Here is a 137,015-nt window from a genome sequence, read left to right on the forward strand (position 1 = left end):
ACTCATTCTCTCTACAAACACCCGAGTACTGTGTAGCTGGTGCCCACCACCAGGTCTGGAGTGAGGGCAGTTTCTCCGTGGAGTCTGGCCCACTCCTGGAGTGTGAGGCAAGTGAGGGCCATGAGTCTAGCACTCCGTGTGCCTGGCTGGTGGGTGCGGTGTCCACCCCACCGTGGGGTAGCCCAGAAAATCACCAGACAGGGACTGGGCTGGGGAGGAAGGCAGCGGGGGCGGGTCCTGCCATAGATGTTTTCACAGCCCCACCCGGGCTTGCCCAGACCCCCAGCGGTGATGCTGCCTGGGCTGGCCAGCCCCCCACCTGCCCTGGGCTGGGGCCCTGCCCGCTGGCCCCTCTGTAGTGGCTGGGCCTGCCCTCCACAAACTTGGGTGCTGGGCCAGGCACACGGGTCTGAAGGACAGAGGGGAGGGGGGGAGGGGAGGACCGGCACCCCAAAAAGCTGGGCAGGGCAATAAGGAGGCGGCCCCTCGACTCCCCACGGTGAGGCTCCGGGAGACCCGGGCGCAGGGGGCCAGGCTGGACGGAGCTGACCACGTGGTCAGTGCTAGTCCGGAGTCTCAGGCCGGCCCTACAGCGCCCCCTGCAGGCCGCCTGTGCTCAACGGCTCCCAGGCGGCCACGACAGCCTGGGTCGGGGTTTGGGGGCGTCGTGGCACCTGGGGGTCAGTAGAGCCGGGCCAGGGGAGCACAGGGGGCCTGGGATCTGGGGCCGGGAGCCAGGGCCGGGAAGTGAATGCCTGTCCCCACACGCCCAGCCTCGCAGGTGTGCCATCCATCTCGCGGACACGGCAGAGCGCAGCCCCGGAGAGCCTCAGCTGGGTCAGGGCACCCCTGGTCTGGCCTCGTGCAGCCCCTGCGGCCTGGCTGCTCCCCAGCATGCTCTGCCTCCCGAGTGGCTCCAGCTCTGCTGGGCCATCCCCTCTGGGACCCCCCATAGGATGAGCCCGGCACACCCAGGGTGGCCCAAGGGGCCAGTGGGGGGGTGCTGGGTTTGCATGCCCAGGTCACACAGGCACACACGGGCACAGATGCCACCAGTGGGTCCTTCCCAGAGAGCGGGGTGGCTGGCCTGAGGAAGACCTTCTGCGCCCCTGCCTGGCTGTGCCGCAGCCCTATTCGCTAGGACTAGGAAGGGCTGAGGGGAGTTTGGGGGTTCAGCCTTGGCTGGGGGTCACTGAGTGGAGGCATCACCTGACTTTAGGGGAGCCCGTGGCTGGAGAGAGCCTGGGGGACTGGAAGGCGGGGACACGGAGGGTGGGGCTCGGGGGGCAGGCCGGTGGTCAGCCTGCTCTGGCCAGTCCCCCACGCTCCCATCCCCGCCGGGGACTCAGCCACGTGGCCGGCAGCCCCTGGCCACAGATGGCCCAGGCGAAGCCCACTGAAAGGGCCGAGACCAACCGGGGTGGCCCCAGGTGGACCCTCTCAGGGGGTAGGGGTGGGCAGTGATGCCCCGCAGACCTGGGCTTCTCCATGAGGTGGGGCGCCAGCTCGCGGTGGGAACGGTGGGCAGTGGGGGGCCAAGACCAACCAGGGTGGCCCCAGGTGGACCCTCTCAGGGGGTAGGGGTGGGCGGTGATGCCCCGCAGACCTGGGCTTCTCCATGAGGTGAGGCGCCAGCTCGTGGTAAGGACAGGCGGGCAGGGGGGGGCCTTGGGCTAGGTGGCCCCAGTGGTGGCGGGGATCTTAGTCTGCTCTGCCGCCACAACAAAATACCACACGCTGGGGGCCTGAAACAACAGACATTTATTTCCTCATAGTCCTGGAGGCTGAAGGTTCAAGATCAGGGTGGCAGCCAGTTTGCTTCAGGGCGAGGCCCTGCTTCCTGGCCTGCAGACGGCCGCCTTCTCGCTGTGCCCTCACAGTGAGGGCAGAGAGGTCTGGTCTCTTCCTTTTCATGTAAGGACACTGGCCCCATCACGGGGACCAGCCCTAATCTTCCTCCACCTCCTGATTCCATCGTCTTGGGGTTAGGGCTTCCACACGTGACTTTTGGGGGGATACAAACATCTGTTCCTTAACAGTGGGGTTCCAGGTCCCCACCACACCGCGGGGAGGACTTGCTGACCCTGTGTCTGATAATTCTTCCCTCCCGCTCAGCAAGGAGGCCTGGGCCGCGGCCCCAGGACAGCTCCGTTTCCGCCGTCCCCGCCCTGGCAGGAGGCCCCTTGGCCCGCGGCGACGATGTGCAGGGCGCAGGGGTGCGGAAGCCCAGGCCGCGGCTGCGTGCCCGGCTCGGGTCATGTTTACCCTCGGGAGCCCAGTGCCAGGGCCCCCACCCGGCCTCGCAGCCCTAAGTTGACTCGGGCTCCAGGATAAACACCCATTCAGCCACACAAGGCCCCTTTGTCCAGGACGAGGCTCCTGGCCCAGGACGCTGCCTGGCGGCCCGTGTCCTCAGCGTGGCCAGCCGCCCCTCGTGGCCTTCTCTGGGCAGACGCCTGGCCTGGCTCAGAGGCCCCAGCTGGGGACGGGGCCCTGGGCGGCCCTTGGAGTGGCCAGAGAGGCCAGGCAGGCTGAGCTGGGTGCAGAGATTGCCCCTCCAGGCCCTGTCAGAGCAGCCCTGACCCCCCAAACAGCAGTGCATCCCTGCAGCCGTGTGGCCACCCTGCCCTCTGGGCCAGGCACACCCGAGGGACGTAAGGACGCCGGGGAGCTGCGGCGGGGTGGCGGGTGGGCCCAGGAGCTGCAGGCCCCGTCCTGCCCCTTGCCCACCCGGTCCCTGTGGCTCCCCCCAGGCAGAAGAGGCACTGCCCACACCCGCATCCTGCCGCTGGCCACTGGTCCCTGTGACCTCAGCGTCCTTATCTGTGAAACGGCCTCCGCAGGCTGTGATGGCTTCTCAGCTTCTCAATTCCTCCCGGGTGGGAGTGCGCCCCACTTCTGTCTGGGGTGGAAGTGAGATGGGGGTGCCTATCTGGGAGCGGGGTGGGGGCCCCTGTGCTGAGGCAGGGTGTGAAATGGAGGTTCCCGTGCAGGGAGGCGTGGCATGGGGTGGGAGTGGGGAAGGGGCTCCAGGGTTTGGGGGCGGCACACGGAGAGCAGGAGCCCGAATCACTCTGGGGAGGGGGCTCAGCATGATGAGGAATCACAGACCCCTGAGCAGAGGAGCCGGTCATCACGGGCAGCGGGCCTGCCTGCAGGAGGCGGAGGGGTGGCCTCTACATAAGAGCACGTACGCTTAGGCCTCGAGGGCCTCCAGCCTCCTTTCCGGAGGGCCCCGTCCTGGGGCTGGCCTGGGCGGGGCTGGTGGAGGCCCCCTGAGCCAGTGCCCCAGCCACGCCTGGCTGGGTCGGGGGTGTCAGGGATGCTCCTCCAAGTAGTGGCTTTTAGGCAGAGAGGTGACGGCCCTGGGGCCAGGTCCTGCTGGCCCATCCGGGGCTTGGCCCTGCCGCTGGGAGCCGGGAGCCACGACAGGCTCTTGAGCACACGAGGACCGCGTGTGACTCTGGTTAGAAAATGACCCTCTGGCAGTTGTACTGAGAATGGGGGCAGTTGGGGGTCCCAGGGGGGTCCCAGAGGGTTCCCAGGAGGCTGGACAGGAGGTGCCACAGGGACAGGGGAGATGGTGGGGCTGGAGCACAGGGGTCCGTGGGGGGCCTGGAGCCTGGGCTCCTGCCTGGCCTTTTGTCACTCTGAAAGTGCTGAGGACAAATGCGCTGTGTGCCCGTGGGGGCCCACGGAGGGGGGGGCTCCTCAGTGGGACTGTCATCAGGTTCCCATCCCTGTGCTGCAGCCCATGGCCGGCAGCGACCCCTGGTGGTGGCCAGCATGTCGCTGCGGGCCACCGAGGGTTCATACTTCACTGGCACCGGGATGCGGGGGGCCGGATGCTGGCGTCTGGATGCGGGGTCCGCGATGCGGTGGCCCGGATGCCGGGACGCGGGGGGGGGGGGGGGGGGCGGGCGGGATGCGGGGGGGCGGATGCGGAGCGGGGCAGATGTGGGGGCCGGATGCTGGGGGGCAGTTGAGGGGGTGGCGGATGCGGGGGCCGGGATGCCGGGGGCAGGAGGCCGGGGGAAGGATGCGGGGGGGCGCATGCAGGGGGCAGATGCGGGGGCCGGGATGCGGGGGCCCGGATGCCGGGGTGGGGGCGGATGTGGGGGTTGGGCCTCTGGTATGGGGCTGGGGTGGAGGCCGTGGTTGGTGGGGGGGCTCCCTGAGGGGAAAGCGCCCTTGTGTCAGAGGCTCCCGTCGGGGCTGGTGTCCTCTGCCTGCTCCAGCAGCGCCCAGGAATAGGGTGGACACGCAGAATGAGGAATGGCTCCAGGGCTCAGAGTTTCAGAGACCAGTCTCTGGCCAGCTCTCTGCCCGCCTGTGTCCAGGGTCCCCTGATGCCCTGCAGGCTGGAACCTGCCCAGTTCAGAGGGGCTACCGGGGCCTGTCTGGCACCCACTGCGCCCTTGCCAGGGCCTCACCTCCACCCTCCAAGCGTTCCCCCCTGCCCTCAGTGAGCAAGGGACCAAGACAAGGACAGTGCTCTGGCCAGTGTCCAAGGGTCCAGTGAGCATGTACTGCAGGCCCCTCCTCTGGAGCAGGCCCTGAGGGTCTGAGAGGCAGCCCACTGGGGCTGGGGGTGTAGACTCAGACCCCCCCCTTTGAGACGTTCTTACCTCTGAGCCTTTGGAGGCAGAGCTTTTGTCAGGAGCTTCGAATCTCTGTCCAGGGAGGGTTCTCCAGAGACAGCCAGAGGAGACCCATCTGCCCTCGAATATTTCACCCCCTCTGTCTTCTCTGGTCTCTCTCAGGAGACTGTGGGGTCCTACTGGGGGGCAGCCCGGCAGGCTGGAAACCCAGGCGGGAGCTGCTGGTCCTGAGATGGACCCCTCCTCTCTCGTGGGCTGGAGGAGGCCTCCACACCGCTGAGGACAGCTTGGTGCTACCACGGCAGGCGTGAACTCGGCACGGCTACAAACACCCTGCAACACCTCGGTGAGTGTTAAGACTACCAGGGGCTGCGGCCTTGCCAGGTGACACAAAGCCAACTGCCGCCGTGGCTGCCTTGGTTTGCTTTCTTACTCGAAGACTTGAGTCTGTCTGGATTCTGATCTGTGGCCGAGGCAGAGACACAGCCTCCACCCCTAACCACAGAGCCGACCAGGCAGATGGGGTGGGGCCAGAGGCCACTCGGCTGACCCCCGGGAGGGGCTGCCCGCCCGCCCAGCCACCCACCTACCCCTCGGGCAGCTGTGAGGTGCGGGGCAGGGAAGGGCCAAAGGCACAGAGGGGACAGCAGCTGTGGTCGGTTCAGCCGGAAACTGTCCCTTTAACGAAGACCAGGAGAGCTCTATTGCTTGGACTTAAGGGAAACTTTATTTATTCTTCCTAAAGCAACCTAGTTTAAAAACGAGTTGAGGTTAACAGAGAAGAAAAACGCAGACAGACAGACATACAGACAGACACACAGACAGACGGGGGGAAGACGGCACAGGTCAGAGCTGCCACATCAGATTTTCTCCATCTTGGAAATGAGGTCGTCACAGATCCTGGTCAGTTCATCGTTTTCTTTAGTCTGAAGGAGGAAAATCAAATCCCTAGATTTCTCCCAGGGCTCGGAGCTGGGAGCAGGCCCAGAGCTTCTAGAACCAGGAGGGCTTCTCTTGCCCCACTCCGCCTGGACCCGTGGGTCCCCTGTGCCCACCTTCTGCTCGACGACCTTCTCCAGCGAGTGGACACGCATCTGCTCCTTCCTCAGGACTGCCTGCAGCGCCAGGGCCTCCGCTTGGGCCTTGCTCCGGACCTGGGTGATCTCCTCGTTCGCCCTGGAGCAGCAGAGGGGCTGGGCTGAGCCCACGGGGAACCAGACCCCTCCCGAGGGAGCCTCCTGCACCCTCCCACCTGCCGAGCCCCGACACTCACAGCTGGAGCTTCTCCTCCGCATGGGCCTTCAGCGCCTGGTACCTCTGGCCCTCCTTCTCGATCCTCCCTATGTAATCCTCAACACACTTCTTCAGCGACTCTTCATTCTGGAAGGAAGAGCAGACGCTGAGCCCTGAGCTAAGGGCCCAGGCTCTCTGGGTCATTCGTGAAGCAGCAGTGGGCCAGGCTACAGGGGAAGAGCTCTTCCCGTTTCCTTCCTGAGACGGCCAGCACTCACACAGCCCCAGGCCTCCTCATCCCGCAGTTGAGGAGGCCTCCGGATGCGGGGCCTGAGCCCCCGCCCCCGAGGCGACCCTGCCTGGCACACAGAGCCCTCCTGCTCAGTCCCCGTGCCTATGTCCAGGCACCTCAGGGGAAAGCAGGCCGGGCCCCAGGTCCACGGAACAGCCCCTGCCCTCCTGCCCCCCAGCCCTGTGCTTTGGGGGCCGGGTCTCCTGCTGCCCCAGGAGGGAGACAGCAGCGGCAGGGAACACCTGGACGCAGCAGTCTCTGTGCAGGCCACACAGGGACAGCCTCGCGGGCACTCCTGTCCGCAGTAGGCGACAAAGCCGAGAGCTGAGAGTGCAGGTAGGAGGAGGGCTGGAGCCTGGGGCCCACACCCCCGGGGGGGCCTCTCCTCTCTTCCCAGACTCAACACCAAGGCTCAGCTCACCCCCTCTTCCTGCAGGGCCCCCAGCCTCTCCCCGTCACTGCTTGCCACGCTGCCCCACTGGCAACAATGCCGACCCTGCCGTCCCCGGGGCCTCTCGCCGGCCGGGCACCCACCGTGCGGTAGCCTTCGATCACTTCCTTCTGTTTCTCAAACCGCTTGAAGAGGTCAGAGAACGACTTCTCTGTGGAGAGCAGGTCTGCAGTCAGCTGGTCCTTCTCCCTCAGAACCTTCTGGATCTCGGCTTTGGCAAGTTCCTTCTGTTTCTGAACCTCCTCTTCAAGGAAGACCAGCACTCGGGATCAGTGGGCGGCCAGCAGGTGGCGCCACAGATGACCAGCGTCAGGGGGTCCCCCTGGGGCGCTGACCAGCCCCCCTCCTCTCAGGACCTTCCAAGGCAGGGCCTGGGGGTCCCAAGTGCCCAGAAAACAGCTGTTTCCTCAACACCAGCTCCACCCGGAAGCCGAGGCAGCGGACAACGAACCCAGGGCCTGACTGAAGAGCCCAGGCCACACCTACCCCACGTTCAGGGCCTCCAGCCCCAGCCCCAGCCTGGACACACCCGGTGCCCAGCACCCACAGAGACTGCAGCTGGACGCGCGGCCCCCAGGGCAGGGGTCAGACTGCGGGCGCAGCGCCCAGTGAAGGGACCCAGTCTGTTCGCCGCCACGGCCCCGGATGCCAACTCGGGGCCCGGCCAACCTGAGGGCTGATAAGCACCCGGGGCCCGGTGCCCCGCAGCCTCCCTGACTGCCAGCTGCCCCAGCCCAGGGGCCCGTGGGCGCCTGGCACTCACCCATCGCCTGGTACACGGTCCCCTCAAACCCATCCATGATTTTCCTGTGGGAGGAGAGCAGATGCCATGAGCCCCGAGCGTGCGTTGAGAGGTCCTTGGCAGCCAGCATGCAGACTCACCCCATCTCCAGGATCTTCTCCTGCAGCGCCGTGCACCTGCCCCTAAGTGCCTCGTTCTCCTTCTGCGTCGCCCCAACCTGTGCAGACCACACACCCGAGTTGGCACCAGTGTCCTCCCGTGCTGGGGTCTCCTGCCCCACTCAGCAGACATCACAGTGCTGGGGGGTCGGCGTGCGGTGGGTGCGCAGGTGGGACACCTCCCGACACAGGCGGGGTGGGGGAGAGCCCCGCGACAGAGAGGACACCGCCCGAAGACGGCGGGCGGGTGCCGGGAGCCGCTGGGCCCAGCGCGGCCTGGCGCACAGGCCTCCCTGAGAGGGGGACAGCCGGACACCACCCAGGGCATCACCAAGGCAGCAAGGGGACTCGGGGGCTGCTACCCTCTGGGCAGCTCAGAGTGGACACCCAGACCCTCGCTTGCGAACAGGTTCTGCAAGAGACACTGGGTGGAGACGCAGGACACTCAGCTGCCTGGGCGCCGGGCTCGGGGGTCGGTGAGTGGATGCCTGCGATCCTGCCTGCACGGTGGGAGCAAGGCCAGCGCACAGAGCTGCCACCCCCAGCTCCCCGAGGTTCTTCAGAGCAGCCTTCAGGCGCCACCCCCAAGGCTGCAGCCAGCAAGTGGGGGTCGCTCGCTGGGCACCTCCCCTCCCCACCCCTCGCCCTCACCGCAGTGTCCAGGTCCTTCTGGCTGTACTGCAGCACGTCCACAATGGGCCCCACGGGCAGCAGCGGAGCCCTGGGTCCGAGGTCACAAGGAGCTGGGCCGAGTGTCTGCAGGGCGACAGAGACCGGCTGGGCTACAAGCTCCCCTGGCACTCCTCTCTGCCCCGTCGGCCCCCCAGATAGCATAGCGTGGCCCCCCTCGGCCCAACGGACCCCTTAAGCCTTCAGATCCACAGCACGTGAAAGCTGGGCCCTTCGAACAGGTGCCTCTTAAAACCACAGAGGGGACGAACCACTTACAGGAATGTCTGGGGCTCCTGCGAAGTCCAGGTCCAGCAGCTGGGCCTCCGGGGGGCTTCCCGAGGAATGCGCGTCTGTGCCCCGTGCACTGAGACCAGAAGAGAACATGCATGCTCTCTGCGTGTAGGGGTCGGCCCAGACTCTCCCCCGGGCCACGGGGTCAATGTTCGGGACACGTGGGCCATGCGGCCCATCAGGCTGCCCACCTCTGATGCTGGAGGGGCCGCAAGGGCACAGAAGAGCACAGACCCGCTTACAAACTTGTTTACGAGCTCGGCCAGGGCAGCTGGGGCCCGGCCACTGTCTCTGCCCCCCTCCCTGCGGCTGGGCGCTCCCATCGTCACATGACCCGCGTGGATTGGATTCCCGCCCACCCCAGCGCACCTGCTGGGCTCCGGGGCCACAGGTGCCGGCGCCCGGGGGCTGTCCTGCAGGAGTGGGTCAAACTTAAGGTACAAGGACTGCTTCCTCAGGGCCGACTCCTTAAACTGCATGGGAGGAAGCAGGGTCACCGGTGCCCCCGCCACGACAGCCTCCACGCCCTGCCCCACGTCCTGCCTGGGAGCCACCTTGACCCAAGTGGCCTGCGGGGAAGAGCCACAGAAGCAGCCAGGCCGCCCACCACGTCCTGTCAGACACGGACACGGCTCGCGGTTGAGGAATCGCGGCCCGGGGCTGTTCTAGAAAGAGCCCTTTTTGAGACTTGCACTTGAGGAGAGGCCGCCGCGAAGGCGCCCGGGGACTTACCGAGGATGCCCCGAACTGCTCCAGGTAATCCACCTCGGCGCCTGTGCCTAGAACTGAAAGGGAGGCGCCAGCTGCCAGCCGCATCCCACGGGCCGCCCCCTTGCCACAGGCCCGGGTGCTCAGGGGAAACCGAGGCCAGCTTGGCACCCCGCCACCAGCACTTGGGCTGTGCACGTGGAGCGGCACCCCTCCCCATCCACCCTTGACTGACGGCCCTTTGCTATAGAGTAGGGTCGCTGTCCTCAGGCTCAGGACGCTTGGGGCTGGATGGTTCCGTGGGGCCGTGCCGTGTCCCGCAGGGTGTTGACAGCACCCCGGGGGCGTGACAACCAAAAGCGTCCCCTGGGGTCCAAATCGCCCCGGTTGAGAACCACTGTGTAGAACCACCCTGAAAAAGTCCTTTAATTTCTGATAATATGACCTTTGCTTAAAAAACCTAAGGGTAACTCACACCATAGACAAAAATTAACTCAAAATGGATCAAGGGCCTAAATATACGAGCTAAAACCATAAAATTCTTAGAAGGAAACGTGAGGGCAAATCTCCATGACATTGGATTTGGCAATGATTTCTTAGAATTGACACCAAAAGCACAAGCAGCAATAGAATAGATTGGGCTGGAAAGTTAACATTTGTGCCTCCAAGGACACCACCGAGAAAGTGAAGAGAGGGACTTCCCTGGTGGTCCAGTGGTTAAGAATCTGCCTTCAAATGCAGCAGACATGGGTTCGATCCCTGGTTGGGGAACTAGGATCCCACATGCCACGGAGCAACTAAGCCTGCATGCCACAACTACAGAGCCCGGGTGCCCCAATGAAGATCCCGAGTACCGCAACTAAGACCCAATGAGCCAAAGAAAGAAAGAAAGAGGGAATTTTTGTGAATCATGTACCCAAAGAAGAATTCTTACCTAGATTATACAAGAAATCTTTACAACTCAATAAAAAAAAACTCAATTTAAAAAAAGGCAAAGTATCCGAGCAGATGCTTCTCCAAAGAAGAGACATGAAAGGTCAATGTCAGTCAGCAGGGAAACAGACCAAAACACGCCGAGACTGCACTGCACACCCACCGGGACAGTGGGGTGCAGACCTGGACCCTCAAACGATGCGGGGGCAGAGTAGAGGGTGCAGACCCCGTGGGGAACAGCTGGACGGCTCCTCAGTTACACAGTGTTACCACGTCCCCTTCAGGTTACGTCTGCCCCAAAGAGATGGGAAACGTACGCTCACACAAAACGTGAACGTGAGTGTTCCCAGCAGCCTCGTTCATATGAGCCAAAGAGTGGAAATCAACTGGTAAAAGAAGAAACAAGATGCGGTCTATCCACACGGGGGATGTTACTCAGCCATAAAAGGAAGTCCTCACATAATGTGACATGAGGGACTTGGAAACGTCACAGGACACAAACCCAGAGTCACGTGTCTCCAGGGTCCCTGGCCAGGGAGCTGGCTGCCCCAGTGGAGCTGATCCATGGTTCCTGGTCCCGCCCGCACGGGGAGGACCCCACAATGGCCCTGCCACACAGAAACCCTACACTCCTCTCCTGCCTTCTCTAGGCCTGGGGGTTTTAAGTAACCAAAACTGAGATCCTGGCGAGCTGCCTCCTGTCCTGTAAAGCGCCTCAGTTGGAAGTCCTCACTGAAGGCAGCTCAGACCCGCGACTCTTCCACCCCCTCATCCCGGGTGCGTGGACGGGCAGGGCTTCTCCTTTTATCTCTACAGGGTCTCGTTTCATACAGCACTTCGATTCAGCGAGTTCCCACTGCCTCCTGTGTCTGTATTTGTACCGCCTGGGTCAGTTAGGTCTGCTGCCTGTTTTTCTAAGTTGGCCTAAAATTTTTTTTTTTTAATATCACAGATATTAGTTCTGTTCTCCTGAAGATGTCCATCGTTTGATAAACCAGAAGTTTCCATGTGAGTCACTAAAGTCAGGGGACGGGGTTGCCCGCAGGATGACTGCCTGCGGGCGCCACGGAACACGGTTCTAACACCCTGGCCTCAAGGACGGGTGAACGACGTACCCTTGGCGGGGTCCCAGAAGTGCTCTCCGCTCAGGTCCAGGCCGGGCTCCGGCCCCCGGGGGGTCGGGGGTGTGGGGTCAGTGGGCACGGTCGGCGGCTTGCTGCCCGGGCTGCTGGTGGGAGCCGATGCCCCCGAAGCGTCTGTGGTCCCCTCCTGGAAGGGAGGTCAGGGTCACTGCAGGGGCTCGTCAAGACGAGGGGATGTGGGGGGAGCGGGGGAAGTAGCGTGTCCCACCCCCCAGCCCTGGGCACCACCGGCCTGCCTCTGCCCCGTGACGATCCGCAGATGTGGCAACAGCATGAGGCCGCCCGCCCACACCCGTACCTCGCCCGCCACTTCTGAGGTCCCTGCCGAGGTCTGCGCCCCCAGTGTGTCATCCGCCGAGGCCAAGATCACCTGCCTAAAGAGATGGGGTCAGCAGGGCCCGCGCCCCACGCCTCCCCCCGTCCCGCACCGAGCTGCCATCGGCCCTCCCCCAGGAGCCAGGCTCGAGGCCCAGCCAGGTGGCCCCGCAAAGCCATCCCGACCCCACCTGCAAAAGCATCGCTCCTCAGAAGCGGACAAGGCACTCTGAGGTCATTTCAACTCAAGAAAAAGAAAACCACAAGGATCCATTTATCCTTTTTACCAGGAAACTGCAACAGAAGCCGGGGCTGGACGGCTGGGCACACCCTCGGCCACTGAGCGGCGTCCCCAGGGAGTGGGGACAGGCCTGAGGCGGGGCTCACACCGGGAGACGGCTCCCCTGAGCTGCGCTGCAGGAATCCTGGGGCTCTAGGCTAGGTATCTTGCTAGACCTTCCGGATGCGTCACAGGGAACTCATCTCAGACAGCGTGGGCACCCCCTCCCCGCTATTCCCCAAGAGCTGTGGCAGCTGCCCGGGGGCCCCTGCTCAGGGCTGCAGGTGGCATCTCTGGTCTTGCGTCTACCACTGCCACCCCGTGCTCACCGGCTTGGAGACGAGGCCTCTGTGGCCGGCCCACACTTGGGGTGCTCTGGGGGCTGGGGCTCTCCATCACCTCTGGTGGGGTTACAGTCTGGGTCATCCAGCTTGTTCCGGTCCGGGCTGTTGGACCCGTGGGGAGGGGGATAGGGACCCTCGCCCGCCTTCATAAGGGCCTTTTCCTCCTTTTCCTGCCTCGCCTCTGGTCTCCTCGAGGGAGGCCTGAGAGCCAGGGTCTTCCCTCGTTTCCTCAGTGGGGGTGGCCTTTTGCTGGTGGCATCAGAGAAGTCAAATTCCAGCCTTATGGGCTCACTCCTCAAAGAGTCGGCCGTTTGGCCTTCGGCCTCCTCCCTCTGAGGACTGGGGAATGTGGCGCCTCCAGCCTCCACGGGGCCAGCTGGGGCGGTGTCCTCGTGGCTGGCAGTGACCTCGGAGCCCGCCGGGGCCTCGCTAGGCAGGTCCACGAGGGGCTCTGCTCCACAGGCTCCTCCGGGGTGGGTACAAGGAGCCGAAGCGGCCCCGGCAGAGGGAGCAGGGACCCCGCTCGAGTTTTCTCCTGTGGCTCTCAGCGGGTCCTCTCTTCTGTCCTGGGATGCCATCCCGGGAGGGTCTTCTAGAATTGTGGAGGTAGAGGTAGCACTTTCCTCTAAGGAATGAGGATGGACATGTTCTTCCTGGGTGGGTTCAGGGCTGCCCGACGTTTGTCCTGGAGATGCCTCTGGGTTTTCAACACTTTCGGGCATCTGGGAAGAGCTTGCAGGATCCAGGCAGGCCTGGGGAGCCAAGGAGGGCCCGCTGCGATGCCTGTCGTCAGAGGCTGGTCTCACGTCCTCAGAAGGGGGGTTGGCATCGGCCACTGCTGGTTTCTGGAGAATTCCATTGGTCGTTCTAGTGTCTGTTTCCTTGGTGAACTGTTGGCTTTTTAGAAAGACTTAGTTAACACTAAGGAACTAATTAGTTAGATTTTAGTCCACGTGAAAACATTAGCTAAATACAGGAAAAAGAAGAGCATTTGGTCAACCCTCTCCTCAAGATTAACCTTCACAAGTACATTCCCACAAGTCAATGCTGGCGGGCCACCTAGAGACACAGGTGACTGAGAGAGAGGAGAAACCTGACTGACAACAGCCAAGGTTGAGGTCCTCCATGCCGGCCTATTTTCCCCTTTTGGTTGGGGACCACCAGCTATGCGGCCAGGGACAGTCAGGGCACACCAGGGTCAGGCCTCCCGCTGGAGAGAGAAAGGCCAGGTCAAGGACGCTGCCTTCACAAGGAGCAGGGCCCAGCTCCCGGGTCCTCCTGGCCCCTCCACGCCCCTGCTCTGTGGCTGGAGCAGCTCAGACCCGGGTGCCAGGAGGCAGCGTCCGAACAGCTGGGTTTCCCTTCCCTCCTGGGGATTGTTACAAAAGAACAGTATTTGAGTCACTCTAATCTCATTCAGCTGAATCTCAAAATGAAAACTAAAAAATTGAAGTTGAAAAATAGCAAGGAAACCTGGGGAGAGGGGGAGATTCCGGTTTGAGGAGTTTCCAGCCATGGGGAGATACCCTGCCCAAGGACATTTCACTGGAGCGAGGTGAAGGGTATGTTAGTGACCTTTTGCTTTTATACCTTTCTCCGCACATCTGAAATCCGTTTAAAAGTAAAAGCAAGTTTTAAACAGTTTAAGTCAGCAAAAGTCAGAACAGAATGTGCCAGTGAGGCCCCTTCCCACTCTGGATGCAGAGGGTCCCTGGGGGCGCCAGACGGGTTAATTCAGCCTCATCTGGGGGTGAAGAGCCACCGCCAGGGTCCTCGTCTCCAGACAGAGGCAGGAAAAGCCTTGGCATTCACATTGTCGACCACCTCACGCAAGCCAACCACCTAATGCCAGGCGAGGCTGCAAAGAAGCTTCTGCTGGTTAAAGTCAAGTGTTTCAAATCTGATTCGTCAGGCCACACGTGTTCTGGTCAGATTACACAACAGACGGGTTCCTCTGCCTTTAGCAGTAAGAGCTATCTGTAAGCTTTCTCCAGGGCTTGCTGCTGAGGAGAGGAGACAGACCTGCAAGCAGGAGACCCCAGTGGAATGTTAAAAAAGAAGCAAAACCACAGAGCGTCCCTCCTTGGAGATTCAGCCAGGACATTTCACGAAGTTAGAGAAACAAAACCAAGGCCAATATGTTGGCAAGAGCACAACAGAGGAACAGAATGTGAAGTTTAAACTTCCTGTTTTATTATTCACTTTTCCAACAACAAACGACTTCGGCGGTGCTCTGGGCCGCACACTACACAGACCCAGAGCGGAGACCAGGAGGAGCCCAACAGGATGTGGCGGGTAAAACAGACTTTCTCTGCCAAGTCCATCGGAGAGGTTACAAATTGTAGTACATCAAACAGTGCCAACACTTACTTCTCTTTCTGGGTCCAGACTTGATGACAGTTTTCTAATCCAATGGTGTCGCCCAGAGCAAAACAAGCTTCAAGCTTGCTGCCCGTGCTGGGACTTAAAATTCTGTGTGTCTGTGGATCCCGCAGAGGTGTCTGAAAAGTAACCTGTTGGGGAGGGAGGAGAGCACCTGTTCAATAATTCAAGTGTTTAAGCACCAGGCTGGCAGCAACATGCCCTGCCCTGCCAGCTCAGTAAGTCACCGGGAAAGCAGGTGACCTCATGTGTGACGCACGGTAGATAGTACGCAGAGGCAAGACATGCTTACCTTCATAGCTTTGGCTGTGCTCTTAGGTGGTACATTTTCTTTCTGTGACAGACAGAGAACAGATGATCTTCTGGTAAGTTCCGGTGGTGAAAACAGGAAGTCGCAGTTTTCTGTACTTTTGTCACCAGTGACATTTTCGTCACTGAAGATGTGCAGACTCATTCTGAAAGGCAGATAGTTTTGTGTCAGGAGTAGGGCAGTGACACCACGTTGTCTGGATGCACATATGTGAAAGTGACAGCTGACTCCACAGTGCTGCAAGGAGGACGTCCGCCTTCCTGCACAGGTGGGTCACACCTCAGGCAGTGTGCCCTCTGCCAGGCAGTCCCCATCCTGTTCTGGGGGAGCTGCCACCTCCCAGGAGCAAGAGCTAGAGGGGCTTTCAGCCCACAGGGCAAGAAGGAAGACCCAAGTGCTAGAAATAACTCGAACTTTGTGGGTAAAAGTTGGGAGACAGATAAGGGCTGATCTGTGGCAAAGCTGCGAGGGGCAGAGGAAGCCTGGGCCTCCCCATAGGCCTCAGCATCAGAGGCGGAGCAGCTGCCAAGTTAGTGGACAACAAAAGCAGGAGGGGGACTTCCCTGGTGGTCCAGTGGTAAGACTCTGCGCTCTCAATGCAGGGGGCCTGGGTTCGATACCTGGTCAGGGAACTAGATCCCGCATGCAAGCTGCAACTAAGAGTTTGCATGCTGCAACTAAGGAGCCCGCATGCCGCAACTAAGACCCAGCACAGCCAAGGTAAATAAATGAAAAATGAATAAGTAATGCAATAAGATACTATTTCAAAAAAATAAAAAGAGAGGAGGAGGAAAAAGAAAGAGAATTTTAAAAAAAAGAAAGCAGAAGGGCACAGCAGCTTGCTCTCCACCCACGGGGCTGGGAAACAGGGACTGGACTAGGGCGTCAGGAGGGCCGAGGCTCAGAGGAGGAGCTAGAGGAAGTAACAAGCAGCAGGTGCAGAGTCACTTGGGGGGAGTCGAGGAGCTTCTGCAGCAGGGGCCTCCAGTGGGGCCCAGGAGGTTCTAGAACAATCCCATTCCTCGTTCCGAAGCCCTCATAATGGTCAACACCGTGGCGTTCCCAACTTCGGAGACACCAGAGCACTGGGCATTGACCTGCCCGGGGGCACTACAGGTCCTTGCTGGCAGTGGGGGCCTTGGGGACTGTGGCTGGAAGAGGCCAGGTGGCTGGGGCAGGGAGAGAGAGGGTGGCCTGAAAAGAGGTGAGCTCAGCGTGGGAGGTCAGGGTGACAAGCCACCTTGAAGGGCGCGGAGGTAGGGCGCTGCGTGTGGACAGGGAGGGCTCGGAGGGAAGGGGGCGGCCAGAGCTCTGGCACTGGGCCAGGGTGGAGTGGTCTGCCCTGGCTCGGCAGCAGCCCGCACCTGCCGTGTAGAGGCGGGAAAGATAAGCCTAAGCCAAGGGTCACTATTAGGTTTGGCCTGAGCAACGGGGTAAAACGGGGAAGGGGGCTGGATGGCTGGAGAACACAGAAGGGAGACATCTTGCCGGAAGACCCCCTTCGCCTGGGGAAGGTGGGAGAACAATGACAGCAGCCTTTAGGGGTTTGGCTTCTATAATGATGGGGCCGCGGAGGGGGCTCCTGAGCAGAGGGAGCCGGACCAGGCGGGGGGGAGGGCTGGTGGCCCGGGGCGAGCGGGTTCTCCGGAATCAGCGGGGCGGGGAGCGTGGAGCCCAGGTTTCCACAGCAGATGCGTCAAGAGTCAGGTCCTGCAGGAGTTGGTGAAGGCTCTCAGGTGGGGCTGCGCCCAGAGGAGGGGCCGGAATTAGGAGGCCAGCCTTAGGCGCAGAGCTGCAAGCCCGCGGGTATTCAGAGCCGGAGACGTGTCTCTGCAGGTCACAGCCACGGGTGGTTTGCGGCTGGACGAGGTTGCCGGGATAGGGAGAGGAGAGGCCGGCGCAGCGGGCCGGAGGGGCCTCCTGGAGGGCGACATAGGAGCCACCAGGCGTCTCGGGAGGCAGGGGCGGGAGCCCATCGGCTCCGCTTCCGTTTGCGCCCGGGCGGGCGGGACTAAGGCAGGCGAGAGGGGACCCCGAGGAGGGGCCCAGACGGCGGGCAGGGTGGAGCCGCGGGACTAGCCGGAGGGGTCGTAGGCCCACGTCCAGGGTGGCCGCCAGCACGGCAGGCAGAGACCCGAGGCCAGGCCAGAGGCGGGACCGGAGCCCCGAGCCCGGACCCCACCGCCGCCTTACCTGTCGGCCGCCGCGCGGAACCGAGGGAGCGGGAGGCGAGGAGTCCGGGAGCCCCTCTGCCCGCCGCCGATTCAAATACCGACGGTTGGCGCGCGTGGCCAATCAGCGCGTGGCTGGGGCGGGACGAACGGGCGCCGCCAGCCAATGGGAGATCGAGTCACAGGTCACGCCCACGAGGAGGTTCCGCTTCCGGGGTGACGGCACGCTGGGCGCGGAGGACGCCAGAATTCTCGGTAACCGCAGCTCGCCAGGCGGGCGTAGGGGAAAGGCCGTTCGCGGGCGGGCAGTGACTGCGGGGCCCGCCGTCGCCCGGGAATCTCGGGCTCTGCTGCAGACGCGCCTGGGCCGCGTGGAAAGGTCAGGGCCTGAGAGCCGCTCGCCCGAGTCTCAGTTTCCCCAGCTGTGCAGTGGGGCCAAGTGCAGCACCGCCACCAAGGCGGGTCCTGAGGAGCATCCAGACCGTCGCGAGGACTGTCGCGGCCGCTCACAACTTCTGGCCGAGCGAGGGGAGCGGGAACTTCATTTCCCAGAGCGCCCCGCGAGTGGCCTGAGGGTGGGGACTCCATTTCCCAGAGCGCCCCACGTCTTCCGGACCCGGACGCCGCGGCCTGTTCTCGCTGGGGCAGCGAGCCTCGCTGGGACGGCGTCCCGGAGGCGACGGCGGCGCGATGGACAGCCCCGAGGTCACCTTCACGCTGGCCTACGTGGTGTTCGCCGTGTGCTTCGTGTTCACTCCCACCGAGTTCCACTCGGCCGGGCTCACGGTGCAGAACCTGCTGTCGGGCTGGCTGGGCAGCGAGGACGCCGCCTTCGTGCCCTACCACCTGCGCCGCACGGCCGCCACGCTGCTGTGCCACTCGCTGTTGCCGCTAGGTGAGCTCGGCGGGCGTGGGCGGCGCTCGAGACCGAGCTCCGGGACCCCAGAGGGGGAAGGGACGGCGGAGGGCACCCGTGCGGGAGAGCCGCGGCTGCGGGCCAAGCACCCGTGTGTTCCTAGGAATGGTGAGAACGGTGCTGGCGGCAGCTGCCTCTTGCAGGTATCTGGCGGAAAGGCGGGTTCAACCCTGGGGGAAGGGGTGCTTTGCTCACTGGGGCGGGTGGTGAGCTGTCACATGGGGGGTAGCTCCCAGGAGAGGGGCATGAGTTAACTGATGCAAAAAGGGGTGACCCGCCCCAGTCCTTGGACTGTGGGTGCGGGAAAGGCAGGCAGACGGTGACGCCAGTTGGGAGTGTCACAGGTGCAGAGGCCAGGGAAGGCGTGTGGGGCGGGGGACGCTCAGACGTTGTCAGGGGCTGTACTGGGTTGTGATCCAAGTGCTAGCTGGCTTCTGGGAAGCTGGCTGGTTGGATGGGGTACTAGGTGGGGTTCGCTTGAGGACTTGGGGTCAGAAGTAGGTCTGGGAGGGCGGTGGCGGTGGCCAGCAGCATATGCAGCTCGGTGGACACAGGGAGGGGTTTCCAGCTGGCAGCAGGGCGTGGAAAGTGGCCAGGAGCGGGCTGGGCTGAGGCTGGCCTGTGCGTGGGGGCTGCCTGCTTTGTGTGGAAGGCGGCAGAGGAGAAGCCACGCCAGCATAGAGGCAGGGCCGATGTGGTGAGCTGGGAGCTCTGCTGAGCCCCCAGCGGGGCAGGGATGCCTGTCAGCCGGCTTCCCACACGAGGAGTTTGGGTTCTCCTGAGGGTCGTGTGTTGGGTTTCCGCCCTGGGAACTGAGGATTTCTGCAGCTTTATGGAGCCTCTAACTGCATCTTCCCACCAGGCTGTGGGGGGCTGGGCCACCACCATCCTGTGATGGACAGGGAAACTGGAAGGTGAGCTGAGTGACTTATGGGGGCCACTCGAGGAGGAAATGGGGTGGAGCCTGGCCTTGTGGTCAGACAAGGAGTCTGTTTTTTTTCATTTGTTTTGAAATACTTTTGGATCTTTAGAGATGTGTTATTTATTTCCACACGACGAGTTACTTAAAGCATATCAACTTGATCAACAACATTTATTATTATTTTTGCAGTTTCAAGTCTGTGCTGCAGGTCACTGTCTGCTTCATTAATTTCGACATGCAAATTGGCCCCCATCTGGCCAGCAGGAGCCCTGGAGCTGGCTCCTGTGTCCTTGTGACATGCTCCTGTCATTCTTTGCTTACTGTCTGGTGCAGGACATCCCAGTTCTGGGATGGCCCTTGCTCTGATCTGCCTCTTCAGAGTAGGTGGGGTCCAGAGGCCAAGATCCGGCCCCAGGAGGGCCAGTGGGAAGCTCTGCATTGGGTGACGCCAGATCCTTGTATTTATTTTTGCTTTTCTAGGTTTTTCTCGTTTTATTTCTGGTAGTTATATGTCATTTGTACAAAACTAAAGTAGTAAGATAAAAATGTTTTCTGCTGACAGGGCAAGGACTGAGGTGAGTCAGCTGTAGAGGCGGGCAAGGCCCACCTGCCTTGGGGTACCATGGTCTTGCTCTGGGAGCCGACTAGGGCAGAGGGCCACGCCCAGGGCTGGGGACTAAAGGAAGTGTGCCCCCCCGCCCCCGGAGGGTCAGGGACAGCACTGTGGACCTTGGTGGGTACCACCTGAGGAGGATGAGTGTGGCAATCCCAACCTCTGCTGAGGCTCGCCCCATCCCTTTTAGGCTACTACGTGGGCATGTGCTTCGCAGCCTCAGAAAAGCGGCTCTACTCCCCCAGCCAGGCCCCGGAGACCTGGCGGGTCTTCCTCCTGCTGGCATTGACACTGCCCACCATCGCCTGTACCCTGATCTACTACTGGTCCCGGGACCGGTGGGCCCACCACCCACTGGCCCGCACCCTGGCCCACTATGCCCTCCCGCAGTCAGGCTGGCGGGCCGTCGCTTCCTCCGTGGATACCGAGTTCCGGCGGATCGACAAGTTTGCCACGGGGGCGCTGGGTGCCCGTGTGATCGTGACAGACACGTGGGTGATGAAGGTGACCACGTACCGTGTGCGCGTGGCCCAGCAGCAGGACGTGCACCTGACCGTGACAGAGTCCCAGCAGCACGACCTCTCCCCAGACTCGAACCTGCCCGTGCAGCTCCTTACCATCCGCGTGGCCAGTGCCAACCCTGCTGTGCCGGCCTTCGACATCCGGTAGGCGGGCCTGCGGCTGGGTGGGGGTGAGGCTGGGGTTGCTGGGGTGGGTGTGGCCAGCCAGCGCCCAAGTTCTGGTCTTTGAGTTGCTCCAGGAGGTGATGATGGTGGGAGCTGGTCCTATCAGCCGCCCCTCCAGCGTGCACCTCCCTCAGCGCCCCCATCCCCCCGGCCCCCCTCAGGTACTCTCCACTTCCCCTTTCTGCACACCCTGCTCCAAGCCGCCTTCCACAGCATGTCGGGGGGGAGCACACGGGGGATGTTTGGGGTCGCTGTGTAGCACAGAGGCTCGGTGGCTCCCTCGGGTCTGAGGCCTGGGCCCGAGCCCGGGTGTTCCCGTCTAGTTCAGGCTGCGGCTGGCCTGCGCTGCCCCTCCTGGGACACACCCTGGGCCTGAACCTGACGAGGGCTAGGCTCTCTGTTTCTCAGCTACAGTCCTCCCACCCTCCTGCCCTCCCACGTCGCTGGGGGCCAGTGGGCAGCTTTGGGTCTGTGGGCTCCGGCCCCAGGGCCCTCTCTGCTGGCTGCTGGGCTGTGCCTGAGCCGCCACGTCTGTGTGGTCGTGGGCGCCCTGGGCACAGGGGTGCAGCCTTGGCCTCTCTGCCCGCCCCCGGGGTCCTTGCCGGCCCGCTGGGAACCACAGCCCTGCCCCGCAGATGCGCCCAGTGGTCCCCACCCAGCAGTAAACACCTCATGCAGGCTGAATTCCACGGAGTATGGTGAGCTGTGTGAGAAGCTCCGGGCGCCCATCCGCAGTGCGGCCAACGTGGTCATCCACCAGAGCTTGGGCGACCTGTTCCTGGAGACCTTCGCCTCCCTGGTGGAGGTCAACCCGGCCTACTCGGTCCCCAGCAGCCAGGTGTGGGGCTGGGCAGGGGTGGCGGGTTCCCCAGCTGGGCCCCCATGGACCATGTCTTCTGCGGTGGGGGCCCCCCAGGGCGGCCTGGCAGGGCTCCCTCTGACCGCCTGGGCCGCCTGCAGGACCTGGAGGCGTGCATCGGCTGCATGCAGACCCGGGCCAGCGTGAGGCTGGTGAAGACCTGCCAGGAGGCGGACGAGGGCGAGTGCCAGCAGTGCTATTGCCGCCCCATGTGGTGTCTCACCTGCATGGGCAAGTGGTTCGCCAGCCGCCAGGACCCGCAGCGCCCCGACACCTGGCTGGCCAGCCGTGTGCCCTGCCCCACCTGCCGTGCGCGCTTCTGCATCCTGGACGTGTGTGCTGTGCGCTGAGCCCGCCAGAGGGACCCCGCCACTGCCTTGGGGAGTAGTTGGACTTCTGGGCCCTGGTTTGGGCTGTCATGGGTGGCTCATCCCGGTGTGGCAACTCACCGGTGCAGAAGGGCTGAGGCTGCAGTAGGGCTGGGGTTTTGGTTTTAAAAAGAAGTTTTCTGTTGAAGTTCTGTCTGTGGCAGCGGGATGGGTCCTCAGCACCTCTGTCTCCCCCACTCTTCGTGCTTCTGATTAGGGTGTAGATGCTGGGCACGCAGAACGTGGTGTCGGGTCCATCTCCAGAGCATTCTGGGGCCCCCTGAGCTGTGTTCTGGGAGACCCCGTCATCTGCCCCCAATGGCCCTAACTTAAGCCACTTGCCTTAAACGTATGGGGCACATAAACCTTAACTGCTCGTCAGTTACACGACAGACTCGGATTTGCCCGAGATTGCAATCTATCCTGCTCCTGTCCCCAAGCCGGCTGCTGGCCCTGTGGCATCGGCACCCTCCACTCCCCCCACGGAGGCTGCTCTGAGGACCTGGCGCAGAGCTCATTGGTGGAGGGTGAAAGCGCTGCCCAGGGTCTCCTGGTGATTGTGGGCAGCCAAGGGCCCACTCCAGGGGGGTGGCCCCTGCCTGCTCCCTGCCCAGGGATACCCTGGGCTTCCCATCAGGGGCTGGCTGCTTTCAGCTGCCGTTCTCTTAGCTGCGTGCTTGTGGGGGCTGCCCACCCCTTGGAGGGGCCTCTAACCACGTGCCTTCTGCCGCTCCTGCGAGTCCAGGGAAAGGGCCAAGTTTCAGACTCCTGCTAGTGAGGGCACTGAGTTGAAGACCATGCTCCACAGCAGCGTCCTACATCCGGATGACAAGCTCGCTGGGACTCAGCACGGGGCTGGCCATAGCCCCGCAGGGTCCACCCACTTAGGAAGGGAAGTGCCCAGCAGTCAAGACAATGGCAGCCGTCTTCACAGTTCCTGCTGGTGCAGGAGGGGAGCAGGGAGGCAAGTGCCAGGTCCCTGGTTACAGCTCTGACAGATGGGACTGTTGGAGGGGCCCTAAGCCACCTAAACCTGGTCATTCTAAGCAGGGGAGATGGACTCAGCTGGCCCAACTCACCCAAGGCTGCACTAAAGCCAGGGATTTGGGAGCGAGAAGCCCAGCTTTGTGGTCCTTGGGGGTGCCCACAGATGAAGGTCAGAGGGGCAGGCGGGAGCCGTGCCCAGCCTCAGCCTGGAGCTTCAAACCTTGGCAAGGGAGAGCCAGGCCTGGGGTTATCTTTTCTACAAAAGAAACTTACTTAGTTTTATAAAGATAAATCTATTGTAGTGAAGTGATACACTATTTAATAAAATGTTACTATGAGTTTATATATTTTCTTGATTGGAATATTTTGTTTTTCCTGATATTCAAGCTCTGGTAACAATTGGGGAGATGCCATCTTAGAAGTGGCAGCTTTAATATGCATGTTTTGCTCAGAATAAGAGAAGGGAGGCAGACTATGTGGGAATCTTCCTCTGATTTCCTAGCTGGGGTCAGAAAGCCCATTTCCAGGGCACCCTCGTTGAAGGGTCCTGGGGGTTGTAGGGGGGTCAGCATGCAGGTGCTCCAGGTACAGGGGACACTGGTGGCCCAAGGTGGTGGGCCCTGCTGGTCGAGGCCTCCAACCTTGAGCTCTCCGCTGTGTCCCATGGGATGCCTGGGTGGCCCAGGAGAGCAGCTCAGGTCGGGGAGCTCCTCAACGGCACGTGCTTCCTGCTCTCTTATATTGCTGCTGGCCCCCAAAAGTTTTTAGAAAGTGGTACATGCAACCCATTTAAAAAACACAGGTAGTCTCGAATTTTCTACATCCCGGAGATCTTTGATGTTCTTTCGACTTCAGTCCTTCTCTTCTTTTGCACACAGCATCACCACTTATTGCGTGGAGGCTGGCCCAGGGCCCCGCCGGGTGAGGTACCCGGTGGGGGTCACGGAGGGCCCGTGGGCCGTATGCGGGGTGGGGGAGTGGTTAGCGCAGGAGGCGGTTCTGAAAGAGGCAGAAGTGAGCTCAGCGGCGGGAACTTCACATAGGCTCGCGGCGCCGGGTATCAGTCGCGGGCAGCGAGTTACCGCACGCTTCTCCGTGCCTGAAGACTGCAGCCCGATATTGTTCTGCTGCCTCCCCTTCCGGGTTCCGGGTTCCCGCCAGCGCGGACACAGTCCCCGCCGAGCCGGCCAATCGGAGAGCGCCCGAAACCGGGGCCGGGCCAATCGGAGACGCGTCCCTTGTTCCCTTGGCAAGCCCGCGTCGCCAGCGTCCGAATCTCCCGCCAATACCCCTATCCCCGCCCACGAAGGCGCGGCCAATCAGCGTCCGAGGGTCGCGGCGACCAGGCCGCTTCCAAGGCGGAGGGGGCAACCTTTTTTGAGGACCTCGCCTCAGTCAGCCCGGCGGCGCCCCTTCGCTTCCCGGATGGCAGCACGCGGGGCAGCTGTTTCGCGGCTCCCGTCCCGGCCTGGACGGCCTGCGGGGCGCGCGCCTCCGAGCGGCTCCCCCCCGGCGCGGGCCCGATGGTCTCGACCGGCCCGGCGCGCGCGGGAGCCCGGGGGGCGGGGCGGCGGCCCATAAAGGCTGTTGGGGGCGGGGCGCGCGCAGTCTGCGTCGCGAAGAGGGGAAGTGGCCATTGTCGCAGCCACCGCCACCGCCGGACCCCAGTCCCCCACGATACCAACCGCCGCGTCGCCATGGCCTGCCGGCTGCGAAGTCCCCACGGGTGCGGGAGCCGCCGCGACGGCGACGCCAGGTGAGGCCGGGCCGCGCGCGGGGAGCTCCCGGGCTGGAGAGCGGCGGGCGCGGAGTCCGGGCGGGGGTCCCGGGCCGCCCCGTCCTGACGTGGTGTCTTGTCGCCAGCCCGCCTCCCGCCTCAAGATGGAGCCTCGGACGCAAGCGCACGGCCGACGGGAGGCGCCGGAAGCCGGAGGACGCCGAGGGCCCCTCGAGGCCGCCGGGCGACCGCAGACCCGACAGGTGGGCCCGGCGCGGCCTTCGGGGTCCGGAGCGGCGGTGTCCCTGCACCTGACTCACTAGGGGGTACCCGTGGGTCACCAACAACTCTCGACTAGTCGGGGCGCCCTTGGGTCACAATTCTGGTTAGTCAGGGTGCCTTTGTCTCACTACCCGTGATTAGTGGAGATGCCTTTGGGTCACCACCCTTGACTAGTCGGGGTGCTTTTGCCTCACTACCCCTGACTAGTCGGGACGCTCTTGGGTCACCACCCTTGACTAGTCGGGGTGCCTTTGCCTCACCACCCGTGACTAGTTGGGGTGCCTTTGCCTTACTACCCCTGACTAGTCGGGACGCCCTTGGGTCGCCACCCCTGACTAGTTAGGGTGCTTTTGCCTCACTACCCCTGACTAGTCGGGACGCTCTTGGGTCAGCACCCTTGACTAGTTGGGGTGCCCTTGCCTCACTACCCCGATTAGACGGGGTGCCTTTGCCTCACCACCCCTGACTAGTCAGGACTCCCTTGGGTCACCACCCCTGACTAGTCCCGGTCCCTGTGCATCACAATACGACGGTGAGGTGTCTCAGTGATGGATGTCAACAGAAAGTGGGCTCAGTCTCAGTCAGCGAGCCCTACTGTGTTCCAGGGATGGCATTGGGGGTCACCGCGAACTTAGAACTTTCCAGAGCAGTTAGGTTGACCCTTAAAAGAGTCAGCTCAGAAAAGTTGGGTGTCAACATAAGAGTCACGGAAGGTGGGCGCCAGGATGCAAACCAAGACTTAAGCTCCACGTCCCTCTTTCCACCCTGACGCTCCCTAGGCACTTGCCTTCTGACGAGTCTCGGTCGCAGCATTTACGTGTTTGCACGCTTACTTGAGTGTTTTCTAGGCTGAGCAGCGTTTTGGGGAGGCCAAGATGCCGTGTCAACCTAGATTTCTTTTTTGTTCTGCTTGCACCCCGACACGGGTGGGTCAGCGAGTCAGATGAGGGACGTCAGAGACAGGGAGCAGCTGAAGAGCACGCGCAGGGGGCGGCTGGTGAAGGCCAGCGTGGTCAGGGAAGGCCTCTGTCGGGGATGAGATGGGAGGGGTCCCTAGGAGAGCCACCCCCCAGGGCCTGTATGAGCACCGACGAGAGGAGGGCAAAGGGGGCAAAGGGTGAGGGGGGCAGCCGCCAAGTTCAAGTGAAAGGGGTTGGTGAGGATGGAGCAGTGCAGGTGGTGAGGAGTGTGTGTGGCTCCGGATGGACTTTTAAGGCAGGAGGCCCAGTACTTACTGATGGGTTAGAGGTGGGTGCTGGGAGGAGTTCAGGGGTGACTCTAGCTTTTAGGCCTGGAGACCTTCCTCGTTTGTGGAATCTTTTGCCACCATGAAGAGGATGGAGGTGGAGCAGACGTGCTCTGGGGAAGGAGTTGGTGATGAGGCTTAAGAAGCTTTTCAGATGAGTAAAGAGAAGATGTTGAGGAAATAGTGGATGGGATCTCACAGTCTGGTCGGGGAGGTGCAGATGTTAAATTAGCATATACATGGCTTTTAAAGATTTGGGATTTGAGATTACCTGGGAAAAGATGTGAATGGAGAAGAGGCCCTGACAGCCCTAGGGCTAGATGTGAAAAACAGGTGATCGAATGGTATCTTTAAGATCCTGCTCTGAGTCCTGCAGTGGTCTCTGTTTTAGCTGAAGACAAGGTGTTAAATCCTTACATTGCTTTGCGTTCCTTTGTGTCCTGTGGGTACTCCTCTGGCTCACAGCAATCCCATAGGCCTCCTTATTCTGACAGGAATGCTCCTGTCCTAGGCACATTGCCCCTGCTATTCTTTCTGTGCATGTGCTTTTATTCCCACAGCCCCCTGTGGTGACAGCGGGGAGTACACAGGGGTGCATGGTGAGTAGAGCCACTTACATCTCCACGGGCGCAAGAACTGGTTCCTTTGGCGGGACGTTAGCTCATTGTGTAAAATAGGGGCGCAAGAACTGGTTCCTTTGGAGGGACATTAGCTCATTGTGTAAAATAGGCTTTGTTTTCTACTTGAGCACTTTTCCCAGAAGTACTCTTGTCCTAAGATAGGGTGAGTTGGTGAATATAATTTGCCTAATCTAAGAAATGTATTTTAGTTCCACACAAGGTAGTTTTTATCAAGCTACCAAAACATGAGATGGAGTGAAAGGTCGTTTGTAAGCACCTTTTAGAAATTCAGGAATCTGTCACGGCCGGGAAACCCAGACCTGGATCTCTTGGTACACTAATGAGGATGTTGACATCTAACCCTAGACAGGCCTCCATTTGGTTCTCTTCTGTATCTACCATACAGTCATTGAGTCATTTTAATTTGTTCATTAATTTGATTTCAGACCCTGCCAACCATATTTAGACTGTGGAAATTTTTACGGATCCAATTTGAGTTTCTCTGGGTGGAGTAATTATAAGGAGAGAAATGATAATTACATAAAGGGATTACTTTTTTGTGTGTGTGGTTTTTTTTTTTTTTTTTTTTTTTGCGGTACGCGGGCTTCTCACTGTTGTGGCCTCTCCCGTTGCGGAGCACAGGCTCCGGACACACAGGCTCAGCGGCCATGGCTCATGGGCCCAGCCGCTCCGCGGCATGTGGGATCTTCCCGGACCGGGGCATGAACCCGCGTCCCCTGCATCGGCAGGCGGATTCTCAACCACTGCGCCACCAGGGAAGCCCAAAGGGATTACTTTTTTGTTGCTGTTGCATTTTCAAAGCATGCCATTGGGTTTCCAGCTAGAATGTATAAAGTTGCTTATTGATGCAGTTGAAGTTAGTTTCCACTTTTGATAGACCAGTGATGGCCAGTAGAAAGTTGAGGAGGAAAAGTAAAAATGTAAGTTTACATCTAATCTCTAACTAACAGATGTAGCAACAATTCTAACTGCCAAAGTTCTTGGCATCAAGTTCAAATTGCCTGAACTTGACTAAAGATTTCCTTGAGCTCTAGATAGAACTAAGCTTCTAGATTAAATTTAACCCAACTCTAGGGGGCACTTTTACCTGTAGACTAAGTCCTAATGCAGTAAGAACTCTGAAGTACATTTTTATCCCCCCCCATTTTAATTATGATGTGATATATCCTGAACCATTAATTGTGTGCATCTAGAAGTAAATAGTAGCCACATTTATTAGGTGCTGGTCACTCTGCTTAGCTCTAAAAACGTATTAGCTGAAATCTTTTTTAAAATCCTAAAAAAAAAAAATCCTCTTTTTGGAAATAAAAGAAGTTGTACTAGGTAGGTACGCTTCTTGGTGCTGATGATAACTGTTGATTTTGTCTGCCTTTCCCCTGCACTGGCACACAGAAGTTGTTTAACAAACAGCCCAGGAGGCTTCAGATGAATTGCCTGAACTCGGTGAGCTAGTAAGTTATGGAGCAGAGATTACTCTGGAGCCTGTTTTCTTGGCACTCTCCAAACAACCTCAGAACATTTCCTGATGCACGATTTGAAAGGAAACTGAAAGTTGTGTCATGGTTCAAATGTGCGTTTTCATTTTATTGCAGCTTTACCACTCCTGAAGGCCCTAAGCCCCGTTCTAGATGTTCAGACTGGGCAAGTGCAGTCGAAGAAGATGAAATGAGGACTAGAGTTAACAAAGAAATTGCAAGGTATGCATTTCAGACCAGTTTGAAATGTTATCTCTGGTGTTTTTAATTATATGTTAAATTTGTGGCATATCTTAGAGTGGTGGTTTTTAAAAGTCTGGTGGCCCCCAGACCAGCCACATCAGCAGCTCCTGGGAACTTGTTAGAAATGCAGGTTTTCAGGCCCCACCCCAGGCCTGCTGGATGGGAAACTGGGTGGGGCCCAGCCCTGGCTTAAGCCCTTCAGATGAGTCTGCTCACTGAAATTTGAGAACCGGTGTCTTGGGGCTGTCCTTCCAGGGTGGCAGTAAGTGGGAGGTGGCGCTGCTAACAGCTCAGAAATGCCAGAGTGCGTGCGGGGATGGGTCCCTGACTTGGGGTCTGTGAACCCCTTGCAGTCGTACTCAGAACTGTGTATTCAAGTTCAACTCCAAGCCACTTCCTCTTCCTCAGCTCATTACAGTTCAAATGATGCATCCTTCACCACTGCTCACCCCCTTGGATTACGTTCTCCCTGGTATTTTGGGGCCTTTCTTCCCTTTGATAGATGCCATCCAACCCAGGGAATGAACGTTGAGTTAAAATGTTGTGGCTCGAAATTAATTGAAGTATATTGAACCAAGAGTCTGTTCTTAATTCTGATGAGAAAATATGTCCTCATTGTCAGCAGGGAAGCAGGGCCAGACTGCTTCCTCCCCCTTTGCAGTGGTCGATGGTATTTAGAGCTGCCTTCTTTGTTTTTTTTGTTTGTTTGTTTTTTTGCGGTACGCGGGCCTCTCACTGTTGTGGCCTCTCCCGTTATGGAGCACAGGCTCCGGACACGCAGGCCCAGCGGCCATGGCTCACGGGCCCAGCCGCTCCGCGGCCTGTGGGATCTTCCCAGACCGGGGCACGAACCCGTGTCCCCTGCATCGGCAGGTGGACTCTCAACCACTGTGCCACCAGGGAAGCCCAGAGCTGCCTTCTTTGGAAAGGCTCGGACACACATGGGGGTTGGTTGTGACCACTTAATTCCTTTCAGACATTAGAATGCATGTGTGTAGGTGAGTAGGATGCCTGGGTAGAAGGGTGAACTGGAGCTGACAGCCGTGGGCTTCAGTGTTTTGAATGAGTTCTCGTGTTTATATAGATCTTGATTTTTCCCAGCTGTAACGGTAGGCTGTTTGACTGGGTCTATGCAGTTTTTGTGTTCTGCTCACAAGGGTTATAACAATTCTCATCATGTCCTTGTGTATCTGGATCCCCAATGTCACCTCTTGCTGGGGACTGTCTGCAGCCCTTATGTGCTGCAGGGAGACCCCTGTTTGTCTTGACCTTCCTGTTGGTGGATCCCTCTTTGTTCCTTTCTGAAAATCATCCTACCTTGCAAAGCAGGCCTGATCTTGTCCAGAGCACTGTTTTGGGCTGCTCTGTGGATCACATCCTTTCTGATGGAAAGCTGCTGCTTTTGATGAGACCCAAGTGATGTGAGCTTTTTTTTTTTTTTTTTTTTTTTTTTCTTTTTGCGGTATGCGGGCCTCTCACTGTTGTGGCCTCTCCCGTTGCGGAGCACAGGCTCCGGATGCGCAGGCCCAGCGGCCATGGCTCACGGGCCCAGCCGCTCCGCGGCATATGGGATCCTCCCAGACCGGGGCACGAACCCGTATCCCCTGCATCGGCAGGCGGACTCTTAACCACTGCGCCACCAGGGAGGCCCGTGATGTGAGCTTTTGATGATGATGGTCTGTCTTACTTCCCACCAGGAAGGGGGGAGGTAAGAATTCAGCTCACTGTATGTCAAGGAGCACACGCTACATACCAGCGGTCTGAAAATTTGAAAATGGGTTTTAGTCATACCTGAAGCCAGTCTTTTCAACTGGGATTCCAGAAGGAATGAAATCTTACAGAAAATGATTTCAGGGACTAATTTCGCAGTTCTCACGGGGTGGTTCATTATCTCCTGGTATCCAGGCTTCACTGGGATGCCCCAGGAAACTTGGGGAAGGTTGAGAATTTTGGATTTGGAAGGAGGCACTGTGATACGTGACATCTTTTAGACACTTGCATGAGCTTCTAGCTAGAGGTGGTTCACGGTTTCCATGTTAGATTGCACTATGCTTTTTTGGTGACGTACTTTTGCAAAGTTGGGTGTTGGTCATTGCTGTGATAGAAGGCAAATGCCTGGTGAAATCCACAAGGGATGGGGGGAGGGGGGAAGGTGTGCAGTCTTTCCAAGAAGGTGAGCGGTCCCAACAGGCTCACATCTCATTAATAAGTAATTGTGGTATTAGAAATAAAAGCTTTGTATTTCAACTCATGTTTATTTTTTTCTAAAGGCTTCAGGGTTAGAGGGATGTAAATTTCTGTGTCGTTTGGGTCTCACTACTTAACTGGCGGCAGTAGTTTTTTTTTTTTTTAGAACCTGGTTGTTTTAAGCACCCTGTATGATCTTGGCACATAACCTTTATCTTCGCCTCAAAGGTGATTGAGGGAGGTTGAAAATAAAAGAAGCCACCTACTGTTACTTAATCCACTTACCAGACCACGCTCTCAGGGGGCTTTGTTCCCTGTGGCTCTCTCTTAGCTCTAAAAGCATTGTGTTCATTTCTATACCTTTTTAAAAACAGCAACATTTACTTTGCTCTCAGATATAAAAGGAAACTCCTCATAAATGACTTTGGAAGAGAGAGAAAATCATCATCAGGAAGGTAAATGCTGTGTAATTATTTCTTTTCTAATTTAGTAGACCTGTAGTTTATTAATGAAAAAAAAACAACATGAGATGCTAAGTGTCTCAATAGCATTTACTGTTATTCTGTTCTTCACTGATTAGAAATATGTGTCTATCATGTACTAAATTCCCATATATTCAAAGATTCTGGACTGTCATGGGGTTAATATGGTTTGGAATCCAGAGGGCAAATACTCCATTATTGTGTTTAAACGTTTTCTTATGTAGTGATCTTAATTGTGAGGCTTGTTCTGTTCATTTCATTTTCTTCAGTTCGGATTCGAAGGAGTCTATGTCAGCATTGCCAGCTGACTTAGAGACCGATGAAAGTGTCCTGATGAGGAGACAGAAGCAGATCAACTATGGGAAGAACACCATCGCCTACGATCGCTATATTAAAGAAGTCCCAAGGTAGTCTTGTTTCGCCAGCATGTCCTGGTCAAGTCATGTGGCATTGCCGTCTAAAGAGTTGCTTTGGTGGTAAATCTGACTCTGGGTCTAGTTCTGCTAGGAAGTGTATTATTAAGTGTATTATTAATTATTAATGACTTTCAGTCACTTACATAAATAAAGAAGAATGGGTTGGTGACTGAGAAACCAAGGACGTGAAGATAAATAACATTTTCATAATTTAGAACGTTAGATGACATTTCATGTCTCAGGACTCATAGCTGTCTTGTAAATGTAAGATTATTAAAGTACATGATGGGGAAAAGTAAAGTTCAAGTTGCAGATTGTAAAGATTTCATTAGAGAAAGATATGAGTATTGCCCCGTTTTGTGTAATAAGCAGCATCCCCCTTCCCCCCACGCACACAACGATACAAAGGGAGCTTTAGAGAGTATACCAGCTGCTTGGCAGGAGTGAAGTGCAGATGTCCTGTTCTGGGGCATGGATTGTGAAGGGAAGCAGAGGCAGACAGGTAGTGCTTTTAAGCTCACCTGCAAATGTGGATGGTGTGTGACAGGATAATCCCTCTCCCGGTAGGCACCTTCGACAGCCTGGCATTCATCCCAAAACCCCCAACAAATTCAAGAAGTATAGTCGACGCTCGTGGGACCAGCAGATCAAACTCTGGAAGGTGGCTCTGCATTTTTGGGATCCTCCAGCAGAAGAAGGATGTGATTTGCAAGAAATGTATGTCTTTATTGCATTCTCGTCCTCCGTGTCTGCAGTTCGGGCGGTGATCGCAGTGGCTCTGTCACTGTGGCAGGTTATCGTGCATAACGTCTGCCTGTGGTCACAGCTTCGTGTGTGTGTTTTCTCTGCACACGTGTGTAAAGCCGGCTAGGCGGGCTCTGGGAGAGGCTGGAGGGAGGGGTGTGCTTCCTGGGCTGGCTTTACTCTCTGTAGCTCGGACAAACTCATCTTAGGAAACCTAGAGATAGGTGGGGTTTGTTTTTAAGATAACATTTTAAAAAGCATGTGAGTAATTTATGTTGAGCTATAAACGTGAAAGGTCTTTTTTTAAATCTAAGGAAGGCTTTTATCTTTTTAAACTGTGTCTAGTTGGAAAGATCTCAGGCCTGAGTTTCTGCCACGTGGTCAGGATGCTGGTTGAGCGAGGAGGCGGAGAGACTGTCTGTGCGGCCTCTCTTCTCAGCTCCCTCGACCTGAGCCTCTCCCGCCCTCAGAGACACAGTTATTCATTCAAGTGTTGGAGTTTCTGCTTTGTGCTGGGGAAATTTATTAGAAAGAAGTTGGGCCTCACAGACACACACTGATTTTTTTCCCTGTGTCACTATTGTCCCATTCTCTCTATGGGTAGGAAATTGGACAGATGAGTGATGATGTGTAGTACGGCTTGTCACGGTGTCTGTCTCCCCCCAAAACTGGGCTCTATTATCGACGCTCCTACTTAGAAGGATGCTTGTGGGTGTGTACAGATAGTGGGCCGTAGGCAAGAGTGGGCAGGTGGTTGTGCGCTCCGGGCCGGGTGGACCTGTTTGCCTGCAGTGGCTGCTTTACCTCTGCGAGGTGATCAGGCAGAGGGTCCGTCTGGCACACGGGGAGTTGCTGAAAGCTGGTGGGTCCCTCAGGGAGCAGAGGAGGTGCGTGTTAGCACTCAGGGGCAACGTGGCTGTGGTGGCGTTTGCCTTCTGGCTCTGTTCCACGGTGACTGATGTGCTTGTTCTGACTGCACAGACGTCCTGTGGACCTCGGGGAGATGGAGACGGAATCTGTGGAGAGCAGCTCTGAGTCCCAGACGAGCTCTCAGGATAACTTCGTAAGTACCTTTCCTTGGTTTTGTCTCTCCGCGTGAGTGTTACAGGTTAATTATTGACAACGTATGCCCCTCTGAAAACTGAAGTTTACGCTGAAATTTGATTCTGATGCTTATGAAAAAGGGGCTCCTTACCGCTTTCTCTGACTTCATTGAAATGTCAGATTTGATGGAGTTTGTAGGTAGTGGCCTTATTTTAGATTTTGGGTTTAATCAACTAATCAGTACCACCATTTTCATTTAAAAGTAAAAGGCCTTTTCTTCTCTGGTTCACAGGCTTTGTCACTTTTTAATTTTAGGCTGTCTAGTTTGTTCTGGTGAATTGCTAGTATAGGGAATCATCTGCTAGTTGTTATAAGTGGAGGAATGCTTTGGGCCTAGGGGTTTCCCCACATTTGCCAATTTTAAAAAATTACATGTTTTCGGAAGAAAAAAACCTCCAAAGATGAAAAACGACGTACAGAATTGCCTCGTCTCTAATTCTCTAGTTACTGGTTGGGTGCACGTTCTTCCAGACTTCTCTGCACTTATACAAGCCAAATACACAGCAGCAGTTTACAGTAAAAGGATCCCTTTGTTATTTTAAAGGAGACGGCCCCAATATTTACATGTGGAAATATTTTGCACATAAATTAAAAAAATAGGTTAAAAACTAGAACTCATAAATATTTGTTTGAAAAACTCATGCTTTATAGAAGATAAACCTGTACTGTATTTGAACAGGTCAGGAGCATATAAAATAAAAGTGCATAGTTGCTTTTTCCTGCCTGCCTTCCATCTGTGTCACCCTGATAAGCCTGGGACGTGTCCTTCCAGCCTTGGGGACCACCTGCATCCCACGTACTCTTTGTGACTATTCGAGGCGTTAGAAGTAACACAGGGACTCCCCTGCTGGTCCAGTGGTCAGGACTCAGTGCTTCCACTGCAGGGGGCTCGGGTTCAATCCCTGATCGGGGAGCTAAGATCCTGCAAGCCGCGTGGGCAAAAAAAAAAAAAAAAAAAGTAACACTAATGTCCAAAAGAGAGGAATGACAAAATTACATTCATAAGGAATACAGCTACTGCAGATTGTTTTTGAAGACTAATAACGTGGAAAATCGTCAAGATAAATAAAAACAGGATACTTAACCATAGGATTATCCTAGTTCTGTGGACATTTATACACAGGCAGGACTAAAACCCATGACCATCTCAGTGGGTGGTGTCCTCGGTGTGGATTAAGAGTGACCGTTGTCCCAGCTCAAGAGCCGATTCTGAGTGTGCCGCTCGTGGTCACAGAAGTTAGGGGGCGGCGACTGCACGGGCGGGTCGGGGGCCAGGCCCTGAAGATCAGGGGCAGCGGTCCCGGCGGGAGGTCCTGCGGCACCGAGGAGAGGTGGGAGCCAGCGGGACGTTCGGGGGACAGGAGAGCAGGCTGGGTGGCGAAGCAGAGCCCCCCGGCTTGGGCCTGCACTGCTTGAGCCCGAGGCACTGGGGGGCAGTGCGCTTGCTGCTGAGCACTGGCCGCTACCCCAGCGTCACTGTCATGCTCACGGAACCTCGTAACCAGGCCGCGCTCAGGTTTCCTGCTGTCCCAGTAATGTCCTCGTCACAGGTCTTTTTTTCTCTTTTTTTGGCCCAGAATTTCATCAAGGATTACACGTTTAATTGCCGTGTCTCTTAAATTTCCTTTAGTTTAGAATAGTCTTCCTGCTTTTCTCCCACGACGTTGACCTCTTTGGAAGGGTTCAGGCCCGTTTTTACGAAGCAGGATGTTCCTCAGTTGGGAGTTGTCATACTGTCTCCTTGAGGATTAGATTCAGGTTGAACCCTCTGGCCCCCGTTTTGGGGGTTAGGTGGGGCGGTCCTCAGCCCAGCGCCAGTGCCGAGCGCTCGGCGGTGCGATGTGATTCTGCTTTACAAGCCACGGTGGCGCGTCCCGTCCACACAGTGGTGCATCCCGTCCACACAGTGGCTCCTATTAGGCGTGAGCGGCTGTGGCTCAGGGGCCTTAAAGGTCACTTGGTCACTAATGGGGCGGGGGCGGGGGGTGGGAGTTTGACAGATCCAGCTGAAGTGAAGCTTGGCGGTATCTGCTGGATGTTCTCCCGGGCGTGTCCTGCCTTCCTGGGAGGCGCTCAGCCGCCAGAGGGGGAGCGGCCCTGCTCAGCGCCTCCAGCAGCAAGTCCAGTGTGCCGGAGGGACCAGCTGTGACCGTGCTTCTATTTTCTAGGACATGTACTGTGGCACCCCTACGAAAGTTAGACACGTGGACTGCCAGGCGGGGGATGAGTTTGACTTGGAAGCCTGTTTAACTGAACCCTTGAAAGACTTCTCAGCCATGAGCTAACCGGCGCCACCTGGAGGCCCCTGGGAGCAGCGCTGCCTCCACGGGCGGGGTGGCCACCGAGCATGCGTCCTGCCTGCCTTTGTAACTGGGGGTTTCTGTTCAGTGTACAGTCTCTTGGTGAATTGATGTTCTTGCCTTATTTTCTTAAGAAACGTTAATTTTGTGTATAGGTAATGTATTTTGCATGTTTTAAATTGTAAATGGAACTAAATCCGAGGAAAATTGAACTCGAGGCAATCTTGCAACAATCTTAATTGCTTAATCTCCGCATCCTTGAAGTTAACCTGACAAGTGTACCGTAACTGGTTTTCCACAGGTTTTTTAGGCATTAATTGCTACTTGTCAGAGGGCTGGTTTGGGTTTAAGCATATGTTCACGGGGCTTTCTTTAGTGGTATCTGGCTGAGTTCTCATAATCAGATACCTTTAATATCTTTATGGAAAGGGTTAGGGTTTGGACCATTTGTCAGTATGTCAAGATGGGTTTTTTTCCTCGTACAGAGCACTGAATAGTCAGATATTAAATTGAGTTGGTAGGTTAATGGGGTTTATGTAAGTTATATGGTCTTAATTTGGTACTTGTAAATAGCGCTAAGTAGCCCGTCTACCTATACTACTCCAAGAGTTAAGACAGCAGAAGGATTTAGAAAGAACATCTTTTTTATAGTCAATTTTCCGTGTACAATTGCTGTAAATGATAATGTGTACAGATTTTCTGTTCAAATATTCAATTGTAAACTTCTTGTTAAGACTGTTATGTTTCTATGGCTTTTGTATGGAATGACATTGCAAAAATAAAAAGGACCTTCTTTAACTGACTTACTACGTTGCCAGATAGGCTGCCTGCTGTGGTGATTCCTGCCCTTGGCTTGTGCCCAGGGAGGGTGGCACGCAGTGGTGGGGGAGTCGTGCCCGGGCTTGTCGTCCTGCCCCGCCCCGCCTGGCGAGGAGCACCACACTTTGATAGGTTTGCAGCTCTGGCCTGGGGTCTTGGTCGGGCTGGAGCCGGGTCCAGACCTGGTGTCAGCGGTGGGCCCGGTGTGTGCTTTCCCTGGACCCAGGCTTTCCTGGTTGAAGGGAGTGTGTGCCCACAGACTTACTAGGAAGCCAGAGGCCTCGCTTTGCTGCTTGGTTGGCAGCTGGGGTGACAGGGCCTTTCCCTGTGTCCCGAGACAGACCAGGGCCGGGCAGTCCATGCCAGAGCCGAGGGCCCGCCTGAGGGGCTGCCCCACCCACAGCGGCGTGTGTAGCCCCTGGCAGCTTGTGTCCTGTGGACACCCCCTTGGAAGTGATGCTGAGCTCCCTTTAAGCAGGGGGTGGGCATCGGTCACTTTGTTCAAGGTGCTTTGAAAGGCCAGAAGCCCTTCCTGTTGACTTCACACATCTGTTGAGCTCGTAGTATGTCAGGCAGCCTCGTGGATGTTGGGACACACAGGAGACAGGGTGCCCCGAAGTCTGCACTCACAGGTAGGAGGGCAGCGAAGCAGGGCAGGGGGCGGTTGGGAGATGCCCTATTAGGTGGTGGGTGAGCAGAGATGTGCTGCCGGGACGGGGTGGGGGCATTCACCCCAGAGGGCAGCAAGTGCAAAGGCCCTGGGGTAGGAATATGGTGTACAGAACCCCAGCAGTGCTCAGACATGGGAGAGGCTTGGCAGCTGGCATGGGCTGGAGCCTGTTCGAGAAAGAGAAGAGCTGTGCGGGGTGAGGGGGGGGGCAGGGGACACCTCAGGGCCTGGAGGAGGCTGCCCAGGATGGGTGAGAACACTGGGAACTGAAGCAAAGTGCACCCCTGCTGCATAGTGACCGCTGGCAGCCCTGTTGTGCACAGGGTGGTGGAAAACACTGACCTATGGCTTGGATGGGCCGGTAGGGTTTCCAGGCAGACCCTCGGAGCTGCCTCTGACTTCCCACGGCTCGTTCGGAGAGGTGAGAACACAAGAGGGAAGGGCTGTTTAATTGCGGGGTGTGGGGGAGCCCTTTGTGGTCTCAGTTATGTCCACCTTCCTGGGTGGCAAACAAGGTGAATATGAAGAAACGGCTTCAGAGCAAAGATCAAACCCAGAGGATGCCGGGGGAGACGGGTCTGCAATAAAGCTGAGGCCGTGGCTGTCAAATGCTTGGTTAGGACCTCGGAAGGTCGAGAGCCTTTGCATCAGACAACAGGACGTTTAAGACGCTTATGTCCCCCAGGAGCCCAAGGCAGAGAAGGGCTTATTTTGAGGAGACCTGTGTGTGTGGCTCTTGTCTAATGAATTGAACCGCAGTAAGAGTCACAGGAGACTCAAAAAGCTTTTGAAAGAATCATATTGGCAGAAACACTGCCAGCTTGGACTGAAATGGACGGGCAGTATAGAATGAAAAGAGGCCTTTGGAGCCTCAAGATTCTAGTGTCAGGAAGCAGGTTGGAGAAACTACACAGCTGCAAACACAGGCTGCGTTTCTTGGAAAAGGGAGCGTAATTCAGAGGTGGATCCCAGAGGCGTGGAGAGTCACCGATGCAGCAGGACTGAGACCTGGGCGGGGAGCAGCCACGCCAGTGGTCCTGCCCAGCCCTCCCCCATGTACCCCCCGCCCCTACAGGAGCGGTTGAAGCAGTTACCCCAGGCTTGGCCCACCGTATGTCGGTGTGTGTGTGGTGGGTCCTGGGGACAGAGTGCACATACGTCGTCCCTCTTCAGACTGAGAGGACCTTCACCTCAGGAGCTGTGTTTAGGGGACTCCTCCATCAGAGCCTATTCCTGGGACGGGATCGGGACTTTGGCCTGGCGCTGATGCAGAATGAGACTTGGGGGCCTTGGGAAGACTATAGATCATTTGTGGCCAGAGCGTGCACTGCGGTGGCCCTAAGTAGTGGGCAAGGAGGCTAGGCTGGCTGGAGCAGGGAGTGACGGGTGTGGTCTGGGGTGGGGAGTGGGCAGCTAGGGGCTCTTGAGCAGGGGCTGTGATATCTGACTCAGGTTCTAGAAGAATCACCCCGGCTACTGGCTTTTACTTCACATCTACATTCTTAGAATGCTCTTAGGCACCAAGGAAATCAATCTTCAGACTTTAGTTCTTGCTCTTCAGTACTGTTAACATAAGCTGGTACTTCCGTGTGAGTGTGACGAGGAGCTGATCGGCTGGGACTGAGGGGTCTTTATTCTTGACTCTCATACATTGAACCCAGAGGTGTCAGAACTCAATTACATTTGTCCAGCATGATTAATTCTGCACAGTTCCAGGCTGATTGTGATCTCGTTCCCGGTGGAGGTTCATTTTCCTGTCTCCTGAGTACAGACGTGGTCAGCTCATCAGGGTTGTCATCCTCCATCCCCAACTCGCTTCCTTCCTGTGCTGTGAAGTCGTCCTCTCCTGCCGGCCCGCTGGGATCCTGACATCAGGTTGCTGGTCCCTCTGCCTCCGAGAGGAAGATGGTGGCAGATCCTCCCAGGTGAGTCAGCAGCCCACCTGAACCAAAAGGCTGCTCCTCCACCCGTGTGGGTGGCTCTTCTAGTTAACAGAGGGGTTACAGGAGCGTGGTTGACCGTGTAGGCAAACTCAAAAAGCCGCTCAGGTAGAGTCATGTGATGCTACTTGACAAACCGGAAGTACCTGGCAGTTAATGTGTCTTCTTGGAACCCGGGTCAGGGGGAGGGGGGACGTGTGCCTTTTCGATCGTCAGTCTGTATATTTTACGTTTAAGCATCTTGAAGGGGGACTTCCCTGGCGGTCCAGTGGTTAAGACTCAGTGCTTCCACTGCAGGGGGCTCGGGTTCGATCCCTGATTGGAGAACAAAGATCCTGCATGCCACGCAGCGCAACCAAAAAAATAAATAAATAAGAGTCTTGAGGGTTTTTGTTTTGGAGTTTTGTTGCTCTTTTGTCATTGTTTGCTTTGTAACGTGCAGGCTTTAATGGGATCAAAGCCACTTTGTAAAACTCACATTTCGAAGATGCACATGAAGTTTTCTGGAAAAATGCTCCCTCAGTGTAGGGTGGAAGAAACAAAGGCTCTGACGCTGGCACTGAGGCTCTGTGACTGACCTTCCAAAAGGCACCGACTGTGTACAGTGTAGCCAGAGCCTGTCGCCTGGCACATCGCGGGCACATTCAACGTGTGGCATGTGGGATGCGGCCCTGCCCTGCGGTGCCAGCTCTGCCTCTTCCAGCTGTGTGACGGGGCCTTCACGTCCCCGTGGATAAGACCTGGGTAGAGTAGCAGCTACCTCCTAGGCTGGCTCTGAGGATTAGAGGAGAGAATGAATGCCATGAGCTAATGATGCTGGGCGATGGCAGCAGTCGAGGTTGCCGAAGGCCCCATTTAAGGCGCTGACAAAACCCACACGTCCATTAACTCCTCCACTGACGGGAGGGCAGGGATGGGCCTCAGGCACTTAGGAAGTGGGCGCCCACTACACACGGGCATCGAAGCTGCTTCCCGGAGGCCTAGAGATGGTCAGTCTGCCCAGGGAGGGGCCCTGGAGCCAGTCCAGTGCTTGCCGCTCCCCTGTGTGAACGCCAAGCCATGAGAGGGGCATGTGGCGTGTGCGATCTTGAGGGGCTTTCCAGGTGCGGTGGCCATCGGTGCACTTGCTGTGCTCCTCAGGAAGAAGGCAGAGGAACCCCCTTTCCTTCCCTGGGTGGGAGTGCCAAGTGGGGCCTTGCCACTGATGCAGGCAGGTGGTGTGAGCCGTGTTAGTTACCTGCTGCTGTGGAACAAGTCACCCCAAACTTGTGGCTTACAAAACGGTACTTATTATCCTCCAGCTTCCGTGGCTCGGTCGGGTCCTTGCATTCGAGGGGCTGCAATCAAGGCGTCGGCTGGGGGGGACTTCCCTGGTGGTCCAGTGGTTAAGTCTCCATGCTCCCAGTGCAGGGGGCCCAGCTTCGATCCCTGGTCAGGGGACTAGATCCCACCTGCCACAACTAAAGATCCCACGTGCCACATAGAAGACCCGGCGCAGCCAAATAAGTAAATAAAATATTTTTAAAAAGAAGGGCATCGGCTGGGGCTGGGGTGTCATCTGAAGGCTCGACCAGGGAGGAACCACGTCCATTGCTGTGGTCAGTGTGTGCCCCATGGGCCAGAGGTCGCCCTCACTCCTTGCCAGGTGGGCTCACTTCACCAGAGCAAATGAGAGTGACAGCAGACACAGCATGGTGGGGGTCCCGTCTTGGGCTGTGGTGCCAGCCCACCCTCAAGGAGAGGGGCCATTGGAGCCATCTGGGGACATGCCGTGAGAGGCCCTGCTGGGCAGCTGGATGTCTGCCGGCACCTCAATCTCCTGTTACATGAAAGTTAACTTAAAACGGACTGTAGACTTAAGTGTAAAGTGCAAAAGTATAAAACTTGTAGAAAACTGGGATCTAGGGTGAGGCAGTGCTTAAGACTGGACACCAAAAGCTTGCTCCATAAAAGGGAAAATGGTTAAACGAGACCTCATCACAATTAAAGATTTGCTCTGGGCAAGGCCCTGCTGAGAGGGCGGAAGGACAGGCGGTGGACTCGGGGGATGTATCTGACAGGGGTTCACCTGGTATAAAGGAGAGCTCCCCAAAGTCACAGTGAAAAGCAGTCCAGCTAGAGGAGGAGCAGGGGGCGTGAGGAGGGAGGCAAGTCACCGGAGAGGACACACGGGCAGAGGACGTGTGAGAAGGTGTCCAGCGAGACTGGTCATTAGGGAAACGTGGCTGAGAACCAGTCACCAGTGCTGATGTCAGCGCGGGGACACGGCGAGGGCTGGTGAGCACTGGGGCAGGGGAGATGGTGCAGCCCCTCTGGAAGGTACTCGGACAGTTACCACCTGAGCTGGTAACTGTGCTCCTGGGCATTTATCCCAGAACTGAAAATGCATGTTCACTGGAAACCTGGGTGTGAATGTTCCTAATGGTCGAGTGTGTAACAGCCCCAGACAAGAACAATCCAGATGTCCTTCTACAGGCAGTGGCCAAACAAACCCCGGTCCACCCACAGTGTGGATGGGCGCTCACTGGTTATGACAGTGCACTGGAGTTTTGCAAGACTTTATCCTGGGGGAGATGATCATTCGTGACAATTTTCATGGAATACAAAAGAGGCAAAATTACATATTGAAAGGGCACACCATGTTCCTGGATATATTGGCTCATAATGACCAACACTGAGGCACATTCTAGAAAAGTTACTGGACTTTAAAGAGAAAAGAAAAAAAAAATCCTTTGGGCATCTTGAAAACACATTACTTATATAGGAAAGAATATTAGACTATCATACTTTTTTATTTTTATTTTTATACTTTTAAAAAAATTTTTTTCTATTTTTTGATTTTAGACTATCATACTTTTTTTTTTTTTTTCTTTGCGGTATGCGGGCCTCTCACCGCCGTGGCCTCTCCCGTAGCGGAGCACAGGCTCCGGACGCGCAGGCTCAGCGGCCATGGCTCACGGGCCTAGCCACTCCACGGCATGTGGGATCTTCCCGGACCGGGGCACGAACCCGCGTCCTCTGCATCGGCAGGCAGACTCTCAACCACCGTGCCACCAGGGAAGCCCCATGTCGTGGTCTTGAAATAGTATTTCTCACGATAAGGGCCTCTTGGAGAAGCGACCTGTCCGAGGCGTGGGGCAGGAGTGTCCACCGCGAGCTTGGGCTGGCATCAGGCCGGGGGCCCTGTGTTGAGGTCCAGTAAGGTTATGTCCAAAGGAGTTGGCAGTGGCCTGGAGAGACCCCCTCACTGGCCAAGACTGCGACAACCTGATCTTCAATGGGGATAAGAAATGCTGTGGATTAAAACCCAACAGAATGTTTAAGTTCACGAGTTCAGAATGATACCTTGGAAAAAGAGAAATGGGCCACTTTTGGAGGCTGGTGGGAGCTACCTCACTCGTGAGAGCCGGTGGCGGGAGGGGATGATCCCAGCGTCTCTCCGGCGGCCACCTGGACCAAGCTGCACCCTGTGGGGTCCACACTGGACGGTGTCTGCATGAGGACTCTGACGATCAGTGACAAAGAAGGCAGAGGAGTGTCACCCCTGGGACAGCCACTCAGACTTCCAAGTGACACAGCCAGGCATTTGAGCCGCCCCAGCCTTGCCCAGCACCACCTGTAGTTTGGCCAAAGTTACCGAAGCTGAGTCTGACTGAGGCCCTGGGTCTGGCTGCCGGTCGGCAGGAAACCCAGAGGAAGGAGCCGGCGCTGGGCTTTGCCCACAGGCCGCAGCAGCCACATGCAGACCGTGGACCACTCCAGGGATGGCACAGTGGTCCCGGCTCTTCAACTGGGTGGAAAGGAAGAGAAAGGGATGGAGGATCTGGGATCAGAGATGCCAAAGGGACTCCAAGTAGGGAAACAGGCAGGACTGAGCTCCCATGGGGTCTGGGCACTGCCCCCAGGGCCCGTCAGCTGCTTCTAAAGTCACGGAAAGGAGCGTTTCTGGTCTGGCTAGGGGAGGGTGTGCCTCTGGCCCTGACGAGCCCCCTGGGGAGGCTGCCTACATCCCGATTTCTCTCTTTTTTAAGCAGCATTGTTGAGAACGGTTCACATACTGTGCAATTCACAAAGTGCACAATTCAGTGGCTTTTAGGGCCACAGAGTTGTGCATTCCTCACCACAGTCAACGTTTCACATCCACAAAGAACCCTGCACCCCTCCGCTGTTCCTCAGCCCCCAGCCCTAGACAGCCAGTAACCCCCTTTCTTGTCTCTGTACGTCTGTCTCACCTCGTGATGTTCCTCGAAGCCCACCCCTGACTCGGGGCTGGGCTGTCCCACCGCCGCCCCCAGCGCCCAGCCCTGGCCCGTGGTCTCTGCCTGGACCTCCTCAGAGCCCCCGTGCTGGCCTCCTGCCACCCTGGCCCGATAACCGGCTCCACCCCTGCCCTCTGGCCCCTGCTCATGAGGCCCCGCTCTGACCATCAGCTGCTCCCCTGGGGTTTCCCGACGGCCCAACCAGGGGGCAGCTCCCCGCCCCACAGGGACACTCAGCCACCCCAGGCAGCCTCCTCGCAGTGGCCCTGCTGGCTTGCCCTTCTCCCGACCTGAAGCCCGGAGCACCTCGGGGCCTGGGCACCGGCAGGCCCCTCTGGAAGGCCTGCAGTGCGGCTCCCTAACACTGGGTGTCGGCACCGTGCCACAAGGAGAGCTCAGGCGTGGAGCGGGGCAGGCTGGGCTGACCCCAGGAAGCCTCAGGTCGGCTACGGATTTAGATGTAAAAAATAAAAAAGATATCAGAAGGTGATTTTTGAAAATTTTACATAAACTTCGGGATACAGGTAGGAGACCCTCCAAAACAAGGTAGGAGAAATAGAAGCCAAAAAAGAAGGAAGAAGGGAAGAACAATGAAAATGAAAAAAGTCACAGCTCTTGTTTACTATGTAAATATTAAAAATAAATGTGTCCAGCTATATGACATTCTGGAAAAGGAGAAACTATGGCGAATAAAAGGATGAGCGTTTGCTGGGGGTGGAGGGAGGGATGGGCAGGTGGAGCACAGAGGATTTTTAGGGCCATGACACAGCTGTGTGGGGTACGGAAATGATGGACATACGTCATCACACACTTGTCCAAACCCACAGAACCTACAGCACCAAGAGCGACCCTAATGTAAACTGGGGACCCTGGGTACTGATGCCATGTCAGTGGATGGTCAGCAGTTCCAACAAACTCGGCCTCCTGGGGGATGGTGGGGGGAGGGGTGGGGCAGGAGGCACACAGGAAATCTCCTTACCTTCCTCTCAATTCTGCCGTGAACGAAGACCGTTTTGAAAGGTAAAGTCTCAGGACTTCCCTGGTGGTGCAGTGGTTAAGAATCTGCCTGCCAATGCAGGGGACATGGGTTCGAGCCCTGGTCCGGGAAGATCCCACATGCCGCGGAGCAACTAAGCCCGTGTGCCACAACTACTGAGCCTGCACTCTAGAGCCCGCGAGCCACAACTACTGAGCTTGTGCTCTAGAGCCCGAGTGCCGCAACTACTGAGCCCGCATGCTGCAACTACTGAAACCCATGTGCCACAACTACTGAGCCCGTGCACCACAACTACTGAGCCTGTGCTCTGGAGCCCGAGTGCCACAACTACTGAGCCTGCGCTTTAGAGCCCAAGTGCCACAACACTGAGGCCACAAGCTGCAACTACTGAGCCCGTGTGCCTACAGCCTGTGCTCTGCAACAAGAGAAGCCACCGTAATGAGAAGCCCATGCACTGCAACGAAGAGTAGGCCCTGCTCACTGCAACTAGAGGAAGCCCTCGCACAGCAACGAAGACCTAACACAGCCAAAAATAAATTTAAAAAAAAAAGATAAAGTCTCTGTAAAGAATGAATGGTGTGAGGCACTGTAGAAAAGCTAAAGTTGAACAGAAAAAGTGGTGACCCAGGCGGGCGAGGGAGGGTCGGGGTCTCAGGAACCCACACTTGAACCCACATTTGCACACTTATGTTCACCTGCAAGTGGGCAAACGTCTTGAGACACCAAGCTGCCCCTCAGGGCATTGGGGAGGCCTGGACGGACTCACAAGTGTCTCCTGGGGCGTTCATTTACACAGGGCACGATCCTCACAATCAGAAAACTTAACACCACGGCCTCATGAAAAGTGTCCCAGTGATTTCCCAGATAGAAAGTTTCTTTCAGGGCCAGGTTCTGATCCAGGATGGCACGTCATCTCCTTCTACCTGGGCTGGAAGCCCTGACTTTGTCTTCCCAACGTTTGAAGGGTGTAGGTGAGCAGTTTGGCAGGAGTTCCTTAGTGTGTTCGTGGTTAGGTCCAGAAAGGGGCTCTTCTTGTAGGAACACTTGCTGGGGGAGTCCCTTCCTGCGCACTCGCCAGGAGGCACGTGACATCACACCTCCCGCTAGCCACAAAACTGTGACCACCTGCGCCCACTCCCAGGTAAAGTCACTGCAGGCCTCTCTGCAGGCACAGGTGTCTTTGGGGAGATGCTTGGAAATTGTGTAAACATCCTGTCTGCCCATTTTCGTTAGTATCTGTATTAGTTTTTTTTTTTTTTTTTTTTTTTTTTTTGCGGTATGCGGGCCTCTCACTGTTGTGGCCTCCCCCGTTGCGGAGCACAGGCTCCGGACGCGCAGGCTCCGGACGCGCAGGCTCAGCGGCCATGGCTCACGGGCCCAGCCGCTCCGCGGCATATGGGATCCTCCCAGACCGGGGCACGAACCCGTATCCCCTGCATCGGCAGGCGGACTCTCAACCACTTGCGCCACCAGGGAGGCCCTCTGTATTAGTTTTACCAGTATTTTTACCCTATTGGTTTTAGCATCTGTATTAGGTTTCTTCAGAGAAAGAGAATCAATAGGATATATATATATATAATGATATTTGTCCTTTCTCATAAAACATATATATATATATATATATATATATATATATATATAATATCATACAGTATTTGTCCTTTTCTGACTAGCTTATTTCACTTAGCATTACATCCTCAAGGTTCATCCGTATTTAGCAGGTGTCAGAATGTCCTTCCTTTTCAGGGTTGAATAATATTCAGTTATGTGGATGGACCACAGTTTATTATCTATTCATCCCTCCGTGGACACTTGGTTATTTTCATACCTGGCTATTGTGAATAGTGCTGCTATGAACATGGGTGTACAAATATCTCTTCAAGACCCAATTTGCAGTTCTTTTGGGTTTATATCCAGAAGTGGAATTGCTGGATCATATGGTAGTTCCATTTTTAATTTTTTTTTTTTGCAGTACGCGGGCCTCTCACTGTTGTGGCCTCTCCCGTTGCGGAGCACAGGCTCCGGACGTGCAGGCCCATCGGCCATGGCTCACGGGCCCAGCCGCTCCGCAGCATGTGGTATCTTCCCAGACTGGGGCACGAACCTGTGTCCCCTGCATCGGCAGGCGGACTCTCAACCACTGCGCCACCAGGGAAGTCCCTCCATTTTTAATTCTTTGAGGAGCTTCCCTACTGTTTTTCATAGCTGCCTTTTAATTTTTTAAACAGTGTGTTTGAAGAGCAAGCATTTAAAATTTTGATCAAGTTCAATTTATCAATTTTTTAAATGTATGGCTTGTGCTTTTTGTGTATTTTAAAATATATTTGTGTTACTGACTTCTAGTTTAATTCTGTGGTCAGAGGAGGAGCCCTGGTGTGGCACCAGCCCAGGCGCCGTCCCCAGAGAGGTGGGAAAGGGCTGAGCACCCGGGAGGTGGGGGGGTGCCAGGCCCACATGCACGTACATCAGGAGGGGCCCTCCCTGGTGCCCTCTGCCCCTGCAGGTGCCTGGCCTCGGCCCTTCTGTCTGGCATCTCTTTCACTCACTGGCTCGGCATCATTGCATCACGGCCGTCAGCCCTGTGGGGTCTGCGGTCAGAGGCTGAGTTTGAAATCCCACCTCTGCAGTTTCCCAGGTCAAGTAAGCTCCTGGGCCTCCCAGCCTCAGTTTTCTCATCTGTGAAATGGGATGAAGACACTAGCTCGCAGGGTAGTTTTGAGGACTCAGGGAGCCGGGAAAGCTAACGTGCTCAGAGCAGGGCCTGGCACCTGGGTGTTACTGGGCCTCACCTGTGGGCCCTGGCACCGAGCAGGAGGGCGAGAGTGGAGGGGCTGCGGCCAGCAGAGCCATCACGCCCGGGGTCAGAGGGACAAACACACAAGCCAGAGCATTTGGACCAGTGCCCCAGGCGTGATGCCTTCCTGGGGAGCAGGAGGCAGCTTGGTCCTCATTGCTCTGCACACAGCCAACAGGAGCTCACCCAGGGGCTGGCCTGGAGAGCTGGAGGCGGGGACACCCCACTGGTGATAGGACCGGGGCTTAGGAAGGGTGGCCAACCAGGCTTGGGGAGTGCAGGCCCGCTCCTCCTGGCCGGGGCTGCTCCCGACATTCAAATCGGGATGGGGGTGGCATCTACCTCCATCACATCTCCTGGGTTTCTGGATGTGCCCCATAACGGAGGATGAAGCGGTGTGCAGGCCAGGGGGCTCCCCCAAACCACAAGAACCCCTTTTAAGGCTTCAAGGAGTGGTGGCGAGGCTGTAGGTCTGCCGGGCCTGGACCAACTTCGCCCAGGCAGGAACCCCTCCAGGTGGCAGGCAGCTGGCAGCCCGGGCCCTGTGGTCATAGCCTCAGGACGCCCAGGGAGGGGCCTCCTTCCTGGTCCTGGACTCATGGTCTCAGACCGGCCTCAGTCTCGGGACTGTCACCACAGAGGCTGGGTGACCGTGGCTTCCTCTTGAGCCAGCTCTTGTGGGGCAGCCCCGTCCAAAACACACGTCTCATTGTCTCAGATGGCTACTCAGCCTCTCCCTTTCTGCCGAGGTGACAGAATTATTAGCTCAAGGCCACATTTCCTCAATAGCTGTGGCCATGTGATGAGGTCCTGCCCAGTGGCCTATGACCCACTTCTGGGTTCTGCCCTGAAGGGAAGGGTGTGCTCTCCACTTCCCTGTGGCTGGAATGCAGAGGAGATGAGCGCAGCTGGGCAGCCACCTTGCAGCAGGAGACAAAGCCTTGCGTTAAGCATGGCAGAGCAAGAGGTGGGAGGAGCCTAGTCCCGACAAACCAGCTACGCTCAGCCGGGCTTCCCAGAGAGACAGAGCCAATAGTGCGTGTGCGTGTGCGTGTGCGTGTGCGTGTGCGTGTGTGTGTGCTTTACTCACAGTCCACCCATCTGAATGTTAATCTCATCCAAAAACACCCTCACAGCAATCCCGCGATAACATCTGACCAAATGTCTGGGCACCTAGTGACCCAGCCAAGCTGACACAGAAATTAACCATCACAGCAGCCTCGGGCTATGACGTGGGGCCTCTAGGTCAGGGCAGCTGGGCCATGTCCTGTGGGCTCCAGGGTGTTGCCCCCGGTTGGTGCAGCCTGGCTAAAGCAGCAGGTGCGACCTCAGAAACACTGGTTTCTTGCTTCCCCCAAAATGCGGTGTCAGACACAGGTCAGCCGTGGAGCCACCTCTATGAGGGGCTTCGCTGGGGTGGTCCCTCTCCTCCCAGCTGGGAGCCTGCTCCTGCTCAGATGCCCCGACAGACACTGTCCCTGTGGTCTACACCCCTGGACGGCCCAGCTGGTTGCATAAGGCAGGCAGCCCCACCCGGGCACCTCAGGGGCGCTGGGGTCCCACTGGCCAGGTTCCTCTGTCCTGTGCCTCACCTGCCCGAGGGCTTCTGCCCAAGCCTTGCCCTGTGGGCTGCCCGGTGGCGTCCAGACCAAATCAAGGATTCCGCTGTTCCCTGGGTGGTCCTCCGCTGCCTGTCCAGCGTGATGGCCCTCACCTCACCCAGCCTGTGGACCCTCCTGCCCTGGAGGAAGGGTCTTGCCCCAGAGCATTGCCCCACAGTTTTGGCCCCTAAGTTCCCATGCCCACTCCCCCTGGAGCGCAGGACATGTTCTGCAAACCGAGGTGGCACCACAGGCCTGGAGCCCGAGCTCGAAGGGCGATGGGTTCGGGAGGGAGGCCCCAGGGCCGCCAGGTGGCTCAGGTGCACGAGTGGCACCCTGGAGTTGGGCTGCCTGACTTGCTGAGCCCCTCGGTCCAGACTACCCCGGTGGCTGTCAAGGCTGGTGCTGGGCCGGAGGAGGACCCGGACCCCAGCTCTGAGTGGCCAGTTTCCAGACCCATCTCTGGCACAAATGTCACAACCTCCTGGGTCTCGGTTTTCTTATCTGAGAAGTGGGAGCTGAGCCTGAAGGGAAGGACTGGACCCAGGACTCTCTGGAAACAGAATGGCCACACCCAGAGGTGGACACTGGTGGACGGCAGGCCAGGGCAGCCCAGGGTAGGCTCTCACTACTGGAGGTTAGCCCCTGGGTCAAAAGAGGGGTTCCACTCCTGCCCTCCCATCAGAAAGCCATCCAGGCCCCTGGGGACCCAGAGAGGCTTGTCTAAAAAGCTCTCTCCTCAGCCCAGTCTGAGTGCAGGGCGTCAGGGAAGGGCACCCTGGGCCTTGAAGGCCGGGGAGGGAGGGGGCGGGGCCCTGGGTGGAGGGTGGAAACGTCCCCTCAGGCTTTGTGGGCTTAGAGGGGCCTCCTGGAGACTCTCCTTCCAGGGCTCACCTCCTGAATTTTGCCTGCTCCTCCTCTCACTTCCACTGGGCTTTAAACCTCGAAGGGACGTCCCCTCCTCCAGGCACTTCCTAGCCCAGATTAGGAGCTCTCCCACCAGCCCACCCATCCTTGTATTCGCTAGCTCGCTCCACACATGTATCCCGGCTGGGCGCCAGCTACTACCTTGTGTGCGTGGGTGTCTCTGGCTGGTGGCAGGTCCCAGGCCTCAGGGCCCCTACGCAGGGCACAGCGTAGAGTGAGCATCCGCCCTCGTCCGCCCGTGTGCCCAGTGCCCAGCCCTGTCACTCCTGGTGAAAGCATGAAAGCACTGCTGGCTTTAAGGCAGCTCCAGCTCCGCCTCCTGGAAGGTGCCCCCGCACCTCCCTCCCCCAGCAGAGGTCAAGAGCCACTGTGTACGCGGCATGCCCCTTTTGCTGCTCCTGGCCACTCTGGTCGGGGTCACGGGCTGGGGGGGCTCGTCCTCACTCCTAACAAGGCTCCGGTAGAGGGAGGATGAGCACCGTGGTGGAACGGGTCACTTTGCTCTGCGCCTCAGCCTCCTGATCTGAAAAAGGTCGGTCCTAGCACCTTCCCTCTCTCGGGCTAATCCATGGCAGGGCCTGACAAAGGGCACTAGCATGGGCCAAGCCCTCCTGATGGGAGAGCCACAGTGGCAGGAGCCCAGAGCATGGGAGCCAGCCAGAGCTGGCAAGGACCTCTGGTCTGTAACTCCATCCCCACAACTTTGTCCCCGGTTGCAGGGGGGTTCTGAGATGCTTTTCAGTTTTATGTGAAATCATTAAATCCAATGAGAGACGTTAATGGGGCACAGACTACCTCTCTTGATCCACTGGAAACCTTCAGTAAATATCCAAATAAGGGCTGAGGGGCAGGGGGATACAACTTAATCAGTCCGAAGGCTTTTGACAAACACAAAGGTGACCTTGGTGACTTGAGGTGGTCATCACGGGTCCAGATGGGCTACAGCAGAAGACCCAGCTCCCCTCCCCCACACAGGTGCCCCCAGGTGTCTGTGTCCTGCTCTGTCCTGGATCACAGAGCCACTTGTCCTCGGGGAACCTGGCCAGCACCGCTTGACTCTTGGAGGGGATTAAAGGATGGCAGTGTGGATGCCCGTGGAAGCGGCCTGGGCGCCCACATCGCCGTGCCCCCCGCCCCCGTCTATCGCTGGCCCTGCTCCCTGCACCAGCTATGCCGGCACTCCAGTTCTTCCAGGTGGCTGCAGGGGGACTCTCCCCTGCCAGTCCTGGTGACAGCTGGCTTGGCTCGGCTCTAAAACCTGTATAGGACCGGCCTCACCAGGCCCAGAAACTGCATGGAGGCCCTGGCCTGGCGCTCAGGGGCCACATCCCTGATGTCTCCCCCAACACCCAATCCCAGGAGTGCCCAGGGGGCTTACCTTCTCACCTCCTTCGGGTTTCTTCCCAATGCCACTCCCTTTTCCACCTAAAAGAGCCACCACCCCATCCCTGTCATGCATTTGTCTGGCCTCAGGGCCCACTGCAGGGTCTGGTCAGCGTGGAGCCCCCTCTTCAATGCCCCTGCCCCCAGGCCAAGAGTGAGCACACAGGTGGCAGGTGGCTCTTTCCCATCTGACCCCTTCTCACCACCTGCACAAAGCTCAGAGCCTGGAGACTCAAGTGGGGGAACTGTGGACCACAGGGTCCCTAAGGCCTCTCCCAGCCCCAGTGACCCCTCCCACGGGTGAGGAGCGTTTGCCTGCCCTTATCCTTTTTTTAATTTTTATTTTTTTTATTATTATTTTTTTTGCGGTACGCGGGCCTCTCACTGTTGTGGTCTCTCCCGTTGCGGAGCACAGGCTCCGGACGCACAGGCTCAGCGGCCATGGCTCACGGGCCCAGCCACTCCACGGCATGTGGGATCCTCCCGGACCCGGGCACGAACCCGTGTCCCTTGCATCGGCAGTAGGACTCTCAACCACTGCGCCACCAGGGAAGCCCGCCTTTACCCTTTTAATGAACCATCTCGTCTGAAACAAGCCCACGCAGACGACCAGGGTGTAGGCGGTGCAGACGCCCGGCCTCAGAGCTGCCCCCTGAGCTGGGGCGGCAGGGCGGGTCTGATGCGGGGGCCAGTGGGCCTGTGGGCCTGGGTCAGGACCCCAGCCGGCCCCTAGGATGGAAGGCTGGAGAGCGAGGCAGGGCCTCTTCCAAGGGCCAGTCCGCTGACCGCCAGCCTCACCTCCTGGAGACACCCCAGAGGTCCGGTCTCAGCCGCCACTGTGCTCGGACGAAGGCCCACCCTTCTCTCCTGCCAGGAGCGCTAAACACGGCCTCTGAGCCCCTGCCGCCCTGACGGTCGCACAGGGCGGAGTCGCCGGGAGACCGGAGAAGGCAAGAGACCTGCTCGAGGTCACACAGCGGGTCACAGGCAGGGCGGGGTGGGCGGCTAGGCCGAACCAGGGCGCCGGGCCGTACGGTGTGGGGAGCGGGGACCCCGAACGGCCGGGCCGCCGGCGGGGCCGAGCCCTTCGCTCCGGGCAGGCCACTCGCCCCTGCGCCGAGCGTGCCCTCCCGCTGCCTCAGGTCGCTGTCGCCTCCCGCCTTCGCCTTCCCGGACACTGGCTCACACCCACCGCCCGCAGGCGCGCAGGTAGGTGGGTGGGTGTAGCCCCTACCCCGGGAGCGGGGCCAGCATGGCGCACGCGCACTTCGCCCGCCCTCCGCGGAAACGAGCCCGGCCTGCGCAGGCCCTGCCCCCTCGGCTGAAACCGCGCCCCACACGGCACGCCCCTTCCGCCGTAAGTCCCCCGCCCACCCGCCGACCGAGGTCCCGCCCCCACGACATAGGCCCCGCCTCTCATGCGCTCGGAGCGGCGCGGCTGTGGGAATGCAAGTGCCGGCCGGCTGATGGGCGGGGCGGTGGCGTGGGGCGGGGCCTGTCTCGTGGGGGCGGGGCGCCGGCCGCAGTCCGGTTGCCTCTGAGGCGCGACGTCCTTTGAGGGAGGAGCGCGGCCTGAGGGCCGGCACCTCCCTCGTTCAGCCCGCCCTGCAGAGCTCAGGTGCAGGGCCCGGCGTGGCCCGCGAGAAGCCGGGGCGTGCGTGCGCGCACCCGGGGCCGTGCGTGCGCCCGCCCGCGCGGGGCCGCGCGTGAACTTGGGCCACAGGGTGCCCGCTCCTGTCAGCGCGCTCATCCCGGCCCGCGCGGCCCGATGCTTTTCCACCCGCGTCAGTGCCGAGCGTTTTCGCCGCTGCACACGGAGAACGCGGCGGGCGGGTCGCTGAAGAGGCGGGGACCCGGGGGCTTGCGACCTGGGGTTGGGACTCCTGCCGCGCGCACCCCCCCCGGACCGGACCGGGTCCCGGGCCCCCCACTCCCCGGTCCCCCTGCACCCCAAGACCCTGCCCACCTCGGGGCCCCCTGCGCGCCCCAAGAGTCCCGGGCCCAGGGACCCCTGCGCCCCGAGAGATCCGCGCACCCCGGGATCCCCGCGCGCCCCGAAATCTCCGCGCACCCCGGGACCCCCGCTCACCCCGAGAATCCCTGGCCTTGGGACTCCTGCGCCCCGGGATCCCCGCGCGCCCCGAGAGCCTGCGCACCCGGGGCCCCGTACACTCTACGCGCCCTTTGGCTGTAAGGGGCCCTGCCTGGGGCGCGCTGCCACTTGCTGAACCGACTTTGGGTGTCGCCTTTGCGAGCTGTCGTCGTTCCGGTGCCCAGACGCGCGGCCTGAGCGGTTCCCGGGACTCATGTGCCTGTCATCTTTCAGCGAGAGAGAAGCAGGAAGTTGGAAGTGATAAACTGTGCGTCAAGGGAGCCCAAAGGTGGACCCGCACGACGGGGGAGACCAGACCCTCCCCGGCGAACTGTGGAAGGTGATTGGAAGTGGATTCCAAAGCTGCTTTCTCTGCATAGGCGAGGGTTGAGTCTCTCAGACTTTTCCTGGGAGTGGAGAGAGGTGCGTTAGGTAGATAGTGTTTTTCTTTATTTCTACTTTATTTTCCCTTTACTCCAAGTACAGTCGCAGATCTGAAGTGTATGTCTGTGTTAAATTGACTCCAGTTGTTTGCATTTGGTCATGGGCTACCTGTACTTGACTCTAAGCTTCCACAACTTTACAATATTTTTCTTTTTAACTCAATCACTCACTACTTAGTTGAGTTTATGATGATCTCTCTGTATTGAGAACTTTTCTAGATAGGTTAGTTTGACTTGAAGAATGGCTTCAGTTTCACAATATTTAAGAAATTTAACTTGAGATTATAGGTTCTGCTTCTTCATCTCACTGTCTTATCAAAGCAGGTCCGGACAGGGAAGTGCAGTCTTGCAGTCTGATGGTAGAAGGCAGGGAAACAGTTTGATTTTGAAGTTCTGGAATATTACCCCCCAGCTGAAATTGAGATAACAATTGTTTAGGAACAGTGGCTTTTCTTTAAACTGGTTTCCTCCCATGGTTCACTGTCCAGAGAACCATTAGACCTTGGTTAAGGATCATGGGTGGTTGGCACGTGTGGTGTAAAGGGTTTGCTCTTTGGGTGGATCCCTACATTTTCTTGACTTACGTTGGATTTGGGGAGAGGAGAGGTGTTCTTGTAGCTGCTGGGAATGTGTAATGGAGAGGCTGCCAACGTTATTGTCTTTTTTTTTCTTTTTAAGTGGGTGCATCAGGACCTTTCCTGGTTATGGAGACATTTGCTCATGCACACCCGGGTGCACAGGGAGCAGGCACGTAGGAGACCTGTTTGCTGGTAGATAAAAGAACCAGAGCAACAGTCCGGTGTTGTTGTTTTATTTATTATTTATTTATTATTATTTTTTTGTGTGTGGTACGCGGGCCTCTTACTGTTGTGGCCTCTCCCGTTGCGGAGCACAGGCTCCGGACACGCAGACTCAGCGGCCATGGCTCACGGGCCCAGCCGCTCTGCGGCATGTGGGATCCTCCTGGACCGGGGCATGAACCCGTGTCCCCTGCATCGGCAGGAGGACTCTCAACTGCTGCGCCACCAGGGAAGCCCCAGTCTGGTGTTTTTTACAGGTGCATTGCAGACATTCAAAAACAACTTTTTTTTTTTAAAGCAAATTAAAATTTTTATATAAACCCTTTTGGCTTTTTCTGCTGTAATATTTTTGAAAGGAAAGTGGACTTTTACAATCTTTTAAGCATTTGTTATAAGTGGTCGTAATTTAACACGTGTGCCGGGGACCCAGCATTTTCATGCACGTTCCTTAATTTGATTCCTTGCAGCCTCATGATGTGGCTGGTTCTTTCCCAGAGAGGTGAAGTCACGGACCTGGGAGAGCCCAGCTCGAAGCAGGCCAGCCGGGGTCTGACCCTGGGTCTTCTGTCCAGCCGATCAGAGCCCACCCTACATCCTTTCTCAGAACGAACTTTCTGGGTGTGGTCTTTCTTCCGCAGCGTGGTGCACTCTGCAAGCACCAGCAGAGGGGTAATGATCATAGTCTCCTTTTTATTGATAACATGTAAGTTTCTTTTCCTTGTTGGCTTGCAGAGGTCACAGTTCAAACATGGTTTCCGGGCAACTTTAAACTAAAACTCCTGTTGTCTAAACGCTCTAGTTGTGTATTTTAATATTAGCAAGATTTTGGTTAGTTAGGACACGTGATTTTTGTCTTCTTTTCTCGTTTTGTTTCTAAGTCTTTCCGAAAAGACTTAGGTGGCCTTGCGCACAGTTTTTCGGTGGCACTGACACAGGGCTTTCTTTGCCTCAGACTTTCCCAGGGGTCACGAGTGTGGCACCGAATGTGCCCTGTTAGGGAAGGCACCGAACCCCTGACGTGGAGTCGTACCCCAGACCCCGCCCACTGAAAATCATCGGGCGTTTGCGGCGGCTGCAGTAACTTTTCCCTTGTGGCTTGTATGGAGCGTGGGGACATGGCCACTCCCCTTTCCTTCCCAGCCTCCATGTGATGCAGGAGTGGGGACCGTGACTGGCTCCAGCAGCTCGAGGGGGACGCTTGGCTCCATTCGCTTTGCTAAGTGTCACTGCTTTGGTTACTATGGCAGCACAACAAATTCACTCCAAAACTGGTGGCTTCAAACAGCAACACTCATTTATTACTGCTCAGGGTCTCAGGGCCCGGAATTTGGAGCAGCTTGGCTGGCGTCCTCATGCAGCTTGGCTGGCTGGGGGCTGGGGCTGAGCGTCCCTTCGGGGGACATCCTGGCTCCGGGGCTGGGAAGATGTGGAGAGCCGGGTGGCTGGCCTCTCCGTCACTGTGATCGCCCCGTGTGTGGTGCCTCCAGGGTGTGTCCCTAAAGGCACCAGGCCTCTGCAGCGCCCGGACATCACCTCGCCTCTGTCCGGTCGAGGGGCACCTCAGCTCTACCTTCTCCTGGGGGGCGCTGAGACCAGCACACAAACGGTGCTAGTTAATAACTCATGTCCAGTCAGGTTCCAAGTTTTGTTCAAGTGCTCTTGGTGAGAAAACGAAAGAAAATCTCTGAGAAGCTGGAGGTGGTGCCGCTGTGCCGGCCTCGAGCTTGTGACTCTGCATGACGCGCCTGGAACTGGGGACACGCTGCTGGGTCTGCGGCGCCGGGGGCTCCATGCTGTCTTTTCTGTGAAAACCCCGGAACCAATGCTTTTGGGTCTAAAGTGGCCTGGCTCTGGCCTCCCTGCGCTCTGGCACCACTGACTGAGCAGCTCCTGGAGACTTTTCTCCCTGTTTCGTGCTTCAGGAGCTGGCGGGGAGCTGGAGCAGCCTGTCCAGAGCCCAGGCTTGGGCCCGGGGTCTGGGGTGCAGCCAGGGCTGGGTCCAGCTTGAGGGCCAGAGGGAGGCTGCATTTCCAGTGGCCCCGTCCCCCCGCCCCCAGCCCAGGCTGCTGCCGTCTGCAGCCTGCTGTCCACGCGGATCCACCTGTTCGGCATGTCCTCACTGACCTCCCCGAGTGCCGGGTGGCCCTCGGATGGAGATGCCATGCAGGCCCCTCCCAGCATGAAAGGGGAGCAGGGTGACGGGCACAGGGGACACCTCCGGCCTGAAGCTGAGTCCAACTGAGCAGAGTTGGCTGAGGGAACCGAGACACTACAGCAGGGACAGGACGAAGAAACAGGAGGAGAGAGCCCTGTGCTGGGTCCGAGCCTCAGAGATGAGCACACACGGAGGCTCACGGCGTTCAGAGGCGCGCTGGGGCCCTCGGGTTAAACAGGGGAGCAGAAATAAACATGTCACTGGAAGGCGTGGAAGATGAGGTGTTGGCCATTGTGGAAACAGATCGACAGAAACAAAAACGAGACAGAGACGGACGATCAGGGAGGGCCAGCCCAGGAGCGCAACCCAGGGCACCGGCCGTCCCTGAAACAGACCAGGGGAAGGGGGGATGGGAGGGGCTTGGCAGTGTTGCTGTTGAACCTCCGAGGCCCCAGTGGCTCGGGTTCCCGGTTAAGAAGACCCTGCTCAAGGCCCCGCGCATGTTTCCCGGCCCTGGGAGACAGAAGAGTCCGAAAGTCCGGCAGGCATCCAGGGAGGAGAGAAGGGGCGCGGACATCACACGCCGGCCAGGCACCCTGCTCAGGAAGCCACAGGGTGAGGGTGAGGCCCAGGGCCCAGCTGGCCAGTGCCACTCCGGCCTGAATAGAGGCCGGGGGTCCAGGAGCGCACGGGCTAACGGCCATCCTGACATCTTTGACCAAATGAAGCTTGCTTGCCGAGTTCATAATTCTTTGGGGGAGTTTGAGGGAAGAGTTTGTATCGGGCAGAAACTTTGCGTAGGAGAAAAAGGAGGCAATTATTAACCTGAGGAAACGGGCTCCCTGTGTGGCTCAGCTGGGGACGCTGTTTACAGTGACAGAGTGATGTCGGCGATGACTAACGGAAGTGTTGGTGGGCGGCACTGGGAGGCTGGGAGGCAGGGAGTTGGTGTGGGGATGTGCTGGCAAGAGCTAAGCCCTGATGCTCCCCAAGTCAGAGACAATCAAGGACAGCTGTGCGCATGCACCGTCCAGCATGGACTCGGGGTACGAGTGCAGAGCTGTGGGGAAGTGCCCTGGCAGAGGCACTGCTGGTGCCCATCCTCTGCGTTACAGAAACACAGCAGTGTTGGCTTTTAAACCTATGCGTTGCCGTGATACGATAGACGTGGCTTGTTGTAGGCTGAATTGTGTTGAAATCCTAAACCCCAGTGCCTTGGAAATAGGATTGTTGCACATGTAATTAGTTAAGGTGAACTCATGCTGGAGGAGGATGGCCCCTAATCCAAAACGATTGGTGTCCTTACAATAAGGGGGGTTTTGGCCACAGACACAGTGAGAGTGAGGCTGTCACAGGCCAAGGAGCTACCAGGAGCCGCGGCAGAGCCCGGAACAGACTCTTCCCCGGCGCCTTCAGGGGGAGCACAGCCTCCAGAGTTGGGAGACCATAAGTGTCTGTTGCTTAAGCCCCCAGCGTGTGGCACTTTTGTCATGGCCGCCCTCAGACACTCATATATGGCTTTACAAATGCTGTCTGACTCGATGTTAATAAACTGCAATGAAAAGAACAGAAAAACAGAGCCACTTTGGTGCCCTTGTGGAGGGTGGAGTCCAGACGATGAGGTGGGCCAGAGCGGCCGGCTGAGAGGTCCTCAGAGTCCAGGTCGGGCCCATGCGCGGGGCTGCCCGTGGAGCACTTACTGTGTGCGTGACACCCCTGGGCCTGGAGGGTGCCTGTGTGGGGACATGAGGGGCCAGAAGGGCCAGATGAGGATTTTGGCCTCTGTCCTGCAGCCACGCAGGGTGTTTCTGGTGGTTGGAGCCCGTGGCTACTTCTTGTTGAGGCCAGCTGAGGGCTGCTGAGTGGACGGGAAGGGACAGCTTTGCTGCTGCGGCCGCCCAGGCTCACCGGGGTGGGCAGGGAGAGGAGCCCCGGGAGGTGGGTAGCTGGGTCACTGGTTTGGTTGTGAAGAAGGACCAGCGCCTTTGGAGGGAGGACGACTTTGAATTTCTCACGGTAGGAAAAGTGGCGAGGTGTCCATGATCGGGCCTCCTCTGCGGCGGGTCCGCCTGACACGGGAGGAGGGTGTCCCCTGGTCAGGGGATGCTCTGGTGTGTGTGCATGGGGTCTTGGAGCTTCCTGAACTGGGGCTGTGGGTGGAGTCAAAGGTCACCTGTGCTTCCAGGGGTGCTGAGGGGCCCCGGCCACACGTCTGCCTCAGTCATCCTGGGGCTTGTGGGATGGAGCCTCCGTTCCCCGGCCCTCAACGCCCGGCCGGCAGGGCCGGTTAGTTCTCTCATGTCTGGCGTCTGCGTCCACCTGGGCCCCCAGGGTCCTGGGTTTGTCCCTCTGTCCTGGCACCTCCTGCTCAGATTTCAGTGTTGGCTCCATTGTCCTCCCAACAGGCCGCCCTGCCATGGATGGGGTCCTGCTCGCTTCCTGCTAGCACTCGCCACCAGCTGGCATTGTTCCCAAGGAGAGCTTGCTTCCCTCAGGGCCAGGATGCTGTCCTGAGCTGCTCCAGCCCCGGCTTGTCATGCTAACCGTTGAACAGGGACGTGCAGGGCATTATGCATTGTGCCCGTGAGGTTCCATCCTGATCGTTTGATTTCTTATAAGGGAAACTGGCTTGGCCTTGAGGGTTCACACAGTGTGTCCTTCCAAAAGGTCTGCTCAAGTCCTGACCCCAGGACCTTTACATTAAGATGTAAATTAAGATGTAGTCATACTGGGGACTTCCCTGGTGGCGCAGTGGTTAAGAATCTGCCTGCCAATGCAGGGGACCCAGGTTTGAGCCCTGGTCCGGGAGGATCCCATGTGCTGCGGAGCCACTAAGCCCATGTGCCTCAACTACTGAGCCTGCACTCTGGAGGCCATGAGCCACAACTACTGAAGCCCGCTTGCCACAGCTACTGAAGCCCGGGCACCTAGAGCCCATGCACCACAACGAAGAGTAGCCCCCGCTTGCCACAGCTAGAGAAACCCTGAGCGCAGCAAAGAAGACCCCAAAGAAGACCCAACACAGCCAAAAATAAATATTTTTAAAAAAGGAAAAAAAAAAGATGTAGTCATACTGGATTAGGGTGGACCTCAACCCAATCACTGGTGTCCTGATAAGAAGAAATACAGAGATACAGGACACACAGGAGAGGCTGCCTGAGGATGGAGGCGGAGATGGGTGTGATGCTGACACAACCAAGGATGCCAAGTACCGCAGGCCACCACCAGAGGCTGGGAGGGAGACAGGGAGCGGATACTGCTTGGAGGCCCCAGGAGGAGACAACCCTGCCGACACCTCGACTTCTGGCTTTGGGCCTCAGAACCCGGAGGAAGTAGGTTTCTGCTGTCCTACGCCTCCCGTTTTCGGTGCTTCGTGGGGGCAGTTCTGGCGAGCTGGGATTTGAATCTGTATATTAACAACTGTGAGTGGCATGCGTTCCTTCCCCAAGACAAAAATGAAAACGTTACCCAGGACGGTCGTTCTCTTCTACCCAGTGCTCAGCCCCCACCCCCAACCCTGGGCGGGCAGCAGGGTGTCCCCACTGGGCGTCTCTTGCTTTCCCCGCAGCTGCTGCGCCCTGCGCGCACCGGTCCAGCAGCTGCCGGGAGCCGTGTTTGCGCCAACACTGTTTTGTTGCCTTTCCTTGCATGTCTGCAGTGGTGGCGGAGGACCATCCCACGTGGGAGCTGGCCGTGCCCCCTTCGGGCCGTGTGGCTCCTGGCGTCCATGTCGGACATGGCGCAGTGCGAGGGTCGGGTCGGGACCCGAGGTGCTGGCTCTGACCGCTGTGCTGATGCAGATGTTGGGCGTTGTCCCCTGGAGCCCTTTTTCTGACCCAGGACCTCGTGTCCGCTCAGGGTCGTCAGTGGGGCAGGAACCCCTCGTGTGCGGCTTTCCCGGCCCTGACGCTGATGAGCGCTGCCCGTCACTTCGCACAGTTCACCTCATTTGGGTTTGTCTGACTTTTCCTCACAGCTAAATCCAGCTTCTGTGTTGCTGACAGGAATCCTGTCCCATGCTGTCACTGTGCCCTGGAAAGGCCGTGCTCAGCTTGGCCTCTGGCTTTTGTGGTGGCCTCCAGGCTTCTGTGCTGTGTGGTCCATGATGGAGTGTCTTGCAGGGAGACATTTTGGGGCCCCGTGAGGCCTCCAGGCTCCTGTGCTGTGTGGTCCACGACGGAGAGCCTTGCAGGGAGACCGTTTGGGGCACCATGAGGCCTCCAGGCTCCTGTGCTGTGCAGTCCATGACGGAGAGCCTTGCAGGGAAACCCTTTGGGGCCCTGTGAGGCCTCCAGGCTCCTGTGCTGTGCCGTCCACGAAGGGGTGCCTTGTAGGGAGACCTTTGAGGGCCCATGAGGCCTCCAGGCTCCTGTGCTGTGCGGTCCATGATGCAGAGCCTTGCAGGAAGACCCTTGGGGGCCCCGAGAGGCCTCCAGGCTCCTGTGCTGTGCGGTCCATGACGGAGAACCTTGCAGGGAGACCATTTGGGGCCCCGTGAGGCCTCCAGTCTCCAGTGCTGTGCGGTCCACGACGGAGTGTCTTGCAGGGAGACCCTTGGGGGCCCCGTGAGGCCTCCAGGTTCCTATGCTGTGCTGTCCACGACGGAGCGCCTTGCAGGGAGACCCTTGAGGCCCCGTGAGGCCTCCAGGCTTCTATGCTGTGCGGTTCACGATGGAGTGCCTTGCAGGGAGACCCTGGGGGCCCCGTGAGGCCTCCAGGCTCCTGTGCTGTGCAGTCCACGACGGAGTGTCTTGCAGGGAGACCCTTGGGGGCCCCGTGAGGCGTCAGGCTCCTGTGCTGTGCGGTCCACGACGGAGTGTCTTGCAAGGAGACCCTTGGGGACCCCGTGAGGCCTCCAGGCTCCTGTGCGGTGCCGTCCATGACGGAGCGCCTTGCAGGGAGACGCTTGAGGCCCCATGAGGCTTCCAGGCTTCTATGCTGTCCGGTTCACGACGGAGTGTCTTGCACGAAGACCCGTGGGGGCCCCGTGGGGCCTCCAGGCTCCTGTGCTGTGCCGTCCACAACGGAGTGCCTTGCAGGGAGACTTTTGGGGCCACGTGAGGCCTCCAGGCTCCTGTGCTGTGAGATCCACGAAGGAGTGACTTGCAGGGAGACATTTGGGGCCCCGTGAGGCCTCCAGGCTCCTATGCTGTGCCGTCCACGATGGAGCGCCTTGCAGGGAGACATTTGGGGCCCCGTGAGGCCTCCAGTCTCCTGTGCTGTGCCGTCCATAACGGAGTGCCTTGCAGGTAGACCCTATGTGGCCCCGTGAGGCCTCCAGGCTCCTGTGCTGTGCGGTCCACGACAGAGAGCCTTGCAGGCCCCCTGAGGCCTCCAGGCTCCTGTGCTGTGCCGTCTACAGTGGAGCGCCTTGCACAGAGACCCTTGAGGCCCCATGAGGCCTCCAGGCTCCTGTGCTGTGCGGTCCACGACGGAGTGTCTTACAGGGAGAACTTTGGGGGCCCCATGAGGGCTCTAGGCTCCTGTGCTGTGCGGTCCATGACAGAGAGCCTTCCAGGCCCCCTGAGGCCTCCAGGCTCCTGTGCTGTGCTATCCACGATGGAACGCCTTGCAGGGAGACCCTTGAGGACCCATGAAGCCTCCAGGCTGCTGTGCTGTGCGGTCAATGATGGAGTGCCTTGCAGGGAGACCCTTTGAGGCCCCTGAGGCCTCCAGGCTCCTGTGCTGTGCGGTTCACGACAGAGTGTCTTGCAGGGAGACCCTTGGGGGACCTATGAGGCCTCCAGGCTCCTGTGCTGTGCCGTCCACGACGGAGCGCCTTGAGGGAGACCCTTAAGGCCCCGTGAGGCCTCCAGGCTCCTATGCTGTGCAGTCCAAAACGGAGCGCCTTGCAGGGAGACCCTTGAGGACCCGCGAGGCCTCCAGGCTCCTGTGCTGTGCGGTCCACCACGGAGTGTCTTGCAGGGAGACCCTTGGGGGCCCCGTGAGGCCTTCAGGCTCCTGAGCTGTGCCGTCCACGACGGAGCGCCGTGCAGGGAGACCCTTGAGGCCCCGTGAAGCCTCCAGCCTCCTGGGCTGTGCAGTCCACGACGGAGAGCCTTGCAGGGAGATCCTTTGGGGCCCTGTGAGGCCTTCATGCTCCTGTGCTGTGCGGTCCACGACAGAGTCTTGCAGGGAGACCCTTTGGGGCCCCATGATGCCTGCACTCTCCTGTGCTGAGGTGTCCATGACGGAGCGCCTTGCAGGGATACCATTGAAGCCCCGTGAAGCCTCTAGTCTCCTGTGCTGTGCGGTCCACGACGGAGTGTCTTGCAGGGAGACCCTAGCGGGCACTGTGAGGCCTCCAGGCTCCTGTGCTGTGCGGTCCACGACGGAGTGTCTTGCAGGGAGACCCTTTGGGGCGCCGTGAGGCCTCCAGTCTTCTGTGCTGTGCGGTTCATGATGGAGTGCCTTGCATGGAGACCATTGGGGGCCCCGTGAGGCCTCCAGGCTCCTGTGCTGTGCAGTCCAAGATGGAGTGTCTTGGAGGGAGACCCGTGGAGGCTCCGTGAGGCCTCCAGGCTCCTGTGCCATGCGGTCCATGATGAAGTGTCTTTCAGGGAACCATTGGGGGCCCCTGAGTCCTCCAGACTCCTGTGCTGTGCCGTCCACGACGGAGCGCCTTGCACGGAGACTCTTGAGGCTCCGTGAGGCCTCCAGGCTCCTGTGCTGTGCGGTCCACGACAGAGTGTCTTGCACGAAGACCCGTGGGGGCCCTGTGAGGCCTCCAGGCTCCTGTGCTGTGCCGGCCACAACGGAGTGCATTGTAGGGAGACTCTTGAGGCCCCGCGAGGCCTCCAGGCTCCTGTACTGTGCGGTCCACGACGGACTGTCTTGAAGGGAGATCCTTGAGGCCCCGTGAGGCCTCTAGGCTCCTGTGCTGTGCGGTCCACGACGGAGCGCCTTGCAGGGAGACATTTGGGGCCCCGTGAGGCCTCCAGACTCCTGTGATCTGCCGTCACAACGGAGCGCCTCGCAGGGAGACGCTTGAGGCCCCGTGAGGCTTCCAGTGTCCTGTGCTGTGCGGTCCACGACGGAGTGTCTTGAAGGGAGATCCTTGAGGCCCCGTGAGGCCTCCAGGCTCCTGTGCTATGCGGTCCACGAAGGAGTGTCTTGCAGGGAGTCCCTTTAGGCCCCGTGAGGCCTCCAGTACCCTGTGCTGTGCGGTCCACAATGGAGCGCCTTGCAGGGAGACATTTGGGGCTCCGTGAGGCTTCCAGGCTTCTGTGCTGTGCGGTCCACGATGGAGTGTCTTGCAGTGAGACCCTTGGGGGCCCCGTGAGGCCTCCAGGCTCCTGTGCTGTGCGGTCCACGAAGGAGTGACTTGCAAGGAGACATTTGGGGCCCCGTGAGGCCTCCAGGCTCCTATGCTGTGCCGTCCACGACAGAGCGCCTTGCAGGGAGACATTTGGGGCCCCATGAGTCCTCCCGTCTCTGGGCTGTGCCGTCCACGATGGAGTGCCTTGCAGGTAGACCCTTTGTGGCCCCGTGAGGCCTCCAGGCTCCTGTGCTGTGCGGTCCATGACAGAGAGCCTTGCAGGCCCCCTGAGGCCTCCAGGCTCCTGTGCTGTGCAGTCCATGACGGAGCGCCTTGCAGGGAGACCCTTGAGGCCCCGTGAGGCCTCCAGGTTCCTCTGCTGTGCGGTCCATGATGGAGTGTCTTTCAAGGAGACCCTTGAGGCCCCATGAGGCCTCCACGCTCCTGTGCTGTGCGGTCCACGACAGTGTCTTGTAAGGAGACCCTTTGGGGGCCCCGTGAGGCCTCCAGGTTCCTCTGCTGTGCGGTCCGCGAGAGAGAGCCTTGCAGGCCCCCTGAGGCCTCCAGGCTCCTGTGCTGTGCCGTCCACGACGGAGCGCCTTGCAGGGAGACCCTTGAGGCCCCGTGAAGCCTCCAGCCTCCTGTGCTGTTCGGTCCACGATGGAGTGTCTTGCAGGGAGACCCTTTGGGGCCCCTGAGGCCTCCAGGCTTCTGTGCTGTGTGGTCTACGACGGAGTGTCTTGCAGGGAGACCCTTGGGGGACCCATGAGGCATCCAGGCTCCTGTGCTGTGCCGTTCCCAATGGAGCGCCTTGCAGGAAGACCCTTGAGGCCCTGTGAGGCCTCCAGGCACCTGTGCTGTTCGGTCCACGATGGAGTGTCTTGCAGAGAGACCCTTTGGGGCCCCTGAGGCCTCCAGGCTTCTGTGCTGTGTGGTCTACGACGGAGTGTCTTGCAGGGAGACCCTTGGGGGACCCCTGAGGCCTCCAGGCTCCTGTGCCGTGCCGTCCATGACGGAGCGCCTTGCAGGGAGACCCTTGAGGCCCCGTGAAGCCTCCAGCCTCCTATGCTGTTCGGTCCACGATGGAGTGTCTTGCAAGGAGACTCTTGAGGCCCCATGAGGCCTCCACGCTCCTGTGCTGTGCAGTCCACGACGGAGTGTCTTGTAAGGAGACCCTTGGGGGCCCCGGGAGGCCTCCAGGCTCCTGTACTGTGCCGTTCCCAACGGAGCGCCTTGCAGGAAGACCCTTGAGGCCCTGTGAGGCCTCCAGGCACCTGTGCTGTGCGGTACATGACAGAGAGCCTTGCAGGCCCCCTGAGGCTTCCAGGATCCTGTGCTGTGCCGTCCATGATGGAGTGTCTTGCGTGGAGACCCTTCAGGGCCCCTGAGGCCTCCAGGCTTCTGTGCTGTGTGGTCTACGACGGAGTGTCTTGCAGGGAGACCCTTGGGGGACCTATGAGGCATCCAGGCACCTGTGCTCTGCCGTCCCCGATGGAGCGCCTTGCAGGAAGACCCTTGAGGGCCTGTGAGGCCTCAAGGTTCCTCTCCTGTGCAGTCCACAACGGCATGCCTTGCATGGAGACCCTTGGGGGCCCCGTGAGGCTTCCAGGCTCCTGTGCAGTGCAGTCCACAAAGGAGCGCCTTGGAGGGAGACCCTTGAGGGCTCATGAGGCCTCCAGGCTCATGTGCTGTGCGGTGCACGATGGAGTGTGTTGCATGGAGACCCTGTGGGGCCCTGTGAGGCCTCTAGGTTCCTGTGCTGTGCGGTCCACGATGGAGCGCCTTGCAGGGAGACCCTTGAGGCCCCGTGAGGCCTCCACGCTCCTGTGCTGTGTGATCCACGACGCAGTGTCTTGTAAGGAGACCCTTGGGGGCCCCGTGAGGCCTCCAGGCTCCTGTGCTGTGCCATCTACGATGGGGCCTTGCACGAAGACCCTTGAGGCCCCATGAGGCCTCCAAGCTCCTGTAATGTGTGGTCCACGATGGAGTGTCTTGCAGGGAGAACCTTTGGGGCCCCATGAGACCGCCACTCTCCTGTGGTGTGCCGTCCACCACGGAGCGCCTTGCAGGGAGACGCTTTAGGCCCCGTGAGGCCTCCAGGCTCCTGTGCTGTGTGGTCCACGACGGAGTGTCTTGCAGGGAGACCCTTGGGAGCCCCGTTAGGCCTCCAGGCTCCTGTGCTGTGCCATCCATGACGGAGTGCCTTGCAGGGAGACCTTTTAGGCCCCGTGAGGCCTCCAGGCTCCTGTGCTGTGCGGTCCATGACAGAGTGTCTTGCAGGGAGACCCTTGGGGGCCCCATGAGACCTCCAGGCTCCTGTGCTGTGCCGTCCACGACGGAGTGTCTTGCAGGGAGACCCTTTGTGGCTCCTTGAGGCCTCCAGGCTCCTGTGCTGTGTGGTCTGTGACAGAGAGCCTTGCAGGCCCCCTGAGGCCTCCAGGCTCCTGTGCTGTGCCGTCCACGACGGAGCGCCTTGCAGGGAGACCCTTGAGGCCCTGTGAAGCCTCCAGGCTCCTGTGCTGTGCGGTCCACGACAGAGTGTCTTGCAGGGAGACCCTTTGGGGCCCCTGAGGCCTCCAGGCTTCTGTGCTGTGTGTTGTACGTTGGAGTGTCTTGCAGGGAGACCCTTGAGGCCCCATGAGGCCTCCAGGCTCCTGTGCTGTGCGGTGCACGACTCCGTGTGTTGCATGGAGACCCTGTGGGGCCCCGTGAGGCCTCCATACTACTGTGCTGTGCGGTCCATGACAGAGAGCCTTGCAGGCCCCCTGAGGCCTCCAGGCTCCTGTGCTGTGCCATTCCTGACGGAGCGCCTTTCAGGAAGTCCCTGGAGGCCCTGTGAGGCCTCCAGGCTCCTGTGCTGTGCCGTCCACGATGGAGCGCCTTGCAGGGAGACCTTAAGGCCCCGTGAAGCCTCCAGCCTGCTGTGCTGTGTGGTCCACGATGGAGTGTCTTGCAGGGAGACCTGTTGGGGCCCCTGAGGCCTCCAGGCTCCTGTGCTGTGCCGTCCACGAGGAGCGCCTTGCAGGGAGACCCTTGAGGCCCCGTGAAGCCTCCAGGCTCCTGTGCTGTGCAGTCCACGATGGAGTGTCTTGCAGGGAGACCCTTTGGGGCCCCTGAGGCCTCCAGGCTCTGTGCTGTGTGGTCTATGATGGAGTGTCTTGCAGGGAGACCCTTGGGGACCCATGAGGCCTCCAGGCTCCTGTGCTGTGCCATCCCCGACGGAGCGCCTTGCCGGAAGACCCTTGAGGCCCTGTGAGGCCTCCAGGTTCCTCTGCTGTGCGGTCCACGACCGAGTGTCTTGCAGGGAGACCCTTGGGGGCCCCATGAGGCCTCCAGGCTCCTGTGCTGAGTCGTCCACGACAGAGCGCCTTGCAGGGAGACATTCGAGGACCCCTGAAGCCTCCAGGCTGTTGTGCTGTGAGGTCCACGATGGAGCGACTTACAGGGAGACCCTTCAGGCCCTGTGAGGCCTCCAGGCTCCTGTGCTGTGCGGTCCGCGACAGAGAGCCTTGCAGGCCCCCTGAGGCCTCCAGGCTCCTGTGCTGTGCCGTCCACGATGGAGCGCCTTGCAGGGAGACCTTAAGGCCCCGTGAAGCCTCCAGCCTGCTGTGCTGTGTGGTCCACGACGGAGTGTCTTGTCAGGAGACCCTTGGGGGCCCCTGAGGCCTCCAGGCTTCTGTGCTGTGCGGTTCACGACAGAGGGTCTTGCAGGGAGACCCTTGTGGGCCCCGTGAGGCCTCTAGGCTCCTGTGCTGTGCCGTCCACGACGGAGTGTCTTACAGGGAGAGCCTTTGGGGCCCCGTGAGGCCTCCAGGCTGCTGTGCTGTGCTGTCCACGATGGAGTGCCTTGCAGGGAGACATTTGGGGCCCCATGAGGCCTCCAGGCTTCTGTGCTGTGCGGCTCATGATGGAGTGACTTGCACGGAGACACTTTGGGGCCCCATGAGGCCTCCAGGCTCCTGTGCTGTGCGTTTCAAGATGGAATGTCTTGCGGGGAGACCCTTCAGGCCCCGTGAAGCCTCCAGGCTCCTGTGCTGTACCGTCCACGACGGTGAGACTTACAGGGAGACCCTTGAGGCCCCTTAAGCCTCCAGGCTCCTGTGCTCTGTGGTCCACGACGGAGTGTCTTGCAGGGAGACCCTTGAGGCTCCGTGAGGCTTCCAGGCTGCTGTGCTGTGCGGTCCACGAAGGAGTGTCTTGCAGGGAGACCCAGGGGTGCCCCGTGAGGCCCCCAGGCTCCTGTGCTGTGCCGTCCACAACGGAGTGCCTTGCAGGGAGACCGTAGAGGCTCCGTGAGGCCTCCAGGCTCCTGTGCTGTGCCGTCCACAGCGGAGTGTCTTGCAGGGAGACCATTGAGGCCCCGTGAAGCCTCCAGTCTCCTGTGCTGAGTGGTCTCGATGGAGTGTCTTGCAGGGAAACCCTTGGGGGCCCATGAGGCCTCCTGGCTCCTGTGCTGTGCTGTCCACGATGGAGTGCCTTGCAGGGAGACCGTTTGGGGCCCTGTGAGGCCTCCGGGCTCCTATGCTGTGTGTTCCACTATGCAGCGTCTTGCAGGGCGACCCTTGGAGCCCCGTGAGGACTCCAGGCTCCTGTGCTGTGAGGTCCACCACGGAGAGCCTTGCAGGCCCCGTGAGGCCTCAAGGCTCCTGTGCTGTGCCTTATATGATGGAGCGCCTTGCAGGGAGACCCTTGAGGCCCCGTGAGCCCTCCAGGCTCATATGCTGTGTGTTCCACGATGCAGCGTCTTGCAGGGCGACCCTTGGGGGCCCCGTGAGGACTCAAGGCTCCTGTGCTGTGAGGTCCACCACGGAGTGTCTCGCAGGGATACCCTTTGGGGCCCCGTGAGGCCTTCAGGCTCCTGTGATGTGCCGTCCACGATGGAGCGTCTTGCAGGGAGACCCTTGGGGCCTCCTTGTGGCCTCTAGGCTCCTGTGCTGTGCGGTCCACGACGGAGTTTCTTGCAGGGAGTCCCTTGGGGCCCCATGACGCCCTGCCTCTCCTCTCCGCGGGCTTCCACCCACTGGCTTTAGCTTCAGTGATGATTCTTACCTGGAACTTTATGCGGTGCTTTTCAGGTGGTGATTTAAAAGACATTCCGTCCTTCTGTCTGCATGTCTTAGTTGGCATTCTACGAAAAGTAAGAGCTTCCCCCTCCCCAATTTCTTACCTTTTCAATTATTTATATCAGCCTGGTTTTGTGCATCTTATTTTTTCTGTGGAATATAGTCCACTTGCCTCATTCGCTTCGCAGCTGCCCTGGGGGCTCTGTCACCACTCTCTGCTCCTGTCCTGATGTTCTGGCACCTGGAGATGCCCCAGCCTCCTCTGGTCCTTTCCCTGCCCCAGCCCTGCACATCAGCCATCTCTCCAAGGACCGTGGGGCCTCTTTTTAAAGTACTAGTTGTTTTATTATTTTTTTCAAATTGTGCTGTGGCTGCTGTTACCTTTCTAGGGTTGTGCGTGCCGTGTGCCACCAAGAGGGTTTGACAGGAGGGTCTGAGAGACCCCCGAGTGGTCGGCTCGGGGTAGAGGGCAGAGGAGGATGCTGTCCCCTTGCCATCTGTCAGAGGGCAGTGCCGTGGGCATCGGGGGTTTGGGGGGTTGCAGCAAGGGAGGCTGATCTGTTACGTGTCAGGATGAAGGGGCCCTCGTAAGGCCCCTCTCCTGTGAGGGACTTCTGAGTGGGGCCCAGGTGGATTTGTGGGGAGTGGCAGGGAGAGCTGTTCTGTGGCTTGGCTGGTCCTGCCCAGGGACTGGGGGCTGGCGGTGGGCGTGTGGTGTGGCCAACTCTGATCCGGTTCCTGGGTTCGCAACGCGTTGAAGCAGAACCACTGCCGGTGCTGAGCTGCCCCCTGGGGAACTTCTGGCCCTGAACCTCCTGTCTGGGCCTTGGGGTCCCTGGCTGTGCTGGAAGAGATGGCCATCTCTACTTAGGACAGGGGCAGCCCAGGGGTGCTGTCAGTGCCAAGCATGCTGGGCGCTAAAGACCCCGTGGACGGGCTTCAGGCTGAGGGGCGCAGACGTGTATGCTGTGGATGGAGCACCTCTCCTGGCCTAGAACCAGTCCTGGGTGTGGATGGTACCTCTGGTCGGGGCAAGCTCACGACCTCTGGGTCCACATGCTGCTGCTGGCGGGAACGCCCCGCGCTGCCCCACGCCTGCCGACCTGTGCTTAGTGCAGGCTGACGGTGGGTGCCTCCCCACCCTGTGCCCCGGGTTTTCTGGGACGCCTCCTTTTTCCCACTTGCAAAGATGCTGGCCTTGGGCCTACTGTTTCAGAGTCATGTTGAGGAAGCCTGTTGATACCCGCCGAGGGCATGCACACACGTGTTTTTAGGAGTGGAGGGTGGGTACTGTTGTGTTGGCATCTTTTCAGTATCTGTGGAAATCTTCATGCAGTTTCTCCCTGGATCTGTCGGTGTGTTTTTCTAACAAGTTTTGTGAAGGTGAGTCCTCCTTGCGTTCCTGGCAGGGCCACTCGGGGTGCTTCCTGCTGGGAGGGGGGTATGTGGCTCATCCACACCGGGCTTAGGGGCGGTGATGCTGCCCAGAGGGTGACTGGTGGATTTGAGGTGGGTCCTGGGCGCCTGCCGTGCGGCCTCCGCCTTGGACGGCCTGCCGGGCCCGAGGAGACCTCTGGGAAGGCAGTTAGGAACCCGGATTCTGAAGATTCTGAAGGTTCCATCACTGCTCTCATGTTTAATTTCCAAGAGCTCTTTTATTTTTCTCTAAATGTTCCCTTTTAACGATCTTACTGTGTAGATACGACGCCTTCTCGCTCGGAAGCTCTCGTCCTCTGGCGTCATCTGTTTTCTCCAGTTGCTGGGGTCTTCCTGTCTGTCCGCCTCTGTCTATGGCTTCCTGGGCTGGGGGCCCTTGGCAGCTGCTCATGGGCGGCAGCGGGCCACTGAGAAGGGGGTGCGTGCGTGGCGGGCGGGCGGCCGGCCCTCTCCTGTTGGCATCTGTGGGGAGCCGGGTCCTCTGAGTGTCCCCCCTGGGCTGCCGCCAGCTGGGTCTGCTGCCAACTCTGCACCCCCGCCCCCCTCCCAGGAGGGAACCCCAGCTTCAGTTGGGGGTGGGGCTCTCACTGGCCAGGTGGAGTGGGGGAGGGGTGTCTAACTGCTGTGGTCAGTGGTCAGCAGTTACTGGTCAGCGGCCAGGTGGGTCCAGCCGTTCATGGCCAGCTCGTTTCCGGGGTCTCGCTGCTGCTGGCTGAGGACTTGGTTTCCAGCAGCTTCTCGAGTCCAAAGCGTGGCGGTCGTGCCTCCTCCCGTCTGGCGCCTGTGGAGCAGGGGTGGGGACGCCTCCCTCGCTGGTTCTCACGTGTGTCCGCCTGCCATCCTTCACCCAGACTGCTGCTTTTATTACATTTTCCAGGAGATAACTCTTGTGGTAGTTTTCACGCGGGAGGGTCTTTGTCAGGCAGCGAGATCAGAATATTCACACACGCAGCGCTGGCGGGTGACAGAGTCATTAGCGGAATGGCTTTGCCTGTAATCCTTACGATGGTTTGTTTCTCTTTGCCAGAAACAGGCATGAAGCTCTGAAGAACCCTTGGAAATGGATCGCTCGTCTTTAAAATGGAAACATGCCCTTGAGGGTTAGCTCAGAGCCAGCAGCGGCCTGGGCCTCCTGAAGCCTGATGTTCCAGAACCCCAGGGCCTGTCGGCGCGGACAGAGGGCACGGGCCCCAGACCATGGTCACCCTCATCACTGAGAAGCTGCAGAACCAGAGCCTGGATGACCTTGCCCGCAAGAGCTACGATGCCGGCCCGGTGAGCGGCCCGCCCCATGTTGGGGGACACTGCCTGGGCTGGGCCCCAGCTTGGGGAGAGGATAGGGGGAGGTGAGGAGGGAGGGGGCAGTGTCCCAGGGAGGCTCCGGCGCCTTCGCAGCCCGCAGAGCCCGTCAGCGTCGTGATAGTGGGTTCTCAGCATCATTAAAAACAAACTTTGAAAGCCTAAGCTACACATAGACACGTATGGTCCTGGGTGTTCAGTGGGCAAACGTCCACCCTGGTCAGCAGCCGTACCCACCGGACGCTGCCCGTGCCTCTGGGCACCACCCCTTCTGAGAGCCCCTCTTGAATTCTGTCTCTGTCGGTTAGCTTTGCCCGAGGTGGAGCCAATTTCTAGGGCCATGTTACCATGACCTTCAGGTCACACCCTGCCTGGTTAAACTGTAGGTCCAGAGGGAGGCGGCTGGGCATCCGCACCTGCCTGGTGCTGCGGGCCGTGCCTGAGCATCTCCCCGGGCGGGTGCTCAGTGCCGTCGTGTTGCCCGCACCCAGCCCTTGGCCTGCTTGTCGCCTGTGGTGTCCTGCAGGGAAGGGGGCACGCAAGCAGGTTTCACTGTAGAGAGAGCATGACAAGAAAAGTCCCACTTATAATTCTTCCCATTGTGACACAGATCATTTTACTTTGACTTCCCCACAAGTCTTTCTGTACAGGATACACGTGTGTGGGAAATAATTCTTTTCTGTGCCAGTGGGCGTTTCACTGAGTTCCTGGTGAGGCTTGCTGATGCGTCCGTGGGGTTCCTGTGCTGTGGGTGCAGAGACGTTAGAGCACCTGCTCTAACATTCACTTAAAAAAAAAAAGAGGAGGGAATTCCCTGGTGGCCTAGTGGTTGGGATTGGGCACTTTGACTGCCCCAGGGCCTTGGTTCAGGGAACTGAGATCCTGCTAGCTGCGCAGCCAAAAAAAAAAAAAAAGAAAAAAAGAGGTGTAATTTACACAGTGAAAGACACAAATTACTGTATCTTTCTGAGCAAGAAAGTCCCCGTCATCTCTATCACTGTTTGATTTTGGGCTCGGGGCCACCCCAGAGAGCAGGGCAGCTGTTCTGGATGCTGGGGTCGAGGCGAAGCAGATGATGTGCTGGGGACAAGTAGAGTGGGGAGAGGCGTTGGGACGTGACACAGGACTGGAATTCGGCGGAGCGGAGGCTGTGGGCGGTGAGCCAGCTGGAGCTTGGGCCGGACGCGGGAGTGAGAGGGTAGCAGGGCCCACAGGCCCCAGAGCTTGGTGGGGACGTGAGCCCTGTGGGGACACGAGCCAGTGGGGACACGAGCCTGGTGGGGACAGGTGCTTGGCGTCCGCTCTCAGTGAGGGCCAGGGCTGGAGCAGAGGCCATGACTCGGGTCAGGGGAGCAGGCCCCCTCTGCTGCAAGTCTGTGCTGGGGCCTGGGAAGGGTGCCAGGTGGAGGAGTGAGGGGGGGAGTGCAAGGTCAGGGAGGGTCAGCGTGCTCTGGCCCCCGTGGACGTAGCCTCAGTGTGCTGTGTGTGTCCTCCAGCACATCCGGCTGTGCAGGTATAGACTTGGGTTGGCGGAGAGCTCAGCTTTTAAAGCCTTGAGTTTAAAAAAATACTTTTTTATTGAGGTGTACGTTTCATCTAGTGAAATGAGCAGATGGGGTTTGGTGTGGATTGGGTGAGTTTTCCAGTCGGGTACGCGGTAACCTTGTCACCGTCACTGTGAACCTCTCCATTGCCCCAGGAAGTCCCCCGTGGCCCCACGTGGCTTTGCTGTCCCAGAATGTCACAGAAGTGCCAACATGCGGCGTGTACTCCTGGAGACTGGCTTCTCCACTCAAGGCCAGTGAATGCCCCTGGGTTCACTGTGTGGACGGTGCATCAGAAGCTGTTCCTTTACTCCGTCGAATGGTCCGTGTCTCCTGTTGCCGGACACTTGGGATGTGTCCACGACTGGCTGTTAAGAATAACACCGCTGACTGCGTTTGTGTGCAGGCCTCTTATGGAAGTCTGTTCCCACTGTGTTAAGCGAAGGCCTGCCCAGAGGCCTGCCAGCTCCCCAGCCGTGCCTTCTCCCTGGTCGGGAATGGTGGCGTCTGCTCATGGCTCTGACCTCATGTCCCTGATGACCAGTGAGATCAGGGCCATTTCCCGTACTTACTGGATGTTTGTATGTCCTTTTTGGTGTCCTTTTGCTCATTTTTCTTTTGGGTTGTGTGCATTTTTCTTACTGGTTTGTAGGAACTCTTTGTATATTCTGGATACAAGTCTTTTCTTGGATGTGTGGTTTGCAAATATTTTCTCCTATCCCATGGTTTGCCTTGTCACTTTCTTTTTTTAAAAAACTTTTATTTATTTTTGGCTGCGTTGAGTCTCATTGCTGCGCGTGGGCTTTCTCTAGTTGCGGCGAGCGGGGCCTACTCTTCGTTGCAGTGCATGGGCTTCTCATTGCGGTGGCTTCTCTTGTTGTGGTGCACAGGCTCTAGGCGCACAGGCTTCAGTAGTTGCAGCATGCAGGGTCAGTAGTTGTGGCATGTGGGCCCTAGAGCGCACGAGCTTCAGTAGTTGCAGCGCATGGGCTCTAGGGCATGCGGGCTTCAGTAGTTGTGGCTCACGGGCTTTAGAGCGCAGGCTCAGTAGTTGTGGCACACAGGCTTAGTTGCTCTGTGGCATGTGGGATCTTTCTGGACCAGGGATTGAACCCGTGTCCCCTGCATTGGCAGGCGAATTCTTAACCACTGCACCACCAGGGAAGTCCGCTTGTGGCTTTCTATGTCCTTTACTCAACTGAATAATTGTGAGGCTTTTAAGAATCTTGATTAAGAAAAGAAATGTATTCTGGGGTCCATGCTTTTCTTTTTAATCACCAAGAAAGACAGTGTTAGGGAAAAACAAGTTTATTGCAGGGATAAAAACACAGGCCCGTTTCTTGAGTTGGAACTGTTTCTGAATCCGCATGTGTAAACCCACAGTACTGAACCTTCTTTCTCTTCACTTCCAGTATTCTGCCCAGAAACTGAACACAAGTGGCCACTTGTTCCCTTCTGAGACCGATGGTAAGTATTTAAAAGCCCCGGCAGCTCTTTCTGGGCTGCTGTGGGCCGGGACCCCGGGAGCAGGGCCAGACGGGGAGGCTGATACAGAGCGCGAGGCCCCAGCTGCGCCCCCTCCCCTGCTGGCCTCTACCTCCTCTGGACAGTGCTGTGGGTTGGAGAGCTTCCTTTCTGGAAGCGGCCTGGTAGTGCAGAGCTGAGAGGCCCGCCCGGTGGGGTCTTGTGGCCACTAGGGAAAGGACAGGGGTCCAGCGGTACGCATGGCCTGTGCTGCAGCGCTGGTGTGGCGCACACCCAGCCAGTGGTGGGAGCCAGGGTTGTGCCTGGAGGGCCTGGGTCTACCGGACCCCTTTCCTGCACCGCATGCCCCTGCCACGTGTGCCCTGCAGTCTGAATGGGAGCAGGAGCTCGGCCGCCCGAGTGTAAGTCTGTCTGCGTGAGTGTGAGTGTGGGCGCCGTGGCCCCTGTGATGCATCGTGGCTGGTGTCCGTGGTCGCAGTGAGGTGCTAGTGGTGTGACTTCAGGCCGGACAGTCCGAGTGGCATCCAGGTCTTCCCCCTGCGGCCCTGCTCACCTCCATGGTGACGCTGTGCTCGGCACCCTCCAGGCTGCTCAAGTGCAGGCTGTCACCAAGGTCTCGGGTGGTATGGGCCTGCACGTGGCCCTGGGCACTGTCTCCGCCCCACACAGGGCCAGTCCTGGCTCGGAGCCCCTCGGGCTTCCCATAGGTCACAGAGCTGGCCCTGCCGTCCTTTCTGACTGACTGTGCGTCCTCGTGACCCAGGGTCACCTAGGGCCTTTGCTTGTGCCTCTCCCAGCGGCGGGTCCTGGCCTCCATGCCAAGGCCCCTCAGCTGGGGGTGACTGCAGAGCATCTGGGCTGGAGGGGCTGCTGGCCGCCCCCGGGCCAGGTCGTCGGGGCTCTGGACTCCCCCAGCCCTGGCCCCACTCCCCTGGCTGCCCCCTTGCCCAGGTGTGCTGCCTGCGTGAGCCCATCCGTGTCGAGCTGCTGACCCCTGGACGCTCGGCCTCTCGAGTGACCCTTATGCCCCTGTCTGATGGCGAGGAAGCCGGGTCTGCGGTGTCAGGTTCCCTGTGCCCCTAGGCGTCCCCACCGTGGTGTGAGCTGCGACTGTGCAGGGCAGGGGCGGGAGGAGGGGGATCCCACGAGAGGGGCTGGGCCCACCCTGAGGCCAGGTAGGGCCGAGGGCGCGGGGGGCGCGTGCCCCTCACCTGTCTCTCCTTCGTGTTTCCCCAGAAGACAAGCACCCCTGGAAGGTCGTCGGTGGAGGACAGCCCGTCGGAAGCCAGGGGGCCACGGGCCCTGCCATCCCCTTCCCTCCTGGCCCCTGCGGCCCAAGCGCCAGCCTGGGTGCGGTCAGTGCCAGGGACCTCAGGGACGGCGCAGGGCCGCCCTCAGCACCGCCCACCAAGCGACACTGCCGCTCCCTGTCAGAGCCCGACGAGCTGGCGCGCTGCCGGTCCCCGTGGCGGCCCGGCGGCTCCAGAGTCTGGGCTCCCGTCTCCAAGAGGCGGTGCCACAGTGGCGGGAGTGTCTGGTCGCCAGGCCGAGCCCTCCCTGCCGCCAGCTCCGCCTCACCCCCCGCGCCCCGGCCAGCCTCGGCTTTGGCCAGCAGCGGCCTCCCGGCCCTGGGCCCAGCTAGGCAACCTGCCGGACCTCGCTTGCCCTCGCCGCGCCGCCGCCTGTCCCTGTCACAGGAGCACCTGTTGCCAGTGGACGCGGCCCCACCCTCAGCGGGCAGCACGCCCGCATCCACGCCCGCGTCCACACCTGAGCTGGGCCGCCGCCGAGGCCTGCTCCGCTGCCGCTCTCAGCCATGCGTGCGCGCGGGCAGGAAGGGCCAGCGGAAGCGCAGGCGCGAGGAGGATGCTCGCTGGCCGCGCCCGGCCCTGGACTTCCTGAAAATGACGCGGGTGAGGCTCCCTCTTGCGTCCAGTGCAGTCGCCCCCTCCACGGACAGGGTTGCTTGTGGGGGGACCCGCCCCCCACGCGGGCCTGGGCTGCCCTTTGCGGGGTGGAGACAGGAGCCATTGGTCAGGGCGTCGAGGCTGAGTGGGCGCCGTCCGACACCAAGCCTTTCCTTGCCGCCCTTCGCGGAGCCCGCCACCCATGATGCTTTGGAGAAGGTGTTGTTCAGAGTTTGGATTGTGAACGAGCTTGAAGATTCTGGTGTCCAGGGTCACCGCCTGCCCCTCCCATGCTGTTTTCTGATCACGGGCAGTTCAGAGCAGAGTTAAAGGAAAGAGCCGGTTTCCAGAGGTCTGACCTGTACATCTTTGCAGGGGGATGGCAGGACCTTCTGGGGGTGCTGAGGAACAAGGACGGGGCTCTTGTGTGAGAAAAGGGAGAGGACGGCCTGCCGGGCCCCCTCATCACAGAGGCGGCTGTGCCTGGGGTCCTGGCAGGGGCGCAGGAGCCCGCAGGGTGGGACTGAGGTCTCCGTGGTCCACAGAACCCAGGTGGGATCCAGGCTGCACGATGCCATCTACACCCACTCTCGACGTCACTGTCAGCTTTACCTTTCCTGACTGGTGGGTTTTCTGGAAGTTTCTTCCCAGTGGTTGGAGGGAGCTCCCAACCCACACTTGCTGGCTGTGAAGTTTCCGCGGAGAGCTGGGGTTTAGGAAGGGGATGTTCCGAGCTTTCGCACGTGCCGCGGAGGAAAGCTGGCCGTGAGCCCGACATGCACCCCCCAGCTCCCAGTACTGCAGCGTCTGTGGGCCCTGAGGGGGCAGGACTGTGGGGACGTTCCCACCAGGGACTCCAGAGTAGGCAGGGGGAGCCCTCACTGCTGGGTGGGCGTCCCAACCCCTCAGACCAGGGAGGGGGCAGGGATAGCGTGAGGAGGAGGAGGGTGTCAGGACCACTGACCACAGATGTGTGTGGATCCAGCCTGGCAACTCTCGGGTTGCTGGGTTCTGGGCCAGCATGGTCGTGCTCACCTTGTGATGGAGAGGCTGCCGTGCAGGGCGGCTGGTGGGGGAGCAGAGAGGAGACGGCAGCTGGGCTAAGGCACCGCCCCCCAGAGGGACAAGCCCAGGGAAGGCAGAGGCTGCTTGTCTTCTAGGACGGCTCCTCCTGTTATGGGCGTGTGGCTGTGGTCCTAGAGCTAGCTCCCCTGTGTCCCTACCACGTAATTCCCTGGCCCGGCAGTCCCGTCCTGTGTCCCCTTCCTTCTCCAGCCGTCCTGCCCCAGGCTCCTGGCAACCTCTCTGCTACTCATCGGTGTCTGCCTCTGATTCAACCCTGATGTCCCCAGCACAGCCATCTCTGAAATGAAAGTATAAGATAGTGTATCAGTCATCTGTTGCCCCATAACAAACAACCCACATCTAGCAGCGTAAACAGCACACGTGTGTGCTATTTTCTTGTGGGTTGGGTACCCAGGAGCAGCTTAGCTGGGCGGTTCTACTCAGGGACTCCCCGAGGTCATGGCCATGCTGTCGGCCAGGGCTGTGGACACCTAAGGCTGGACTGGGGCTGGAGGAGCCACCTCCCAGCTCCCTCACGTGGCGGAGGTTTGGTGGGATTGCTGGAAAGCCATCTGGGCCTGGGGTGGATGTGGATTTAAACAGACCCGCACCCACTTTCTCCAGTCAGGATCTAGTAGGGTTTTCTGTTTCTTCAGTTTGTTTTAAGTATTTCTGGGGACTTGTCTGTTACAGTTAAGGTTTCAGTTTTGGGTACAAAGTTGCTCATTGTATTTCTCAGACCTTTAAAATTTGTAGTCTGTACTTTTTTTATCTAATGTGAATGATGAAATGTGTGTGGCTAGGAACATTGTAAACAAATCACAATGGCTGACTATTGAAAAGCATCTGGTGAAGAACCTTCCCCTCTTGCCAGTTCTGATCCTCATTTTGAGGGGTGGGGTCAGTTCTGGGCCAGGTGCAGAGGTCAGTGCCCAAGCTGGCCCCTCAGCCGGGTCGGCAGCCCCTCCATCCCTCCCCAGACGACGTGACTGTGACCTGTGTGGACTCACACCACCTGGGTGTGAAACTGAATGCCTGGGTTTTCCACCACACACCTGCCGTTCTCTGCAGACACCAAGCGAGTGTCCAACAACTCAGTTGACTTCTGACATGAACTACCTGGGGTTAGTGCAGACCCTGCAGGTCAAGGCTCGGCCCCACAAGATGGCCCCACTTCAGGCACCAGCCCCAAGTCCAGGGCCTCCTGTACTTCTGACCAAACAGCTTTAAATAGGGGGTTCCCATGACCCCTCCTCAGGGTCCATCATTTGCTATAACGGCTCACAGAACTGGGGAAAGCACCGTATTTACTGACACCCGTTTATTATAAAGCCCTCGACACAGGAACTGCCAGATGGAAGGGATGCGGAGGGCGCAGAACCTCCACACCCTCTCCAGGTGCACCACGCTCCCAGCACCTTGACGAGCTCACCTAGGAACCCCACTATTGAGGGGATTTTATGGAGTTTTCGTTACATCGGTGTGATTGATTAAGCCATTGGCCACTGGTGATTAACTGGGTCCCTAGAGGTGGAGGTGGGCTGGGCTGAAAGTCCGGCCCTGGAATCCTAGGCTTGGTTCCCCTGGTGACCAGCCCCCATCCTGAGGCTGCTGCAGGGTCGAGTTGTGTTGGCGTGAACTCGGGTGTGGTTGGAAGGGGCTCCCCCGCCCCCGTCACTCAGGGCACCCCGAGGAGTTTAGAGCTCTGAGCCAGGCACCCGCAAGAAGACCGAGTATGTTCCGTACCCCAGAAAACGCGATTATTTCAAACGTCAGGGGAGTGAGGTGGCAGTGGCCAAGCGGTCACGGGGTCTGAGTGGCGAGGTTCGGGCCTCCCTGCGCTTGGGATGGAGCCTGTAGGGCGGCAGGCCCGCTGAGGTGCGCTGCGCGGGGAGTGAGCGGAGAGCGTCGCGGGTGTTTGCTGCGGGGCTGCAAGCGGGAGGGCCGAGCACCCTCTGCAGGAGTGACTTGAGTCCCTGGTCCCGGTCCCTCCCTTGGGCTGGCTGCGGCGGTCACTGGGCTCTGCGGGCGGCTGGGGCATAGAGCACCCGCCGTCACTAGGCGTCCCCTCCGCGCAGGATGTCACCTCGGGGAAATGCCCGTCGCTCAGCCTGGGAACCTGGCGAATTCTGTCCGTTTGTACCTGGAGACTCCCAGGTTTCCTGTCCCTTAGTCTGTCTCCCTTCCACGAGGCTTCCTAGGCGCGGGAGGAGCCCCGAGAGGTCAGAGTGCACAGGCCCCTGGACACAGCGCTGGGGCTCCACGCCGTCCAAGGCCGGCTCCCACCCGGGCCTGCTGCCCGCAGCTGCCTGGAGCCGCCAGGCCTGGAAGCTTGTTGGTCAGCTGGGTTCCCACTGCTTTCTCACAGAAGCAGCCTCTTGGTTCTTGTCCTTATTTTTGTGTCATGCACACAGTGCCTTAGAGATTGTGGCCAGAATGTGGCTGTGAGCCTTCCCTGGGGAGGGTCCCCCACGAGGCCAGGGCGCTGATGTGCCTCCCCAGTGGCCACAGAGGTGGCCGGGCCCTGACTCCCAAGTCTTGTGTGGATGTCACTGGGCTGGTGAGAGGGCGGGGGTCCCGGGACTGAGAGGTCAGGCAGTCACGGCCTTTTCACGGCCTCCTGGACTGAGGGGGGCAGAGGGTGAGCAGGTGGGGCTGGGGGCCTCATCCTGCCCGTCCGTCCGTCCACCAGCCCAGGGTGGGGGGAGGGCACCATGAGTGGGTCCCTCAGAGGCAGGGAAGACCCCGGGGGGAGTGGTGGTTGATCTGCAGCTTCTGTCTTTGTGAGGCTTTTTCCCTGTCCACATGTTTAAAGTCCGTTTTCTGAGGAGCTCGTGTCTGCCTTTCATTTCGTCCTTTTTATTCATGCTTTAGTTTCCCCCACGTTAAATAAACAGACCGTCTCATGGTAGATGTACTCTGTCTAGTCTGCTTTAACCCATTCGCTTCTCCCGATCGACTGTTGCCTGAGCGTATTGCTTTAGACAGACGTGGAAGGTGATGAATGTAAAAACCGCACGTGGCGGGTACACCCATCTCTCTTGCGGAGGGGACGCTGTTACCGCTGTGGGTAGAGCTGTGGGTAGCTCTGTGGGTGGAGGTGTGCCCAGCAGCCTCGGGACCATGCTCTCTCCCCTCTTCTGAGAAGGTCAGTGCCGGGGTCAGGCGAGGTGCCAGACACGCAGGGCCCAGGGTGTGAGGCATGAGAAAGGCTGTGCTCGTAAGGCCCCCGTAGCCCTGTTGTTGAGGTCATCACAGGGCTCTTGCTGGTGAAATGAGGGTCCCCGGGCACTGCAGGCCATCCTGGTGGTGCCAGGTGGTGCCATCCTGGCTGTGTGCCCTGGTGACGGCCCCCCCTGGCCGGTGTCTGGGCCTCTGGAGAGATCCAGAGACAGGTGGCCGTCCACTGCAGAGTGGACTCGCCAACCCCGAGACCCAGGGGTCAGCCTTCCTTGTCACCATCTCTTTCAGCGCACGGCTTGTTGAGGAAGGAGTCGGGTGGCATGGATTCAGAGGGCTTGCACGTCCTCGCCCGTTGCCCGGGACCGGCCCCTTCACACTTCAGACGCTGCCCTCAGCTTCCGGGCCCCACACTGTCCCGTCTGGTCCTGGTTCCCCAATCTCCTCTCTGTCCTGCAAGCATTTCGTGAGGACAGACCTCGTGTGTCTGTGTTTGTCGGTTATGCCGGGTCCTTGGGGGTCAGTCCGGTCCAGGGGTCTCCCGCATCACTGGGGAGATGATTTCGGGGGCGTGATTTTCTTCAGTCTGCCTTCTGGGGCCCCCGAAGGCAGGGCCCTTCAGAGGATGGACCTCCTGACTGGTCCCCTCTTTCCCTTTGTCAGTTCGCAGATGGAGGATCTTATCCCTGGGTGTTGGTGGTCTGGTTTTGGCGACGTTTTCTTTGTCCTGCATCGCCTGTTTCCTCCAAACTGCTTCCTCTTTTGGTTTATCCTCACTGCTGCCTTACGTAGAAGATGCTGTCCCCAGGTGTTTGGTAACATTGGGACGCCTGCCTGCGTTTAAGACGGGGACCCAAAGGCCGATCAGCGGCCCCACGTGCCTGGGTGTGGTGCTTCGGCCATGAGCTTTTTGTGGGGTGCTGGGACCCCCAGTTCCACAGAGAGGCCTCTTCCAGTGCTGCCTGGGGAGTCTGGGAGCCCAGACGGCGTGCCGACCCTCAGGCGGCCCCCGTTTCCGCATGTGTCCTGCTCCTGGTGGACCCCCCTGTCCCCCCAGTCCTGGGGTGTCCACTGGGCCGGCCTCCACCCGTGGCGGGTAAGGAGGGCCTTGGCTTGGCCAGGTCAGCCGCGGTGCGTGTCTGGGTTCCTCTCCTCGGCTAGAGCCCAGGCTGGACCCGCACCCGGGTGCTGGGCTCCAGGGGCTCCGGGCAGCCGGAGGCTCCTGCCTGGGCTGTGGCCGTGGCCTGTGGGCAGGGCCAGCTCAGGTCTCGAGCATGGACGCTGGGCTGTGCTTCCAGGAAGAGACCTGACGAGCCTCCGGCTGGGCCGGGCCAGCCATTTGCTGGCAGGATGGTGTCTGTTCTGCTTTCAGAAGCTCGTGGCTCAGTCTCAGGGGGCCTCTTGGCTTCAGCCGCTGAGAGTTGAGCACGAGCTCTTGCCTGCATCAGTTGGGTGGTCTGTCGTGGGCGCGTCCCCCAGGCTGAGTGTTTTGCACACAAGGTGAAAGACCCTCTAAAATTGAGGGCCCCGATTCAGAACTCAAAGTTTTGACCTTTGATTATTTTTGTAAAATAAATTTATTTATTTATGTTTAGCTGCGTTGGGTCTTTGTTGCTGCGTGTGGGCTTTCTCTAGTTGCGGCGAGCAGGGGCTACTCTTTGTTGCAGTGCACAGGCTTTTTATTGTGGGGGCTTCTCTTGTTGTGGAGCACCAGCTCTAGGTGTGCGGGCTTCAGTAGTTGTAGCACATGAGCTCAGTAGTTGTGGCACACGGGCTTAGTTGCCCCACCGCCTGTGGGATCTTCCTGGACCAGGAATCGAACCTGTGTCCCCTGCTTGGCAGGCGGTTTCCTAACCACTGTGCCACCAGGGAAGTCCTGACCTTTGATTTTTGAAAAGATATTTTCTGTTCATCTGCTTAGATGCAGGTCACCGTCAAACCAGAGCAGGACTGTCCAGCAGCGAGGGTCACACCTGTCAGGTCAGGCCCCGTCCCAGATCTTTTGTGATGCCCCTTTTTGGGCTCTTCAGTGTGAAGAGTCAGTGGCTTCGAGCTGTGCGTGGCCTGAGCCGGGAGTGTCCAGAGCTGCTGCATTCACGCTTGAGCCACAGTTGTGGTCATAGGCGGGCCTCCACCCTGGCCACCGAGAGGACCTTTGGGCCGTGGTCCTCCCGCCAGCTGTCAGGTTACTACCATCTGGGTAGGGGTTCGACTTCCGTGCTGTGAATCAAAAGGAGAATTTTGTAGGTGGAGATGTGAGGAAGGACACGTTGGCTTCTGTTGCTGTGGGTGCAGGGCTGGGCCCGCCGTGCTGTGGGGTCTGTGTATGAAAGTGACCTTGACTGTGGCATCCACCTTGATTTGAATGAAGAAGAAATTATCTCACGCATCCTCATTTTGTGACCAGGACTTGTGGCCAGTTGTCAAATCTTCAGAGACTTGATTCTTCAGTTTTACTTCTTGGTGGCTCACTCATTACAGTAGAACAACAGCCGAAATAAGGCCATTGGTCCGGTGGAACTGAGTGGCACCCCCGAAAGCGCTGGTTCCAGAGGGAACTGTGTCTGTGGTTCTGGGGGGCCTGTTCCAGGGAGATGTGTGTCCAGGAGCCTGACCGCGGGAGACCTGGGGGCCCCCTTGCCCCGTGGCCGCCACCCCCACACACACGTTGCCACGTCGGATTCTGCCAATGCCCTGAGAAGCCCCGAAACACGCGGTGACGTGTCTGCGGGGCAGGGTGGGCAGCCCAGGGGTGACGCCTGGACACACCGTGGACAGCACGTGGCGCTGCACGAAACTGCGGGACCAGGAGTTCAGGGCGGGGGTGGGGGGCAGCGGCAGACCATCGGCAGAGTGGCTCTCAGCTGGGCTCTCTGGGCCAGCCGTCTGGGGGTGCGGTGTGGGGAGATGCCTGCCAGGCCAGAGGGGGTGGAGGCTCAGGGGAGGCCCCCTGTGTAGAGTGTGCGTCTCAGGCGTTCTAAGGTGAGGACAGTCGCGGCGTGTCGGTGTTGAAAGCGGAACCACTGGAAGAGGGAGGGCTGAGGGGAGAGGAAGGTGGGCACTGGCGGTGGCTGTGGGGCTCGCCTGGCAGGAGCTGGGGGCCCTGGCGGGGGTCCCCCGAGGCAGGCTGCGGAGGCGGGCGCCGGCTGGGCTGACGAGCGGGGCCGTTGTTGCGCGAGGACCCCGGACCTCCGGCCAGTCCTTCCCCAGGTATTTGATGGGATCGTGGACACACCTCTGGCCTCGAGTCCCCGGGCCCCCGTCCCCCGTGCGCCGGGTCTCAGTGGGGCCGTGGCCCTGAGCAAGGCAGGGGCGCGGGCAGGCAGGGCTCTTAGAAAGTGGCCCCGGGCCTCCCTGGTGGCGCAAGTGGTTGAGAGTCCGCCTGCCGATGCAGGGGATACGGGTTCGTGCCCCGGTCTGGGAGGATCCCATATGCCGCGGAGCGGCTGGGCCCGTGGGCCATGGCCGCTGAGCCTGCGCGTCCGGAGCCTGCGCGTCCGGAGCCTGTGCTCCGCAACGGGGGAGGCCACAGCAGTGAGAGGCCCGCATACCGCAAAAAAAAAAAAAAAAAAAAAAGAAAGTGGCCCCGAAGGTGGGAGGGCGTGTGGCGGGGCCCAGGGGACTGAGGATGCCTTATGTGACCTTGGGGACCCCTCTTGGTGGGATGCCACCTCCCCTGTGGCCTCCTGGAGATGCTTCAAGCCCTTGTCTTTTCTGTTGCAGACGTTAAAAAATTCAAAAAGCCTTTGCTCCCTCGATTATGAAGACGAGGATGAGGATGACGCCCGAGTGAAGACAGCCGTGTCCTCCCCATGTGACCCGCACGGCCCCATGGGCATCGCTGCGCCCAGCCCCGGCCCCACCAGCCCCAGCCCGGGGGTCTGGCGGGGGTGGGTGGCCGGTGAGGGCGAGGGCGGGAGTGGCGGGGACCCGAGTGACTGGGACAGCGCTGGGGAGGAGGGCGTCTTCTCCCTGGGCCGCGGCGAGCTGGACCTGGAGCAGATCGAGAACAACTGACCGGCCGGCGGGGGAGCCCCAGCTCTTCCCCGCGAATGTGCTGTTTTGAACTCGAGGTGTCACTTTGATCCAGTCTTTCCTAAAGAAGTGTTCTGCGTTTTTACGGCTTTTACGGTTCTGAGAAAGCGTCTCTATTTTGAAATGAATTTTCGTGAGGACATTCTGTTAACAGGGTCTGTGCACAGACCCTGGGGTGGGTTTGTGTTCCTTTGGTGAAATGCCTACTGTGAAGGGCACTGCGCGTGGTTCAGCTGCTCGGAAACACCGGGCACGTGCTGGCCCCTCTGTGGACACGGTCATCATGTGCTGGGCTGTTTGGAGCAGGGCCGCATCGCTGAGGACTCGGGACGGGCCGTGAGGACGTGGTCCTGGCAGCCCTGCTCTGTCACTTCAATAAAAGGCATTCATTTGCTTTGCAGTGTGGCTTCTGCTTCTTGCTTTTCTCCCCAGGTCACGTAGGCCTGGTTGGCCTCGGATCTCTTTTTGTTCATTCTAACTTAATAAAATCATAGCCTTTCTACCAAAGATGTTGATCTAAGGAACTTTGGGTAAGAGGAAGGAGTTCTCGATAGCGAAAGGAGACATTTATAATCTTTGGAGAAATATTCTTGGTTTTCTTTCCTGAGAAAATGGTCGTGGGGCCCTGTTGTTAACTGGTTTGGACTTGGCTGGGGGCCGGGCAAGGCTGGGAAGCGTGCTCTTCCCCATGGGCCCCCCATTGGCCCTGCCCTGCGAGGTGGGGAACAGGGTCTTGGAGCGCTGCGTGGCCGCCTGCTGGGCACCCACCCACCTCGTGCCTCTTGGGAAACTCAGCAGCACCTGTTCTGACACATTTACTTGCAGAACTGAAGTGGCGGTAAAGGCTTCTTTTCCCATCAATGTCAAAGAGGTCTTTCTTCTCTTAAGACCTCGGCGGCAGCCTGAGGGCCCCACTGTCCTCAGAGGCATAGTTCGGCTCCTGGATGCTCTCCTGGGGAAGTGAGGGGGGGTGGATGTCTGTGCCACAGACAGATTCAGAAGGGGCCTCTTGCCTTTTCTGAACAGTCCACGTGTCCAGTCAGAGGCCCCCGCCACTGGCTGGGCCTGTCTGGGGTGTCAACTGGACAGTGGGGATTTGGAAGCTGCCCGGGTTTTGGGATTTTTTTTTGGTGACGCCACGCAGCATGTGGGATCTTAGTTCCCTGACCAGGGATTGAACCCTTGTCCCCTGCAGTGGAAGCATGGAGTCTTAACCACTGGACCTCCAGGGAAGCCCCGGAAGCTACTCAGGTTTAGCTGAAAGAGAAAAGAACAAAAATAGGGGGCCGGGGTGGGGGGCGAGATGCGAAGGTGGCCTCAAGGGACGTGGTGGTGGTGGTGTCGGGAAGGCTGGAGAGCCCCCAGGATGGCTCTTCGGTGGGGCTGGAGGAGGGGACCCTGGCCTGGCCGAGGCTGCTGTAGGGCCCAGGCGGGGAAGCGCGGGAGAGAGTCGGCGACGGCAGGGGCAACGCTGTGTGCAGGAGTGAGCCCAGCTGGGCCCAGCCCTGGGGGGCCCTGGGCAGGTGGTGGGCGGGCAGGGGAGGGCTCCCCACATCCCTGTCCAGCTGGGCCGGCCGTGGCTCTCCAGACCGAGCACATCTGCGTCACCCTAAGCTGCTCAGGGTCAGCCTGCAGGTCTGGGCGGCCGCGGAGGGGCGTCTTGGGAGCCCAGGTGAGCACCGCTGCTCCGCAGCTCCCAGCCTCCTGACCTCTTCCAGGTGAGTGCCTTGTGACCCCCATGCTGGTTGCCCCCAGATAGTAAATACCTTGGATCTGGAGGGTCACATACAGTCTTCTCCCCCCAGAAGTGGAAAATCCATCTGAGCTCTCTTGGCCAGTCACTGTTCAGGGGTCACTTGCTGATGCCTGAATTCGGGGAATTAAAGGATAAAGTCAAAGGCAGAAGAAGGAAAGCGATAATAAAATAAGAGCAGAAATGATGGAAGCAGACAGAGCCAGAGCGAGGAGACTTGGAGTCTTGCCTCTGATGGACTCAGGTGACAGGCCGAGCAGGACGGAGCCCAGAGGGACAGTCAGGGGCGACAAGAGGACAAAGCCTGAGGGCAACAGGGACCCTGACGATGGTGAGAGGGCGAGGTGGGCGGCGGGGAGGAAAGGGCGAATTCCCAGGAAAATAGTGCAGAAACTGGTCCCAGAAGTCAGAACCCAGGGGTAGTCCTGCAACCACTGAACAAAACAGGCCATGGCTCAACATCTTCCTGCAAAGACCACACCCACCCCAGACGACTTTGGGCAAATCCTACAAAATACACAAGATGGAGGAGATTCCAGTTGGAGAAGACACGCCCCCGAGAATCGAGTGTGGCCAGGGAGACCCTGACATGACGGCGTGGAGGGGCGGTGGGGGTGGAGTGGAGCTCAGCGGTGGTCAGGGTCAAGGGTCAGAGTGGTCAGGGTCGAGGGCAAGCAGGGTCTGTCTCCTGGCCTCCACCCCAGGCCTCCGGACAGCAGGGAGAGGGCCCTGGTCCCCTCACAGTGGCCACCAGCCCGTAGGTGCCAAGCCCCTCCTCCCTTTCCCCGGGCCCCCTGACCTTGACCCCCTCCCCCACCCCAGTGCTCAGCCGGGCCCCCTTCCCAGGGTGCCCGCAGCCCATGGACTTCCCGACTGTGGGCCTCTGCCCTGGTGTCGAGTGGGAGGGGAAGTGACTGCCCATCATGCACATTTTTCTATTTTTCTGCAGCTGTGGATATAGCTTTTAAAAACCTATTTAAGTTGATTTTGGTAATTTATATTGTCTTAGAACGTTGTCAGTTTCATCAAGAATATCCCATGTACTAACCTGTCGCTTTTAATCCTGGCTCTCTGGTCCCCTCTTCTGGGCCCGCACGGTGTCTGGGTTCTCTCGCTCTGTTGATTAGCCTGGTCAGATGTTTGTTTATTTTATTTACTTATTTTGAGGAACCAGCGCTTGGATTTACTTTTGAGTTCCCCCATTTTCCTTGTTTCCAATTCATTAATTCGCCTTTATCTGTACTCCTCGCTCCTGCCTCCCGTGGATTTACTTTATTGTTCTGTTTTCCCTCCTCGTGTCGAATGTTTAGTTCATTTATTTTCTCTCTTGCTCAGTAATAAAAACATTTAAGGTTGCGAATTCTCTGACAACCCCTCCTGAAGCTGGCCCCGGGGATGTGCAGTCTCTCTCCCAACACCTGTAAAATCGTCTGTCACAGCAACTTTCATTTGCTCTCTGACCTAGGAGTTATTTAGGAGAGTAGCTTTGAATTTCCAAATCATCTGGCTTCTTTCTTAGATCCTTTTAGCAATTTTTAGTTTCACTGCATTGGTTTAAATAATGAGGCCTATAAATGTTTCACTGTTTGGAATGTGGTGAGGCATGCTTGCATGTGTGTGCATGTGTGTACCTACGTGCACACATAGGCAAGTGTGCACACCCATGTGCCCACACATGAACCTGCGTGCACCCGCATGTGTGCACCTGTGGGCCCACGTGTGTGTATGTGCATGCATGGGTTTGTGTGCCTGCCCACGTATGGCCGTATACAGGTGTAATGTGTGTGTGCATGCATGGGTGTGTATATGCACGTGTGGGGCTGTGCCCACGTGCACGTATGTGCATACACACGTGTAGGGAATGTTATGTGGTTTCTGGCCGGGCGAGGGCTGTCCACTCAAGGGCGTCCAGGAAGGGACTCAGGCCTTGTCCACCTTCCAGTTTTGTCCACCCAGTCCTGGGTCTCTGGCTGAGGTCTGGGCGCTGGACCTGGCTTCCCCAGATGCTCACAGCGACATCCCTGATCTCACGCCCGTTGCTGAGTCTCGATGGCCAGGACTGCTTGTTAACAGGCTGAAAAGACACCTTGGAGGCCCCCCCTGCGGGCGGCCTGGGAAGGGCTTGTTGGGGATCCTTGTGCTGGTGGCAGAGGGTGGGGCTCGTCCTGTGGCCCCAGGCCCTCCCTCCAACCCCGAAGACAAGGAGCGGAGTGCGGGGAAGACCCGGGAGATTCACAGAAAGTCCAATTTTATTCCTAGTTTGCTAATGATAAAAAATCATGAACGAACGTTGAATTTTCGTTTATTCGTCTGTTGAGATGATCATACGATGTTTCTCCTTTAATCTGTACATGAGTTTTCTAGGGCTGCTGCAACAAATACCACAGACTGGGGGGGCATGCGTTGGGGGCCTCAGACAACAGGCATTTGGTCCCCCCAGTCCTTGGGGCTGCAAGTCCCATTTCAGGATGTGCGTGGGGCTGGGTCCTCCTGAGGCGGCCTCTCCTGGGCGTGCAGACGGCCATCTCCTCCCTGTGTCCTCACATGGTCGTCCCTCTGTGTGTGTCTGTGTCCTAATCTCCTCCTCCTATAAGGACACCAGTCAGATTGGATCAGGGCCCACCCTTGGGACCTCATTTTACATTACTCACCTCTTTAAAGACCCTGTCTCCAATTTTTTTTATTGTGGTAAAATACGTATAACATAACGTTTACCACGTTAACCATTAAAAATTTTTTTTTTTATTGGGGTATAGTTGATTTACAATGCTGTGTTAGTTTCAGGTGTACAGCAAAGTGAATCAGTTATACCTATACATATATCCACTCTTTTTTAGATTCTTTCCCCATATAGGTCATTACAGAGTATTGAGTAGAGTTCCCTGTGCTCTACAGTAGGCCCTTATGAGTTACCTATTTTATATATAGTAGTGTGTCTATGCCCATCCCAGTCTCCCAATTTATCCCTCCCCCGCTTACCCCCTGGTAACCATAAGTTTGGTTTCTACATCCATGACTCTACTTCTGTTTTTAAGTGCACAGTTCAGTGGCATTAAGTACATTCACGCTGCTGTGCAGCCGTCGCCCTCATCTCCAGAACTTTTCCATCTTCCCAAACTGAGCTCTGCACCCATTAAACGCTAACCTTGCATCCCCCTCCCCCGGCCCCCACCATCTGCTTTCTGTCTCTATGGATCTGACTCCTCTAGGGACTCATATAAGTGGAATCACACAGTATTTTTTTTTTTAACTGACTTATGTCACTGAGTGTAATGTCCTCAAGTTTCATCCAAGTCATAGCAGGTGTCAGAATCTCCTTCCTTTTTAAGGCTGAATAACATTCTGTTGTGTGAATGGACACTTGGGTTGCGTCTACCTTTTGCCTGTTGTGAGTAACGCTGCTACTATGAACATGGGGGTACAAATACCCCACTGAGACCCTGCTTTCAGTTCTTTGGAGCGTGTGACCAGAAATGGAATTGCCGGGTTCAGTGGTGACTGTTTAGTTTTTTGAGGAACCTCCACACTGTTCTCCAGCAGCTGCACCATTTCACGTTCCACCAGCCGTGCACAGGGCTCCAGTTTCTCTACTTCCTGGCTGACACTTGTTTTCTGTTGTTTTGGATAGTGGCCATCCTCAGGGAGTGAGGTGGTGCCTGTGGAGTATGTTTGTTTGTTTTCTATTATGTGGCTGGTATTTAACTTACCTGCATCATAGTAGGAAATTTGCTGGAAGTTTATGGCCTGACATATGGCCAAGTTTTATAGATATTCCACCTGTGCTTGAAAAGAATATACATTCTGAAGGTGTAGCGTTCCATATATGTCTGTGAGATCTAGGTTTATTGTACAAATCTTTATCCTTATTGAATTTTTTTGTCTACCTGATATATCAAGTATTGATAGCTGTGTTAGATTCTACGATAGCCAAATTGTCTATTTCTCCTTGTAGTTTTGTAGGTGCATTCATGTTTAGAATTATATATTTCTGTTGAGTTGAATCTTTTTTTTTTTTTTTTGTGGCACGCGGGCCTCTCACTGTTGTGGCCTCTCCCGTTGTGGAGCACAGGCTCTGGACACGCAGGCTCAGCGGCCATGGCTCACGGGCCCAGCCGCTCCGTGGCATGTGGGATCCTCCCAGACCAGGGCACGAACCCGTGTTCCCTGCATCGGCAGGCGGACTCTCAACCACTGCGTCACCAGGGAAGCCCGAGTTGAATCTTTTATGGTTGCAAGTTAACCCTCTTTGTCTCTACTGATCATTTTGATTAAATTCTATTTTGTGTAATATTAAAATGGCTATAATGTCTTTCTTTTGGTCGCCATGTTTACCATTTTTGATGCCCTTCATTCCTTCCAGCAGATCTGAGTTTCCACTGGATATCATTTGTCTTCAGCCTGAAAACCCCCCTTTAGCATGTAATTGGGTATGATGGCTCAGCTTTCATTTATCTGCAAATATCTTCATCTCGCCTTTATTTTTGAAGGATAGTTTTGCCATACATGGAATTCTAGTTTGTCTCGTTCCTTCTTTAAAGAAACAATTCCATTGTCTTCGGGCTTGCATAGTTTTTGGTGAGAGGTCAGAAGTGATTTTATTGTTGAATCCCTGTAAGTGATGTTTCTTTTTTTTTTTTTTTTTTCTGGACGTGTTTGAGATTTTCTCTTTAGTTTTGGCTTTCAGCAGTTGACCACATCTAGGAATCGTTTTTCTTTGTATTTATCTTGCACGGTCGCTGCTGTTTCAGCCAGCTTCTGAACTCAGTGGGTTGTTAGATTTTTTGCTGTAGTCTTCTCTCTTCTGCCCTCTGGGCCTCCAGCTCCATGCCTGTTAGACACTTGATAGTTTGGACTGTTTGACCAAGCCCGCTGACCCCCCACCGCTGCAGGCAGACCCACCCTGCCAGACAGGCGCCCACCCCGGGTGCCCGTGAGAAAAGGCTCGTCTCTCTGTGCAACTCAATTCTTCAAGCTGCCCTGCAGGCGCTGCTTTTCCTGCATCCTTGGCTTTAATGGGATGAGTTTTCTTGTCGGGAGCCGAGGGTTTCAACATCCTCTGCATTCTGACCAGAAGCGGACGTCACTGGGTGTATATTTTTACATCCTTTTGTGTTAAATCTTTCAGTAGCCTTGTATGTTAGGTCTTTGGTGAACAGACCAGAGTGTTTTTTGTTTGTTTGTTTGTTTGTTTTGCGGTACGCGGGCCTCTCACTGTTGTGGCCTCTCCCGTTGACGCGCAGCCTCAGCGGCCATGGCTCACGGGCCCAGCCGCTCCGCGGTATGTGGGATCTTCCCAGACCGGGGCACAAACCTGTGTCCCCTGCATCGGCAGGCGGACTCTCAACCACTGTGCCCCCAGGGAAGCCCCAGAGTGGTTTTCTTAATCCCACCTCCAGCTTTACCTGGAGAATTAGGTGCTTTTTCACTTATTGTAAGTCTTTGGTCACTGGATTCTGTGGCTTCTCCCTCTCCTGGTTGTGATGTTATGAGTTCTGTTTCTGCTCTGTAAGTGGATGCCCCGCCGTCATAATGAGCATCCTTACCTCACAAAGTCTGAAGCTCACTCAGGTCTTTGCCTCCCCCCAACACCAGGACCTTGGTCACTTTAATTCCGGCCCTGCCCTCTTGGCTTTCTGTCCTCTTCTTGTGCACGGGCAGCCTCGTTTTACCCACAGGACGTTGACAGTCCTGTCATGTGCTGTCAGTGGCTGTGGGTGTCCCCACATATGTCCCACCCCAATGGCTCTTCCTTGCCCTTTGCACAGCACATGTTTCCTCGGGGTCACCCTCTGTCCTGCCGCCGGGGCTTCTCCAAGGAAACTTGCAAGCAGCCGGCTTCCCTCGGTGGACCAGCTAGCCACAGCATACCCACCATCTGTGGAGCCCAATGGAAGTGTGGGTGCGGCCCACGGTCGGCGTGAACCCAGGAGGCGGGGGTCATGGGGTGCCTCAGAGGCTGCCCTCTGCTCAGTTAATGCCCTTTCAGCTCAGGGGAACTTTCTCTGGGTCCTGCATGTGCCCTGTGCTGGGACTCCTCCCCAGGGAGCTCCCCTTCAGCTAGGAACTCGCTCCAGGAACAAGAAACCACAGTGACAGATGACAAATGAGACCCCACAGCATTGCACGGACTGCAGTGGAGAGAGCGTGCTGTGGCACCCGGGATGAACACCAGCCCTGCTGCTCCTGGGGCCAGACCAGGGACATGTGGGGTGACAGAGACGCTTGCTGTGGGTGCCGCCGTGTGGGAGGGTCATGCCGTCTGCACCTGCGCAGCCAGGAGCTCCCTGGGGCGAGGCTATGGGGAGCCCGGGCGGGCACAGGTGGGCGGGCACAGGTGAGGGGGCTGGAGGGGGGCTGGGGCCAGGCAGATGCAGCGGCCACAGGACCAAAGCCTTCCCTCTCCAGTATTATTATTTTAAAAGTCTTACACAATTAATTGCAAACATCTTTTTACTGTTAGTGTATGAGATTTACTGATTTCGGTATTAATTTCATATATTACTATACATCCAAGTTATCTCATTGTCTTTTTTCTTTTAAATATGGAACGATTCACGAACTTGCGTGTCATCCTTGCGCAGGGACCATGCTAATCGTCTCTGTATCCTTCCAATCTAATTGTCTTTTTGAAACTTGCTTTGAGGTGAAATTCACATGACATAAAATTAACCATTTTAAAGTGGCAGTTACTACATTGACAGGGCTGTGCAGCCACCATCTCCATCCAGTTCCGAAGCATTTCACCCCGTGGCCCCAAAGAAACCCCCTACCCTTGGCCATCACCCCACCAACCTGCTCTGTTTCTGTGGATTTACCTATTCTGGACATTTCACGGAAATGGAATCGTACATCAGGGCCCTTCGTGCAGGAGAGGAAGAGGCCTCGGGAGGCGGGGGATGGGTCCTGGGCTGAGTGTCCCCACGAGATCAAAGCTCAGCAACGGCAGCCCTCGGGCCAAACTCAGTGTCTGGCTGTTTCCGAAGCAAAGTGCATCAGGCGGCAGAGGTGAGCAGGGGCAGCAGAGGCTGCCTGGCCCACAACAGGGAAATGCTGCCTCTGGTGCTTTATGGAATCTGCGGACCCCATGGTCGGCACCCAGTTCTCCCAGTCACCCAGCCCCGCCACCGATGCCTGGCTGGATGCGTGGCCGCCGCCAGCCTGGTTGTGGTGCTTGCCGTCGACAGAAGGACACAGGGTGCTGGACCAGGGTGGGAGGTCCAGGGCCCGGCCTGGATCTGCAATGTGTCCCCCGGGAGCCCCAGTTCTTTGGGCCCCAGCGTAGCATCTGTCCAATGGGGATTGACGCCCATTCTCCTGGCTTCCTGGGAGTACGGCCAGACTGCCGTGCGCCCGCCTTGTGGGTGCAGCTCGGCTCAGGGTGGCTGGCAGGGGTGGCTGATGCCCTTGTGCGTGAGGTGTGGGTCCTCTGTTCTGCCATCCTGACACAGACCTCCACCAGCCCTGGCAGGCGGGCGGCAGAACACCCTGTCCGTTAACAGATACCAAGGGCTCCTCCTTCAGGGGTGCTGGGGACACAGGGGACAGGGGGTCCTCACTCAGGCCCAGGGCCTGGCTTCACCTCCCAGCATGGTACCTCCTCTGTCTGAATGGACCCGGGGCGTGAGGGCGAGGCAGACTGACTGGGGCAGGGGGTTGAGCGGCCGTGGTTTTTGCCCCTCTGTCATGGTTTTGGCCTTTGGTGGGGGAGCCCTGATCTCAGACCTGCCTTGGGTGGACCAGGTGGGTCTGTGTGGTGAGGACAGCCACGGCAGCCCTGGGACTACCAGGGACGCAGGGCTGGCTCCCCCTTCCTGGGGGGCTGGCTTGGGCCTGAGACACTTGCTCTGGGAGCCCCCAGTATGCCCTCCATGAAAGCCGGGTGTGGGCAGGGCTGCCCTGGGCGTCGGGCTCCCGTCTGCCAAGGGTCTGCTCTGTGCTGGGCCCGGGCGGTTCTCCACGCCGGGCCAAGGCCACGCTACAGGGACTGTGGGGGAGACTGAAGGTGGACCTGACAGATGACAGGCCAGTGCACAGAGGGGCCTCTGGGGGGGTGGAGCCTGTGGCCTGGGGGGCTTTGTCCCTTCACGGGTCAGGGAGGGAGAGGCTGAGCCTCACCTTGCCAGGCAGTGTCTGCCACCTAGGGCTCCCCGGCCCATCCCACCCACCCTCCGCAACCCTCCGGACCCGGCTCAGAGACCCCAGACCAGGGCAGGGAGGGGCAGGGCTGCCCCGGGGCTCTGCAGCCATACAAGGCCCCCTCCCAGCCAGGGTTCTGCTGCAAACGGCCCCCGAGATGCTCACTGTGCAGCCGATGATGCCCCAACTGCTCACACTTGGATGTGGGTGGGCCCAGAGCAGCTGGGATCGCAGGCCGGGGCCGGCAGGAGCACCTCCCTCCCCATCCTCCTGAGGGTGTGGACTGGGGCCGAGGGCCCGAGGGGAGCAGCTGTGCGTGGGCATCACAGTGTGGCTGCACAAGCTGGGCGGGGGTCTTGGATTGAGGCCTGTTTCTCAGCTTGAAGCCTGAGGGTCCAGACGCTGGATGCTCTCAGTGTGTGGGGCTAGGGGTCCTGGCCTCACGGGGCGACCGGGATGCTTGTGCAGGAATTGGAGGATGGATGCTCACCTTCTCCCCACAGCTGGCAGGGCCAGGTGGCCCTAGACCGAGGCAGTGGCAGCTCTGCCCAGAACTCAGCCCCACCCCCTTGATCCCCAGCTGCCCTCTGGCTGGGCCTCTGGGGTGCATGGTCCAGGCCCAGAAAGGGACTCTACTTCCACTGGCCGGCTCCTGGAGGTCCCTGGTCACTCACCCTGTGGCTGGGTGGTCCTGCGGTGGCCGGAGGCTCCACCTGCACTGCCCCTGGCGGTCGCTGGGTGGCAGCAAAGATTGCCCCTGGCAGTGGCTGAGACCTCAGCCTGCCCGGCTGTGGGCAAGCCTGCGGGGGCGGGTGGGGGGTGGAGGGTGGTCTGGAACCTGGGGTGGGAGTGGAGGTGGCGCAGACCCTGGGGCCCCAGGTGTGGTGGCGATGGTGTACCCCTGTCAGTCCCCCCACTTCAGTGTCCTCAGGGCTTCTGGTGGCTCCTTCTACTTCCCAGAGAGGGCTGAGTCCAGGAAGGGGATCAATGCTGTTCCCCAAAGAGCACTGGCCACCCTGGGGAGTGTGGACAAGATGAGATGCCCCCTCCCCAGGGAGGCCAGCCATCCAGGAGGCTTGTCAGGAGTGCAGGAGCCCAGGGTCGGATGGGGCAGGGTGAGCTATGGGTGTGGCCCCAGGGCTTACTGAATCCAGCGCTGGTCACTGGACACTGCAATTTACAGATGGGGCTCTGAGCCCAGAGAGGGTGCGGGACTCGCCTAAGGCCAAAGAGCTCACACAGCCGAATCCCCCGGGGGCCACTCCACGGTGGGTGGGTTGCCAGGGGGAGCCCGGGGAAATTGAGGTTCAAGCCCCAGGCTCCCACCAACCTGCTGTGTGACCTTGGGAGCAGCCACCCCAGAGTGGAGACCCTGGGAGGGACTGCTGCTGGGACCAGCGCCCAAAGGCTGAGGGCCTGAGACACCCTTTTCCTGGACTCCCCCCCTCACTCCCCCTCTCTCCACGTCCCAGCCTCGGCCTGGCTGCAGCTCTTGGCTGCTTGGCCCAGCCTAGACCCTGGCTCTGTCTGGCCAGTGAGTTTGGCGCAGGTGATGATGGGAGGACAAGTATGGGACCCAGGCCCGATGGGGGTGGATGGGAGGGGTGGAGGGCGGGGTGGGCCCCTCACGGTCCCTCGGTCTGGGGCCCCTGGCACCATCGATCCTGCAGTTATTGGAGAAGTGATGTCGGCACGTACCTCTCCTGGGAAACATGTGCGTCTGCAGACATTTCACCTGAACCAACTGTCACCGGTGCAGGGAATTAGTCAAGAACAGTGCCACCTGCTGAGCAGCTGCCATGGTCTCAGCAGTGCCCTGGGGTCAGAGGTGGAGCTTGTGTCCCCTCCACCTACTGGGCCAGGTGGGCCCTTCATCCCCGGTACTTGGCCCACGGGGACCTGGGTAGCTGGGCACACAGGGCAGGCTGGGGTGGGCTTCCCGGCCGGGCACTGAGCAGGAGGCCTGGTGGGGCGGGAGGTAACAGCTGGGTCGGGGGGACCCTCAGGGGCTTGGGGCCTAACAGTCCATGGGCAGAAGTGGCTGGGGGACATGAGGCCCCCCTCCTGCACCAGGCCCGGGAGAGGCAGCGGGCCCTCCCCTTGAAGGTGGGCTGGGTGGGGGTGACTGTCCGGGTCTCCCCAGAACCCTAGTGGTGCCCCAGTGCTGACCGCAAACACCACCAGAACCCGAAGCCCAGGGATAGGCCCCACGGGTCCCCAATCCCCAGCCCGAGAAGCCCACCCAGCCCTCCCCATTACGTCTCACCCTGACTTGCCCACTCCCCTCCTGTGAAATCACTTGAACTTGGCACTGACAGCCTCCTGGGTCCTGCCCCCTCCTCACCGCCCCCCCACCCGCCCCTGCCAGCCTCCCACCTCCTCTCCAATCCCTGCATCGCCTTGGGCTCCCCCAGCCCTGACCGCACGCGCTGAGACCCTGGATGGTGGGTTTCTCTCAGCCGTGGGCGATGTCCCTGAGCGGTTCCTGCAGGAAAGGTGCTGGGTGAGAGCCCATGGCAAGGAATGTTCCGCCTGGCATCTGGGACCCAACCCCGGGGCTGGCCTTCCCTTGGAGAGGTCTGCAGACGGCCGGTGCCCTGCAGCGGGGCCGGGGGACCAGGCCAGCCTGGCTCTGTCACCTCCCTCCTTTTTGGAGGGCTCTGTTATGGCTTCTGAGGATGTGAAAAGTCCCGTCTACGGGGGTCCACGGTGGGCGTCTCCCTGAGGGTCCTGCCCGGAATCCCGATTCCCACAGACCCCCTCTGGCAGCTGAATGGTTTGCTGGTGCCCCTGGGCCGTGGCGTCTGCCTGTCAAGCTCCATTCCCTCACTGAGTGGCGGGTCCCCGTGTGTCCCTCGAGCCCTGCTCCCCTGTCATCTGGGGCCTTGGAAGCTTTTCCCAGTGCCACACGGCTGAGCGGGACACTGTACAGCTTGCACTCCAGCTGCCTGGCCATAGCGGGGCTGCGCTCTGGGGACCTACCCTCTCTCTTTGCATGTGGAAGACAATTCACTGACCCTCCCGAGGGGCCTTGGGGCGCCCCAGCCTGCAGCACCCTGGGCGGGGGTTGCCGCCACCCCCTTTCATGGACAAGGAGATGAGGTCTGAGGGGGTGGGCGGACGTCCAGGCGGAGACCTGAGCGGATGGTGGCTCACCTACCCTCGCCCTGCCAGCCGCTCCCTGTCCCACTGGGCAAAGGGGTTTCTCTGCTCCTTGGTGACCAGGGGGGACCCGGCAGGAGGTGACTGGCTATCCCTGCAGACAGGGATCCGGACAGTTGGACAGGCTGCCCGCAACTGGCCGGGAGCTGCCAAGGCAGGGAGGCCGGGCCTCACACCCCTTCCCTGGGTCCTCGGGTGTCCTGGGGTCCCTGGGAGGGGATGCCCCGTCTGCCGGGCCGGGGGCTGTACCCAGTCGGGTACCAAGCTTCTCAGCGGCCACCGGAGACGGAGCCCGTCAGCACTGCCCCCTCGACTTTTTTCTCCTCCCCAATTAATTAATTTAAATTGACCATTAAGTCAGCTGAGTTTTTGATTGATATTTTCATTAGCAGCCCTGTCCGACGCCCCAGGAATGTATGGTAATGTCCAATCTGCAGCGGCCGCGCTCCTCCAGCCGCGCTGAGTTATGGCTGGCACAGCGCGCGTCTCCCAGGGTAATTTGAATTCAGATGAGCTGCTGCAGTGTTCCGGAGCCTGGCGGCTGGCCGCTGACGGATGGCACTCGGGTTATCACAAGGTCACTGGCGCAGCCACCACCCGCTGCGGGAGGGGCCAGGGAAGGTGGGCGGCCAAGTGGACTCCGGGAAGCTGGCGGACGGGAGCGCCTTCGGGAGAGCGCAGCCGCTGGCCTTCTGGCTGCTGTCCGCGGAGGGCGGTGGGGGGGCAGCTAGACGCCCGCCCTCTCTGGCACCAAGGCCGCCCCTCTGCGGGAGGGAAGGGTGGGGGCCTCATCCCTGGAGAGCTCTGACCAGCACGTCCCGGAGAGCTCGGCCAGCCCCCGGAGCTGGTGATAGAGGCTGGGATCCGCCTGCAGCCGTGCATCCCTGTCCTGTAGCTGGGGCTCCCAGGCCTGGTCACCGCCAGTCCTGAGAGCTGGACTTGCCTTACCCCATGCTTCTCAGGGCGGGGAAGGGATGCCGGGCTGGTGGCCATGGCAGGAGGCCGTCCAGCTACGTGGCTGGGGAAGCTCACCTCTGTGCTCTGTGCCTCAGTTTCCTCATCGGTACCGCGGGATGACGTGGGGCCTCCTCCTCGCTTGGGGTGAGGGGCTCAGGCCAAGTGTGACTCCTCTCCAGGCCTCTCCTCCCGCCTCCTGCTGACCTGCCGGGGAGGGGGTAGGACCTCCTGACCAGCCCCTCTCCTGGGCCCTCCAGGGCTAGGGTGTTTCCCGCTGACCCCAGGCCTAGGCAGGGGCTTCCAGGGGCCCTCGAGGCACTTGGAAACGTGGTGCCCGACACAGAGACCCCGAGGGCTGGCGTCTGGGCGCGGCCAGAGCGAGGCCGAGCATGCGTGGGTGGGGTCTGCGCGGCCGTCCTGTGGGACCACTGGGTCAGGGAGCGGGCCACGGGCAGGGGCTGAGAAGGAGCCCCACTGAAGGGCCACTCCACACAGATCTGCCTCTGGTCCAGGCGTCCAGGCCCAAGCTTGGACCATCACAAGGGCTGGACAATGCGACCCAAGGCTGAGCTGTGTCCTGAGTCAGTGGACTGCAGAGGGTTGGCTGGACCTCGCCCCAGGCACCATGACAGAGACGGTGCGAGATCAGAAGTTTGCCCCAATCTGTAGGTCCTGCTGGTCCCCGAAGACCCTGCTGGGGTCTCGGAGCTGCGGAGGCAGGGCCTTGGGACAACCAGGGAGGGGGCATGAGTCCTGCACAAGTCCCGCAGGGAGGAGTTGGCACTGGTCTGTGTCCTTGGCCAGAACTCTGTGGGGCTCATCCTGGCCCCTGTCCTCACTCTCTGCTGGGTTGGGGGGCAGACTTGCCCCACAGGGCTCCCCCATCCCAAGTTTCTGGGCCTTCACCATCCTGGCCGAGCCAGATATCCTCTCTGGATCCCATTTCCCGATATTCCTTGCAGCTGTGTGCGGCCAAATAATGAAGGTCTGGCAAAGGAGATGTGAGTAAAAGTGCTGAAGGAGCTTTGGGAGGGCTCCTTAAAAGTAGCTGACTCACCTGGGAAAAGCACCCCCTGTCCTTTGCGTTGCTTTTTTTCTGCTTCCTGAACAGAGGTGTGATGGCTGGGGCTCAGGCAACAGTTTGAACCATGAGGCGACCTTGAGACAGAAAGCCATGTGCAAGGAGCTGGAGAAGAAGGACAGAGACGCCTGGGTCTCCGATGACTGTGGAGACCCAGACCACTCTGGTTGGCCACCTCCAACTCTTGTCTCATGAGAGACACGTGAACGCCTAACTTACCGATGCCACTTTTGTTGTTGCTGGTGGTGTTTTGGTGGTGTATGCAGCCAGAGCAATTCCTGAGTGAGGCAGGAACCAAGAAGGATCCACCGTGTGTAGAAGCAGCTCCTAGAGAGGCCTCGCTTGTTCCAGGACAGAGCAGAGCTTGCAGGGGCAGTCCTGTGGGGCGTCCTACAGCGGGAGGGTCTGTTTCACCCAACAGCTGAGGTCAAGGTTACTTGGCTGTGGTCTATTACTGGAAAACACAGTGACTTTTATGAGGCATCGACTTGTTTTTTAGTACCATGTAAGGAAACGTGGGGACAGAGAAAAGGGGGCGGAGACAGGACGGTGGGTGGGAGAGGACAAGTGAGGTGGAGCTTCCCCAGAGCCAGCTGGGGAGGAAGGGCACCCCTCACTGGGTCCGCTCCGGCCTCCCCACCCAGCCCGCCCGTCTGGGCTCAGCCTGGCTGAGGGCCCTGTGCTCTGCAGTGTCCCCGTCCTACACATCGCCCCCCACCCCCGTCCCATCCCCGCTCCCGGGACCACGTGGGTCGCCCGCGAGTTTGGATGTGGGAGCGCCCGTCTCAAAATCACTTCCTCATGGGTCAGGGAGATGCCGGGGTCACCAGCCTGCGGGGGTGCACTTCCGGGAGGGGGTCCTCCTTTGCTCAGGTGCAGAGAGAAGGGTGCTGTCAGCCTCACGATGCAGGGGAAGCGAGGGCAGGTTGCGCCAGCCGCCTGCCCTAGAAGATGGGCCAAAGGAAATCCTCGCAACAGACCAGAGGAGCCCGGGACCTCAGCAGGAACAGTGACGGGGACAGACCAGCAGAGTTGAGCGAACATGAAGGTCCCCATCCCCCGCGTCCTCTGAATTCTGAGTGATGGTTGGAGCCAAACTGCAGGCGGCCCACGTGGTTCCCCGTGAGCGGGAAGGAAACAGTGAAGGTGATAGTGGTACAAAGGGGGCAGGAGAAGGACAGAAGGGGGCAAGGCTTGCACACGTCGTGGGAGTACCCTGTGTCTGAATGACACCCCAGAAGCTCTGGAAAGGGACCCCCTCAAAATCACCAAGGTGAATCCGTAAACGACCCCCAAAGTCAAGGAGCAGCTCTCCTGCGCTTTTCCTAAACCAGTAGCCTTGGCTTTCGGGTTAGACCCGTGACCTGTGTTGCATTAATTTGGGGTGTGTTATGAGGAAGGAGGGGAGTCCGTCTCTTTCCAAAGACTTTCCTTCCCCCATTAATAAGCATTGGTGTCTTGTCAAAAGTAAACACACCATGTTTCTACACGTCCACTTCTGGATTCTGTTCTGTCCTGCTGTCTGTTGGTCCGTCTGTCTCACTGCAGCTTTGCAGTAAGTCTTGACATCAGTCTTTCCCTTCCCTTCAAAAATTTTAGGCCAGGTTTCAAACATGTTTTACAAAAAAATGCCATTGGCATTTTGATTGGGATTGTGCTTAATCTATATACCAGTTCTGGGAGAATTTCCATCCTGATGGGACTGAGTTTTCCAACCCACAGACACAGTCGGTGTCTCCATTTATTTGCCTTTAATTTCTCTCCGTTATCCGTGTGGAGGTCTTGCACATGTTTTGTTAAATTTAATCTCATGTATTTTATTTTTGGTGCTAATTTAAATAGATTTAAAAATTTCATTTTCTAATTGTTTACTAGTAGCTTACAGAAATACAATTGCATTTTGTGTATTGACCTTGTATCTTGTGACCTTGCTAACTCTGTCTGTCAGTTCTAGGAGCTGTTTTCGGGATTCCTTTGTGTATTAGTTACCTGTTGCTGCATAACAAATTACCCCTAAAACTTGTTTGCTTTAAGCTTTTTATGATCTCATGGCTTCTGAGTGTCAGTAGTCTGTGTGTGGCTTAACTGGGGGCCTCTGGCTCGAGGGCTCACAAGGTTGTAGTCAAGCTGCTGGCTGGGGCTGTGGTCTCACCTGACTCCCCCCGCCACCAGGCATGGCAGCTGCTCCCGCGGCGTGAGTGGGCCAGTTCGGAGGGGAAGGGGGGCGCCCCACAATGGAGGTCAGTCTTTTACAGCCGAAACTTGGAAGTGGCGTTGTTCTGGTCCCCACATCCAGCCTACACCGAAGGTGTGAGCGTCAGGGGACACCTTGGAGGCTCCCTTCAGGGTAGGGTTGTGCGTAAGGAATTTCATCCTTGAATAAGCTGTCAGGTTTTGAAACAAGATTATGACATGATCATTCTAGGCAGAGCTGTTTCCCAAAACATAAAGATACTGAAACACATTCTGAAATATGAAAGGACCCTGAGAAAAATCCCTCCCCCTACGTCTTCTTCCTTTAAAAATTACTGAAGGATGTTCACCTGAGAAATGAATCAAGTTAAGAATAATCAAGAAATGGAGAAATGGAGGTTTCTTTTTCAGGTTCCATTGCTCTTTATTTTAACAGCACTGATGGGATGCGAGGGGCTCGAGGACAGTGCCCTCTCGCAGCGTTTCTTTGGCTGGCACCCGCTGCTTCCAGCTGGCCGGCACATCCCGGTGGGATAACAGCCCGGTCCTGACAGCAGTCCTGCTGGGGCCTCGACTTCGGTCTCAGCACAGGTCTGCCTGCTGCTCCCACTGTCCCTGGACCGACAGGCCTCAGCCTTTCCTGGGTGGTGTGGCCGGTGTCCTGGAGACTCTGTAGCCTCCTCTCCATTGTGTTTCTGCCTCAAACATGCACGAGACATCCCTTCCCTGCACTCAGTGATGTCCACACCGACGGGACTCCCAGGGTCCTACACCCCTCTCACAGGGGTCGCGGCCAGTCCACGGGGAGGTAAGAGGCCTCGGGCAGGTAGGTGATGGGGCTGGGCACGGGCTTGGGGCATACGTCCTCGTCCCCTCAGTCAGCCTGAGTCAGGCTCTCGGCCTCCATCCCTGGCCTCCAATCCAGTTCACGTTTTTAATGCAAATATAACCAACATATAAATTTAAAAACACAGTAAATCAACTATAATCCAATATAAATTTTTAAAAAGTTAAAAAAATAAAAATAAAACGAGAACAAACGAAAATGAAAACAAAGGATGCCTGTTTATGAATCACGAATGAGAAAAAAGCAAAGAAACCATAACTCCTAAGCCAAACGACAGAAGCAGAGAGACCAGGAAGCAAGCATAAAAACAGCACCTGAAAGAACACTGTAGATGTGAGAGCAAATATATGTCATGACAATGAGTGTAAATGAGCCATGCGCCCCGTGGAAATGTAACGGCCGTATCTGTGTCCGAAGCTGGGACCTTCTGCTAGTGCAGCTGTTTCAGGGGACAACCCGTGCTGGGCAGCCTGCCCCGACTTGCTGGCAGCTCCTGCCCTTGGCCGCCAGGCGCTGCGCTCACATCGGCCCGCGTCCTTCTTCCCGTTGTTCTGTTGGTGCTGGGGCCGCCATCTGCTTCCTGCTGGAATCCCGACGTTTACACCTGCAATGAACTTCAGGGAGAGGTTACAAATGAAGGAGAGTAAAACCATGCTGGGTAAACACTGAGCCATAATGGGAGGTCAGGTAAAATAACGTGATCAAGCTGGATTTGTTATCCTTTTCCGTGTAATAAATCACCCCAAACTGAGCAGCTTGTGAAGCAGTCATTACCTCCTGGCTTCTGAGGGGCAGGAGTCGGGGGGCAGCTTGGCTGGTGGTTCTGGGCTGGGCCAGAGCAAGGCAGAGCAAGCGTGGATGGGATCTGTGTCATCCAACGGCTCGAGCGGGGTGGGGCGTCCCAGGCCCCTCGCTCACCTGGCTGCTTCCGTCCACGTGGGCCTCGGCAGGGGCTGGAGGCCGCCCTCTCCTTCGCTCTCTGGTCACCACGTCCGGGCCACCCTCCGGCCTGGGGGGGGAGGGTAGGTACCATGTCCGGAGCAGGAGACTCTGCAGGCCTGTACAAATGTCCATAGGCCAAGTATGATTAAAGGTAGAAAGCATGAGAATGGAGAAAAAGTAAACTTATATTGACAAGAGGTAAACTCCACAATGAAGAGACTGGAGGGATAAACTTCTATGGGATGAACAATATAGCATCAAAGTATTTAAAGAACCCTTATAACAACAGCAAAGGAAACACGATAGGGACACAATTGCGATGAAAGTCTTTGACCAGATCGGGGTATAAAAACTCACATGTGTACATAGGATGCGAATAAAATTATCCAGAGATAATTTAACATATACATGTATATGTGTATCAAACTTCCTACTCTACATTCAGAAGACCCTCATTTTAAGCAGTTAGGGAACATTTACTAAAAGGAGGTATCTAGTGGCCCGCGAAGACAATCTCAGTAAATTCCTCAAACAGAAGAGACCCCGTCTGTAGTCTCTGGCCGCAGTATAACAACACTAGGAGTCACTAACAGAAGCTGAAACAACTCAACATCCTCACATCATGGAAAAATCTCACCTCTTTCTTTCTGTCCTAAATATCCATTGACTCAAAAAGGAAACAAAAGCCCATTCATTAAGGGCAGTTTAGAAAATGGTGATACTGAGACTGTTACACATCAAAACTCAGGAGCTTGGGTGTTTGATGAGGATATTTTAAACAAAAAAGGACAGTAACGAACTGCCTTCAAAGCCCTCCTGAGCACCTCCCCTCCTGGCGCCCCGGCCAGCTCACACGCTGTGGCAGCTGCTGTGCCCTGCTCAGCCCAGGATGGCCCCCGCGCCCCACTCCATGGCATTTCCAGCCTCAGATGCGGAGCTGAGTGAGTCTCCCATGCAGTTCAAGGAGCTTTTTCCTTCCCGGTTGGTGCAAGGCCTGCCTCTTATATTTTACTTTGTTTTATTTTGTCTCATTTTTGTCTTTGGTCTCACTGTCCCCTAATATCCAGTCTCTCCTTCTTCCCTTGTTGGAGCCCATCTCCCTGCCTTCCTGGGGTCTGGGTGGGGCGCCCCCAGGTCCAGTGCTCCAGGGAGGGTGAACGGCAGAGCCAGGAGCCTGGCCCGATGGCCAGAGGCCCAGCAGGTCGAGCCTTGAGTTGTGGTCAGCTGGTCTCTGTTGGAACGACAAGTGGATGTCCCTCAAACGCCGGCCCCCGGCCCCTCCCCGCCTGGGCACCTGCTGGCCTGTGTCTTCGCTGTGTGGCCGGCTCGGAGGAGCAGGGTGAGGCGCTGGTTCTGGACAGATGGCGGTCTTCGGTATTCGCGGAGCCTGTATTTGCGAGTCTGCCTGCTCGCGAAGACCCGCTTGTCCCACCGTCATCAACGCTCGCGGCGCCTTCGAGGCTGTCCGCGGATGGACGTGCGCAGAGCAGCGGCGACGGGCCCTGCCTTCTCGCTTCTGCTCACCCATGAGCGAGCCCTCTTCCTGCCCCTTCGGTGCCGTGTTTCTGCTCTTGTGCTTTCGGTGGTGATTCTGTGGCATCCGTGGCCCCCGGCCGAGGGCTCTTCACATCCAGAGTCCTGAGCGCAGGAGGCCGGGACGTGCCCCGCGGAGGAACCCGTGTGCTGGGCAAGCTCCGTCCAGGCCGAGGGACAGCACTGCCGGCCAGGTCAGTGCTTAATGAGCCAACAACGGTGTCTGTTCACTAAGTGGTCTTTTGTGTTGACCCATCAGGGAAAACACCATGACGAGAGGCTGGCAGGAAGGAGCCCGGTGTTTCCCGGGAGCAGCAGTGAGCGCTCGCGGGTCCAGAGAGTCTGAGCTTCCGGGGACGATAGAGCATTGCTGGCCACGAGCCGTGAGGAGGGCCGCGTTGGCTGCACTTCCCTCCTTTCCCATGGCCTTTGTGGTGACGATCCGCCTGTGGCTGCGTTCCCCCCGCCCCTGGTGTTCTAGGACGACTTCCACTGCCCTCATTCTTTCCCCTGGTGGCAGATGTCTGGCTGCTCCGACTCCGCAAACGTCAAGCCCGCCCGTGGCGGGGCTCCCAGGACCCTGGCGGTGCGGGCCCGGGAGCAGGGCTGCAGGCCTGGGATCTGCACGGGCTCTGGGACCTGCTGCGCAGCTGCCGGGCTCTGCCAGCATAGGCTCTGGGCTGACCTCTTAGAAGCCCACTATTCCGCAGGGCACTGAGTGTGTCCAATTCTGCGTTGATCTGATTCCTGGCTGGGTCGACCTCTTCGTGAATGAGTTAGCCTACCGGCTCTCCCCTATGTGATTTGCCTGCTCATTTATTCTGTTGGGTTCTCCAGCTTTTTCGCATCAATTTCCAAAACTTGCTGATGTGGCCTCAACCCCTAGATCTTTGCATTTGGCCTGAGCTGGGAATGCAGCTCTATTTTTCTCTGTATAGTAATCCAATCCCCTTTCATACCTAGTTTTTAAGAGATTTAACAAAACAATAAATAGATGTTGAACTTTACCAAACACACTTCCTGATCTTTTGAGATGCTCATGTCATTTTTCTCCCTTTGGCTCTCGATGGAGCTGAGTCACTTTGACACATGAAGTACAAGGTGTCATTTAGAACACACCACTGGGTTCGGTTAGAAGAGCTTCATTTAAAATGAAAATGTACTTGTGGTACATACATGTATGCCCGTGTGCATACTCACATATCTGCACATATACATGCATCTGTATATGCACACACACACCTGTATAGGCACACACATGTGCCTGCCCACACACACACAGATCTGTATACATACATGCACCTGTACAAATGTGTACACACATCTTCGCACATACACACACCTGTATATGTACACGCACCTGTATGCACATGCTTGTGCACACACAAATCTGTATATGTACATACATCTGTACACATGTGTACACACATCCACATGTACACACATCTGAACATACACACACGTACACACAGATGCCTGCACACATCCCCTCCACATTTGATTTCTTTTCAGAGCTGTCTGTGTGCCCTTATTTTGGTGTAGGGGCCATCACCTCGGTTCACAAGGTAGGGACTACCCTCTTCTGTTTCTGGAACAGCCTGTGCCAGACAGTGAGAGAGGCCTGGGGGGTTCGGGGTCTTCGGTGGGGGAGGTGGTACTTTTCAAAAACACCCATTTGGGGAAAGGCATCCCTGGTGGTGCAGTGACTGAGAATCCACCCGCTAACGCAGGGGACGCAGGTTCGAGCCCTGGTCCGGGAAGATGCCACATGCCGTGGAGCAGCTAAGCCCGTGCGCCACAACTACTGAGCCCACGTGCCACAACTACTGAAGCCCATGCACCTAGAGCCCACGCACCGCAACAAAGAGTAGCCCCTGCTCGCCGCAACTAGAGAAAGCCCTTGAGCAGCAACGAAGACCCAACGCAGCCAAAAAAACAAAAAACTCCGCCCATTTGGATGCATTTTCTGGATGCTGTTTTGAGCACTTGCTCTGGTTGCCGTGGGGCAGCTGTGGGAGACCAGCTGGGCAGCTGGCCGTGGGGAGTGGTGGGGAAGGGATGGGGGCCTGGGTGGGGGAGGGCAGGCTTCCGCAGAGAATCAGCCTGGGTGGGGGCGCTGGGTGGGATGCTGGAGGGGTGTAGCAGGGGGCCTGTGGCCTCTGGGTGTGTGCGTCTGAGCTCTGCGAGGCTGCCGGCGAGGGAGGGGAGTCCCTGAGAGGGTGGAGGACGGGGCGTGGTGTCCGGCAGTGAGGACCACCCCGTCTAGGCAGGCAGGCAGGACTCGGAGGGTGGGTGGGATCCGGCTCTGGAGAGAATGGGTGGGTGTCTGGGGGCAGCACGTGTGGCCGGGAGGGCTGACGGGAGGGACCCCAGTGCCATCCCTTCCTGGGGGAGGTTCCAGCCTCTGGATAAGGGTCCGGAGCTCTGGCCCCACCCCTCCCCTCAGCCATAGTCTCCCAATCTGATGTTCCCGACACTCGTATCACCGGGTGAGGGTGCTTTTTGTGGCCCTTCCTTGGGGACCTGCTGCTGCTGGTGAGCAGCAAAGCCCCCTCCAGCCCAAGTGGTCAGCTGAGGGCCAGGAGCCCTTGGGGCTTGCCAGTGGGCATGGATGGAGGCCGGGCACAGATGCCCCGAGAGAGTTTCTGGAAGGGTTGGTCCATGTGAGACATGCACGCTGGCTTGGAGCCCAAACCGGGGGCGGAAGATTGTGCTCATCCCCTGGGCTCAGCACTGGTGTTGCCTCCCCCAGGAAGCCTTCCTGGATGCCCAGCTGGCATCTTTAATGACTCAGAGGCTCCTGGTGCCTGGCCTGCCTCTTCCTGGAGGTCATGTAGGTGTGAGGTGGCTAGAGGGCACCTGTGTGTAGGTGCCAGGCACGGGCAGCAGTCGGGAGCTCAGAACCGCGATGGGGAGGCTTCTCTCTGCTCCCAGAACCAGACCAGGTCGGGTGGAGCCCACAGCGCTGAGAAGATGCTGTGACTTGAGGAGAGAGCCTGGCGTGGCCTGAGCCCTCGGGTCCTGGGGAGAGCCTTGAGGTGAGTGCGTGTGTGCGTGTGCATTCCTGTGTTATCGGATTTGTGCCGTTGTGCACGTGTGTGTGTCTGGCGTGTTTGTTGCAGGACAGCATGCGTACATGTGGGGTGCCGTGTGCTCATGTGTCTATGTGTACAGGTGGGAGTCTGTGATGGTGTGGGGTGGTGTCCACGTGTGCGAATCTACTGTGTGTACACGTGCCATGTGCATGTGCTAGTGTGTGCATGCTTGTTCACGCTTGTGCACAGGCAGGCACATGTACCCACCTGCTCCTTTTACTTGCACAAACATCTGTGCACGTGGGTCACTCAAGCATGCTCAGACACACAAGCACATTTGTGCCATGTACATTTTCACATGTGTATGCATGCATGTGTGTTCACGTGAGCATGATTATGTGTGCTGTGTGTGCATGAGCGTCGAGGGGCCTGGCTGTGGGCACTGTGGGCGCCCGGGCTGGGCGTCACCTGGCCCCTCGTGGGCTTCTCTGGAGGGACCTTATGTGGGACCCCACGGCACAGAGACCTTCACCTTCACGGGCAGTGCCATCAGACGCCCCACATGACCTGGTGTAAATACAGCAATCCCCACTTCAGATAAATACAAGATGCATCAAAAGATTTAAGGCACCTGTTGTGTATTTAAAAGAATTATATCTTGTTTATGGTTCCGTATAAAATGCACAGCTGATTTATATAGTGGCTGGTCCATCTCAGAGGAAATCTCATTTCAATCATAAAAGGCAGGATTTGATTTAAGAATTCATTCTTTAATGGGTCCGCAATGTTCGAATTTAAACCCATTCAATTCATCAGCCAAATATTCAATATGGGGCACAGGGAACTCATTTAGGCAAACAGAGACTTTTAATATAAATTTTCCGGGAGATTTCTCCATCGATTCTGCAGTTTAGTGCAAAATGATTTGTGCGATACATTCTCAGGGATCAATGCTACTGGTCAATGGCTCCTATAAAACGTCTCCCCCGCCCAGCGTGGGGCAAGGAACCCTGGCTCTCGGGGAGCTGTTCCCACGGCAGGCACAGCTGAGTCATCCCACCTCTGTGCGCGTGCCCCCTGCCAGCCCACTGGGGGGCCACCTCCCCATGCCCTGACCCGGGGTGGGCGGGGGCCCCCTCTCCGTCCGCACTGGCCTGCTGTCCCCTGAGCTGAGGAGACCCCCTCGGTGGACCTGCTCTGCTTAGTGTAGCCACTGTCCCCTTGGGCCCTGGTGCCTCTCTGTCTCGGTGCCCAGCAAGGGTGCACACAGCCAGGGAAGCCGGCTGCCCACTCACGGGTCCAGGCCACCTGTGCCGGCCAGTGGGTCACCCCCCTGGGAGCTGGTGAAAGGCATTTAGGGCCAGGCCAGAGCTGCCCTTTGTAGCCAGTGTCTGGGTCTGAGGGTTGGTCTCTGGGACAGACGGTGGGGTAGACGGACTGCTGGCAGCAAGGCATCAGACTAGGGTGGCCGGGACTGGAGTCTGCCAGCAAAAGCGTCTCGGGGGGCGCAGGGGCTGGACCCCGCAGCCCCCATACCCTGGCCCAGTCTGAGCAAGTAAACGGGGGTGCCCCCTTCCACACGCCTGGCCGGGCTGAGTGCCAGACCGCTCGCTGGACAGCCCAGGGGCCTTTTCCTGTGCCCCCATGTCCCAGGCAAGGGGCTGGGCCTCAAAGACCTGCCCGAGGTCACAGGCAGGTTTCAGAGCCACGCCGCTGGCACGAGGGGCTCAGACCTCTGGGCGGCTGAGAGGGCCCTGCTGAACGCTGCTGCCATGGGTTAGGGGTGGCTCCTGGGGGGCGGGGCAGAGGTGGGCAGCTGTGCAGGCCGGTGTGCTGAGCAGGACGGGGCAGGACAGCCAGCCCAGCACCGAGATGGCTGCAGCGTGGGCAGCTGGGAGGGCACATCCTGGGGGGGCACTGTGATGGCTGAGGGGTGGGTGGGACAGGGCGGTGGCCCCTCGCTGATGGCTGACCGTGAACGCTGAGGGCCAGACGTGGTGAGCCCTGGGGGCAGGTCCTCAGGCCTGGCACCCCTTCCCCTGACCTGCCTCACCCCACCTGGGGGGTCCTGCTGCCCAGCCCTGTGCTCCCTGTGTCCTCCAGACCCCTCCCCAACCTAGCGTTGGGGTGTCCCTTGCTGCTCTGGCCCCCCATACTGGGGCTCCCCTGGGTCCTCAGGTCACTGTCCCCGTGGACGCTGGGCAGCCCTCACGTCCTTCCTGAGAGCCCAAGTCATCCCCCGTCCCTTCACCTGTTCCTTCTCTGGCTGGCTCAGCCCACACTCATCCCTGCTCCCTCTGCCCTGGGATGAGCCAGCAGGCCTCCCCTCAGGCAGCTCTGGGTCTGGGGGGTTGGATCTGCTGGACTAACCCCACCCTCCCTGATCGTGAGTGGAGAGCTGGCAGGCCGAGTGGGGAGCGGGCTTTGGGGGCGCTGCATGGGCGTGGTTGCCCCTGGGCTCTGTTCACTGGGGGTGGGCAGTGGTCCGGCCCTGGGAGGGTCCCGGGGAAGGGCGGGCCCCTGCATGCTGTAGCGAGGAAGGGCACGGACGGGCTGGTGGGGAGCTCAGAAGCCATGATCTGGGGGTCACGGGTAACCACAGCTCAGGGAAGCCACAGTGAACGTGGCTGAGCCGCAGCGAAAATCCAGGCTTCGAGGGAGGCTGGGTGGGTGCAGATCTGGGCCTCCCGGTGAGAGCGAGGGATATAGGGAGATGTGGCCCTGCGTCCTGGGGTGGGTGGGCCCCAGGCAGGGGGCAGACAGTCACTGCAAGGACCCCAGGCGAAGGTCCTGGCCATTCACTAGCTCAGGCTCTGGCCATCTGCAGCCCTGTGGTGCCCCCGCTACCGCAGAGAGCTCGAAGTGAGTATAAGTCAGGCCAGCAGATGTGTGGAGGCCACGCCACCCCGGCCCCGCCAGTGGCCATAGGCATGGGGATACTCCAGGAATGAAAAGCACAGCCCGTATTGATTTCATTTCCAAATTATTAATCAACTTCACAGCTCAACAGGAATATTGTATTGTTCAGCTTGGGCAGATCCAAATGGCTCTCCCTCAGGCGAGGCGCAGGGGCCGGTGAAGGACGCGGGTGATAAACATCCTGGCCTCCACGGAGGCCACTGAGCACCCACTGGGCCAGGTGGCCCCTGGGAGGGGCCTGGGATCAGAGCAGTGCTGGTGGCACTGCCAGACTCTTGGCATGGGACCCCGACCGGGGGCTTCTGTCCCCTTTTGGAAACCTGGGCGGATGGGTGGAAAGGTCCCGCTAAGTGCCTCACGCCCCAGAACCCTGCTGACTGCCCTGGTGTGCCGCCCACCCTCCGTGCCCTGCCGGCCTCCATGGCCGGGCTTGTGGGCCTCTCTGTCCACCTGTCTGCCCGTCTGGGTTCTGTCTGACTCTCCTTCTCTCCCGGCCTGTGGTTCTCAGAGGGTCACGTGGCACCTGCTGTGTCATCACAGACCCCTGCCCCTGGGGTGGACTCATCATTGGCTTACCGAGCCCCCTCCCCAGGAAGCAGGGTCTCCACCCGCCCCCGCAGAGCGGAGGGCGTATGGGGCAGGGGCCCTGGACACAGCAGCAGCAACGATTCAGGGTGCGATGGGGTGGGGCCCCGGGCGGAGGCGGGGAGTGGGATTTTGTTCTCGGGGGTGGGAGGGTGACAGTGGGGGCTTGGGGTGACTCGATTTCCCTACGGCATGTGAATCAGGAGACCATCCATTTCGGCCTTATGTGAACACACCAGGTACTGGGAAACACCAGTCTGTCAGGAATTAGCGGTCGTCATTTCTAGTGATTTTGTTTTGTTGAAAGTCTCCTTGTCTCTTAGAAATACAACCGGAAGCACATCCGGATGAAAAGGTTTGTGTAGAGAATTCACTCTCAGATAACCTGTGGGTGAGGGTAGAGACCAAACCAGATTCCTGAATTGATAGCTGTTGAAAGGCAATGGGTACTTGGGGTCCTTTATACAGATCTTGCTACTTTTATGTGTGTGTTAACATTTCCATAATAATGCAAATAACTGCAAATCAAAACCACTCTGAGATACCACTCATGCCCATGAGGATGGCCACTGTCAAAAAAACCAAAAACGGAATTCCCTGGCAGCCCAATGGTTAGGACTCAGAGCTTTCACTACCATGGCCCTGGGTTCAGTCCCTGGTCGAGGAACTGAGATCCCGCAAGCCGTCTGGTGCAGCCCAAAACACAAACACCCTCCCAAAAGAAACCCAAACCAAAAAAGCCCAAAAAACAGAGAACAGCAAGTTCTGATGAGGATGTGGAGAAATCGACACCCTTGGCACTGTTGGTGGGAATGTAAAATGGTGCAGCTGCTGAGGCAAACAGTATGGAGGTCCCTCAAAAAGTTAAAAACAGAATTAACATACAATCCACCAATCCCACTCTTTGGTTTATACCCCAAAGAATTGAAAGCAGGGTCTTGAAGAGATATCTGTACACCTATTTCACAGCAGCATTGTTCACAACAGCTAAGACATGGAAGCCACCCAAGTGTCCAGGAAGGGATGAATGTAGTCCGTCCACATGGTGGAATATTATTCACACTCAAAAGGAAGGAAACTCCGACACCTGCTATGACACGGATAAACCTGAGGACATTCTGCCCTGGTATCAAGAGGAGTGAAATTCATAGAGACAAGAGTGCACTGTGGGCGCCAGGGGCTGAGGGAGGGGGAGGGGAGGGGGAGTTAGCGTTTGTTAAGTACAGAGTTTTTTTTTTTTTAAGCACAGAGATTTTAATGAGAGGGTGAAACAAGTTCTGTGGGGGCTTCCCTGGTGGCGCAGTGGTTAAGAATCTGCCTGCCCATGCAGGGGACACAGGTTCGAGCCCTGGTCCGGGAAGATCCCACATGCCACAGAACAACTAAGTCCGTGCACCACAACTACTGAGCCTGTGCTCTAGAGCCCGTGAGCCACAACTACTGAAGCCCATGTGCCTAGAGCCTGTGCTCCGCAACAAGAGAAGCCACCACAATGAGAAGCCTGCGCACCGCAACGAAGAGTAACCCCCACTCGCCGCAACTAGAGAAAGCCCGCACACAGCAACGAAGACCCAACGCAGCCAAAAATAAATAAATAAACAAATAAATAAATAAACTAATTAATTAAAAGAAAAAGTTCTGTGGACGGATGGTGGCAGTGGCTGTGCAACAGTGTGAATGAATTTCATGCCGCTGAACCATACACCTAAAGATGGTTATGACAGTAGATCTTATCTTACATATTTTACCTCAATTAAAATAATAATGTAATATACCAAAACCCGTTGGATTATGTAGTTTATGTGGGTGAACTGCATGATATGTGCATTATATCTCCATAAAGTTTTTTTTAGAAAAGTGTTTGTATGTGGGTGTATATGTTAACTCAGGGACCCAGCTTCTGGGTCAGGACCCGAGGGCCGCGGAGCCCACGGCTCCAGTGGACACCCCGGGCCAGGCGTCACACAGGCCTCTGGGGCGTTTCAGGTCTGGGTGTCACAGCCCCTGGCGGGCGACTTCATGCCCCAGCGAAGCTGCCCAACAGAGGCAGCACTTGGGGTTTGGACTGAAAGCGTGGGGAGGGCCCAGGGCCTTCAGCGGCTGCATTTGCAGAAACAGAGGGTGACCAGAGGGCTGCCCGGGAGCCCAGAGCCCGGCCGACTCTCGGGAGGAGGGGTCGCACCTGGCCCCACGGGCAGGCTGCTCCCCCGCTTTGGGGGCACGTCGGGGGCCCCTCGCCCAGCGCCGTTGTGCTGCGCAGGCAGGCCGAGGGGTGCAGGGAGGATTCGGGAGCTTCCTGAGAGGCCACCCAAGGAGCCTCACCCTCACCTGGACCCAGAGTGGACGGGGCTGCAGGCTGGGCCTGACCTGCTGCTGGAAGGGGCGGGGAGTCTGTTTGCAGGGGGACGGGACGGAGCCAGGTCCCCTGTCAGGAGGCCGCAGGAGGCCGTCCACGGGCATGGACACCGTCCCCCTTGGAGGCGGGCCGTGTTCCCACTGCTGGAAGTGGGTGGATATGACGCTGGGGCTTCCCAGGTCCCCGAAAGTGAGACCCGTTCCCCGGTCCTCCTGGGACACTGGTCCTGGGCACACGCGGAGGGGTCGTGTTGGAGGTCCCGGCTGCAGATCCCTGCTGCGGCCCGTATCAGGCACGGGTGTGAGACCACACAGGGGGACGGGCCCAGCCTCTGAGCTTCTCCAGTGGACGCCGGACGTGGTGCTGGGAGGGCAGCGGCTGCCTGAGCCTCTGCAGAAGAGAGCCATGCCGGGGGTGGTGCGTGTCACACCGCAGTGGACCAGGGACACCACAGAGGGAGAGTGGCGACAAGAGAAGGGGCCAGACGGGGCTGGGGGTGGTGTCTGCACACCAGGAGGAGGGTCTGGCTGAGGAGAGGCAGAGGCGGCAGGAACCAGTACCTGCCCAGGAGCCCAGAGAGCAGGCTCAGCCCAGGGGTGCGTGGCATGTGGTGCAGTGCACCATGTGGGGTGGGGTAGGATGCAGGCCCCACTCCATGTGGCTTTAGGCGGAGATTCTAGAGCATGCCTTGCACTTCCTGGGGCCTCTCGGGGTCAGGCGGGGATGTGCTGGCCTGGGAGGCTGGGGGTGATTCTTGCCCTGGAGGCCTCACCTCAACCCAGGGACCAGCCGAGCTCTCTCCCTCCCCGGGCACCCCCTCCCACCTGCAGTGACTTCCGTGTCCTCCTCCGTGTGAATTCGGGGCTGCAGCACCCCTGGCCCCAGAGGCCCCTTCCAGGAGAGACCCTCCCCTGCTGGAGCCCCCACCTGGCCCTGCCCTCCCCTGACAGCAGAGTGGGGTCTTCCGGAGGAGGTGGAAGCAGGGATGGTGCTGGACGCTGAGCGGTCCAGGGCGTGTGGCCTGGGTGACACACCTGCTGGGCGATACGGCAACACCCAGGACTCCCGGGCAGCGGCGGGAGCGCTGGGGTGCCACAGGCTTGGAGGCTTCTGCCCTGGGCGGGGGGCCTTGGTCCAGCATCGGGGGGCCCATGTTGTGACTTCTCTTCTTACTCTTAAGTTTGCTTCAACCCTTTCTTCTGAGGGGCCCTCTGGGTCACATCTCGTGGCGGCAGAGGTGTGCAGAGCCCTGTGCGCAAAGGACGCCCACCCCGCGGGATGGCCTGAGCCTCCCACTGGGACTGCTGCTGGGAGGTGGGTCCCACCTGCCGAAGCAAAGCCAGGCTGTCCCAAGCCTGGAGCGGGGGCCCGAGACCACTGTCTCAGGGCTGCCCCATACTCGGGGGGGCGGAAGTGCCTCTGCCTGGCCGGCCTCACAGCGGGGCTGCCCAGGGGTCCCGGGATCCAGGGGACCAGGGTTGGCAGGAGGTGCAGTGGAGGAAGATGCTGTGCTGTGTGTGGCCACAGGCTTGACCCTGCCCCCAGGACCCCTGGGTCCTGCCTGTCCGGCCTCCCTGCCACGCAGGTGGCAGAGCCCGAGGCTCTGGCCACCACAGGCCTCGTCGGTGGCTCTCCCGCCTGCTGTGCCCATGGCCCTGACCCCGAGGAGCCCCTTGTCCCCTGCAGAGGGGCGTCCCCTCTTGGCTGCGTGGCCGGCCTGGCAGGTGCTCGTGGGTGAGGCGGGTCCGGGTTCAGCCGACTCTGCTTCCCCGGGTGCGACAGCTGGGGTTCAAGGGAGCACCTCTGCCCAGCACTTTCTGCTCAAGCCCCGTGCCCGCGTCCTTCCGCGGATGCCGGCCCGTCGTCCCCAGCCCTCCCCAGCCCCTCTTGGAGAGCTCAGCTTCTGCAGATGGGAGGGGACTGCCTCTCGGCCCTGAGAGCCCACCTGTGTGGTTCCAGTGGGTCCTGGAAGGCAGCAGGTCGAGGGGCCGGAGCAGCAGGAGGGCGGCCACAGCCAGGCCATCCCTGAGGACTTGGGCTGAAAGGCGCCCCCTCCTCCAAGCCTCCCTCCTGCCGCCCCAAGGGAGGGGCCAAGCCGGGGCTCTGAGCCATGGCCGAAATCATTCCCTCTCCCCCACCCCCGGTGTTGAAGCGAGTCAATTTTTTCAAACCACATTTGCTGTCTTATTGTTTATTTTCGGGCAGCAGCAGCAATTTTCGATACCCACCTCAGATATAGCTCGGGTCACCTGTCATTCCAGAAAGGTCAGCGATTCATTTAAAGTTTCATCACTCTTCCCATAAGCAGGCAAACACCATTTCACCTGCCACAGCCTTTGTGTGGACCACAGACCGGCTGGTTGTCTCCTTCCTGTCCCGCGAATGGACAGCAAGGCCATCACCCCGCGTGGGGGGGCCGCACCCACGCCCGCTCCGGGCTCCCCCAAACACGCTTTCACTTAGAGGCAGTTCTGGGGCCGGGCCCCAGCCTGGCCCTTCCTGCGCCGGCTCTTAAGATGGAATCGTCCAATTGTGTACCCCCTCACCCCACTGCGTCTTGCCGGCCCCCTGGCCCCCCGCCCTGAGGCAGGCCCCAGGGTGGAGCTCGCAGACTGACCGTGGACCAGCCGTCCACCCTCGGGCCCAGGATGTGACGGGAGGCCGACGCAGATGGGACTGGGGTCCGGGGCTCTGAGAGCCATGGAGCCCCCCGAGGTACTTAGTGGAGGCCCAGCGTCATCGTGGCGACTGCTGACGGCCCCACGGTCAGGACAAGGACGGGAGGGCTCTCGTGTCCCAGAGGACAGGCAGCCCCAAGGCCTGGGTGGCCCTTGTCCGGCTGCCCACAGGTGTGGCACTGGGGGTTCTCTGGAGGCCTCTGGGCTCTTCCCGCAGCTGTGGGAGCTTCCTGCCCCCTCTCCACCTCCCTATAGGGTGGGGGCCCCCAAGGGCAGGGATAGGTCCTGGAGTGCCCAGTGTCCAGAGCCCCGCACAGCCTGAGCCTGACAGATCTCTGTCCATCTTTCTTGTTTACGCCCCCCCTGCTGCAGGAGGATAGCACAAGACAGGAAGGCTTGATGTAAGTGGTGGGCGCGCGCTGGGGCAGTGGGGGCGTGATGAGCACGTGCGCCACGGTGGCCGGGAAGGAAAGTGAACCCAGCAGGCTGCTCTCCATGCCCACCCAGGGCCACTACAGTGGCTGGGCAGTTAGACTCGGCCTGCTTGCCTGCCTGGTGGTATAGGCTTTGCATCCCAGGGTCCTGAGGCGCAGTGGATGGGGGTGCGTGTGAGTGGGGGCCTCCCGGGGCGGCAGTGCCTCCCCGCATCCTTCACCGAGGCCCTCCTGGACTGGGGGCCGTGTGGGGGGGGATTGCTCCCCTCCTGGCCCTGCCCGCCGGTACAGGTGGTGTTTCTGGGTCCTTCTGGCTTGGCGGGCTGCCACGCCCACCTGTCCACACAAGGGGCCGCCTCCTTGGTGGGCTCCTGAGAGGGTAGTGAACACACAGCCCCTGCCCGCCCCGCCCAGGCCACAGCCCTCCCCTACAGAGGACCCACCGCCTCCCACGACTCCAACTCCTTCCGGGGTCCTGTGGCCTCCCCCCATCTCTATGCCTCAGCCCCCCTGCTCCCTGATGCCCCAACTCCCCGGGCACGGCCCCCCCAGCTAGGAGCCAGCCCCCCGCCCTCACCTGTGGGATCGTCCCTTTGCCTCCAATGAGGAGCCAATCAACACGGCCTCGGCCACAAACCTGCGCCACTGACATGGGCCACGAATCGTGGTCACTGGGCCTGGCCTCCTGCCCCTGGGCTGCCTGGGGGCTCAGCGGCCAGCTGCCAGTGCCCCGCGGTCTGGGGGGGCAGGAAAGAGCTTTTCCTGTGACCTGTTCTGGGGGGGTGGGGGGAGCCCACCCTGAGATATGGGCTCCACTCACCATTCCTGAGTGGCCCGTCGTGGGGCCGCATCCCCCGGCCCTTGACCTCGTCTGGCCTGGTCCCCACAGGCCGCTTTCTGCCCCTCATCACGGGGCTGCCACTCAGAGGTGCTGGGGTGGGGGGTTGGGAGGAAGGAGCGGCCTTACAGCCCCCAGGCCTGGGTCCCCAGGAGGCCTCAGCTTGGCTGCCCTCCCTCTGCCCACACCCACCCAGCGCCTCTGGCGCCTTGCTGCTGCAGGGACCCCCATGGAGCTTCTCCTTCTGGGGCAAATGGCAGGAAACCATGGGGTCCAAAAAGTTAGCTGAGGAGGGAAAGACATGTGATGTCCCCACGGCGGGAGACACCTGGGGTGGGGGGATTTGCAGGGAGGTGGAGGCCTGGGCATGGCGGGGGCCTCATGTGGAGGTGGCTGAGGCCTGCCTGAGAGCAGGTGGCTGTGCGTGGTGAGAACGGAGCCAGGGCCCTGCAACAAGGGCGGGGGGGAGGTGTGTGAGCCTGGTGTGTGCCTGGTGAGCACCCGGTGTGAGCCTGGTGTGTGCCTGGTGAGTGCCCGGTGAGTGCCTGGTGAGTGCCCGGTGTGTCCGGTGTGAGCCTGGTATGCACCAGGTATGTGCCCGCTGTGTGTCTGGTGTGAGCCTGGTGTGCGCCCAGTGTGTGCCCAGTGTGTGCCCGGTGAGCGTCCAGTGTGTGCCTGGTGTGTGCCCGGTGAGCGCCTGCTGTGTGCCTGGTGTGAGCCTGGTGTGCGCCTGGTGTGTGTCTGGTGTGAGCCTGGTGCATGCCCGGTGAGCGCCTGGTGTGTGCCTGGTGTAAGCCCGGTGTGTGCCTGGTGAGTGCCCGGTGTGTGCCTGGTGTGCGCCCGGTGTGCACCCGGTGTGTACGTGTGGAGCACGGCTGCTGAACTGGGTGTGCTGGCGAGGCCCACTCCTGGTCTCGCGGAGGGACAGTGGGGTGTGGGCCCTGAGTCACCCAGGGCGAGGCTGGAGGATTCCTTTTAAATATCCCGCCATTAGCACAGTTGTTTTCATTCAGAGGTCAGTCTGCTGCTGGCTAAGGCCTTCGCCTCCACGCAGTCCCGCCGGGGTTCTGAGCCCTGGCTTGCCTCCTGCCACGCCCTGGCCCCTCTGGGCCTTGCCTCCTTATCTGTGAAATGGGCTTGTGTTCCCATCAGCATCCCTCTGCAGCCCAGGGGACAATCCAGGCAGGGGGGCTCCCGGCTGGCGGGCCTATCCCCCGTGGGGTGGAACTTCCAGAAGATTCCAAGTACCCCTCTGGGGCCTGGGGGTGTGGTATGCTGAGACAGCCAAGGTCTGGCTCCGCTGACCACTCCCACCCTCACCCACCCCACCCTTGTCTCCGCGTGTGGCCCGACCAGCCCCTCCTCTCCACCTGCTCCACTGGCCAGCGAGCCCCTTCCCCACAAAGCCAGCCCTGAGCCCCTGAACCCCCTTGGGTGCCCCAGTCTGTCCCTGCCGGGATCCCTGGTCCTGGATCTTACGCATCCGCTTCCCCGGGGGCTGGGGAGCAAGACCAGAGCCTGGGCAGTGGGGGGTGGTCTATGAGTGAAGGCTGCAGAGCCGACTCCCAGTGGGGTGGGCACGGGCAAAACTGAGACCCCGGAGGGGGTGTGAGCCCTTGGGGAGAAGGCCCCTGCCCAGGGTGGAAGGGGAGCCCCTCCTGGCCTGAATCAAGGCCCCCCAACCTTCCCGCCTCACACGGAGGCTCCCCGCCACGTGCTGCTCCAGGTGACCCTACGTGCTTCGTGGGTCACACACCCTCCTGTCACCCACCCACCCAAATATCCACCCCTCACCCTTATACCCATCCGTCCATCGGTGAGTCCACTAACATGCACAGGACACTGAGGGGGCCAGGCCATGGCCCGGGCACTGGGGACCCCAGAGAACACAGCAGGCTCCACGAGTCCACCTCCCCTGCACGGACAGGTGACTGGGGGGCGGAGGGCAGCTCGGGGACAGGGCTGGGGTCCCTCCTGGGGTCCCATCTGAGCTCCAGTTTAACTCCAGGGTGCCTCCCTGGCATACGCAGCACCCACCCCCGCCTGGGCTGCCCCCCAGAGCAGAGGAGGGAAGGCCCGCCTGCTTCCCCTGGCTCGCCCGCAGTCAGCGCCTTGCGGGCGCCCCCGCCCTCTTGCTACCTGTCCTTGGGGACGTCCACACACAGCGCACTCCCTGCCCGAGGGACACCTACCCCGTGTGTCCTGCTGGGGGTTTGGGCGGCTGCCTCTGCCCCCTGCCCTCCAGACCCTCTGGTCTCAGTGATGGAGAGCCGGCCAGGCGAGGAGGGGATGGAGGGGGGCGGCAGGGGAACCGCCCCTCGCGCGCAGGCACCCCCGCACACGCAGAGAGGAGAACGAAGATAAGAGATGGGTAGTGTTTTAAGGCATATTAACCCAATTACAAGTATATTTTTACAATCGTGGCTCCAACATTTATCACACAGCGTTATTAGCCCCCGGAGCTGGGCTGTGTCAGATGGAGGCTATGAAACAGGAACGTTTCATTTCGTTCTGCCCGCGTCAGGCGCTCCAGCCTGCGACTCTTAAACCGCATGATTTTATCAAAATCTTCGGAAATTGAAGCAATCACTAAAAGGTGTCGGGGAATTAAAATGTTCTGTCTCGGTGAAAGAGATACACTTCTTGTAACATATATCAGGGGTCTTTTTTTAAAAGACACATTACTATGCAGAGAAAAGGCATCAAACGTAGGAGGGGGCGTTCCAGAATGATCCTGCGGCAGCGATTCTTCACGCTTAAAAATTGTCTCTGAGGGATGCACTGCAGGAGCCTTCTCTCCGGGTGCCTCTCTCTCCCTGCGGGCTTTTATGGTTTTGTTTCTCACCCTCACTAGATCTCTGGGGGTGAAGTCAGCCTCCATCAGCCTGAGGCCTGAGGAATGAAATCCAGGCAGCCCGGGCACCCGAGCGGGGATCCCGGGCACCCGAGCGGGGGTCCCAGCCCCTGTCTGCACCTCCCTGGGCTGGGGAGGCTGGCGGGAGGGCTGGGGTTTGGAATCTGCCCCCATATTTCTCAAACACACTCAAATGCGAACTGCCCTTCTGGGCCAAGGTCAGTGGGCAGAGCAACGGCCTTGGTGCTGACCAGGGCTGTGCTGCTCCCCGGGTTCCGGACCTTAAGTGGGGCTGTGTTCCCATCTCCCTGGGCACAGCAGGGACTGCCCCAGGGCTTGGAGGGCCCCAGAGCCAAGGAGCAGCCCTCGGTCAGCCGCGTGAGATCTTCAGCTTTGCTGGGGGACCCCTGTGACCTGGAGGGCATGGAGGGCTGTGGGGGTCTCTGCAGGAGCACAGGCCCTGGGCGGTGACGGCTGCTTCCTCCACGCCCACCCTGCTCAGAAGTTCCGAGGAGGGGCTGGGGGCCGATGCCCGCATGGGGCCCTGTGGTCAGCGCCAGCTCAGACTGTGCCACACAGGGGGTCTGCGGGCTCCGGCCGACCCTCGAGGAGGAGCCCTGTGCTAGTGGCAGACAGGCCAGTGGTGGTGCAGTGTTGGGAGGGGGGCAGGTGGGGTCCGCTGGCCGGCCTCAGGGTTGTCACTGAGCTGGGGTCTGCAGCAGAGACTGGACCGGGGGTAGTGGTGGGAGACTCCTGTGGAGGGGCGGGGGGAAGACAGAGCAGGGAGCAGGGACGGGGAATCTGGGTAGCCCAGGCCTGGCCTCGGCCCCACAGAGGTCACGTGGGAGCTGGGTGTTGCCAGGACACGGGGCTGCCTGGGGGCCGCTGGACCTTGGGGCTCCAGGGGCCAGCCGAGGTTCCCGCCCAGCACCAGGCCCGTGGGTGCTCTCCAAGAGCTGCCCTGCCCTCTCGAGCCTCTTGATGGACGCTGGACCGAGGCTCCCAGCACCAACTTTCCAAGGCCGCTGACAGGTCTGTCTCTGTCTTTCTCTGTCTCTCCTTTTAGAAGGAGTGCTAGGGCTTCCCTGGTGGCGCAGTGGTTAAGAATCCGCCTGCCAGAGCAGGGGACACGGGTTCGAGCCCTGGTCCGGGAAGAACCTGTATGCCATGGAGCAACTAAGCTTGTGTGCCACAACTACTGAGCCTGCCCTCTAGAGCCCACGAGCCACATCTACTGAGCCCGCGTGCCACAACTACTAAAGCCCATGTGCCTAGAGCCCGTGCTTCACAACAAGAGAAGCCACTGCGATGAGAAGCCCGCGCACTGCAGCGAAGAGTAGCCCCCGCTCGCCGCAACTAGAGAAAACCTGCACGCAGCAACGAAGATGCAACACCGCCAAAAATAAATAAATGAAATAAATTAATTTTAAAAAAGAAAAAGAAGTGTTATTTCAGAAGCACCATGGTTGAAAAGCTGGGAGTGGCTGGATGTCATCCAGTGGCTAAAGAGTCACACCCACCCTAGTGGGAAGGGGTGATGGGTGCCGGACGGTGGGAGCACCCAGGGAATTGGGCAGCGCTAGCTGGTCCACCAACAACTGCAGGCTGTCCGCGCTGCGTGGGTGTGGGGATGGGGGACACGAGGGACCCGGGGTGGCGGCTGCGTCTTGGTCGATGCCGGTATCCTGGCTGCGATCAGCTGCTTTGGGGGCAAAGGGTATGTGGGATCTCTCTGTACAGTTTCTGACAACTTCATGTGATTCTGTAACTTTCTCAAAATAAAAGTTTAACTAAAAACAAGTAGTTTTACAACAGTTGTAATAAGAAATTCCAGTGTGGAAAGATGCAGAGGGAGAGCACCAGCCCCTCCTCCCACCCGCCTGTGGGCCCGCCTCGGGCGCTCACCCACCCTGCGTGGGCCGGGTCTGACCCGCCTGTGCTGCCCGGCACCTGGCCCGGTCGGCTGCTGCGAGTGCTCGTGGTGTGGACAGGCCCATGGATTCTGATGGGGCTCAGGCACTGTCACGACCATGACTACCGTGGTGGGACTCTGGGTTCCTCCTACCCCACTCCATCCCTGCTGGCTCCCACCTCCCTCATGTGCATTGGGGCCCTGGACCCCTTTCCCAGAGGCCACGTGGGAAACCCAGAGTGGGTGACCGGCGGTGGTTGAGGCCAGCGCAGCCCGGGGGCCAGGGGAGCGGCCAGCTTGTGGTCGCACGGAGTGGAGGGGGCTCAACCCAGCAACCCCGGAGCCCTTCTGTGAGGCAGACGCTCGGCCATGCTGCCCAGGCCGCCTGCTGCTGGATAGAAGGCGGTGCCTTCTGGGGGGAGCCTACGGGGCCTCTCAGGCCCGGGCAACCTAGTGGGAGGAGTGTGGGTGGAGGGAGAAGCCCCCCTTCGGAGGGGTGTGGGGAGCATGTGACCCACCCCAGCCCTGCCCCTGTGGGCGTGGCCACAGCCCTCACCAAGTGGCCCAAGGGTGTTGCTCCTGGGTTGTGCCCCTGGGTGTTTCTGTGGGTGGCCCTGAGCTACTGGGTGTCCTCCCTTCTCTTGTCCCTCTGTCACCAAGTGCACCTTGAGCCTGGCTCAGGAGCAGGGACCCTACATATCACACCACAGGGACAGTGCAGGAGAGGCAGGACAGACACCTTCTCCTGTCCCCGGTTAAGCTCAGCCTGGCCTGACCTGACAGTGACCCACGAGACACAACCAGTCCTGTGGGGGCCAGAGGAGCAGCCTGGCCACTGGGATGGGGCTCTCCTTAGACAGGTCAAGGGAGAGGAGGAGACAAAGGGCCCTAAGGGACCACACAGGCCTCTCAGCTCCTCTTAGCCCGCTGGGCCCGGTGGGGTCCGGACTGGCTCCTGGGAGCTGCCCACCACCTTCCGGGATGCAGGGCGAACTCCAGGGCCCTGGGCAACCTTGTGGTGTCAGGAAGGGTCGGTGCTCGGGTGGCGTCTGCTCAGGGGCCGTTTATTCATCAGTTTCTCGTGCCACTAATTTACACCAGGGGGCCGTTTCCCAGAGGCCCCACCCTGGCCCCCATCTTGCCCCAGCATCCACTTGGGACGACCACTGGTTCCGTGTTGCGGCAGTGCCCACGAAGGCCCGGGGGAGGGGCAGCTGCACGGGGCATCATGTGGATGGAGCTCCAGGGGTGACCAACCAGGGGGACAGAACTGCCGTCCCCACCCCTGGCCCAGGATGGGGCCCGTTTCCCCCACACCCCTTCCTCAGCCTTCAGCGGCGTCCCCCTCTCCGTGGCCCTGAGGCTCTCTGCACGCCTGTCCTGCCCTTTGACCCCCGATGGGTGCGGGGTTTTGTGCCCTCAGCCGGGGCAGCAGTGCAGAAGGGAGGGGAGTTGCCCGGCCACTGAGGGCCGCCCCGCCCTGCCGTGGACCCTGGGCAGGAGCCGAGAACCTTGGAGACCTCAGGGCCTTTCAGAGGGTGGCGTTAGGCCCACGGCCCGGGAGGTAGGAGGAGGAGAGGAGAGAGGGGCCGCAGCAACAGCTGTCACAGTAGCAGCCCCGTTGCCCCAGGGCCCTGGTGGGACGGGCTGCGGTCGGCCTTTTTTCATGACTGGAAACTGGAACTGAGCTGTTGGTTCTGAGACCAGAGCCCCCCAGGGACCCCCAGGGTTGCCTCCAGCTGGGGGGTCTGCTGGGTTTCTTCCCTTCCTTCCCTCACCCCCACCCCATCTGTCTGTCCCTCCAGGTCCGCCAGCCCTCCCGCCTCCACTTCCAGGAAGCCTTCCAGACAGTGCCGTGAGTTGTAAGTTCCTGTGTTTGTCTGTCCACCCTGCCTCTGGAGCCTTGTATCGAGAGCCCCTGAAGGCCGGGCCCCCGCTGGGTCCCTAGTCTCCCTGCTCCTTAACCAGCACCCTCGGGAATGAGGGGCTCTGCCCTGGAGGGGCTCTGGGGCAGTGGAGGGGCCACTTACCGTGCTGCTGTCCTGGCTCTGCCGTGCTTCGGGGTCTGGGAGGCCCTCCGAGGCACCCCTCCCTGAGGCCAGGCCCTGCCACTCCTGCCCGGGCCCCAAGACGACAGCAGTGACATGCCATCGCTCGCTGGGCACTCTCGGGCCCGTAAATTTCCAGTGGACGGCAGTCCTCCCGAGACTATATCTCCTGCTTGCTGGTGTCACAGACTTTGCCACGCTGGGGTCAAGAGTTATCCTGCCCGTCTTTTGTGTTCTAAATTTAATTGTTGCACTCCTTTTCTCCCTTAAAAAGATCAGTAAAAACTGTTAATTTGATCAATACTTAATTTTTTCACCCGGAGCGCGTTTCTTCTGCTGGCCCGTGATAAGCAGGCGGCGGGACAGAGGGACAAGTAAATTGTCAGGAATTTCTCACTCTCCCGCGGCCGCTCCACCACTTAGAGCCGTGTAATTTATACCCCGGCAGTCGCTCTGCAATTACCCTGTCTATTGCTGTCGACAGTATCACGCTATCTTTTAAATAGATCCAGCTTGGCTGGTCCAGACGAGCCAACAGGACAAATGACGCCATCCCTCATCCCGCGAGCCCTAAAGAGATAAGTCCCTTAAAGAGGGGCCCATTTATCAGCTGATACAAGCTGGGTACTTACAAGCCCACTTCTTTGTTTGGGCTCTTTTCAGATTTCCAAAGCCATTGATCTACCGAGGGGGCCAGGCCAGGGTAAGGGGTGAGGTGCCAAGGGGCAGCCCCGGGCCGAGCTTGCACGCACCTCGGACACGTCTGGGAGGGGCCGTGGGGCTCCCAGCCCTCGGCCATGGGGACAAGCTTCCCTCCGTCGTGCGGGTGAGGGGGTCTTGCTGATGGGGAGGCACGTAGGTGCGTCTCTGACCCTCAGGCTTGCAGGCCGCAGAGTGTCTGGCCACCCCCTGGACGCCCCGAGGCCTGCGCTGGGGGCTAGGAGGGGCTGACCCAGGCTCGAGGGCCCCCGTCCCATGCCTGCTCCTCCCCTCGCTGCCCCCTGCTCCAGCCTGCAAGGACACCTCCGTCCGCTCAGCCTCCAGGGTGTGCCAGCTTGGTGCCCAGACGTGGGCACGTGGCACCCGTGGGGTCTGCACCCTGAGACCGTCAGGACTTTGCATTAGGAAACAGGGTGACAGGCGGGTGCTGGGGAGGCCGCTTCAGAGGGTGGGCAGCGAACTGCTCTGATTCTGGGGAAGGGCGCAAATGCCAACTGGCTGAGCTGGGGCCCATCAGCTGGTAGAGGGGTGAGAAGGGCAAGGCTGGGGGTGCCACCTGCCTTGGGCCACCCTCGAGGCAAGGGAGGGGCTGATGCGGCTCTGCCCCCCATTAGGCCTGGCACAGGCATCTGGGGAGGGTTCCCTGTGTCCCCACCACTCTGTCCCTCACTGCCAGGTTCAGGTGGGCCCCCTGCCAGTGGAGCAGGCCCTGTGAGACACAGTGGTGACTTCCACCAGCATCATGACAGCAGCCTGCGTGCAGCCCAGGGTGGGATGGGGCGTCCATGCCCCTGGCCCACCCAGTCCTGCCCTCTGAGTTGTGTGGGCTCAGGCCTCAGTCGGGCCCCTGTGCTCCTCTGGGCTCTTCCAGGACCTGGGGGTGGGGATAATGTGTGGATCATCCTAGGTCCCCTGGGACCAGTGCCAACCCTAAGGTGGTACCTGTGGGATGACGAATGGCCCTGCAAGAGCCTGTCCACATGCTCCCAGCTGGACTGGAAGGAAGAATGGACCCCCTAAAGCCTCCCCGACAGCTGCTTCCACGAGGCCAGGGGCAGGCGAGGGCCGGGGAGAGCCAGGAGGAGGGGCCTGACCCTCGGAGCAGTGGGAGGGTGGGCTAGCAGCCTCTCCCAGGCTTCAGCCATGCTCCCTGCCCACCCCCTGCTCCAGCCCTCTTGTCTTTTACCCCTCACTTGCACTAGAGGGGCACTGGAGGAAGGATGCTGCCGGCCGAGGACAAGGCAGCGAACTCTCCTGGAGGCCCAGGGCCTGCGCGGGCAGGGTGCTTTCTGCCGCCTCGTCAGAGACCCTGGGTCTCAACAGCCCTGGGTTCTGGCCTAAGGGGGTGGCTCCTACCTGCAGAGCCGGCGGCCGTTAGTGGAGAGCAATCAGGAGTGTCCAGCGGGAGGGTGTTGGCCCCTGGGCCCCCGGGAGCAGAGACCAACCCAAGGGCCAGCCTTGCACAGGTGCGCCGGCCCTGAGCCTTTACTCTATGTGCCCGCCTCAGGGCGCACCCCACCCAGGCAGGTGGGCCCTTTCCAGGAGGCCCTGCTCCCGTGGCCTGTGGGCTGACCACTGTGGCCAGCGCCCCTGGAGGGCAGCCCTGACCTCAGACGTGGGCAAGGGTGGGGGCCCTGTCCCCCGGCCTCGGGCATTGCTCCAACAGCCGGTCTCTCCTCCCTCTGGGCACCCCGACAACTTGTGGCTGGCGTCCACCTGCCCCGCTGACCCTGTGTCCTCCAGAGTGAGGGTCCTGCAGCCCGGCCTGGTCTGGGGAGTGGGAGCTGGGCCCAGGGGTTTGGGAACTTGGGCACTGGGCATCGGGGGGAACAAGGCCAAGTCCAGAGCAAGGGGAGTAGGCGCTGGGTGCGGGGGGCCGTCACGCAGCTGCTTGTTTCTCAGTGGCCTCGGGACCCTCTAAGGAACCCTCACCCGGCTGAGTGAGCATCCAGGGAAGAGTAAATCGTGGCCGGTCGGGACCATGCAGGCCCCACATTTGGGAAGCCCTTCCCTCCAGTGAACTTGGGATGATCTGTGTGGTCTCTCCTCCACGCTGGACACACCCCAGGCCACGTGGGGGTGACAGGTCACCAGGCTGCAAGGTTGCATCGTGGAGCTGTCACTGTCTGGGGAGACGGATGGGAGCACGGCGTCAGACGTGGCTGATGCGGGCGATACACTGAGGGTCATCTGTTTGGTCTTAATTTAGAAAACCTTCACAAGCTTATTACGTGGCCTTTTTTCCCCTGTGGTGCTCGATGGTATCGGGTGGGTTCAGGGCTCAGCTTTCCCGTTTATCTTCCTCAGAGAGTAGCATTAATACGTAGGTTCCGCGGCCCAGACTAAACCCCACAGAAACAAATAGAAATGATCTTTGCCGCGTCTCCTTTTAAAAATAGCATCCATTTATCATCCAGCGCCTGGTGCTGAGCTCACGCCCATGGCCAGGACGACTGACGGCCTTGGGCTTAAACATCTGCTCTCCTATTTAGCTCTCCTCCTACTCAGCCTTCTCGTCCTGCCCTGCACCCCAGAAGGAGGCTCTGAACACCTGCACTGGCTGCCAGGCAGGGGTGGGCGTGGGGTGAGGGGCTGCTGACCAAGCATCTGCATCAGTGTGCCCCCTGCTGAGGTCCTAATCCAGGGACTCTGGTTCCTCCCTCTGCTGAGACCCCTCCCTGGCCACCTATGCAGGGGCTCACATTCTTCCTTCCAGGGACTCCCAGGCCCCTGGATGGATCCTGAATCCACATGTGGAAGGAGACACAGGTGGGGTGGACACAGGGCAGGTCATGTGTCCAAAAAAAATGAGGACTTATTCTTTCATTCATTCACTCACAGTAATATAAACAGGCCTTCAGTGTGTTAGTGGGCACTGTGCTGCAGGTGCCATGGGAAACAAGACTGACTGCCACCCTGTCCTCGCTAGCTCACCACGTCCTGGCTGGCACCTGCTGCAGGAACGCCATCACGGGACATGCGATCTCTCTCAACTCCATTCCTGGTAAATGCAGGGGTGGCTGGCTTTTCTAGGTGGAACCAAGATCCTGGAGGGCAGAGACCACAGTGTGTCCAGAGAGGGACCCACCTGCATGGAGAAGGGGGAGAGGCAGGGTCTTTGCAACCCTGGAGAAGTAGAAAAGGAGAAAAGAAAATAGTAAAGTATAGAAATTACAAAACACACAAGATGGCATAAATCAACCCTAATATAAAATGAGTACAATAAATATAAATGAGTTAGACTCAGTGATTGAAAGCAGAGTCTCACAGATTGGATGAGAAACAAGATGCTGCAGTCTGTTGCTTAGAGAAGGAATGTTTTAAAGGAAAAGGTACAGAAAAATTGAAAATCAAAGGATGAAATAGGCACAAAGGTAGTAAGAGTGCTCTCTGAAAAACAGCCTTTGCAATGTCTAAAGCAACTTCTCCTTTGGAGGGAGGATCTCGCCCAGTCCTTGCTGCAAACATTGTCTCCCTCAGAGACAAGACATCCGAGAAGAAATACAAGGATACCAAGGACCCCCAGAACAGCAGTGTTTGGACGGGAAATGTAAGTGCTGCTGCTACAAAGTTCTCCACTCCACGGACCAGAGCAATACCTCTAGGACATGAAGCATGGCTTGCTGGGGTGGCAGCCATAGATCCTCCAGCAGCCAAAGAGGCTCTGACTGAAATCTCAGCCTGGCCGCCATGCATCTAAAAGCAACCAGTTAAGGGCAGGGGCTTCCAACAGCTGCAGTCCAGGTGTTGCAGTCTGGAGAGGCTTAGGGGGACCCTGTGCTGGAGCAGGTCCCCTTTAGGTCCCCTTAACTGACAGCTGCTGCCAGGAGCCAGAGTGTTGTGGATGTGGGACCACAGTCAGCAGGATCTGAAGGTACAGGTGAGCATCTGAATGCCATGTGCTGACCTGGTTTTTGAGGAAAAACCTGGTGTCTGTGAACCTCCAGCCTTGAAGTTGTTTGTCATAGTTTGAGCATTAGGAGGTAGAATTATTTCTCAAAGATTCCAGAGATTTCTGTCATTGGATGGAGCAACTCCCCCAAGGGCTGCTACGTACAGCTCTGTGGGCTGTTTCCTCAGCACACTGGGCAGCACCAGGCACACAGCTCTGTATTAGTCTTGTGAGAGAAGAACTGGCTCTTCTTAAACAACAGAGTTTCCTCCTGGGAAATGCATGTAAAAAAGCACTAACAATACTGTGCTCTCTGTGTTGTTTCCTCCCATTTTTTTAATTTGACAAACTGTAAAAACTTAATTATAAAGTAATATATGCTGGTTATAAATTTTCATAAAATACAGAGAGTTATAAAGTAAAGCAACAAACCACACACACACAAAACAACAACAAAAACAAAAACAAACAAAAACAAAAGAAAGAAAGAAGGAAAGAAAGAAAAAAGAAAAGAAAGGAAGAAAGAAAGAAAATCAAGGGATGGAAAAAAGCTACCAAAAAGAATTTGGAGTAGCAATTCTTTTTTTTTTTTTTTTTTTTTGTGGTATGCGGGCCTCTCACTGTTGTGGCCTCTCCCATTGTGGAGCACAGGCTCCGGACGCGCAGGCTCAGCGGCCATGGCTCACGGGCCCAGCCGCTCTGTGGCATGGGGGATCTTCCCGGATCGGGGCACGAACCCATGTCCCCTGCATCGGCAGGCGGACTCTCAACCACTGTGCCACCAGGGAAGCCCTGGAGTAGCAATTCTAATATCAGACAAAACAGAATTAAGGTCAAAAAAAACATGAGACAAAGAAGAATATTAGACATTGATTCAAAGGAATAATAGATCAAGAAGATATAATAATCATAAATATATATCCTTTAAGCAATATAACCTTAAATATAAAACTACAAATGAGAAAATTACCAGGATAAATATATGACTAAACTATGGTAGTTGGAACTTTTAACAAACTCCCCTTATAAAATGATAGATTAAATATACAAAAAGTCAGTATAGATACAGTATTTAAATCTGAATTGTATAGTAAATTAATTAAATTATATCTATTATTTCCCTATCAATTTACATATCACATGGAGAATATGGGTTCTTTTGTGCATGATTTATTATTCACAAAAATAGGCTATGTGCTAGGCCACTGTTATGGTTATCTGTGGAGGCAGTCAGGCCTCACCGCAAATTTGGTTCAAATATTGAGACTGAAGAAGCCACACACACACACACACACAAACACACACACACACACACCAAGGGGGTATGAAAAGGTTTGGATTACTTGCATAATTGATGTTTCTGAGGAGAGCAGTGCAGGCCTCCCAAGCAAGTCAGAAATCACTTGAGAGACCAAGGAAAGATATTTTTATGTGGTTAGGGGCTGGGGCTGGGGAGAAACTTCCCATGTGTCGTCTGCATCTCCCACCAGCATCAGAGGAGGGAGCACCCAGGATTTCTTGTCATTTTGTCCAGATATGAGACACAAAGGGAAGAGGGAGGGGTGAGGCTTAAAAGCTGTCAGCATTCAAACATCAAAAACTGGAGGCAGACTGCTCATTATAGCCACAAAAGAAAATGTGATAAATTTCAAAGAATCAACATAATACTGATTGTATTCTCTGACAGTAATGCAAAGAAATAAATAAGAAAAGAATAGTGAAAAAAATTCCAGATGTCTAGGAAGAAAAAACCTTAAGTACTAAATAAGCCTTGGGTTAAGAGAAAATCATAAGGTAATTATAAAATATTTAAAGCACTGCAAGTTAAGAGTTGTGGGATGTACCTAAAGCAAAAACAAAAGAAAAAGTTATGATTTTAAATACATTTATCAGAAAAGAAAGAAAGAATGAAAATAAGTGAGCTAAGTATCCAGCTCAAGAGGCTATAAAAAAACTAAAGTATATATCTAAAAAATAAGATGAAAATAAGTATAAGAGCAGAAATCAATGAACTAGAGAACATTTTTAACATTAAAAAGCCAGAAAAGATTTACAGAGCTAAAACTGGTTCAGTCCTTATCAGTATAACAAACAGTCAGACTTCTGGCCAGATGGAGAAGAGAGAAGGAGCAAATAAAGTAAACAAAGAAAGAAAAATGGAAAATAACTAAAAAAATAATAAAGGCAAATTATGAACACCTACACATATACTCAGAATACAGATAAAATGGATAAATTTCTAAATATATATAAAATGCCAAAATTGACAGCAGACTAGGTAGAAAACTTAAATAGACCAAAATCCACTAAAGAACCTGAAATGGGAAACAAATAATTCTCCACTAAAAAACTTCAAGAAAGATAAATTATTTTTATGAAAACTCTTCCAGAGGATACAAAATAAGGAAAAGTCTCTCACCTCATTTTATGGGTTAATAATACACTTATTCCAAAATCAGAACAGAAAAGACAATTATAAGCATTTTCAATAAAAAAATCATAAATAAAATATAACCAACTCCAAGTGTATATTAAATTTTTTTATATTTAGAAAAATATCAAATGGGTTTATTCCAGGAATGCAAAGATGGTTCAACTTCAGAAAATCTTTCAATGTGATTGACTTCATGAATGGACTAAAAAGAAGAATTATGTTATAATCTGACTAGATCTCCCCACCTACCCTGCAAAAAGAGGATTTGATCATTATCATGGTTAATTTTACATATCAACTTGATTGGGCTGTGGGGTGCCCAGACATTTGGTCAAACGTGATTCCAGCGTGTCTGTGAGGACGTTTCTGGATGAAATTAGCATTTGAATTGGTGGACTGAGTGAAGCAGATTGCTCTCCCCAGTGTGAGTGGGTCTCGCCCAATCAACTGAAGGCCTGAACAGAACAAAAATATTGAATAAGTGGGAACTCCTCCTGCCTGACTGTTTAAGCTGGGACATCAGTCTTTTCCTGCCTTCAGACTCAAATGGAAAAATTGGCTTGTCTTGATTCTTGAGCCTGCCAGCTTTCGGACAGGAAGTTTCACCACTGGCCCTTTTGGTTCTCAGGCCTTCAGACTTGAGCCAGACAACACATCACCCCTCCTGGGTCTCCAGCTTGCTGACTGCAGATCTTGGGACTTGTCAGCTTCCATAATTGCATGACTCAATTCCCTATAATAAATCTCTTATTAAACACATGCACATGATAAGGACATATCACTTCTATTGCTCAAACTAGTCACCAAGAAGAATGGAGTAAGACAATAAAAAATAAGTAAGAGGTTACTGGATTGGTAAGAGAGAAGCAAACTTATTTTAAGCAGATGATGTGATTACCTACATAGAAAACACAACAAAGCCAACAGGTAAATCATTAGAACTGATAAGAGAATTTAACAAAACTGACAGACACAAGATCATTGTATTAGTTGTCAATTGCTGCGTAACAAATTAAAATCAGCAGCTTAAAACAACAAACATTGATTATCTCACAGCTTCTGTGGGTCATGAATTTGGGAGCAGTTTAGCTGGGTGCCTCTGGCTCCATCTCTCATGAAGTGGAGACCAAACATTTGCTGGGGCTGCAAGACTTGACTGGGGCTGGAGGATCCATTTCCAAGATGGTGGACCCCATAACTGCCGTCAGAGGGCTTCAGCTCCCTGCTGGCATTGGTAGGAGGCTTTATTTTGTGACCACATTGACCTGTCCATGTGGCTACTTGAATGTCCAAACAACATGGCAGCTGGCCTCCCCCCAAACAAGTGATCAGAGAGGGAGAGCGGGAGAGTGAGGGGGAAGGAGGATGCCACAGTGCCTTTTATAATCTACTTTCAGAAGTCACACTGCCAATTCCACCATATGCTGGTCATAAGTGAATCACCAAGAACTGCCCACACTCCAAGGGAGGGGAATTAAGCTCCATCTCTTTTTTTTTTGAAATATTTATTTATGTATTTATTTTGGCTGCACTGGGTCTTAGTTGTGGCACTTGGGATCTTCACTGTGGCATGCGGGATCTTTTTAGTTGTAGCATTCAGACTTTTTAGTTGTGGCATGCATGCGGGATCTAGTTCCCCAACCAGTGATCGAACCCTGGCCCCCTGCATTGGGAGCATGGAGTCTTACCCACTTACCAGGGAAGTCCCTTAGCTCCATTTCCTGAAGGGAAGAGTATCAAAGAATCTGTGGACATATTTGTAAAACTATCACAATTATCTTGCAAAAATCATTAGTGTTCCCCCAAACCAATAGTATCTAGCTGGAAAATATAGAGAACAGGAACCTTTACAATAGCTTTGAAACAATAAAGTGCCTGGGTTTTAACCTTAAAGAGAATGCATAAGATCCTTTTGTAGAAAATAGAAAGTCCCAAATCTAGTAAAAAGCATGAATGGAAGGAGAGGTCTATCATGTGTGTGGACAGCTGACTTCACATCATAAAGTTGCCAGTTAATTTACAAATTAAATATGATTTGATTCAAATCAAAGGTGTTTGAGAAGTGTAACAAATTCTCATTTGTTACACTTAAAAGTGAAGATACAAAAACATTGGACATTTTTGAAAAGGAAGAACAAAGAGAAGGGGGACAGCCCTACAGTTATTAAAATATACTACAAAGACATAGGAAGAAAACTGTATGGCAGTGGCACTGGACCAGATAAACTCCCCAAACCCTAAATACAGATTCCCCCAAACAAATCTACGTATTTGTGGCAACTTGATCTGTGACAGAGCTGATATAGTACATCTTTGGAAAAAGAAGATTTTTTTTAAAAAAAGAATAGTGTTTTTAAAACCAGTTCTGCAAATACCTTGACACTCTCCCACTGAGAGGTAGGGTCTGTGTCTCCTGCCCTGAACCCGGACTGGTTTTAGTGACCTGCTTATGACCGACAGAATGCCTACAAATAACACCACAGAGTGTCTACAGCTGGATCAGAGGAGGCCATGCTTCTGCCTGTTCTCTTGGGACACTTGCTCTGGGGGCAGCCAGGCACAAGCCACGAAGTCTGTGTACGCTGAGACCACCATGCTGGACAGGCCTCAGGTAGGCACTCAGGTAGAAGCCCAGCGGAGATCCCAGGAGACAGCCAGCGCCAATGGCCAGCCATGTGAGGGACCAAGCCAGCTATGCACCCCACCTGGCATCTGACTGCAACGCATGATGAGCCTTTCCCAAATTCCAGGAGCTCAAACGTGACCAAAACAAGATGCTTGCCTTAAGCCCCGAAGTGTTAGGATACTTCTTTATGCAGCAATAGAAATTGGAACAAACAATATCGGGAAATCTGGCTCACTTTATGGAAAATGGAGCATAGGGTCCCTACCTCATGCCACATACAGATGGGAACCTGTGTGTAAGAAGCTAGAGACCTAAACGTAAATGATAAAACTGCAGGAGGAAACGCTGGAGAGTGTCTTTGCGACCTTGAGCTGGAAAGGATTTCTTCAATTCTCCAGAAGAACAAAGCATAAGGTGAAAAATGGATGGATTTGATTATATCAGAAGGAAAGATTCCATAGACATGTTAACAAGTGGGCATCAGGCTAACAGATGGAGAGAACATACAGGAAACTACTCTACATTACCTTGAGAAAGACGAGCCCTCAAAAAGAAAGACCGGCAGAGGACAAGAGTCTGAGAGGGACCTGGTAGCTGCTGAGTGAGTGAGGAATCACTCAGCTTCTCCTGGGACCAGAAGGACACACACGGGAAGAGCAACACGCCCACCAGAAAAGCAGAACTTGGGTAACCGCGCGTAGTTCTGGGTGTGGACGAGGACACAGGCAGGAGGCCCCGCCTGGCTGCAGCGCATCCTCGACAGCAGCCTGGTGGAAGGTCGGGGAGCCAGCGGAGGATGGCCCAGCATTTCCCGCTCAGCGCCAGGCTCAGGGCTCTGCTGGCCCCACTGAGGTGCAGTCACCAGGCCCCAAGGCGTGAGGGTCACTGTGTAGTGTCGGAGGCCGGCTCCGTCCAGGCGGCCGCAGGAGGTAAGAAGGTGGCGGACTGGCTGTGCATCCCTGGCTGTGACATGGGCAGTAATAGTGCCCAGTCATGCATGGGGTGGAGGGGGTGGGAATTCAGTGAGATCATTTATGCAAAGCGCCTGGTTGGTGCCAGTGGTGCTGTTACCCTCTGGAGACCAGGCACAGAGATGGGAACATGAGCCCAGGGCAGATGGCCAGTCCTGCAGGGGACACGCAGGCTCCCACTGCTGTCCTCAGAGCTGAGCCCAAGGCCCTCTGCCCACTGTCCCTCCCCATGACAACGGTCAGACCTGGGACCCAGCTTCTCTGGTTTCCTTCCCCTGTCCCCTCCCCTGGCCTGCAGGGGATGCCCCTGCCAACCTGCCTGACCTTCCGTGATGCTGGTCTGCTCCCAGCCGGCTCCTGACAGACAGCTGTGGTGACGGTGTCCGCTGGGCCCTCCCAGGGACCACAGTCCTGGGTCTCTGCCCCACACGGTATGTCCCTTGCAACATGCCCACCTCCTCGGCCTCTTCACCCCTTCTGCCGCCACCTCCCAGGAAGGCCAGGCATCCCCACTCCCTGAGTCTGGGCTCCTGGGAACCACTTGAGCAGCGAGCTTGCCCCTGCCCTGGTCCTCGCTGGGATGTTAAATCCAACAAAGGACCCCAAGTCAGTGCATCCTTGCTTGTCCAGTCTGGGCCCTGATCCCAGACCTGCAAATCCAGTCCCAGGGGTTCCCCCGGATCCAACCAGACTGCACATCTCTGACCCCGTCTTTCCTCCAGAACCTGCAGCTGGGCTACCTGAGAGTCAGCAAGGCCCTTGTCCTGGCAGCCGAAAGGCAAGATGGGCACCCTCCTCAGGGGGCACCCATGCATCACGGGGGGCGGCCTCTGTGGGGTCTCCACACAACACGAGTGCCAGGTCTGACAAGGGACGCGAGGCTACTTCTCAAGCCCAGAGCGCTTGGGGGTCCGCAGAGCCGCATGCCCAGGATCCCCGCCCACATTTGAGGGTCCCGGGCTCTCCCCACAGGCCCTGACCTCCGCTTACCAGGCTGCTCTCAGCTGTGGCTGTCCTTCCCCTGCAGGAGGCTCAGGCCTCCCTGTGACCCCCGGTACCCCTCTGCACTCGGCTTCTAGCAATGAGCCCACTGCCGGGGAAGCGGGGAAGCCGCGGCCATGATTCAGTCTGAGTCCTGTGGAGGAGGCGTGAGGGTCTGGATGTGGAGGGTGCCCCTGGGGTCCTTGGCCTGAAGGTGCCGTCGGGGAAGCCCTGCCCCTCCTGGGGGTGGGCGCGTGGCCTTGGGGTGACCGTGGCGATGGGTTCCCCTGCCACTGAGGGGTCTTCTCTGATTTGGGGTGGGGGGACGATGGACCCAGACAGCGGAGACCAAGTGCCGACTTAATGGTCAGAGGCAGGTGGCACGTCGACCGTGGTGGATGGCAGGATTTCTGGTGCAGCCTCGGTCCCCAGAGACCTTCTGAGGCCCCCCCCAGGAAACATGGGTGGCTTCCTGGAGTTTCATCTGATCTGACAGCAAGAGAAACACTAGGCCTGCTGGCTGGAAACCTGCTGGGGTCCTCAGTGGAGAATCACAGCCTCTTCCCCGGTTTCTGGACCTGAGTTCGGTTACCGGCCCAGAGCCCCTGGACCGAGGGGCCCTCTAGAGGGGGACCCGCACCAAGGCTGCAAGTACATACCCTATGTCCTCCTCCCAGCTTTCCATGGGGACCTGTGGCCACTCACCAGTGACCAGGCCTTGAAGGAGAGGAAACAGCCCCAAAGAGGGGTGACTAGATGCTG

The 137,015-nt window shown here is 58.1% G+C and overlaps 5 protein-coding genes and 1 pseudogene across 7 annotated transcripts; 3 read left to right on the forward strand and 3 right to left on the reverse strand.

Annotated features, from left to right (window-relative positions):
- Positions 1–3,467: 3,467 nt before the first annotated feature.
- LOC132488435 (basic proline-rich protein-like) lies at positions 3,468–4,055 on the reverse strand. Its single transcript, XM_060096602.1, has one exon. It carries the CDS (start codon positions 4,053–4,055, stop codon positions 3,468–3,470), a length of 588 nt encoding a protein of 195 aa, XP_059952585.1.
- Positions 4,056–5,309: 1,254 nt separating this feature from the next.
- Positions 5,310–17,543, reverse strand: TACC3 (transforming acidic coiled-coil containing protein 3). Its single transcript, XM_060107156.1, has 16 exons — positions 17,048–17,543; positions 14,837–14,999; positions 14,533–14,675; positions 12,148–13,059; positions 11,522–11,597; positions 11,197–11,350; positions 9,173–9,225; positions 8,810–8,913; positions 8,426–8,513; positions 8,129–8,233; positions 7,460–7,536; positions 7,341–7,384; positions 6,661–6,821; positions 5,875–5,981; positions 5,657–5,777; positions 5,310–5,527 (listed from the first exon to the last, which is right to left on the reverse strand). The coding sequence occupies exons 2-16, from the start codon at positions 14,996–14,998 to the stop codon at positions 5,462–5,464; spliced, it is 2,373 nt and encodes a 790-aa protein (XP_059963139.1). The 5' UTR covers position 14,999; positions 17,048–17,543; the 3' UTR covers positions 5,310–5,461.
- TMEM129 (transmembrane protein 129, E3 ubiquitin ligase) lies at positions 17,221–22,719 on the forward strand. The gene is made up of 4 exons (XM_060107169.1): positions 17,221–17,920; positions 19,667–20,141; positions 20,841–21,000; positions 21,123–22,719. Exons 1-4 carry the CDS (start codon positions 17,716–17,718, stop codon positions 21,369–21,371), a joined length of 1,089 nt encoding a protein of 362 aa, XP_059963152.1. The 5' UTR covers positions 17,221–17,715; the 3' UTR covers positions 21,372–22,719.
- A 1,252-nt stretch (positions 22,720–23,971) lies between these two features.
- On the forward strand, positions 23,972–36,019 carry SLBP (stem-loop histone mRNA binding protein). Of its 2 annotated transcripts, XM_060107178.1 has the most exons (8): positions 23,972–24,132; positions 24,240–24,356; positions 27,855–27,959; positions 30,563–30,622; positions 30,919–31,056; positions 31,633–31,782; positions 32,791–32,872; positions 35,082–36,019. In XM_060107178.1, the coding sequence occupies exons 1-8, from the start codon at positions 24,074–24,076 to the stop codon at positions 35,196–35,198; spliced, it is 828 nt and encodes a 275-aa protein (XP_059963161.1). In that variant the 5' UTR covers positions 23,972–24,073; the 3' UTR covers positions 35,199–36,019. The 2 variants fall into 2 exon arrangements, with proteins under 2 accessions (XP_059963161.1, XP_059963166.1); XM_060107183.1 differs by lacking the exon at positions 24,240–24,356.
- Positions 36,020–52,311: 16,292 nt separating this feature from the next.
- On the forward strand, positions 52,312–84,744 carry FAM53A (family with sequence similarity 53 member A). Of its 2 annotated transcripts, none has more exons than XM_060107210.1 (5): positions 52,312–53,118; positions 70,879–71,126; positions 74,107–74,161; positions 75,416–76,092; positions 84,055–84,744. In XM_060107210.1, the coding sequence occupies exons 2-5, from the start codon at positions 71,049–71,051 to the stop codon at positions 84,346–84,348; spliced, it is 1,104 nt and encodes a 367-aa protein (XP_059963193.1). In that variant the 5' UTR covers positions 52,312–53,118; positions 70,879–71,048; the 3' UTR covers positions 84,349–84,744. The 2 variants fall into 2 exon arrangements, with proteins under 2 accessions (XP_059963193.1, XP_059963182.1); XM_060107199.1 differs by having other exon boundaries at positions 52,312–53,035.
- Positions 84,745–92,655: 7,911 nt separating this feature from the next.
- On the reverse strand, positions 92,656–92,751 carry LOC132501501 (U6 spliceosomal RNA; annotated as a pseudogene).
- Positions 92,752–137,015: the final 44,264 nt, after the last annotated feature.

The sequence above is a fragment of the Mesoplodon densirostris genome, chromosome 1 (genome assembly GCF_025265405.1).
Source record: "Mesoplodon densirostris isolate mMesDen1 chromosome 1, mMesDen1 primary haplotype, whole genome shotgun sequence".
NCBI lineage: Eukaryota > Metazoa > Chordata > Mammalia > Artiodactyla > Ziphiidae > Mesoplodon > Mesoplodon densirostris.

What these genes read in the sequence shown, in the direction of transcription:
- LOC132488435 (XM_060096602.1), bottom strand. Translation starts at nt 4,055, where the DNA reads ATGCGCCCCCCCGCATCCTTCCCCCGGCCTCCTGCCCCCGGCATCCCG.
- TACC3 (XM_060107156.1), bottom strand. Translation starts at nt 14,998, where the DNA reads ATGAGTCTGCACATCTTCAGTGACGAAAATGTCACTGGTGACAAAAGT. An exon ending in AGCAGTTCGGGGCATCCTCG is followed by an intron (nt 8,914 to 9,172) that starts GTAAGTCCCCGG and finishes CCTCCCATGCAG; the next exon opens with TTTAAGGAGTCGGCCCTGAG. An exon ending in GCGGAGGAGAAGCTCCAGCT is followed by an intron (nt 5,778 to 5,874) that starts GTGAGTGTCGGG and finishes CTGCTGCTCCAG; the next exon opens with GGCGAACGAGGAGATCACCC.
- TMEM129 (XM_060107169.1), top strand. Translation starts at nt 17,716, where the DNA reads ATGGACAGCCCCGAGGTCACCTTCACGCTGGCCTACGTGGTGTTCGCC. An exon ending in CCACTCGCTGTTGCCGCTAG is followed by an intron (nt 17,921 to 19,666) that starts GTGAGCTCGGCG and finishes CATCCCTTTTAG; the next exon opens with GCTACTACGTGGGCATGTGC. An exon ending in ACTCGGTCCCCAGCAGCCAG is followed by an intron (nt 21,001 to 21,122) that starts GTGTGGGGCTGG and finishes GGCCGCCTGCAG; the next exon opens with GACCTGGAGGCGTGCATCGG.
- SLBP (XM_060107178.1), top strand. Translation starts at nt 24,074, where the DNA reads ATGGCCTGCCGGCTGCGAAGTCCCCACGGGTGCGGGAGCCGCCGCGAC. An exon ending in CGCCGCGACGGCGACGCCAG is followed by an intron (nt 24,133 to 24,239) that starts GTGAGGCCGGGC and finishes TCTTGTCGCCAG; the next exon opens with CCCGCCTCCCGCCTCAAGAT. An exon ending in GGATGTGATTTGCAAGAAAT is followed by an intron (nt 31,783 to 32,790) that starts GTATGTCTTTAT and finishes CTGACTGCACAG; the next exon opens with ACGTCCTGTGGACCTCGGGG.
- FAM53A (XM_060107210.1), top strand. Translation starts at nt 71,049, where the DNA reads ATGGTCACCCTCATCACTGAGAAGCTGCAGAACCAGAGCCTGGATGAC. An exon ending in AGAGCTACGATGCCGGCCCG is followed by an intron (nt 71,127 to 74,106) that starts GTGAGCGGCCCG and finishes CTTCACTTCCAG; the next exon opens with TATTCTGCCCAGAAACTGAA. An exon ending in GTTCCCTTCTGAGACCGATG is followed by an intron (nt 74,162 to 75,415) that starts GTAAGTATTTAA and finishes GTGTTTCCCCAG; the next exon opens with AAGACAAGCACCCCTGGAAG.